The sequence below is a fragment of the Bufo bufo genome, chromosome 3 (assembly GCF_905171765.1).
Source record: "Bufo bufo chromosome 3, aBufBuf1.1, whole genome shotgun sequence".
In the NCBI taxonomy this organism is placed as follows: domain Eukaryota; kingdom Metazoa; phylum Chordata; class Amphibia; order Anura; family Bufonidae; genus Bufo; species Bufo bufo.
This window is the reverse complement of record NC_053391.1, coordinates 313,910,258-314,054,436: the sequence shown is the minus strand read 5'-3', so window position 1 is coordinate 314,054,436 and position 144,179 is coordinate 313,910,258. Positions and strand designations below refer to the sequence as shown.

At 44.7% G+C, this 144,179-nt stretch overlaps 1 protein-coding gene across 2 annotated transcripts; it reads left to right on the top strand.

Moving 5' to 3' along the window:
* Window positions 1-40,270: 40,270 nt before the first annotated feature.
* LOC120995230 (lysophospholipid acyltransferase 2-like) lies at window positions 40,271-136,445 on the top strand. 2 transcript variants are annotated; one of them, XM_040424294.1, is made up of 13 exons: window positions 40,271-40,397; window positions 68,673-68,818; window positions 84,637-84,714; window positions 87,837-87,926; window positions 88,013-88,068; window positions 90,694-90,748; window positions 101,548-101,677; window positions 104,643-104,817; window positions 121,487-121,590; window positions 122,039-122,103; window positions 127,477-127,609; window positions 132,893-133,044; window positions 134,846-136,445. In XM_040424294.1, exons 1-13 carry the CDS (start codon window positions 40,320-40,322, stop codon window positions 134,985-134,987), a joined length of 1,404 nt encoding a protein of 467 aa, XP_040280228.1. In that variant the 5' UTR covers window positions 40,271-40,319; the 3' UTR covers window positions 134,988-136,445. The 2 variants fall into 2 exon arrangements, with proteins under 2 accessions (XP_040280228.1, XP_040280229.1); XM_040424295.1 differs by lacking the exon at window positions 68,673-68,818 and having other exon boundaries at window positions 40,276-40,397.
* The last annotated feature ends 7,734 nt before the right edge of the window (window positions 136,446-144,179 follow it).

Here is a 144,179-nt window from a genome sequence, read left to right as displayed (position 1 = left end):
CGCTGGGTGACAGGCTCAACTTGCCCCTGATGTAGTATATGGCCAAAAAATAATCACACTATTGATGGTTAAATGCACTTGGGTGACAAGGTCAGCTTGCCCCTGATGTAGTATATGGCCAAAAAATAACCACACTATTGATGGTTAAATGCACTTGATGAAAGCTTGACCCTGATGTAGGATATAGCAAAAAATAACCACACTATTGATGGTTAAATGCACTTGGGTGACAAGGTCAGCTTGCCCCTGATGTAGTATATGGCCAAAAAATAACCACACTATTGATGGTTAAATGCACTTGATGAAAGCTTGACCCTGATGTAGGATATAGCAAAAAATTATTGATGGTTAAATGTACTTGGTGGCAGCTTGTGCTGGCGCACAAGCAAGCCACAAAATGGCCGCCGATCACCCCAGAAAAAAGTGACTGAAAAACGCTTTGGGCACCCTAAAAACACTGAGCAATTAAATAGCAGCAGTTCAATGATCCACAGCTGTAGATCGATCACTGAATGAAGTCTTTTGGAGGAGTTAATCACTGCCTAATCTCGCCCTAACGTCGCAGCTGCAACCTCTCCCTACACTTGTATCAGCAGAGTGACGTGCAGCGCTACGTGACCCAAGCTTATATAGAGGCTGGGTCACATGCTGCACTGGCCAATCACAGCCATGCCAATAGTAGGCAAGGCTGTGATGGCCTCTTGGGGCAAGTAGTATGATGCTTATTGATTGGCTGCTTTGCAGCTATTCAAAAAGCGCCAAGAAAGCGCCGAACACCGAACCCGAACCCGGACTTTTACGAAAATGTTCGGGTTCGGGTCCGTGTCACGGACACCCCAAAATTCGGTACGAACCCGAACTATACAGTTCGGGTTCGCTCATCCCTATTGGTAACCCTATATTTATATTATCCACTTCATATGTGTTAACCCCTTCTTCCCCGGGCCAGTTTTCGCCCTTCTGTCCAGGTCATTTTTTGCAAATGTGTCACTTTATGTGGTAATAACTTTGGAACACTTTTACTTATCCAAGCCATTCTGAGATGTTTTCTCGTGACACATTGTACTTCATGATAGTCATAAATTTGAGTCAATATATTTTACCTTTATTTATGAAAAAATCAAATTTACAAAAAAAAAGAAAAATTCGCAATTTTCAAAATTTCTATTTCTCTGCTTTTAAAACAGAAAGTGATACTTCATAGAATATTTATTACTGAACATTCCCCATATGTCTACTTTATGTTGGCATCATTTTGGAAATGTAATTTTATTTCTTTTAGGACGTTAGGAGGCTTAGAAGTTTAGAAGCAAATCTTGAAATTTTTAAGAAAATTTCCAAATCCCACTTTTTAAGGACCATTTCAGGTCTGAAGTCACTTTGTGGGGCTTCCATAGTAGAAAGCCCCAATAAATGACCCCATTGTAGAAACTACACCCCTCAAGTTACTCAAAACTGATTTTACAAACTTTGTTAACCCTTTAGGTGTTCCACAAGAATTAAAGGAAAATTTAGATGAAATTTCTAAATTTCACTTTTTTAGCAAATTTTCCATTTTAATCCATTTGTTTCTTTAACACATCAAGGGTTAACAGCCAAACAAAACTTAATATTTATTACCCTGATTCTGTGGTTTACAGAAACACCCCACATGTGGTCATAAACTGATGTAAGGGCACATGGCAGGATGCAGCAGAAAAGGAATGCCATATGGTTTTTGGAAGGCAGATTTTGCTGGACAGGTTTTTAGATGCCATGTCCCATTTGAAGCCTTCCTGATGCAACCTTACAGCAGAAATTCCCAAAAAGTGACCCAATTTTGGAAACTAGGGGATAAGGTGCCAGTTTTAGTGACACCATTTTTGGTTACATATGATTTTTTGATCATTCAAGGTGACCAAAAATTTTTTCATTTTTCCACAGTTTTTATTTATTTATTTTTACAGCGTTCACCTAAGGGCTTATAGAGCAGATCATTACGGACCTGGCATTACCTAATATGTATAGTTTTCTTATTTATTTAAGTTTTACACAATAATAGCATTTTTGAAACCCAAAAATGATGTTTTAGTGTCTCCATAGTCTGAGAGCCATAGCTTTTTTATTTTTTGACCGATTGTCTTAGGTAGATCTCATTTTTTGTGAGATGGACGGGCATGGTTTTATTGGTACTATTTTGGGGGGCATATGCCTTTTTGATCGCTTGCTGTTGCAATTTTTGTGATATAAGGTGACAAAAAATGGCTTTTTTTGGCACTGTTTTTATTTAATTTTTTTTACGGTGTTCATCTGAGGGGTTAGGTAATCTGATATTTTTATATAAAAGGTTTTTACAGACGCGACAATACCTAATATGTCTACTTTTTTATTTTTTTCACTTTAGTACAATATTAGCAGTTTTGAAGCAAAACAAATCATATTTTAGTGTCTCCATTGTCTGAGAGTCATAGTTTTCTTTATTTTTTTACTAATGGTCTCAGGTAGGGTCTCATTTTTTGCGGGATGAGGTGACGGTTTTATTGGTACCATTTTGTTTGACATACGCCTTTTTGATCGCTTGGTGTTGCACTTTTTGTGATGTAAGGTGACAAAAATAGCTTTTTTTGACAGTTTTTATTTGATTTTTTTTTTACGGTGTTCACCTGAGGGGTTAGGTCATGTGATTTTTTTATAGAGCTGGTTGTTACGGATGCGGCGATTCCTAATATATATACTTTTATTTTATTTATTTCACTTTAACACAATAATAGCATATTTGAAAGAAAATAATGATGTTTTAGTGTCTCCATGTTCTGAGGGCTATAGTTTTTTATTTTTTTTAGCTATTTTCTTATGTAGGATCTCATTTTTTGCAGGATGAGGTTACGGTTTTATTGGTACCATTTTGTTCGACATACGCCTTTTTGGACTTTTTGCGATGTAAGGTGACAGAAATGGCTTTTATTTAATTTTTTTATGGTGTATATCGGACAGGGTGGATCATGTGATATATTTATAGAGCCGCATTATGGATGCGGCGATACCTAATATGTGTGTTCTTTTTTTTACTTGAACACTTTTTTTATTACTTTTTTTTTTACACTTTATTTCTGTCTCACTGTGGGACTTCAACTTTTGGGGGTCTGATACCCTCTGCAATACATCTGTATTGTAATGCATTGCCTGTTAGTGTATGACACTGAGTCATACACTAACAGGTTGCCTAAGAGACCCAGCCTGAGGCTGGATCTCCTGGGCACCCGTTGAAGGCAGGTCCCGATGCCGTGTAAGGCATTGGGCAGCCTCTGCATGGCATCAGGCTGCCATGTCACAAATCAGGTCCCCGCCACAGCAGCACGAGGACTCGATGTGCTCCATCACCAGCCGCAAACCACTTCTATGTCGCGGTCAGCGCTGACCGCGGCATAAAAGGGGTTAATCCGCTGGCATCGCTGTAGATACAGCAGGGTCCCGGCTACCAGGGACTGCCAGACCCCTGCCGTGATCAGGCACGCACCGCTCAGGTGCCCGCCCGATCACCATGACGTACTATTATATCAAAATGCGGGAAGTCACTGACTTCCATGACTTAATAGTACGTCACATGTTGGGAAGGGGTTAATTGTGTATTCAACTTTTTTGATTGTTACATACTCTGGGAGGTTATGTCAATTCGTTTTCATGATTACTATTGACCTAATTGAGTCTCCGGTTTATATAACTACAATCTATTCCTTCCTTCAACATGTGATTTTAAATCAATTTGTACCGATAGCACCAGTGCTGGGTCACTAACAGGTAACGCTCCACCACATACTGTGTTGTCCTGTGGGTGGGGCGCACTTGCGTTCCACTATCCGAATATCCAGTACGCAGGAGACGCATATGCATAGGCGTGCGCTCCACTTGATCTATTTCCTGTTGGTGGAGCACATTTTGCGTTCCACTGACCGGACTTCCGGTACAGGAAATGCATGTGCATCTGGCGTGCGCTCCATTTACCGGAAGTCCCACATGCTTGTGAGCTTTAGGCCTCTTGCACACGAACGTGTGAGCCCTGTGGTCGTGCTGTGGCACGCAAAATGCAGGCCGCAATGCACAAACACCCTCCATGGGGCATCCGCAGCGGATCGCGGACCCATTCACTTTAATGGGTCCGCAATCCGGCCGTTCCGCAAAAAGATAGGACATGTTCTATCTTTTTGTGGAACGGAAGTACGGGACGAGACCCCATGGAAGCACTCCATAGTGCTCTCGTAGGGTTCCATTCCATGCTTCCATTCTGCATCTCCGGATTTGCCGACCCGTTGAAGTGAATGGGTCCGCATCCGTGATGCAGAATGCACACGGAATGGTGCCCGTGTATTGCGGATCCGCAAATGCGGTTCGCAATACGGCAACGGGAAGCACACGTTCGTGTGCAGGAGGCCTAATAAAGTGGAGGTGCGACCTGACTGGGGACGTGCATCCATATGGAGGTGGACCCTGATGTACTCACCATGGCAGTCTAACATCTACTTTATATGTGAGAGGTCCTTGTGACCACCATTGTTCTTTTCACGAACATAATGTATCAGGCTTAACTTATTGCGGCTTTTTGACCATACCTCCGGTTATTTGGTGGCGCATAAATATTAGCGCTTCCCTGGCCGGATGTTTGTTCTATCTGTCATGGGCCAACAAGTAAGCATGTGTATAGAGCTTATATCTTTGTGACCACTATCTGGTTGCTTTATGTATCAGCTCTAACTGCCTATGGATTAACATCTACATGATTGATTTCGCACTGGATGACTGTATGTACATACATTGACAATCTAATGCAGGGATCTCAAGTCTCCCTGAAGTTCAGGGAGTCTCCCGCTATTAGATAGCGGCTCCCTGACACCCGCATATGAGACAATATATCCGGAAAGGTTTACTGATAGCAGAGCAGAGAGATAAGAGAAGTGACAGGACAGAGAGTTTAGATTACAGGTTGAATTAACCCTTTAGGGTCAAATTGGCTTCTCAAGGAGATATATATGTTAAAGGCATCTTCTTCTGTCTCATTCAGTAGCTATATAACTATTGAGAGAGATGTATTTTTTTAAAATACATTTTACACATTTAACCCTCCATTTTAATTATATTATTTACCCCAGTGTTAAATCCCCCCCCCCCCGGATGCTTGTTTTTTTCCTACAGTGGGGTAGATAATTACACACAGGGTTCACTTGCTTCTTGTCAGCTCAGCGAATGAACCGAAGATTCGATTCATGAACCGATTCATGTGAAAGATCCGAACTTCCCATCTCTAGTTTACTCCCAGTAAACCTTTCCGCCAACCTGTAGCAGTGTCCCCTTCTCGGCGCGTGCGCACAGTGCAAGAAGAAGCCGATGCCAGCAGTCCGCAACGGCGCATCAAGCTGAGCCTGTGCGCACGCGCGGGATCTCAAAGCGGGAGGAGGGGGAGGGAGGGAGAGGCAGCGCTGGGCACGAACGGCGATGCGTGCGGCCGGGCACCATGCATCCACAGACCTCCCCTGCTTGGGCACCTTAATTCAATGATTGACAGGTTAGTAAAACCTGTTTTTCCGCAGAATAAAGCCACAAATAGCTTTTATAAGGCCACCTTAGAAATCAGAATGCTGCCCTGGACATGAGCATATGTTTAGCTCACAGGGCTTATAGGTGGTGACAGAATCCCTTTAATCATATACATAAATATGATAATTTGGGGCAGGGTAATGAGCCCAGTCCTCCACACCATAGAGCAAAGTGTGCAGATACTGCATATGTTTGGAAAATGTAATAAAAAGTTCGTGAAAGAAAAAAAAAAGAAAACCTCCCTGAAATGAGTTTTTGCAGGTTGGGATGTCTGCTAATGCATCGGATAATTACTGTATGTGCTAATAATCAGGTATATTTTTATCTTCTCTCAGTGTGGATTAATTATCAGTATGTAAGATTGATTATTGGACGGCTTCACCGGATACCACAGTAGTTTGAGGTGCAACTGCTGTGACTCACCCAGTCAGTAATAAAAAAAATCTTAGATACTGTAATAGCAGTGTTGTGAAAATTTTATTATGCGGACATTTTACTTTAGGATGTGTGTGTGTTTTTATAGATTGTCATCTGTCTCCCTGTGTCGGATTTAGTCAGAGAACACTCTAGCAGAGGGTACTTTGGCTGAATTGGGACCAGTGGTAAAACCGTCAGTATGAAAACCTTCTCATGGGCTTGGAGACGTGTTCTCAGTGTGTAGGGGGGCGTTTGCCGGTTTGTGAGCACTAAGTGCAAGCACTGGGCTTCTTCACTTCAAATGTCTATACACATTAGAGAAGTGAAGTCTGCATAACGAGAGATACATATTATACCTCTGCTGCGGCTTCGCTATCCCTTTCCGGATACATATCTGCTTTTAAGACATGCATATCTGCCTTGTCGGTATACTCGTACCGTATACTGACAATAGCCGTAGCAATGTCTCGCAGATAATCTCAAACCTATAAGAACCAGTAGAATGATCTTTATTAGATACTGATCACTTTTGAGCAGTATTGAATGAGGTCCATGCTGACAGTGATGGGGGGTGGGCGGCCACCTGACTGGTCAGACAATGGACATGACTCATCCTTCCTTATACAGGGATGGGGTGTGTGCATTGTCTGTCCAGCCACATTGATTGCCCCTCCCTGTCCTTTGATATGTCATCACTTCCTGTATGTCATCACTTCCTGTATCCTTGTCTTGGGCCAGCCCCTTTTACACCTTTTGTGAGTAAATAAAAGGTACAGGCTGGGCAGGGAGGAGGAGGAGTTGCTCAGAATTTCAATCAAGATGGTAGCACCTGGGTCTGTCTCTGACTGCGGCTGAGGGAAAAGGGATTTACCTTTTTCCTTACACAAACTTTGATACGAGCTGATTACAACTATTAATATTTCTACAACAGCAGGCACTCTCTGATTTGGAGTCACATATTGCTTATAATGATGGACACGGATAATGATGGGTTATCAATATATTAGGTGTACTATTAGAATCACATGATAAAAAGTATGCAAATTATTAGTACGCAATGTAAAGCTAATAAATGCAGTCTCAAATAGAAAAAAGTAGATAAAAGACAAAAAGAAAATATAAAAAGATAATTTGGATACACTCTATATAAACTACTATGTATGAACAGTCCCCTACTCACTGATGAAGGGACATAACGTCCCGAAACGTTTTTGAGGAAGTTTTGGGGACTTACTATCACTTCGACTTAAGTTGGAACTATTCTGAACTTTATCGAATTGAATAGCGAAAAATTATAATCGGAGCGCTACATAATCAGTGACTTGATCGCGTCACTGGCTTTGCCCTTTTCCCGGTTCAACCACAACCCGGTCACGTGTGTAGGATACTTGGTGAAGACAGCGCAAACAAATCGCACCCTCTAATCAAGGCAAAGCGCACTACCAGACTCCATGTGGGACGCCGAGGCCTAGTCCGGGTAAGGCTACAATCGATCAACAATTGAAAGAGCTGCGTAGGGGAGAACAAAAAGAGGGAAGCGATTTTAGGTGCCGAAGAAGATGCGGGACACTGCGTTAAGGCACAAGCTACTTGAAAATATACACCCTGCATGTAAGTTCCTTGACAGACTCCCTCTGACACAGTATTAATCGACAGGAGGGTCTTCTGTATTTGTATTTTTATTGAACACGATTTTAACTTTATACCAGCATCTAGTAAGACTTGTACTTGGAATTATAAATTTGGATCAGCTACAACCCGAAAATTTGCCAGCGAATATTATAACAATCGAGATTATATGACTTTCTCCAATGAAAGGACTATATGTGCAAGACTGATTTACTATTTTGTACACCTTTTTTTCTGCAGATCATTGGACACCTGGAGCTACTATCTTTTTATCTTTTTATATTTTCTTTTTATCTTTTATCTACATATTTCTATTTGAGACTGCTTATTATCCATGTTATCAATATTTATTAGCTTTACATTGTCGTACTAAGTATTTGCATACTTTTTATCCTGTGATTCTAATAGTACACCTAATATATTGATAACCCATCATTATCCGTGTCCATCATTATAAGCAATATGTGACTCCAAATCAGAGAGTGCCTGGATTAATTATCAGTTAACAATTCCTACGCTTTTTCTGGACCACTTTTTGATTAGATCCGATAAACAAGAACACACATGTACGTAAATCACAAAATATTTTATTAATTAGTCACATAAAGGACAAAAAAAGTAGACAAGTAGTAAGTATAATGAGTAACAACAGTAATGTGGCGGCACTGCGGATCAGCGCCCCACCATGGCATACACAAAGTGGATCAATCCCCTAAGCGCACGGCACCTACTAGCCTGAGTGAGCCTATTGGCTACATCAAGATAAATCATCCACAGGCCAGAGGGAGACGTGGGCATGAGTAATAATACAAGTGTTACCATGCCAGCCGCATCATAAGTGTTAATGGACGCAGTGTTTGTGGATAGCATATCCACAACAACGGACTGAGTTAAATGCCACATGCATCCAGCACATAAAGAATCGCAGCCGGCATGTAAACACATACACGCCCCTTTTTGAAGAAGCTGAGCGAAATGCGCGTCAGGGGTGCGCTCCTCAAGGTCCCAAGGTTGGTTCCTCTCTATTTTCATTTTGTATGTGGTTTACATGCCGGCTGCTATTCTTTATGTGCTGGATGCATGTGGCATTTAACTCAGTCTGTTGTTGTGGATATGCTATCCACAAACACTGCGTCCATTAACACTTATGATGCGGCTGGCATGGTAACACTTGTATTATTACTCAGGCCCACGTCTCCCTCTGGCCTGTGGATGATTTATCTTGATGTAGCCAATAGGCTCACTCAGGCTAGTAGGTGCCGTGCGCTTAGGGGATTGATCCACTTTGTGTATACCATGGTGGGGCGCTGATCCGCAGTGCCGCCATATTACTGCTGTTACTCATTATACTTACTACTTGTCTACTTTTTTTGTCCTTTATGTGACTAATTAATAAAATATTTTGTGATTTACGTACATGTGTGTTCTTGTTTATCGGATCTAATCAAAAAGTGGTCCAGAAAAAGCGTAGGAATTGTTAACTGATAATTAATCCAGGCACTATCTGATTTGGAGTCACATATTGCTTATAATGATGGACATGGATAATGATGGGTTATCAATATATTAGGTGAGGGGAGAATCTTGAGAGGGGGTTTATCCGGAAATCTATTTTCCCAGCCGGTGCCGGGTTCTTTGTGCAGAAAAAAGATGGATCCTTACGGCCCTGTATTGACTATTGAGGTCTGAATAAGGTCACAGTCAAGAATCGATGCCCTCTTCCGCTAATCTCCGAACTCTCTGACAGGATCGGAGCTAAGGTCTTCACAAAATTCGACCTGCGCGGCGCATACAACCTTATCCGCATTCGAAAGGGCGATGAGTGGAAGACTGCTTTCAACACTCGTGATGGTCACTGCAAGTATCTCGTCATGCCTTTCGGTCTGTGCAATGCTCCCGCGGTATTCCAGAAGTTGGTAAATGATATCTTCCGGGACCTGCTCTATGTCTGCGTGATAGTGTATATATAAAAACCTGTTTTATGTGCTAATAGAGCCACAGGCAGATTTAATAAGGACAGTTTCGGATTCAGGTTATTAGTACGGACCTGGGCATATGATTAGGTTATAGGCCTAAAATGTCATGACAGAATCCCTTTAAGGACCAGGCCATTTTTTTTGCAAATCTGACCAGTGTCACTTTAAGTGGTAAAAACGTTAAAGCGCTTTGACTTATCCAGGCCATTCTGAGATTGTTTTTTCGTCACATATTGTACTTCATGACACTGGTAAAATGAAGTAAAAAAAAATCATTTTTATTTATAAAAAAATACCAAATTTAGCAAAAAAATGCAAAAAATTCCAAATTTCCAAGTTTCCTTTTCTCTACTTCTATAATACATAGTAATACCTCTAAAAATAGTTATTACTTTACATTCCCCATATGTCTACTTCATGTTTGGATCATTTTAGGAATGATATTTTATATTTTGGGAATGTTACAAGGCTTAAAAGTTTAGAAGCAAATCTTGAAATTTTTCAGAAATTTTCAAAAAACCAATTTGTAGGGACCAGTTTAGTTCTGAAGTCACTTTGTGAGGCTTAGATAATAGAAACCACCCAAAAATGTACTAAACTACTGTACGGGCACACAGTAGGGCGTAGAGGGAAAGGTGCGCCATGTGGTTTTTGGAAGGCAGATTTTGCTGGACTGGTTTATTTACACCATGTCCCATTTGAAGCCCCCCTGATGCACCCCTAGAGTAGAAACTCCATAAAAGTGACCCCATCTAAGAAACTACACCCCTCAAGATATTCAAAACTGATTTTACAAACGTCGTTAACCCTTTAGGTGTTCCACAAGAGTTAATGGCAAATGAAGATAGAATTTCCGAATTTAGATTTTTGGGCAAATTTTCCAATTTAATCCATTTTTTTTCCAGTAACAAAGCAAGGGTTAGCAGCCAAAAAAAACTCAATATTTATTGCCCCGATTCAGTAGTTTGCAGAAACACCCCATATGTGGCTGTAAACTACTGTACCGGCACACAGTAGAGCGTAGAGGGAAAGGTGCGCCATGTGGTTTTTGGAAGGCATATTTTGCTGGACTGATTTATTTACACCATGTCCCATTTGAAGCCCCCCTGATGAACCCCTAGAGTAGAAACTCCATAAAAGTGACCCCATCTAAGAAACTTCCCCCCCCCTTAAGGTATTCAAAATAGATTTCACAAACTTTGTTAACCCTTTAGGTGTTGCACAAGAGTTATTGGCAAATGGGGATGAAATTTGCGAATTTAAATTTTTGGGCAAATTTTCCATTTTAATCAATTTTTTCCAGTAACAAAGCAAGGGTTAACAGCCAAACAAAATACTATATTTACTTCCCCGATTCTGTAGTTTGCAGAAACACCCCATATGTTGCCGTAAACTACTGTACGGGCACACAGTAGGGCGTAGAGGGAATGGTGCGCCGTATGGTTTTTGGAAGGCAGATTTTGCTGGGCTGGTTTATTTACACCATGTCCCATTTGAAGCCCCCCTGATTCACCCCTAGAGTAGAAACTCCATAAAAGTGACCCCATCTAAGAAACTACACCCCTCAAGGTATTCAAAACTGATTTTACAAACGTTGTTAACCCTTTATGTGTTGCACAAGAGTTATTGGCAAATGGGGTTGAAATTTGAGAATTTAAATTTTTGGGCAAATTTTCCATTTTAATCTATTTTTTCCAGTAACAAATCAAGGGCTATATCACGGTCGGCGTGACTATCACATACGTGACGCAGAGGGAGGGAACAAGGAAGGCCCTGCACAAGTGAGAGGGAAGGTGGTGACCCCTAACTCACCTAGCGGCTGGCACCTGGCTGCCCTGACGTCCCTAGACGGGTTCCTCACCCGTACGCCGATCACGTGCCTAAAGCCCTGGCTTTCCCTAAGCTGAGCCCTAGATAGTGAACAGGGCGGTGGGAACACTAGTCCGTACCACTAGCTCTAAAGGAAAACACCAAGGGAAGGACAGACAATACAAACTCAACATATAATCCCAGGTGGGCGACAACAGGAGACAACAAGAAGCCCAACAGGGATCCGGAGGGTAGCACTCTGGAACGACAACCAGGATTCACAACTCCAGTGGGTCAGTATAGATGTCCAGGCAGGAAGCTCTATAACTGGCAACTAGAGAAGTGTGAGGGGAGAATATAAGGAGGTTGGGAGTGGCAGACAAGAAACAGCTGAGGAGGAGAAGCTACGGATCCCTGATTGAGACAAAAAGGATAGCAAGGCAAACACAGAAAACAATCACTAAGAAACAACGTGATCTTTAGATATAGAGCACGCAGCCACCCGCTGCGACCTCCTGACCCCGGGTATAACGGAGTCAGACGTGGCTCTTGATACCCTCGTGACAGTACCCCCCCTTTCACGAGGGGCCTCCGGACACTCAGGACCAGGTCTCTCCGGATGAGAGGTATGGAAAGCCTGAATTAACCTGTTGGCGTTTACCTCTGACGCTGCAACCCACATTCTTTCCTCGGGACCGTAACCCCTCCAATGCACCAGATACTGAAGAGAGCGGCGGACCCGACGAGAATCAACAATTCGGGCTATTTGAAACTCCAGATTACCATCCACAATAACAGGAGGAGGTGGCAGTGGTGATGGTTCTAGAGGTGGAACATACTTCTTGAGTAACGATTTATGGAAGACGTTATGGATCTTAAAAGTCTGAGGTAGCTCCAGGCGAAAAGCCACAGGGTTAATAACGGCTACTATTTTATAAGGACCAATGAACCTAGGGCCCAGTTTCCAAGAGGGAACCTTCAACTTAATATTCCTAGTAGACAACCACACATAGTCATTCACTCCTAGGTCCGGACCTGGCGACCGTTTCTTATCGGCCATGCATTTATATTTACCACTCATCTTTTTCAAGTTAACTTGCACCTTCTGCCATACCGATGAAAGAGATGAAGAAAACCTTTCCTCTTCGGGAACCCCAGAAGACCCCCCCTCTTTGAAAGTACAAAATTGGGGATGAAAACCGTATGCACCAAGGAATGGTGACTTGCCAGTGGACTCCTGATAATGATTATTTATGGCAAACTCAGCTAACGGTAAATATGATGACCACAACTCTTGGTTTTCAGACACAAAACACCTTAAATATGTTTCTAGGTTTTGGTTGGTACGCTCAGTCTGTCCATTCGACTGAGGATGGAAAGCTGAGGAAAAGGACAAGTGTACCCCCAAACGGGAACAAAAAGCTTTCCAAAACTTAGAAATAAACTGGGTTCCCGATCCGAAACCACATCGGAAGGGACCCCGTGAAGCTTCACGATTTCACTGATAAACACCTGAGCAAGAGTTTTAGCATTAGGAAGTGCGGGTAGCGCAATAAAGTGTACCATTTTGCTAAACCTGTCTACTACTACCAAAATAACAGTTTTACCCGCAGACAACGGTAAGTCAGTGATGAAATCCATTGACAGATGTGTCCATGGCCTATTGGGGATAAAGACCCTGCTGGACGTGTATGAGAGACTTTCGCGCGTGCACAAGTAGAGCAAGTAGACACGAAATCCATTACATCCTGACGCAACCTTGGCCACCAAAAACGACGAGATAATAGCTCCAAGGTTGCTTTACTACCCGGGTGCCCAGCAAGTGCCGAATTATGATGTTCTTTTAATAATTCAAGACGCAGGTTTAACGGTACAAACAATTTCTCTGAGGGGCAAGAGGCCGGTGCGTCCCCCTGGGCCTCTAACACCTTTCCCTCTAGAACAGAGTGTACAGCAGAGACAACCACTCCTCTTTGTAAAATAGGTACCGGATCACTAACATTACCCCCTCCAGGGAAACTACGAGATAACGCGTCTGCCTTGGTATTTTTTGCCCCAGGACGATAGGTGATTACAAAGTTAAATCTGGTAAAGAAAAGCGACCACCTAGCTTGTCTAGGGGTGAGACGCTTAGCCGATTCTAGGTACAGAAGGTTTTTGTGATCCGTAATCACCGTGACGGGGTGGATTGCTCCCTCTAAGAAGTGACGCCACTCTTCAAGCGCCAGTTTAATCACCAACAGTTCCCTATTTCCAACATCATAGTTCTTCTCTGCAGAAGATAATTTTTTGGAAAAGAAAGCGCAAGGGCGCCATTTGCCAGGAGACGGACCCTGAGACAATACAGCCCCCACTCCCACCTCTGACGCATCTACCTCAAGAATAAAAGGCTGGGAGACATCAGGTTGAATTAGAACAGGTGCCGAGGTAAACCTCTCTTTTAGAGAGGAAAATGCATTTTTAGCGGCGTCAGACCATTTGGAAAAATCAGTCCCCTTCCTAGTCATGTCGGTAAGGGGTTTAACGATCACTGAATAATTTTTAATGAACTTTCTATAGAAATTTGCGAAACCCAAAAACCGTTGTAGGGCTTTAAGGTTCTCAGGAAGATCCCAATCTAAAATTGCCTGGACCTTCCCAGGATCCATACGGAAACCTGAAGCAGATAATAGATATCCCAGGAACTGTATTTCCTGAACGGCGAAGACACATTTTTCAATTTTCGCATATAATTTATTCGTCCGTAGGACCTGCAGTACTTGCCTGACATGCACCTCATGTGTTTTCAGATCAGCCGAATAAATTAAGATATTATCTAGGTATATGACTACAAACCTGCCGATGAGATGACTAAAAATATCATTAACGAAATGTTGGAAGACAGCGGGGGCATTGGTCAGACCGAAAGGCATAACTAGATTTTCATAATGCCCCTCAGGGGTGTTAAAAGCTGTCTTCCACTCATCCCCTTCCCTGAAACGAATCAGATTGTAGGCCCCCCTAAGATCAAGTTTGGAGAACCACCTAGCACCCGCAATCTGATTAAAAAGGTCAGGAATGAGAGGAAGAGGGTATGGGTCTCGGATGGTTATCTGGTTTAGCTCACGGAAATCTAGGCAAGGACGCAGGCCCCCATCTTTCTTTTTAACAAAGAAAAACCCTGCAGCCACGGGTGAAGAAGAGGGTCTGATGTGTCCCTTAGCCAGACTCTCGGAGATATAATCTTTCATGGCTTGTCTCTCGGGACCCGAAAGATTATACAACCTGGACTTGGGTAATTTTGCACCGGGAATCAGGTTAACCGGGCAATCATAAGGACAATGAGGTGGTAACTTCTGACAACCCTTTTCAGAAAAAACGTCCTCAAAGTCCGAAATAAATGTAGGTAGGGAAGCTATGGAGGCGATTAAGCAATTGTTATTTAAGCAATTCTCTCTGCAATGCTCACTCCACTCCAATATCTCCCTGGCCTGCCAATCCACCACTGGATTGTGCGCTACCAACCAGGGAAGACCCAATACCACAGGAGAGGGAAGGCCCTCCAGAACGTAACATGAAAGACACTCATTATGGTGGTCCCCTACCCGAAGGTGTAAATTATGAACAATGTGGGTGAGGTTTCTCTGAGACAGAGGAGCCGAATCTATAGCGAATACGGGAATAGGTCTCTGCAGCCTACAGAGAGACAAACCCATAGTGCGGGCAAAATGGGCATCTATCAAATTTACCCCTGCTCCACTGTCTAGAAAAAAAGAAATAGACTCCGTCTTAACACCAAAAACAATAACCGCTGGTAACACAAATTGAGATGTTCGTATGGAGGAAACGTATACCCCCCGGCTGACATCCTCCGCACAGCCTGGGGTTAGTAGTTTTCCGACGGTCTTTTGTTATTGAGAAAGGAGGGACAGACATTAATGAAATGACCCTTCCCCCCACAGAAAAAACAAGCCCCCCCCCTACGGCGAACCTCAGGAGGACGGACCTGACGAGAAGTTCCGCCTAGCTGCATAGGCTCATCTAAGTCAGTACAGACTAATTGTTGCTTGGGAGAGGTAACCAATTGCTCAGGAATTTTCGATCTCTCCCTAAGACGCCTATCTATTCTGATAGAGAGGGACATAACAGCATCAAGGGAAAGGGGGGTCTCATACAGCGCCAGTGCATCCTTAACCCTTTCAGATAACCCAGAGCAGAACTGACTCCTGAGAGCCGGGTCGTTCCACTGAGTATCCGTAGCCCACCTACGGAACTCTGAGCAATATTCCTCTGCTGACCGATCTCCCTGTAGGAGTCTCCGTAACTTCGACTCAGCCAGGGCGACTCGGTCAGGATCATCATATATGAGACCCAAAGCCCCAAAAAATCCCTCCACTGACCGGAGAGCCTGGGAACCAGGGGGTAACGAGAACGCCCAGGATTGTGGGTCCCCCTGAAGCAGGGAAATGACAATCCCTACCCGCTGTTCTTCATTACCTGAGGAGTAAGGGCGCAACTTAAAGTATAATTTGCAGGCCTCACGGAACGTCGCAAATTTGTCCCTTCCCCCAGAAAATCTGTCAGGAAGAACAACCTTGGGTTCTGTAACTACCTGGTTACCCATAGCAACCGCAGGGGGTGCGGTCTGCTGCATTTGCTGCTGTTGTTGGAGGACAGACGACTTCAATCCTGCCACATCCAAAGACAGGCCTTGAAGCTGTTTTGCCAAGGCAGCAATAGGATCCATATTGGATTCTAAGTAGAGAAAAAAAAACAAAATGTTTTTTTTTCTCAAAAAGTAAAGGCCAGTTATAATATCACGGTCGGCGTGACTATCACATACGTGACGCAGAGGGAGGGAACAAGGAAGGCCCTGCACAAGTGAGAGGGAAGGTGGTGACCCCTAACTCACCTAGCGGCTGGCACCTGGCTGCCCTGACGTCCCTAGACGGGTTCCTCACCCGTACGCCGATCACGTGCCTAAAGCCCTGGCTTTCCCTAAGCTGAGCCCTAGATAGTGAACAGGGCGGTGGGAACACTAGTCCGCACCACTAGCTCTAAAGGAAAACACCAAGGGAAGGACAGACAATACAAACTCAACATATAATCCCAGGTGGGCGACAACAGGAGACAACAAGAAGCCCAACAGGGATCCGGAGGGTAGCACTCTGGAACGACAACCAGGATTCACAACTCCAGTGGGTCAGTATAGATGTCCAGGCAGGAAGCTCTATAACTGGCAACTAGAGAAGTGTGAGGGGAGAATATAAGGAGGTTGGGAGTGGCAGACAAGAAACAGCTGAGGAGGAGAAGCTACGGATCCCTGATTGAGACAAAAAGGATAGCAAGGCAAACACAGAAAACAATCACTAAGAAACAACGTGATCTTTAGATATAGAGCGCGCAGCCACCCGCTGCGACCTCCTGACCCCGGGTATAACGGAGTCAGACGTGGCTCTTGATACCCTCGTGACAGGCTAACAGCCAAACAAAATGCTATTTTTATTGCCCCAATTCTGTAGTTTGCAGAAACACCCCATATGTGGCTGTAAACTACTGTAAGGGCACACAGTAGGGTGTAGAGGGAAAGGTGCGCCGTGCGGTTTTTGGAAGGCAGATTTTGCTGGACTGGTTTATTTACACCATGTCCCATTTGAAGCCCCCCTGATGCATCCCTAGAGTAGAAACTCCATAAAAGTGACCCCATCTAAGAAACTACACCCCTCAAGGTATTCAAAACTGATTTTACAAACTTTGTTAACCCTTTAGGTGTTGCACAAGAGTTTTTGGCAAATGGAGATAACATTTCCGAATTTAGATTTTTTGGCAAATTTTACAATTTTATCAATTTTTTCCAGTAACAAAGCAAGGGTTAACAGCCAAACAAAATGATATATTTATTGCCCTGATTCTGTAGTTTGCAGAAACACCCCATATGTGGCCGTAAACTACTGTACGGGCACACAGTAGGGCGTAGAGGGAAAGGTGCGCCATGTGGTTTTTGGAAGGCAGATTTTGCTGGACTGGTTTATTTACACCATGTCCCATTTGAAGCCCCCCTGATGCACCCCTAGAGTAGAAACTCCATAAAAGTGACCCCATCTAAGAAACTACACCCCTCAAGGTATTCAAAACTGATTTTACAAACTTTGTTAACCCTTTAGGTGTTGCACAAGAGTTATTGGCAAATGGGGATGAAATTTGAGAATTTCAATTTTTTGGCAAATTTTCCATTTTAATGAATTTTTTCCAGTAACAAAGCAAGGGTTAACAGCCAAACAAAAAGCTATATTTATTTCCCCGATTCTGTAGTTTGCAGAAACACCCCATATGTGGCCGTAAATAGAGCGTAGAGGTAAAGGTGCGCCGTATGGTTTTTGGAAGGCAGATTTTGCTGGACTGGTTCATTTACACCATGTCGCATTTGAAGCCCCACTGATGCACCCCTAGAGTAGAAACTCCATAAAATTGACCCCATTTAAGAAACTACACCCCTCAAGGTATTCAAAACTGATTTTACAAACTTTGTTAACCCTTTAGGTGTTGCACAAGAGTTAATGGCAAATGGAGATAAAATTTCCGGGCACACAGTAGGGCGTAGAGGGAAAGGTGCGCCATGTGGTTTTTGGAAGGCAGATTTTGCTGGACTGGTTTATTTACACCATGTCCCATTTGAAGCCCCCCTGATGCACCCCTAGAGTAGAAACTCCATAAAAGTGACCCCATTTTGGAAACTACGGGATAAGGTGGCAGTTTTGTTGGGACTATTTTTAGGGTACATATGATTTTTGGTTTATCTATATTACATTTTTGTGAGGCAAGGTTACCAGAAATAGAAATTCTGAAATTTCATCTCCATTTGCCAATAACTCTTGTGGAACACCTAAAGGGTTAACAAAGTTTGTAAAATCAGTTTTGAATACCTTGAGGGGTCTAGTTTCTTAGATGGGGTCGCTTTTATGAAAATTTTACTCTAGGGGTGCATCAGGGGGGCTTCAAATGGGACATGGTGCCAAAAAAAAATGCCATCAAAATCTGCCTTCCAGAAATCATACGGCATTCCTTTCCTTCTGCGCCCTGCTGTTTGGTCATACAGCAGTTTACGACCACATATGGGGTGTTTCTGTAAACTGCAGTATGAGGGTAATAAACATTACGTTTTGTTTGGCTTCTAACCCTTGCTTTGTTATTGGAAAAAAACGTATTAACACTTTAAAATTTGGGTTGGGGGGTATTTTTATAGAGCAGATTCTAATGGACGCGGCAATACCTAATATGTCTACTTTTTATTTATTTATTTATGTTTTACACTATATTATCTTATAAAGAAAAAAAACATTTAGTATCTCCATAGTCTAAGAGTCTTTTTTTTTTTTTTTTAGACGATTATCTTATGTAGGGGCTCATTTTTTGCGGGATGAGAGGACGGTTTTATTGGCACTATTTTGGGGGGTATATGACTTTTTGATCGCTTGCTATTACAAACCGGATTCCAAAAAAGTTGGGACACTAAACAAATTGTGAATAAAAACTGAATGCAATGATGTGGAGATGGCAAATGTCAATATTTTATTTGTAATAGAACGTAGATGACAGATCAAACGTTTAATCCGAGTAAATGTATCATTTTAAAGGAAAAATACGTTGATTCCAATTTTCACGGTGTCAACAAATCCCAAAAAGGTTGGGACAAGTAGCAATAAGAGGCTGGAAAAAGTAAATTTGAGCATAACGAAGAGCTGCAAGACCAATTTACACTAATTAGGTCAATTGGCAACATGATTGGGTATAAAAAGAGCTTCTCAGAGTGGCAGTGTCTCTCAGAAGCCAATATGGGTAGAGGATCACCAATTCCCACAATGTTGCGCAGAAAGATAGTGGAGCAATATCAGAAAGGTGTTACCCAGCAAAAAATTACAAAGACTTTGCATCTATCATCATCAACTGTGCATAACATCATCCGAAGATTCAGAGAATCTGGAACAATCTCTGTGTGTAAGGGTCAAGGCCGTAAAACCATACTGGATGCCCGTGATCTCCGGGCCCTTAAACGACACTGCACCACAAACAGGAATGCTACTGTAAAGGAAATCACAGAATGGGCTCAGGAATACTTCCAGAAACCATTGTCAGTGAACACAATCCACCGTGCCATCCGCCGTTGCCAGCTGAAACTCTACAGTGCAAAGAAGAAGCCATTTCTAAGCAAGATCCACAAGCTCAGGCGTTTTCACTGGGCCAGGGATCATTTAAAATGGAGTGTGGCAAAATGGAAGACTGTTCTGTGGTCAGACGAGTCACGATTCGAAGTTCTTTTTGGAAATCTGGGACGCCATGTCATCCGGACCAAAGAGGACAAGGACAACCCAAGTTGTTATCAACGCTCAGTTCAGAAGCCTGTATCTCTGATGGTATGGGGTTGCATGAGTGCGTGTGGCATGGGCAGCTTGCATGTCTGGAAAGGCACCATCAATGCAGAAAAATATATTCAGGTTCTAGAACAACATATGCTCCCATCCAGACGTCATCTCTTTCAGGGAAGACCCTGCATTTTTCAACACGATAATGCCAGACCACATTCTGCATCAATCACAACATCATGGCTGCGTAGGAGAAGGATCCGGGTACTGAAATGGCCAGTCTGCAGTCCAGATCTTTCACCTATAGAGAACATTTGGCGCATCATAAAGAGGAAGGTGCAACAAAGAAGGCCCAAGACGATTGAACAGTTAGAGGCCTGTATTAGACAAGAATGAGAGAGCATTCCTATTTCTAAACTTGAGAAACTGGTCTCCTCGGTCCCCAGACGTCTGTTGAGTGTTGTAAGAAGAAGGGGAGATGCCACACAGTGGTGAAAATGGCCTTGTCCCAACTTTTTGGGGATTTGTTGACACCATGAAATTCTGATTCAACATATTTTTCCCTTAAAATGGTACATTTTCTCAGTTTAAACTTTTGTTCCGTGATTTATGTTCTATTCTGAATAAAATATTAGAAGTTGGCACCTCCACATCATTGCATTCAGTTTTTATTCACGATTTGTATAGTGTCCCAACTTTTTTGGAATCCGGTTTGTACAATTTTTGTGATGTAAGGTGACAAAAAAATACCGTGTTCATCTGAGGGGTTGGGGGTATTTTTATAGAGCAGATTCTTACGGACGCGGCGATACCTAATAAATCTACTTTTTTAATTTATTTTAGTTTTACTAAATAATATTTTAGAATTTTTTGTTTGTTTGTTTTAGTGTCTCAAGTCTGAGAACCAGTTTTTTATCCGATTGTCAGTGGCTAAATTGGGATATAAATTTAGTACTCCATGGTAGTGTGGTACTCCCTGAAGCAACCAATAATGCAGAGGCCCGGATGATCGGAGCACGTGTCACATTGAGTAGTGGTGTCCTTCCGTATCCCCCTCCTGTGACACACTCTGCACCTTTTTTGGGTCCGTCCCTTCTTTCCAGTATGGGGGACCACACCTGGAAAGTGTTGGCCAGGGACGATCCGGGCGCCTCCAGTTCCCGAGGTACTCCGGCCTGCTCTTTCCCGGTCCGAAAAGATCAGGGCCTTGAGGACTGCCTCATAGAACTGAAGGAATGTCCCTGTGTTGCCAGCACTCCGGGACAGCACAAAAGAGTTGTACAAGGCAACCTGCACCAAGTAGACCGCAACTTTTTTGTAACATGCCCAGGTTTTGCGCATGGCGTTATATGGCTTGAGGACTTGATCAGAGAGATCAACTCCTCCCATATACCGATTGTAGTCGACGATACAATCAGGCTTGAGGACCATTGCCGCGGTACCTCGCACAGGGACAGGGGTGATGCCGTTACCATGAATTGTGGACAGTACAAGGACATCCCTCTTGTCCTTATATCTGACCAGCAACAGGTTTCCAGTGGTAAAGGCACGGGTCTCACCCCTGGGGATAGGTACCTGGAGGGGGTGGGCAGGGAGGCCGCATTGATTTTTCCGCACAGTCCCACAAGCAGACGTGGATCTGGCGGCGAGGGACTGGAACAAGGGGATACTAGTATAAAAGTTATCCACGTACAGGTGGTAACCCTTATCTAGCAGTGGGTGCATAAGGTCCCACACAAGTTTCCCGCTAACACCCAGAGTGGGGGGACATTCTGGGGGTTGAATACGGGAATCTCGCCCCTCGTACACACAAAACTTCTAAGTGTACCCTGAGGTACTCTCACAAAGTTTGTACAGCTTCACGCCATACCTCGCCCACTTTGAGGGAACATACTGGCGGAAAATGAGTCTCCCCTTGAACGCAATGAGAGACTCATCAACTGCGACCGCCCTTCCAGGTACATAGGCCTGTACAAATTTGGCCCCAAAGTGATCTATGACCGGCTTGATTTTGTACAGGCGGTCATAGGCAGGATCACCTCAGGGGGGACATGCTGCATTATCTGAATAATGCAGGCATTTCTGGATGGCCTCAAACCGGGAGCGTGTCATGGCCATACTGTAAAGTGGGGTCTGGTAGAGGACATCCCCACTCCAGTAATGCCTGACACTAGGTTTCTTGACTAGGCCCATATGCAGCACGAGGCCCCAAAATGTCCTCATCTCGGCTGCACTGACCGGCGTCCAGCCACCAGGCCTAGCCAAAAAGGAGCCCGGGTGTTGAGCTGTTAGGCGTACAGGTTCGTCTGCTCCACCATTAGATTTACCAGTTGGTCACTGAAAAAATGACTAAAAAAGTCATATTCAGTGAAGCCCACTGTGGAAATCTGGATTCCTGGTTGGCCTACAAAATCAGGAATCACGGGCTAAAATCGCTCTGGGGTATACCAGACAAGTTCAGCGGCAGGGGGCTCCGGTGGATTTAACTGGTGGGCCGGAAAACTAGTACGAGCCCCAGAGCTGCTCGTACTAGGGTGGGCCACAGGATCCCTATCATGGCGGTCACCTAGCTCCACCTGGCGGCGTCACAGCCGCCTTGGGGGCTCATCATCATCGCTAGTTGATGAGGAGGACGCGGATGACAACAGAAAGTGGGGTCATCCTCACTGGGACTCTCGGACTCGGAGGCAAGCTGGGCGTATGCCTCCTCGGCCGAGAACATCCAGCGGGCCATAGGGGAGTGTGTGTCTGCGTGTGTGCGTGTAAATCTTTATTCAGTGTGTGCGGGGGCACGGGTGTTCGCGTACTTATCCCTAAAACTAACAGATAAAAAAAGGCTAACTAAAAAAGGGGAAAAAATGTGAAATTTAAAAAAAAAAAAAAATTAAAAATCGCTGACCAACCGTCCGAAGTTGATCAGCGGTGGGGTGTGCGATGCGCTAACAGTGGGCGGACGCTAAGAGTGCTGGCCACAGTCAGCGTACGCACAAAAAATACAAACAAACTGCTTGCGCCCAAAAAAAAGTTGAAGGGGGGAAGGGGGGCAAGCTGCAGCACCCCTGGGGGGGTCTAGGGTCACACAGCTGTGCTGTGGACCCCAGACACCCGATTTAGGGTGATGCAATCACAAACTTTTAATTTTTTTACTTCCACTAACTTTCCCTTTATTATCCCTGCCTAACCCAACCTTTCCCTATGTACCTGATTAAACAGATGGGGGGTGCTGGGGCACAGATCGGGTGCTGGGCACAGATGGGGTGATGCCTGGACAGATGGGGGTGCTGGCTGAGATCCGACACATGCAGCGGCAGCGCTCCTCTCTCCTCGGCTCCCGGACAGAAAAGGAGGAGGAGAGTAGCGCTGCTAGGATTTGAACCTCCCGCCGCCCGCCCACCTACCAATCAGAGGCGATCCTGAGAGGTGATGTCACCATCACCTCTCAATATTGCAGGATGGTGTTTGGTGGTGTATTATCACACCACCGATCACCATCCTGTTCCGGGTTATCGGGTCCCCAGAGACCCGAATAACCCGGAAACGCAGAAAACCGCAGTTCTGAATTGACCTGCGGTTTGCTGCGATCACCGACATGGGGGGGTCACAGGACCCCCCGGCGCATTTAGCCAAGGTGCCTGCTCAATGATTTGAGCAGGCACCGGGTTCCGATCACCGCCCGCCTGGCGGCGGTGATCGGAACTATACATGACGTACCGGTACGTCATGTGTCCTTAAGTACCAGAACAACCTGCCGTACCGGTACGTCATGTGTCCTGAAGAGGTTGATATCCCACGTCAGAGGAACTCTTATGGAAGTTGCCGGCTGGCGGCCTCAAATCGGCTCTGCTTTGCTAGGTAGGCCCCATTTTCAAAAGTTCACTCCCGGTGATGAAAGTTACACCGGAATGTTCTTTATGTTGTCCTCTGTTGTTCTATGTGTTTTCCAGTTTTAGTTGGGTGAACACTAATAAATTTCGAGATAAAAGTGTGCTCTCACAAAGCTGCAGGAGTGTGCTTCCGCTCTTGCTGGCTGCAGCTCCGTTCTCCCCCCCCCCTCATAGTCTCACTGCTCTTGCAGTAAAGAATCCTTTTCTATGTTTGTGTACAAACCTTCTTTCCTCTATACGCAGAGGATTTCCCTTTGTCACAGTCCTGTGGATTAATAGATGATGGGAGAGATCTCTATACTGGCCCCTGATATATTTATACATAGTTATTAGATCTTTTAATTGAATAACCGTAATTTTGTAGTCCATCCATTCCAGTTATTACTTTAGTTGCCCTTCTGTGAACCTTCTCCAGCTCTGCTATGTCTGCCTTGTTCACAGGAGCCCAGAACTGTACACAGTACTCCATGTGTGGTCTGACTACTGATTTGTAAAGTGGCAGGACTATGTTCTCATCACGGGCATCTATGCCCCTTTTGGTGCACCCCATTATCTTATTGGCCTTTCCAGCAGCTGCATGACATTGGTTTCTACAGTTTAGTTTGCTGTCCACTAAAATTCCCAAATCCTTTTCCATGTCAGTGTTTCCCAGTCTTTTACCATTTAGTATGTACTGGTGACATGTATTATTCCTTCCCATGTGCATAACCTTACATTTGTCAGTGTAAAGCTCATCTGCCACTTCTTTGCCCAAGCCTCCAATCTATCCAGATCTATCTGTAGCAGTATAATTTAAACAATTTAGCGTCATCTGCATAAATTGATATTTTACTGTGCAAGACTTCTATAAGATTATTAATTAAAAAACAATTGAAGAGAATGGGGCCCAATACTGACCCCTGTGGTACCCCACTAATAACAGTGACCCAATCTGAGTATGTACCGTTAATAACCACCCTCTGTTTTCTATCACTGAGCCAGTTACTTACCCACATACAGACATTTTCTTCCAGTCCAAGCATTTTATATACTAACCTTTTATGTGACACAGTATCAAATGCTTTGGTGAAGTCAAGATATATGACATACATTGACTCACCCTGGTCCAGTTTAGAACTTACCTCCTTATAGAAACGGATTAAATTAGTTGACATGAACGTCCCCTCATGAAGCCATGCTGATATAGTGTTATACGCTTATTTTCATTGAGGTACTCCAAGATAGTATCTCTTAGAAAACCTTCAAACATTTACCCACGATAGATGTTAAACTTACCGGCCTATAGTTTCCTGGCTCTGTTTTTCACCCCTTTTTATATATTGGCAGCACATTTGCTAAGTATCAATCCTGTGGAATGTTCCTTGTCTACATAGACTCCGTAAATATTAGTGATGAGCGGCAGGGGCAATATTCGAATTTGCGATATTTCACGAATATTTGGGCGAATATTCGCCACATATTCGCGAATTCATGATCTCCATGCATTATTTCCTTGATTGCGAAAATTCGCATAAAATATGCGCATAAAAATTTGCATGAGCTGGTATTTAAAAAAAAATCTAATATTCGTAATTTCTAATATATTTTGCGATATTCTAAATATTCGCGAATTCTCGAAGTGCCGATATTCGCGATTGAAATTCGCAATTCGAATATTCGTGATCAACACTAGTAAATATCAGAAATAATGGTCTGTCTATTATATTACTTAATTCTCCTAGGATATAGGGGTATATGCCATCTGGTCCCAGCAAATTGTCTTCCTGGATCAGGCAGGCCACGTTTAATGGAGAATTTACTTTTACACTTTGCGTTGCATCTGGCAGTTTATTTTCCTCAATGAATACAGTGGAGAAAAAAATATTTAATAGCTTTGCTTTCTCCTCATCGCTCTCTGCAACTCCCCCCTCATCACTCTGTAAAGGACCGACACCTTCAGATTTATACTTTTTATCACTTATATAACTGAAAAACATTTTAGGGTTAGTTTTACTCTCTTTGGCAATTAATCCAGTTTGGCTGCTTTTATTTACCTTTTACATATTCAATTTTTTTCCTTAGTTTTTCAATGCTTCCTCGCTACTTTCCTGTTTTAGTGATTTAAAGGTTACGTACACCTTTGGGTACATAGGGGGCAATTTTTTTTATTATTATTGCTTTGTACTTATTTTGAGCAAAACATTTTTTTTTCACTTGGTCTTTATTAAAAATATGGTATCCTTTTTTTGTGTACATAGCTGAGATGCTCTAGTAGCTGCCTGTGGATTTATTGTCTTTTCCGTCATCTGGGGAGCAGACGGACTGCTTTCTCTGCTCTCTGACATTATAAACACTCATAAAAGCTCAACCCTTATCTTACTGATAAGAATGTGGCTTAAATAATTGTTTATCACTTCTTAGTAGTTTAGAGATAAGGGTAATTAGATAACTGGCAAAAAGTGAGAGTACCAGTCACACAGTTAGAAAAACTGTTAACCCTTTGTGACAGAATGGCTCAATACTTTTAACCCCTTAAGGACCCTATCATGCCCTGCTCAGGTTATGTGCGGAGGTCTGCCAGGTTAGCAGCACGTGTGTAGTTTTTTTGTTTGTTTGGGTTTGGAGTTGAGCTGTATCCGCCTTCCTTAAGGTGCATTTGTGTGAGTTTAAATTACGCCCCTTCCCAGTGTCCTGTGCAGGTTATAGCTTCTATCTTGCTATTAGGAAAGGTGGATTTGCTGTTTCTGCTCAGCTGCAAGATAAGTTGGTTTTTGTCTTCCTTTTTGTGTGTTCTGTCTAGGCTGTTAGAGAGACACCTGCCTCCTCCAGGTCCTGAGGAAGCAGGCTGCCTCTTTCCCCCTTTCCACCATCTTAGGGGCTTTAGGGAATCTACAGCCTTAGGCACGGGGGCACGTTGATTCCCACCTTTCGGGTCTGAACGTGGGCACAGAAGTCCAGGGAGAGCTGGTAGGGAATTGTCAGGAGGTGACCTTTATTCCCAGCTTCTGGCCTAGATGCTTGTTTTGTGGTTATCTGTGTGTTTTGTATCTTGTATCCTACACAGCGTGACAGACTCATGACGTACATGTACGCCATATTTGGCCGGGACTTAAAGATCAGTGACGTACATATACTGCATGGTGATCGGGCAGGTGCAGGAGCTGAGCCCGCCCGATCAGCTGCAGGGGTCCAACAGTCACTGATAGCCGGACCCCTGCTATATGCGCCGGCATCGGTGAAAACACTGATTCCGGCGCATTAACCCTTGATGTGCCACAGTCAGCGCTGACCACGGCACGCGTGATGTCTGTAGAGGGAGGGAGCTGCCATCGTGTCCCCGCGCTGCTGTGACGGAGACCAGATGGCAGGGAAGGCAGCCCGATGCCTTCCTTAGGCATCGTGGCTGCCTTCCGTGACAGCCTGTGAAATCCAGCCCCCTGGATCTCACAGGAAGCAGGCTGTAAGTGTATTACAGTGTGTAATAAACTTACAGCCAATGCATTACAATACAGAAGTTTTGTGATGCATTGTAAAGGGGATCAGACCCCCAAAAGTTGAAGTCCCAGAGTGGGACAAAAAATTAAGTTAAAAAAGAAGTTAAAAAAGGAAAGTTCTACAAAAAAAATTTAAAGTTTCAAGTTAAAAAAAGCGCCCTTTTCCCAAAATAAAGTAAAAAATAGGGAAAAAATAGGGAAAAAAAGAAAAGTAGACATATTAGGTATTGCCGCATCCGTATTGACTGGCTCTATAAAAATATCAAATTTAAAATAATTTAGGCTGTCTCACAGTATTTTTGCATACATAAAATACATTTGCGTACGCAAAAATACTGTGAGACAGCCTAAATTATTTTAAATTTGCTCTTTTATCAGTCGGTAACTGATAGGCTGGGCTCCAGTAGTTTGCTGGTAGAGCTTTTCGTAATATATATTATTAGTCTAAAAAAAAATCACATGACCTAACCCCTCAGGTGACCAGCATAAAAAAATAAAAATAAAAACTGTGCTAAAAAAAACATTTTTTTGTCACCTTACATCACTAAAAGTGCAACACCAAGCGATCAAAAAGGCGTATGCCACCCAAAATAGTACCAATCTAACCGTCACCTCATCCCACAAAAAATGAGCCACTACCTAAGACAATCACCCAAAAAATAATAAAAACTATGGCAATCAGACTATGGAGACACTAAAACATGATTTATTTTGTGTTAAATGTAAAAAAAATAAAAAAAGTAGACATATTAGGTATCGCTGCATCCATAACAACCTGCTCTATAAAAATACCACATGACCTAACCCCTCAGGTGAACACTGTAAAAAAGATAAAATAAAAACTGTGTCAAAAAAGCCATTTTTTGTCACCTTACATCACAAAAAGTGTAATAGCAAGCGATCAAAAAGTCCTATGCACCCAAAAATAGTGCCAATCAAACCATCCCGCAAAAACAATACTCTACCTAAGACAATCGCCCAAAAAATAAAAAATAAACTATGCATCTCAGACTATGGCGACACTAAAACATGATTTTGTTTTTGTTTCAAAAATATTATTGTGTAAAACTTAAATAATTTTAAAAAGTATACATATTAGGTATTGCCACGTCTGAAAGGACCTGCTATATAAAAATATCACATGACCTAACCCAGTGATAGGCAAACTGCGGCTCTCCAGCTGTTACAGAACTACAACTCCCAGCATGCAAAGACTGCCTACAGCTTTCAGACTACAGCAGGGCATGGTGGGAGTTGTAGTTTTGCAACAGCTGGAGAGCCGCAGTTTGCCTATCACTGACCTAACCCATCAGGTGAACACTGTAAAAAAAAATATAATAATAATAACTGTCAAAGAGACATTTTTTGTCACCTTACATCACAAAAAGTGTAATACGAGCGATCAAAAAGTCATACACACCCCAAAATCATACCAATCAAACCGTCATCTCATCCCGCAAAAAATTAGATTACCTAGGATAATTTCCCAAAAATTTAAAAATTATGGCTCTCAGAATATGGAGACACTAAAACATGATTTTTTTGTTTAAAAAATGCTGTTATTGTGTAAAACTTAAATCAATAAAAAAAAGTTTACATCATAAAACTTAAATCAATAAAAAAAAGTATACATCATATACATGACCTAAATCCTCATGACCTAAAATTAGCCCCTACATAAGACAATCGCCCAAAAAATAAAAATAAACTATGGCTTTCAGACACTAAAAAATAATATTTTTTTTAAAATGCTTTATTATGTAAAACTGAAATAAAACAACCAAAAAAGTAGTCATATTTGGTATTGTCGCTTCTGTAACAACCTGCTCTGTAGAAATACCACATGATCTAACCTGTCAGATGAACATTGTAAATAACAAAAAATAAAAACGGTGCCAAAACAGCTATTTTTTGTTACCTTGTCTCACAAAAAGTGTAATCTAGAGCAACCAAAAATCATATGTACCCTAAAATAGTACCAACAAAACTTTATCTCGTAGTCTCCAAAATGGGGTCATTTTTTTGGAGTTTCTACTCTAGGGGTGCATCAGGGAGTCTTCAAATGTGTGGTAGCAACTTAAAATTATCCCAGTGAAATCTGCCCTCCAAACACCATATGGCGTTCCTTTCCTTCTGCGCCCTGCCGTGTGCCCATACAGCAGTTTATAACCACATATAGGGTGTTTCTGTAAAATACAGAATCAGGGAAATAAAAATTGAGTTTTGTTTGGCTGTTAACCCTTGCTTTCTTACTGGAAAAAAATTGATTCAAATGGAAAATCTGTCAAAAAGTTAAATTCTTAAATTTCATCTACATTTTCCTTTAATTATTGTGCAACACCTAAAAGGGTTACCAAAGTTTGTATAATCAGTTTTGAATTGAGGGGTGTATTTTCCAAAATGGGGTAACTTTTTTGGAGTTTCTACTCTAGGGGTGCCTGAGGGGGTCTTCAACTGTTAGATGGCGTCTTAAAATTATCCCAGTGAAATCTGCCTTCCAAAAACAATATGGTGTTCCTTTCATTCTGTGCCCTGCCGTGTTCCCGTACAGCAGTTTACTACCACATATGGGGTGTTTCTGTAAACTACAGAATCAGGGCAATAAATATTGAGTTTTGTTAGGTTGTTAACCCTTGCTTTGTTAGGGCTTGTTCACACGACCGTTGCCCCTCCGTGCCTGTGCTGTGGACCGCAAATTGCGGTCTGCAATGCATGGGTACCGGCCGTGGGGCTGCCGCATGCGGATTGCAACCCCATTCACTTGAATGGGGCCCAGGATCCATCCGTTCCGCAAAAAGATAGAGCAAGTTCTATCTTTTTGCGGTGCGGAGGCACGGAACGGAACCCACGGAAGCACTCTGTTAGTGCTTCCGTAGGGTTCCGTTCCATTCCGTACCGCATCTCCGGATTTGCGGACCCAAAAGTGAATGGGTCCGCATCCGTTATGCGGAGTACACACGGCCGGTGCCCCGTGTAATGCGTACCCGCCATATGCAGGCCGCAATACGGCAACGGAGGGGCAACGGCCGTGTAAATGAGCCCTAACTGGAAAAAATTGATTAAAATGGAAAATCTGCCAAAAAAGTGAAATTCAGAAATTTCATCTACATTTTCCTTTACTTCTTGTGGAACACCTAAAGGGTTGAGAAAGTTTGTAAAATCAGTTTTGAATACCTTGAGGGATGTAGTTTCTAAAATGGGGCCATTTATGGGTGGTTTCTATTATATAAGTCTCACAAAGTGACTTCAGACCTGAACTGGCCCTTAAAAAGTGGGTTTTCGAAATTTTCAAAAAAATTTCAAGATTTGCTTCTAAACTTCTAAGCCTTCTAACGTCCCAAAAAAAGAAAATGTCATTTACAAAATGATGCAAACATGAAGTAGACATATGGGAAATCTAAAGTAATGACTATTTTAGGAGGTATCACTATGTGTTTTAAAAGCATAGAAATTGACATTTTGAAAATTGTCAATTTTTCCAAATTGTTTGTAAATTTGGTATTTTTTTATAAATAAAAATGAAATATTTTGACTCAAATTTACTACTATATGAAGTACAATAGGTGATGAGAAAACAATCTCAGAATGGCTTGGATAAGTAAAAGCGGTTTAAAGTTATCACCACATAAAGTGACACGTCAGATTTGCAAAAAATATGAAAAATGGCAGGGTCCTTAAGGGGTTAATAAAGGCGAATTGAAAATATGATTTTTAGCCATAAATGAATAAATTGTGATCATAAACAAAAATTGCCTCCAATGGTGTACATAGCCTTTAAATGTTTCCTTTTTGTCATGTATTGCTTCCTTTTAATATCTATTTATCCACATTGTTTTTTTCTTGTTGTTTACCCTTTATTCCCATAAGGTCAAGTCTAGAGCTTACCTCCTCATAGAAACTGATTAAATTAGTTGACAGCGCGGCCGCGCTACAAGCTCCAGCATGGACCCCACAGACTTGAAAAAGGAGTACATTGACTCCGAAACGCGTTGTCATTTACCAATAAAAGATCCTATACATATCTACTGAGGTCGTGTCTTTGCGCCAGAAGGTATCACTTTTTGTGTACTGACACAGTACACACACCCTCAAATTGTGTTTCATATCATTCCTCTGGAGAACTGGCTACTCCACCTACGAGGATTGAGAGATACCAGCTGCACTGATCCCTTGTCCTCATGAGTGTTGTGCCTGCGTATGCACAACACCAAAAGGTGAGCACAACCATTGATGTCCTACTTCTAAATATTTTGTAATAATCATACTACCCTATAAGCGCCTTCCCATCTTTTTTTGCCATATTTTCAGTCTATATCTGGGTAGTTGAAGTCCCCCATAACGACCTCATGATTTGCCACCTCATATATCTCGTGTAGTAGTAGATTTTCTGTGGACTCTGATATATTAGGTGGCCTATAACAAACCCCTATCAGTATTTTATTATTGTTTTCTAATTCCAGTTCCCCAGTTTTATTAGTCAGGCTTCTGGCATTAGTATACATACAACTGAGAGGTTTATGTATATTTTTTACCCTACACCTTTCCTTCTGAACTGTTCTAGTCTCTCCTTCCATTCCCCAGTTCCATTACGTCGCCCCAGGTCTCTATCTGCATCTTCCCCTCCTATGATGTAATTACCCTCCCCCCAAGTCCCTAGTTAAAACACTCCTCCAACTTTCTAGCCATCTTCTCCCCCAAAACAACTGCACCTTCCCCACTGAAGTGCAGCCCATCCCTACAATAGAGCCTGTAGCTGACAGAGAATCCGGGTCAGTTCTCCAGGAACCCAAATCCCTCCTTCCTACACCAGTTCTAGAGCCAATCTCCCTAATCTCCCACTGCCTTTCTGTCGTGGCTTGTGGTACAGGTAGTATTTTGGAAAATACTACCTTTGAGGCCTTTGTCCTGATCTTCTGACCTAAATCCCTAAAATAATTTTTAAGGACTCTCCATCTACCTCTAACTTTGTCACTGGTTCCAATATGGACCATGACTGATGGATCTTCGCCAGTCCTCCCAGTACTCTATCAACCCGATCCGCGATATGTCAAACTTGAGCGCCAGGAAGTCAACACATCATTCAATGATCCCAGTCTTTGTGACAGATTACCCTATCTGTACCCCTAATAATTGAGTCTCCCACTACCGGCACCTGTCTGGCCGTCCCTGCTCTCCTGGTCCCTTGCTTACTGAAGCTGACATACCCCTGACTGGCAGAAGATGTGTCTTACTACATCAGTGCCATCCCTGAACTGACACCCCCCTTATCTGACAACCTTGCAAACTTGTTGTGGTGTGTCAGATCTGGGCTAGCCTCCCTTTACCTTGTTTTCTAAGGCCTAGTTCACACGAACGTTTTTTTTGCGAGTGTACGGGCCGTTTTTTTGTGTTCCGTATACGGTCCGTATACGGAACCATTCATTTCAATGGTTCCGCAAAAAAAACAGAATGTACTCGTATGCATTCCGTTTCCGTATTTCCGTTCCGTTGAAAGATAGAACATGTCCTATTATTGCCCGCAAATCACGTTCCGTGGCTCTATTCAAGTCAATGGGTCCGCAAAAAAAACGGAACACATACGGAAATGCATCCGTATGTCTTCCGTATCCGTTCCGTTTTTTCTGAGCCATCTATTGAAAATGTTATGCCCAGCCCAATTTTTTCTATGTAATTACTGTATACTGTACATGGCATACGGAAAACGGAACAGAAAAACGGAAAGGAAACGGATACACAACGGAACTCAAAGACGGAACAACGGATCCGTGAAAAACGGACCGCAAAAAACTATGAAAGCCATACGTCCGTGTGAACTAGGCCTAACTGTTACCCAGCTAGCTACCTCACTTTCCTGATCCTCCATACTACCACCCTCCCCCACATCTACCCCATAGAGTGCCTGCTCAGTGAGCAGCAAACTCTTTTCCAAATTGCCAATGCTTCTCAGTGTCGAAAGTCGCTCGTTTAGATACAGGATGCGATTCCAAACAGGCAATGTACTCATACTTTGAACAAAGATATGCACCCTCAAACCGTATTTTTCGCTCCATAAGACACACCAGACCATAAGACGCACCTAGAATTTAGAGGCAGAAAATAAGAAAAAATATATATTTTCATCCCACCTCAGACCCCAAATCTTCATCAGACCCCACAAATCATACCCTGAATCCTCATCAGAGCTCAGATCAGACCCACAATCCTCATCAGAGCTCAGATATGACCCCCAATTTTTTTTTTTAGCCTTGCCCAGATCTGTGTCTCCACACAATCCTGTCTGTGATCTCTACAGGCAGCTCTTTCCTCCTCATTGCTTGGGTCTTTCTCAGAAATGCATTGCCAGCTGTGAGACCCTATATAGATAGGGGTCTGTGTTTCCAAAGCATGTCCAATTAACAGAATTTACCACTGGTAGACTCCAGTCAAGGTGTAGAAACATATCAAAGTTGATCAGAAGAAATGGGAGCCCCCAGAGCTAAATTTCAAGTGTCACAGTAAAAGGTCTGAATTCTTATGTCCTTACGAAATTTTAGTATTTCATTTTTAATAAATTAGCAAATATTTCTAAAATTCTGTTTTCACTTTCTCAATATGGGTTATTGAGTGCAGATTGATGGGGAATACTTGAATTTTTTTAATTTTAGCACAGGGCTGCAACATATCAAAATGTGAAAAAGGGAAAGGGTCTGAAGACTTTCTGACTACTGCATAATGTGATTATTCTATAGTTTCAGTTGTGTTTCGGATGGACACAGCAATAGCATTATGTATACTTTTTTTCCCTTTTTATTCTTTCACATATTAAAGTATTATATTGTGGGGAAAAAATTCGTATTTTTCTTTCTTTTTTTTAAGATTATTTTTTTAAGTTTCTTTATACTTTTTATTTTATTTCCATTTGGCTACATGAATTTGAGTTACATTTATTGCTTTTATAATACACTACAGTATTGCAGTGTATCACATCTGTGGGACAACACTGCGACATTTTGTCTAGATATAGCTGTGGAATCCAGGCCCAAAATCTGACATGGCCTTCACCAGGGAAGACTACACAAATCCAGTTTTATCTGGTAGCGTAGTGGAGGAGTTGCCTTCAGCTGCAATTTTTTATCAAGGTTTTCTGACACATTTCTAAATAGCATTGCAGGGTATAAAAAAATTATCAACATCAAGTTCTGTTCGTAAATCTGGTACAGACTGCAATCACCACTTCCATCATGGTCCAATAGTAACAAGGGCTCATTCCGATGAGCCCTTATTGTCCCTGTTCTGTCTGCTAAAAAAAAAGATCCTTTCATGTTAAATCAGATTTATCTTTTTTTTCCGTTTATATGGCATCAGTATGTCATGTTTTTCACATCTCAAAAAAAAAAAGTAAAGCCCAATAGACCATACATGAATGGTATCCATGTACTGTCCGTTTTTTTTTTATCACACACTCAATAAGGAACATTTACTGGAGACCACTATTTCACACTCTGGTCTTAGTAAAAGCTCACTTGCATAAGATCCAGATTAAATGGTGCAGGCCTCTTCATAAGGACTAATTCACACGAACGTAAGGTCTCTGTGCCCGTGCTGCGGGACGCATACGGCGGTTCCGCAATACATGGGTCACCAGCCGTGCACATTCTGCATCACGGATGCGGACCCATTCACTTGAATGGGTCTGCAAATCCGGAGATGCGGTGCGGAACGGAAGCATGGAACAGAACCCCACAGAAGAACTACGGAGTGCTTCTGTGGTGTTCCGTTCCATGCTTCCATTCTGCAAAAAGATAGAACTTGTTCTATCTTTTTGCGGAACGGACAGATCACGGACCCCATTCAAGTGAATGGGTTTGCAATCTGAATGCAGCTGCCCCACGATCGATTCCTGTGCATTGCGGACCGCAATTTGCTGTCCGCAGCACGGGCACTGAGCCCTTACGTTCGTGTGAATGAGCCCTAAATGTGTGCCATCTTCTGCTGTCTGTGCCCCAGAACATAAATCTAGACCTCCCAAGTGTCCCTCTTTAGGGGGACAGTCTCCCTACTTTTCACCCATGTCCCTCTTTGTTCCTTTCTTTGATCTGAGGTATAGATTTGCATTATTACATTTACAATATTCATCCATATAGAGATTGCCTGGTTCCTCTCTGTAAATTAGAGCATGTAGCTGGCCAGCCAAGGCCTCTTTCACACTTGCGTTGTTGGGATCCGGCATGCACTTCCGTTGCCGGAGGTGCCTGCCGGATCCGTAACAACGCAAGTGTACTGAAAGCATTTGAAGACGGAACCGTCTTCCAAATGCTTTCAGTGTTACTATGGCACCCAGGACGCTATTAAAGTCCTGGTTGCCATAGTAGTAGCGGGGAGCGGGGGAGCGGTATACTTACAGTCCGTGCGGCTCCCCGGGCGCTCCAGAATGACGTCAGAGCGCCCCATGCGCATGGATGACGTGATCCATGTGATCACGTGATCCATGCGCTTGGGGCGCCCTGACGTCACTCTGGAGCGCCCGGGGAGCCGCACGGACGGTAAGTATGCTGCTCCCCTGCTCCCCGCTACACTTACCATGGCTGTCAGGACTTTAGCGTCCCGGTAGCCATGGTAACTATTCAGAAAAAGCTAAACGTCGGGTCCGGCAATGCGCCGAAACGACGTTTAGCTTAAGGCCGGATCCGGATCAATGCCTTTCAATGGGCATTGATCCCGGATCCGGCCTTGCGGCAAGTCTTCAGGATTTTTGGCCGGAGCAAAAAGCGCAGCATGCTGCGGTATTTTCTCCGGCCAAAAAACGTTCCGTACCGGAACTGAAGACATCCTGATGCATCCTGAACGGATTACTCTCCATTCAGAATGCATTAGGATAATCCTGATCAGTATTCTTCCGGCATAGAGTCCCGACGACGGAACTCTATGCCGGAAGACAATAACGCAAGTGTGAAAGAGCCCTAAGAGCTGTCCTAGGTTGCTAACATAGCTTAGGGCACTTTTACACTTTATTTTCTTTTCCGTCCTAGGGGCTCAATACCGGAAAAGAACTGATCAGTTTTATCCCCATGCATTCTGAATGGAGAGCAATCCGTTCAGGATGCATCAGGGTGTCTTCAGTTCAGTCTTTTTGACTGATCAGGATGGAGATAGTACCGCAGCATGCTGCGGTTTTATCTCTGGCCAAAAAAACTGAAGACTTGCCTGAATGCCATAGGAATGTATTAGTGCTAGATCCAGCATTCAAAATACCGGAATGCCGGATCCGTCCTTCCAGTCTGCGCATGCAGGTGAAAAAATAAATGCCGGATCCGTTTTTCCAGATGACACCGGAAAGACGGATTCGGCATTTCAATACATTTTTCTGACTGATCAGGCATTTTTCAGACTGATCACGATCCTGCTTGCCGGATCACTCTGCCGCAAGTGTGAAAGAAGCGTTATATGTTTATACAGCTAGACCTGCCAATAACCTTAATACAGTTCCTATGTTTGTGTGTTAAAGACAAAAGCAGAATTATTTACGGTGACTCCATGTTTGGATGTCATGTAATAGTTACATATTGTGTTCACAGAAGCAGAAAAGATAATATGTCTTTAAGATTCATTATATAATGTAAGGTGAGGCTACTTTCACACTGGCGTTTTGGCTTTCCGTTTGTGAGATCCGTTCAGGGCTCTCACACGCGGTCCAAAACGGATCAGTTTGGCCCTAATGGATTCTGAATGGAAAAAGATCCACTTAGAATGCATCAGTTCGCCTCCAATCAGTCTCCATTCCGCTTTGGAGGCGGACACCGAAATGCTGCTTACGAAACTGAGCCAAACGGATCCGTTCTGACACACAATGTAAGTCAATTGGGACGGATCCGTTTTCTATGAGACAATCTGGCACAATAGAAAACGGATCCGTCCTCCATTGACTTTCAATGGTGTTCAAGACGGATCCGTCTTGGCTATGTTAAAGATAATACAATCCGCATTTCCGGAGTGCACCCCTGATCTTCCGGTCCGCGGCTCGGGAAAAAAATAGAACATGTCCTATTCTTGTCCGCAATTGCGGACAAGAATAGGCAGTTCTACGGGGGTGCCGGCTGGGTGTATTGCGTATCCGCAATGCACTACGGACGTCTAAATGGACCCTTAAACTGTTGTTGCTAAGCAGGAGTCTTGATCAATCCTAGCTAGCCTCACACAGCCCAGGAGTTTTGACCATTTATAGCCAGCCTCACACACAGCTTGTGTGGGAAATTCCCCTAGCAGGAGCTGCTGGAATTATTATTCACCAGAGAGAGGAGCTGAACAGACACACACTCAACTAAGAGCTGTGTTTTATAGAAGCAAGAGGCCAAAATAGGTATTTAAAACAGTTATATAATGTTCCTACTGTTAATATTGTGATTAGAACTGTATACTGAACCAGTTATATGTGTGTTTACTTACAGTTCCACCAATTGCGAATACCATACAAATGAACTACTGAGCCATACAATCCAAACAAATTGCATACAAATGCGAACTGCTCATACCAGATAATAAGCAATTGTATAGAGCAAACTGAAACCCAAGTAGAACTATTGGTTAACCTCAGATATACAGTCAGGTCCATAAATATTGGGACATCGACAGAATTCTAACATTTTTGGCTCTATACACCACCACAATGGATTTGAAATTAAACGAACAAGATGTGCTTTAACTGCAGACTGTCAGCTTTTATTTGAGGGTATTTACATCCAAATAAGGCGAACGGTGTAAGAATTACAACAGTTTGCACATGAGCCTCCCACTTGTTAAGGGACCAAAAGTAATGGGACAATTGGCTTCTCAGGTGGTCCATGGCCAGGTGTGTGTTATTCTCTCATTATCCCAATTACAATAAGCAGATAAAAGGTCCAGAGTTCATTTCAAGTGTGCTATTTGCATTTGGAATCTGTTGCTGTCAACTCTCAAGATGAGATCCAAAGAGCTGTCACTATCAGTGAAGCAAGCCATCATTAGGCTGAAAAAGCAGAACAAACCCATCAGAGAGATAGCAAAAACATTAGGCGTGGCCAAAACAATTGTTTGGAACATTCTTAAAAAGAAGGAGCGCATCGGTGAGCTCAGCAACACCAAAAGACCCGGAAGACCACGGAAAACAACTGTGGTGGATGACCGAAGAATTCTTACCCTGGTGAAGAAAACACCCTTCACAACAGTTGGCCAGATCAAGAACACTCTCCAGGAGGTAGGTGTATGTGTGTCAAAGTCAACAATCAAGAGAAGACTTCACCAGAGTGAATACAGAGGGTTCACCACAAGATGTAAACCATTGGTGAGCCTCAAAAACAGGAAGGTCAGATTAGAGTTTGCCAAACGACATCTAAAAAATCCTTCACAGTTCTGGAACAACATCCTATGGACAGATGAGACCAAGATCAACTTGTACCAGAGTGATGGGAAGAGAAGAGTATGGAGAAGGAAAGGAACTGCTCATGATCCTAAGCATACCACCTCATCAGTGAAGCATGGTGGTGGTAGTGTCATGGCGTGGGCATGTATGGCTGCCAATGGAACTGGTTCTCTTGTATTTATTGATGATGTGACTGCTGACAAAAGCAGCAGGATGAATTCTGTGTGAAAAGTGTTTCGGACAATATTATCAGCTCATATTCAGCCAAATGCTTCAGAACTCATTGGACGGTGCTTCACAGTGCAGATGGACAATGACCCAAAGCATACTGCAAAAGCAACCAAAGAGTTTTTTTAAGGGAAAGAAGTGGAATGTTATGCAATGGCCAAGTCAATCACCTGACCTGAATCCAATTGAGCATGCATTTCACTTGCTGAAGACAAAACTGAAGGGAAAATGCCCCAAAAACAAGCAGGAACAGTTGCAGTAGAGGCCTGGCAGAGCATCACCAGGGATGAAACCCAGCGTCTGGTGATGTCTATGCGTTCCAGACTTCAGGCCGTAATTGACTGCAAAGGATTTACAGCCAAGTATTAAAAAGTGAAAGTCTGATTTATGATTATTATTCTATCCCATTACTTTTGGTCCCTTAACAAGTGGGAGGCACATATGCAAACTGTTGTAATTCCTACACCGTTCACCTGATTTGGATGTAAATACCCTCAAATTAAAGCTGACAGTCTGCAGTTAAAGCACATCTTGTTCGTTTCATTTCAAATCCATTGTGGTGGTGTATGGAGCCAAAAATGTTAGAATTGTGTCGATGTCCCAATATTTATAGACCTGACTGTACCTCTCAGAGAGATCATAAAGTGCTTAAATAACTTAAAGTGAGAGTACAGATCCTGAAGAGAGAAATATATCAGACATTTTATGTTGAATGACAAGATTGAACAGTTGAACCACCATCTTATGCATACCGCCATTTTGTGATATCTTTTCAACACGTGTTATGTACATGGACTATCTGCTGCGGAGGCGGTAGTGTTATATATGAAGAAAAGTTGAAGTTGATAAAGAAGTTATTTGAAGCATTTGGTGTGCTCTTTAAACCTACTGTTTCCATAGAACGGCGCTAGAGGAATTACAGAGTAACAGACAGTCTGGTTAGACTAAAAGAGATATCAAAATTCTTCTAATGCCACAGCACAAAAGGCACTTCATAGTGCTGCGCCTGCCACAGAGCATGCCCTATATATTTATTCATTATTTGATACAATTTGGATGTTTTCGCGCTATTGTGTAGAAGAAAACTACTGACGTGTCTAGATACGCTGGAAAAATGGATCTTTTACACAATGAACCATAAGTGTCCTTCTTTCACTGTCCAGAAAGTTGGGAGGTATGATAAATCCAGGAGCTGAGGTACATTTCTGTCTGCCATGGAGCTCCTGCCCCCTCCAGCTCTCATTCTGGAAAAGTGTGAAGGGGGTCAGAAATAGCTGGAAAAAAATGTCACATTTTGACACAAAACAGCAGTGGTGACAAAATGTGCCACTTTTCTGCTCCAAAAAACTGGCGTAGAAAGTTAGTGCATGAGCCCAATTGACTTGAGTGGGTTTGTGAGACTAGGACCAAAATACTGCGATTTTGTCTCCTGAGGGTCTCCATAACCCCCGATTATCAGGTCTGAATTCTTCAGGCACCCTCCCTCCATTCACAGCGCAAGGTGCAGCCCTGGCGGCTTTTCGGGAGTGGTGTGTGGGCGGGTGTCCTAGTAGGTAAAGTGTCAGTGAAGAACGGGTGTGGAGCAGCACATCACTCAGGAAGAGGCTGCGAGCGGAGAGAACATGAAGGAAGCAGGGGAGTCCGGAGGGTCGCCCTTACATGCGGTGCGGCAAACGCTCAGGGGCCTCCCCACAGAACAGGTGTGTACGTGTGTCTGTGTGCGGGTGGCACTGTCACGGTCGCCTGGACCTGGTAACCCTTGCATTGCCTGGACGCAGTTCTGCTCCTCCTGTGTGGGGGGCGTTCAATGCATCTATAAAGCGATCTGTAACCGGTTAGACTGGGAATTATCAGCGGCTTTCTTCTCTCTGGCTGTGACTACTGAATGAATGAGCCGCCGCATAGTGATTGCTAGCTGCGTATGCTGTGCCCGAGTTCTCGAAGTATGATGGGAGTGAGAGGCCGCGGGGTAATAAACAAGCCTGTGTGCACGACTCTTATCATTGTACAGTCAGCGTAAACGTTAGAGGAGCACAGGGAGGTGCCGGGTGTAGGACGGGAAATGTCCGCGGTGCCGGCCGGTGACGTCACCGAGCGGGACTGCTGGCCCCTTGTACCTCAGCATCAGCCCCGGCTGTGGCCGCACTTAGTGCTAGCATTAGGGACTGCTGGCCTCTTGTACCTCAGCATCTGCCCTGGCCGTGGCCGCACTTAGTGCTAGCATTAGGGACTGCTGGCCCCTTGTACCTCAGCATCAGCCCCGGCCGTGGCCGCACTTAGTGCTAGCATTAGGGACTGCTGGCCCCTTGTACCTCAGCATCAGCCCCGGCTGTGGCCGCACTTAGTGCTAGCATTAGGGACTGCTGGCCCCTTGTACCTCAGCATCAGCCCTGGCCGTACTTAGTGCTAGCATTAGGGACTGCTGGCCTCTTGTACCTCAGCATCTGCCCTGGCCGTGGCCGCACTTAGTGCTAGTATTAGGGACTGCTGGCCCCTTGTACCTCAGCATCAGCTCTGGCCGCACTTAGTGCTAGCATTAGGGACTGCTGGCCTCTTGTACCTCAGCATCTGCCCTGGCCGTGGCCGCACTTAGTGCTAGTATTAGGGACTGCTGGCCCCTTGTACCTCAGCATCAGCCCTGGCCGCACTTAGTGCTAGCATTAGGGACTGCTGGCCCCTTGTACCTCAGCATCAGCCCTGGCCGTGGCCGCACTTAGTGCTAGTATTAGGGACTGCTGGCCTCTTGTACCTCAGCATCAGCCCTGGCCGCACTTAGTGCTAGTATTAGGGACTGCTGGCCCCTTGTACCTCAGCATCAGCCCTGGCCGCACTTAGTGCTAGCATTAGGGACTGCTGGCCCCTTGTACCTCAGCATCAGCCCTGGCCGCACTTAGTGCTAGCATTAGGGACTGCTGGCCCCTTGTACCTCAGCATCAGCCCTGGCCGTGGCCGCACTTAGTGCTAGTATTAGGGACTGCTGGCCCCTTGTACCTCAGCATCAGCCCTGGCCGTGGCTGCACTCAGTGCTAGCATTAGGGACTGCTGGCCCCTTGTACCTCAGCATCAGCCCTGGCCGTGGCTGCACTTAGTGCTAGCATTAGGGACTGCTGGCCCCTTGTACCTCAGCATCAGCCCTGGCCGTGGCCGCACTTAGTGCTAGTATTAGGGACTGCTGGCCCCTTGTACCTCAGCATCAGCCCTGGCCGTGGCCGCACTTAGTGCTAGCATTAGGGACTGCTGGCCCCTTGTACCTCAGCATCAGCCCTGGCTGTGGCTGCACTCAGTGCTAGCATTAGGGACTGCTGGCCCCTTGTACCTCAGCATCAGCCCTGGCCGTGGCCGCACTTAGTGCTAGTATTAGGGACTGCTGGCCTCTTGTACCTCAGCATCAGCCCTGGCCGCACTTAGTGCTAGTATTAGGGACTGCTGGCCCCTTGTACCTCAGCATCAGCCCTGGCCGCACTTAGTGCTAGCATTAGGGACTGCTGGCCCCTTGTACCTCAGCATCAGCCCTGGCCGCACTTAGTGCTAGCATTAGGGACTGCTGGCCCCTTGTACCTCAGCATCAGCCCTGGCCGTGGCCGCACTTAGTGCTAGCATTAGGGACTGCTGGCCCCTTGTACCTCAGCATCAGCCCTGGCCGTGGGCGCACTTAGTGCTAGCATTAGGGACTGCTGGCCCCTTGTACCTCAGCATCAGCCCTGGCCGTGGCCGCACTTAGTGCTAGTATTAGGGACTGCTGGCCCCTTGTACCTCAGCATCAGCCCTGGCCGCACTTAGTGCTAGCATTAGGGACTGCTGGCCCCTTGTACCTCAGCATCAGCCCTGGCCGCACTTAGTGCTAGCATTAGGGACTGCTGGCCCCTTGTACCTCAGCATCAGCCCTGGCCGTGGCCGCACTTAGTGCTAGCATTAGGGACTGCTGGCCCCTTGTACCTCAGCATCAGCCCTGGCCGTGGGCGCACTTAGTGCTAGCATTAGGGACTGCTGGCCCCTTGTACCTCAGCATCAGCCCTGGCCGTGGCCGCACTTAGTGCTAGTATTAGGGACTGCTGGCCCCTTGTACCTCAGCATCAGCCCTGGCCGTGGCAGCACTTAGTGCTAGCATTAGGGACTAATACAAAGTTTCTCCTCCACAGAGAAGTGGCATCTGACATAACCCAGTACCGCGGTATTCCCCATAGGCGAGCCATGGTCATCAGTGACAGGACAGAAACCCAGCAGCTCTGGTATTCCTCAGTTTGGAATGTACTATTGTCTGAGGGCCCTTTCACGCTGGAAGATGTTCTGCTGGTGACAATGGTGACAAGCAGGGAGGGACTATACATGTGTGGCAAGTCTACAGTGTAAGGCTCCATTCACACGTCCGTGGTGTGTTGCGGACCCGCAAATTTCGGGTCCTCAACACACCAGCCCGGCACCCCCATAGAAATGCCTATTCTTGTCCGCAAGCTGCGGACAAGAATAGGACATGCTCTATCTTTTTGCGGAGCTGCGGTCCCAAAGATCGGGGCCGTGCACCGCAAATGCGGATTATCCATTCCGTCCCCATAGAGAATGAATGTGTCTGCACCCGTTCCGCAAAATTGCGGAACGGATGCGGACCCATTTTGCGGACGTGTGAATGGAGCCTTAGGGCTCACGCACACGACCATTGGCTATTTTGCGGTCCGCCATCTGCCTCTATAGATCTGCACTTGTCACCAGTTTCTAATGCTGTTGCTTCTCGATATGTGCCCCCAGTTCCGAGAAATAAGTGTTTTTATGTTATGTAAATAAGGCCTCTTGGTGCAACAAGGGCGTTGTCGTTGCACCAGAGGCTCCACTCAGTTTTCTCTGCCAGCCACGGCCCTGAAGTTTTGCGGCAGCGCATTTGGTCTCTTTTTAAGCTCTTAGGCAGGGTTGCCAACTGTCAAGAAATTTACAGGCAGTCTAAAAAAAACTATTTTCCCGTGTCCGCAAAAAAGAATTCTCATCATTTTCCAGCTCACAGTAAATGAGGGTAATGAGTTCCTATCAGTATGGACAAGATATTTCTGGGAACGTTCTGTCAAAGAAAGATGTTTCGTCCACGCATGGTCTTACTTTGAACAAAACATCTGTTGTCCGACTATCAGATGAAAATTGGAAACACGGCCTACTTGTTTTCAGATGATGATCAGTCATCGGTCGGCTAAATCCATTATTTGTTGTTTAATTTAACCCGAAGAACGATGGTTCTGGTTGAAATCGTCTCCGCTTTAGACCAGTGTGTATGAGGACCTGCAGTTGCCGTACGTTAGACCATTATTTTCCATCAGAAAGCTGGTAATAAGTGCAGTCTGTGCCTAATGATGGGCTGAAAGGAAGGCTGCTGTGAATATCAATTCATTGTCACCTGCCTACTTTATTGTGGGGTTGATCCGCCTGTAAAGGAAGCAATTACAAACCTGTTATTGTGCTATCTGCGTTAGTGTAGGTTCACCTGAGATGACACAAGGTACAGTATGACAGCGATCACTCTCAGTGCTGTCATTTCATCAGAGACGGTCATAAAGCTATAGGAACATCCAAGCAGAATAGCTTCCATGTGGCGAGCCTCTTTCCATCCCATCAGATGATATTTTAGAATTTTTTTTCGTTACTGTCCAGACCTTGGAGAGCCTCATTCATCTCCATTGTTTGCACCACTAGTCGCTGTGAAGCTGGTCACTCCTGGATACATTGTTTATTGATATCTCCAGGTTGGTCACACCTAATTCATGTGACTTTATGTCATTCACAACACATATAGGATAGTCATCAGGAGTGTAACAAAAACTAAGCACATATCAAAAATCTCCCTTAAAGGCGTTGTCCAGGTTCAATTATTTTTTTTGCAAAACTGTTTACTCACTATTAATAGCTGTTTCAAGGTCCCCCCAGATGTTTTTATGTATTTTTTTACATCAGCAGTGCTCCGACAGTCCCCCACTGATTGTTGACATCTATGTTTATGTGTGCAGTAACTTCCTGCCGCACTGCCTTCGGGGTCCCAGTGCAGAGCAGCATCGTGTGGTTTCTGGTGTCTGTCTGCTCCTCTGTGCATCCGCCCCCCCTGATTCATATGCCGCCTCCTGCCGCACATATTCCTCCCTCTTAGTTAGGCCCCTAAACTCTGCCTCCTTAACTGATAATAAAGCGCCCTTCCCGGTGACGTCACTGGACCAGAGGGGCGTGGCTTAGCGCAGTTTGTTGCCGCCTAGCTACTGCCCATCCATGCGCTGTGAATAACTAGTTTGGCTGACGGTGACGTCACCGGGCTCCTTGCGAAGCAAGTGAGAAAAAACTGAATGTGGTACCCAGACCCAAATCCGGACTTCTTCACTGAAGTTCGGGCTTGGGATCGGTGTTCTGTAGATTTGAATATTTTCTCTTATAACATGGTTATAAGGGAAAATAATAGCATTCTTAATACAGAATGCTAAGTAAATTAGGGATGGAGGGGTTAAAAAAAATAATTAAACTCACCTCATCCACTTGTTCGTGCAGCCCGGCTTGGCTTCTTTCTTCTTCTTTGAGGACCTGGGAAGAAAAGGACCTTTGGTGACGTCACTGCGCTCATCACATGGTCAATCACCATGAGGTGAGTTAAATTATTATTTGTTTTCTTTTTTAACCCCTTCATCCCTAATTTACTTAGCATTCTGTATTAAGAATGCTATTATTTTCCCTTATAACCATGTTATAAGAGAAAATAAGAAAGATCGGGTCCCCATCCCGATCTTCTCCTAGCAACCATGCATGAAAATCGCACCGCATCCGCACTTGCTTGCGGATGTTTGTGATTTTCACGCAGCCCCAATCACTTCTTTGGGGCCTGCATTGCTTGAAAAACACACAATACACTGCGTGCAGAATTATTAGGCAAATGAGTATTTTGACCACATCATCCTCTTTATGCATATTGTCTTACTCCAAGCTGTATAGGCTCGAAAGCCTACTACCAATTAAGCATATTAGGTGATGTGCATCTCTGTAATGAGAAGGGGTGTGGTCTAATGACATCAACACCCTATATTAGGTGTGCATAATTATTAGGCAACTTCCTTTCCTTTGGCAAAATGGGTCAAAAGAAGGACTTGACAGGCTCAGAAAAGTCAAAAATAGTGAGATATCTTGCAGAGGGATGCAGCACTCTTAAAATTGCAAAGCTTCTGAAGCGTGATCATCGAACAATCAAGCGTTTCATTCAAAATAGTCAACAGGGTCGCAAGAAGCGTGTGGAAAAACCAAGGCGCAAAATAACTGCCCATGAACTGAGAAAAGTCAAGCGTGCAGCTGCCAAGATGCCACTTGCCACCAGTTTGGCCATATTTCAGAGCTGCAACATCACTGGAGTGCCCAAAAGCACAAGGTGTGCAATACTCAGAGACATGGCCAAGGTAAGAAAGGCTGAAAGACGACCACCACTGAACAAGACACACAAGCTGAAACGTCAAGACTGGGCCAAGAAATATCTCAAGACTGATTTTTCTAAGGTTTTATGGACTGATGAAATGAGAGTGAGTCTTGATGGGCCAGATGGATGGGCCCGTGGCTGGATTGGTAAAGGGCAGAGAGCTCCAGTCCAACTCAGACGCCAGCAAGGTGGAGGTGGAGTACTGGTTTGGGCTGGTATCATCAAAGATGAGCTTGTGGGGCCTTTTCGGGTTGAGGATGGAGTCAAGCTTAACTCCCAGTCCTACTGCCAGTTTCTGGAAGACACCTTCTTCAAGCAGTGGTACAGGAAGAAGTCTGCATCCTTAAAGAAAAACATGATTTTCATGCAGGACAATGCTCCATCACACGCGTCCAAGTACTCCACAGCGTGGCTGGCAAGAAAGGGTATAAAACAAGAAAATCTAATGACATGGCCTCCTTGTTCACCTGATCTGAACCCCATTGAGAACCTGTGGTCCATCATCAAACAGTACACCTCTCTGAACAGTGTCTGGGAGGCTGTGGTTGCTGCTGCACGCAATGTTGATGGTGAACAGATCAAAACACTGACAGAATCCATGGATGGCAGGCTTTTGAGTGTCCTTGCAAAGAAAGGTGGCTATATTGGTCACTGATTTGTTTTTGTTTTGTTTTTGAATGTCAGAAATGTATATTTGTGAATGTTGAGATGTTATATTGGTTTCACTGGTAAAAATAAATAATTGAAATGGGTATATATTTGTTTTTTGTTAAGTTGCCTAATAATTATGCACAGTAATAGTCACCTGCACACACAGATATCCCCCTAAAATAGCTAAAACTAAAAACAAACTAAAAACTACTTCCAAAAATATTCAGCTTTGATATTAATGAGTTTTTTGGGTTCATTGAGAACAGGGTTGTTGTTCAATAATAAAATTAATCCTCAAAAATACAACTTGCCTAATAATTCTGCACTCCCTGTATAGAGCAAGCTGTGATTTTCACGCAACGCACAAGTGATGCGTGAAAATCACTGCTTATGTGCACAGCCCCATTGGAGTGAATGGGTCCGGATTCAGTGCGGGTGCAATGCGTTCACCTCACGCATTGCACCCGCACGGAAAACTCGCTCGTGTGAAAGGGGCCTTACAATCCCTGTCCTTACCCTAAGGAAGCTGAATGTTATTTCCCCCCCAAAAAAAAAAAGATCAACCAGTTGTAGATAGATTCTCTTATACTCAGGGCAGTCCCAAGGGAAACATACAGAAGATATAGTCCCGTTCCAATGGGTCTCAAGGGACACACAAGAGTGAAAAAAATCCCCAACACTGCGTTTCCCTAGTATTCTCACTGGTTCTTCAGGGGGTAAAGATAGTATATGGGAGTCAGTCTAATGAGGATCCAATGATTCAATTCCTTGGCATAATAACTCCTCCAGACGCTATCCTCTCATGATATCCTGTATCAACAAACCGTGAGTAAAGAAGGACATCTTATGTCCCACCTCTTGGTACATTTGCTTATAATCTAGACCAGGCATGCTCAACCTACGGCCGTCCAGCTGTTGCAAAACTACAACTCCCAGCATGCCCAAACAGCCTAGAGCTATCAGCCTACAGCAGGGCATTGTGGGAGTTGTAGTTTTACAACAGCTGGAGGGCCGCAGGTTGAGCATGCCTGATCTAGACCCTACATTTGATTCACTTGCCCATAACCCAGACCCTGTACAGATGGTGTATTATATGACTGCTTAACACTTAAAATAACACTTCCTTGAGGGGTTTTTATATTTAATGTATATTTAATAAAAGATATATTTTAACCCCTTAGTGACCACACATACTTGGATTGAAAAGCACTCGACAGTGGATTTTTGATATAGTTGGGGTTACTGCATTAGGTCGTATACATTTGGAGATTTCCCGGCATGGCTGACAATTGTGTACTGCAGGCATGGAAATTCTCCAGCAGTGGCGTACTGCCAATATTATAGGCAGACCCCGCTGTTGCTATGGGGCCCGCGGCACAGGGGGGCCCTGAGCCCATGGAAGGCCCCACCCCCTACGTCTACTCTGCACAGACAGTTTTTTTAGTTAATGTGGGCCAGCATTGAGGTGGCCCGTAGCCCGCCCACTTATGTTCACCCTCAGGCCCCCGCGAATGCTCCCTGTCTGACCTGAGACGGGCTGCGGGCTCTCTCCCAGCCAGCCTGTGTGACCGTCTGCTGCATTTCATCAGGATGCGCAGGATGAACAGCCCTTCAACCACTCTGGCTCGCCGTGCTCCGGCTTTCAGGGCATTTTGGAAGTTGTAGTTCCACCCTCAGACCACGTCTTCTAATAATCTCCCAACTGGTAACACCCAGCTGGACCTTGATTTCAACCTGCTAGCAATGCATTCATAACTTCTAGAAGAAATAATAAAGGAACGGCACAACATAGTCTTAAGAATAGGTGCCCCAGGATTGTTATTAAAGGGGTTCTGCACTTTGTTTAAACTGATCTATCCTCTAGATAGATCATCAGCATCTGATCGGCGGGGGTCCGACACCCGGGACCCCCGCCGATCAGCTGTTTGAGAAGGCAGTGGCGCTCTAGCACCGCCGCGGCCTTCTCACTGTTTACCGCTGGCCGAGTGACGTCACGACTTGTATCAACTGGCCTGGGCAGGGCTAAGCTCCATTCAAGGGAACGGAGCTTAGCCGCGCCCAGGCCAGTTGATACAAGTTGTGACGTCACTGGGCCTGCGGTAAACAGTGAGAAGGCCGCAGCGCTCCTGGAGCACTACTGCCTGTCGGACCCCCGACGATCAGATGCTGATGATCTATCATAAATGGTGGATATAAGTAGTTACTAAAACAGTCATGTCAGGAGAGCTTACAGGCCTTCTTTAAATGGTATTCCCGTGTCAGACATTGGTGGCATATCCCAGTGATATACCAATGTCAGCTAGGAGTAGGTTCCAGAGATGAGAACAACACCTATCTCCAGAATAGACCCCCAAAGTGAAGGAGAGTGCAGACACAGCCACCCTCCATTCACCGTTATGGGAGTTCAGAAAATAGTCGATCGCTCATTCTGCATTTTCCAGCAGTCTCATAGTGGTGAATGCAGAGGTGGCCTTACATGCACTGTGCACTCTTCATTCACTGCTATGGGACTTCCGAAAATAGCCAGTTGCGCCCATGGCGATGCATAGGACTCCCAAAGAACCTGTATATGTGCAGTGTGCCCTACTTCACCGCGTTCAGGAGAGCCGGTATGGTGACACGTCTCTACGGTTCCATATTATGTGTTCCACTGTCCAGTGCCTCAGTAGAGCACCAAATTGTCATGTACACGCAATGACCCAGATTTACTAATGTGTCTGCACCAAAAATCTGCCTAAAAGTTGCGCAATTTGGGGCATCACACTACCGTTCCTCAGGGCATCTGGGACAGTACCCTCGGTACTGGAACAGGGCGCCATTGAAGAGTTAATTGGCTTTTTTTTAATTTATGCTAATCACTTTCAGGGCCCTAATTAAAATTACTTTGGGGAACAACTCCTCTAAACACAATGAATAAAAGATATTTGACTGAGGTCTAGAAGAAGTGCACATTTCCTCACACAGTAACCTGCAAAAATAGGGGAATACTGTACACTAGGCTTCGAGAGGTGGCCTCCACTAGAAATGTATACACAGGCCAGATGCGGACCAGATGTTTCGGATAGGAGAAACTGAATAGTAGGAATATTTTCTGTATCTATTTTTACAGGTTTCTACCAGTTTGGAGAAATGTTGATTCTTTTAACTTAGTGTTGTATAATATATTTCATGGTCTGGAGCTTATCACACACAAAGATGGAAAATTGCTGGCTTATCGGGAAACACAGTATCACTAAATTGTAATGCAAAGGTCATTCACTACGAGGAAAGTAGAATTTAACCTGGGGCTCAGAAATGCATCATAGGCGGTTAGTGAAAGTGTGCACTAAACTAATCACTAAACTGATATGGTCTACATAGACCATATCACACTACACAAATATATAGTACTGCTATAATACACACATACAGATATAATACATACATGTACACATTGCACAAACATATATACACAATACACGCATATATGTAAATACACATTAAACACATATATATATATATATATATATACACACACATGCTTACACATCATACACATATATGCACTTTACATAAATACATACACGTTACACACACATGTTACATAGATGACTTAAGCCTCATGCACACGACCGTTGTTTTACTCCGTGTCCGTTGTTCCGTTTTTCGTGATTTTCTGCGGACCCATTGACTTTCAATGGGTCCATTGAAAACTCGGCTAATGCACCGTTTGTCATCCGCGTCCGTTCAATGGGACCGTGAAAAAATGCGGAGGCACACAAGATTGTCATCCGCGCGTCCGCGTCCGTTTTTTTCTCATCATTTGCATGGCAAACTTGACTTAGACTTTTTTTTACTTTCCTTCATGTCTCGTGATCCTCCAAAAATAAAGGAAGGCACACAGAAACAAAAACGGAAACGGATCACGGAACAACGGAACCCTATTTTGCAGAACGGAACACAACAACGGTCGTGTGCATGAGGCCTTACACTCATGTTATCCACATGTATACTTGCCTGTCCTGTGGGATCACTGTCAACTCTCAGCAGAGGAACCATAGTGAGCAAACTGCATTGCTTCTGCACCCTCATGTCCATTCCAACAAAGCTGCCACCAGGATCTGTTACCACAGCAGGTAAGCTCCAGCCCATGATTGCTCTGGAGCAGTAGCGGATCCAGAGCCTGGTCTCGGGAGGGGCACTTCCAGATTATTTTCTGTCCGCCGCCACAAAATAATGGTGCTTATAGAACAGACTAGGGGTGGGCGATATGGCCTAAAATCTATATTGCGATATAATTTTAAGCATGTGCGATATGCAATATATATTGCGATATATTGTTTTCTATATTGGGGGGGGTTATTATTTAATAACTATTAGCCTCCTTAAGGGCTAGAACCCTTGTCATATTCACCCTAATAGAGCTCTATTAGGGTGAATAGGACTTTACACTCTCCCTGCTGCCCTGTGCTTTGTGCACACAACAGCAGGGAGCTGACCATGGCAGCCAGCCTCTCATGTGCCCCCCCCAGCCTCTGATCTGCCCCCCCCCAGCCTCTGATCTGCCCCCCCAGCCTCTGATCTGCCCCCCCAGCCTCTGGGGCAGTGGGCAGGTCCGATCGGAGTCCCAGCAGTGTAATGCTGGGGCTCCGATCGGTTACCATGGCAGCCAGGACGCTACTGAAGTCCTGGCTGCGATTGTATGTTAGTGAGCAGCATTATACTCACGTGCGCCGTGGCCGCCGGTCGCTCCTTCTTCTCATAGGTCTGTGCGGCACATTGCTAATTCTATAAGCATTAGCAATGAGCCGCACAGACAGAAGAAGGAGCGCCCGGCGGCCACTGCGCACGTGAGTAATGCTGCTCACTAACATACCATCGCAGCCAGGACTTCAGTAGCGTGACTCCTGGCTGCCATGGTAACCGATCGGAGCCCCAGCATTACACTGCTGGGACTCCGATCGGAACTGCCCACTGCCACCAATGATGGGGGGGAGGAGGGGGACCCTGTGGGATATGGCCGGCACATTCATTGGTGGCGCAGTGGCCACAGTCCCTCCCCTCCTCCTCCTACTCTGTCCTCATTGGTGTTCAGCGGCAGCCGTGCACAGTGGTGAGGGAGGAACTCCCTCCTTCTCCAGTCTCCACTGTGTCGGCCGGCTCAGGAGAAAATAGTTCGCGCAGAGAGCGCGATCATATCGCGGACCGGAGATATGGCGAAAATCCATATCGTGGCCCAAATTTATATCGCATATCGACTATACCGCCCACCCCTAGAACAGACTACACAGTGTAGAGATATACTGTATATTGTGTGGCACAGTGTATGCTATATGTGTATAACAAACATATTTCACATGAAAACTTACAATTACTTGGCTTGGCCCTTGGGGATCTCGGACGCCACTTCAACACTTTGGCTGTATAAAATACCCCTCTCCCCCCTTCCCTATAGTATCCGCCATATGTCCCAGTATAAAATGCTACTGTACAGAGCCCCCCATATAAAATACCACTTCTTTGTGGCCTCAGTAGATGCCCATATAGTGCCCACCAATAATTTGCCAGTAATAAGTGCCCCCAATAATGTGCCAGTAATAAGTGCCCCCAATAATGTGCCAGTAATAAGTGCCCCCAATAATGTGCCAGTAATAAGTGCCCCCAATCATGTGCCAGTAATAAGTGCCCCCAATCATGTGCCAGTAATAAGTGCCCCCATCATGTCCAAGTAATAAGTGCCCCCAATCATGTCCAAGTAATAAGTGCCCCCAATCATGTGCCAGTAAAATGTGCCCCCCCCCCAAAATGTGCCAGTAACAAGAGCCCCCCAATGTGCCAGTAACAAGAGCCCCCCAATGTGCCAGTAACAAGAGCCCACCCCAATGTGCCAGTAACAAGAGCCCCCCTAATGTGCCAGTAACAGCCCCACCAATGTGCCAGTAGCAAGAGCCCCACCAATGTGCCAGTAGCAAGAGCCCCCCTAATGTGCCAGTAACAAAAGCCCCCCAATGTGCCAGTAACAAGAGCCCCCCCCAATGTGCCAGTAACAAGAGCCCCCCCCAATGTGCCAGTAACAAGAGCCCCCCCCAATGTGCCAGTAACAAGAGCCCCCCCCCAATGTGCCAGTAACAAGAGCCCCCCCCCCCCAATGTGCCAGTAAAACTATTGTACATCTAAAAAAAAAACACTTATACTTACCTCCATGTCAGCGATGCGATGCAGGCCTCTTCCGGCCTGTGTCCGCGCTGTACGGCTCAGGCGGCGTGATGATGTCATTGCGCCGCCTGCGCCGGCCTCTGATAGGCTGCTGGCCTAGTGCCGCCTGCGCCGGCCTCTGATAGGCTGCTGGCCTAGTGCCTGCAGCCTATCAGTGGAAGGGGAAGGGACATGCCTCTCCCTCCCCTGGCCCCATAGCACAGGCATCTGTATCGCTGTCCTGAGGACTGCGATACAGATGACTGGAGATGAGCGCTTCCACAATGGAAGCAGCTTGGGAGGGGGGGGGGGGGAGCTTGGGAGGGGGGGGGGGGATTTCCCCGTTGCCCCCTTGATCCGCCAGTGCTGTGGAGTAGGGCTGCAGCTATTGATTATTTTAGTAATCAAGTATTCTACCGATTAATCCAACAATTAATCGAGTACTCTTTTAATAACTAATTAAAAGAACATTTTCTATTACTTAACAGCCCCATTGCCATCAGTCTCCCCCCCCCCCCCGTGCTACCAGCTCCCCCCAGTGCCATCAGCTCCCCCCAGAGCCATCAGCTCCCCCCAGTGCCATCAGCTCCCCCCAGTGCCATCAGCTCCCCCAGTGCCATAAGCCCCCCCCCCCACAGTGCCATTAGTTTCCCCTCCAATGCCACCAGCTCCCCCCAGTTCCACTAGCTCCCCCAGTGCCATTAGTTCCACCTCAAATGCCACCAGCTCCCCAGTGCCACCAGGTCCCCCCATGCCATCAGTTGCTCCCCCCATGCCATCAGTTGCTCCCCCCATGCCATCAGCTCCCCCCAGTGCCATCAGCTTCCTCCCCCAGTGCCATCAGCTCACCCCCAGTGCCATTAGCTCACCCCCAGTGCCATTAGCTCACCCCCAGTGCCATTAGCTCTGTTTTTTATTTTTCATATTTTATATCTTATATGAATTATGTACTATTATATACTCAGCCTATAAATAAATTGTTTCTCAGAGTGATTCTATAAGTGGAGTGCCGACCTCTTCCATTTTATCTTCAATTTTATGTAGTAACAGGGTGAGTCACTGAGATCAGTGCACCCTTTCCATACAGTGTACAGGTGAGCCACCCTACTTTTTCACAAAGTATTATTTAACCTCTGGGACCTCCACTGATTCTAAGGGTATGACCACACGGTCAAGTTTCAGAATCCAAAATCAGGGGAGAATCATAAAAGGAGAGAAAGTATAAAGGCCAGAAACGCCTTCTTGTCTTTTTTTAATTTACTTTTGGTTTTGGCTTCAAAAACTGCACCCAGAAACCTGACCATGTGGCCGTACCCTTAGAATCACAGGGCCACATCGCTAGATAGAGCACAAGCAGCCATTCAGATTTTCTCCTAGAAGAGCACCATACCCATCTGTGTGCTGTAGAGTAACTGAAACACGGCCTCATTAGGACAGGGCACCTGGTAAGGGGCTAGGTTGTGTCAGAGGGGGTCTTTTTTTGTTAAAATATTAACCCCCGTGCAAGAACCAGCCAAATTAAATGTTTGAGTTTCTGTTCTTTCCCCCCTGCTTTTCAAGAGTCATGACTTTGTTATGTTTCTGTTCATAAGGGGGATTGCTTTTGCAGGACAAACTGTGTTTTTTAATGGCACTGTTTAATTTGCCATATCATTTTTGCATTGCCATATTCTTTCTGATGGCAACAACTTTTTTATATTCTCAGCTACAAAGCTGTGTATGTTTGATTTTTGTGGTTTTAGTACCATTTTAATGTACATACGACTTTTTGATCACTTTTGATTAAATTTTAGGGGGTGAAGTAATAAATAAAAAGGCAGATTGGTCACTTTTCTTCCTTTATGCCTGAGAAATATTTATATTTTTAATAGAACATTTTCGGCAATATCAATTATGTTTATTTTTAATTTTGTATTCTTATTTGTAAAGTTCAGAAAAGTGTGATTTTTTTTTTTTTTTTTTTTCCTTTTAGTATATTTTTAAAACAACTTGTCCCTTAGGGGACTTTTATGTGCAGTACTCCGATTATTTATTCTATAAACTGCAATACTATGCAGGCAGCTTTCGACTATTTTTGTAATCGAGTATTCTATTGATTAATCCAACGATTAATCGAGTACTCTAATTACAAAAAATAATTAAAAGAATGTTTTTCTTTATAAAACTCATCAGCCCCCTGCCATCAGCTGACCCCCCAGTGCCATCAGCTGACCCCCCAGTGCCATCAGCTGACCACCCAATGCCATCAGCTGCCCTCCCATTCCCATCAGCTGCCCTCCCAGTGCCATCAGCTTGCCACCAGCTGCCCCCCAGTTCCACCAGCTGCCCCTCCTAGCCATATCCCTAGCGCCAGTGAAATAAAATACTTACCTCTCCTGTAGGGGCGCGGGTCCACAGCTCGTCCATCTTCTTCTCCGCACGCTGCACTGTCGTCTTGACGTCACAAAGCATCAGGTCATAGTGCACCCTTACGTGCACTATGTCCTGACCATGTGTCAGAAGGACAGTGCAGCGCGGTGCGGGCTGGCGGGTGACCATGGAGCAGTGAGTAATAGCAAGCGCTTCACTCACGCTCCGTGGTCACATGACACAAACGAATACTCGATGCAAAAAATTTGCATTGAGGATTTTTTTGTGTCAAATTATTCGATTCAATCGAGTAATTGTTTCAGCCTTAGGGCTCATGCACACGAACGTATTTTCTTTCTGTGTCTGTTCCGGATTTTTTTTGCCTGAAGTTACTAGGTGTGCATTCCGTTTCCGTATCTCTGTATTTCTGTTCCGCAAAAAAATAGAACATGTCCTATTATTGTCCGCATTACGGACAAGCATAGTACAGTTCTATGAAGGGCCAGCTGTTCCGTTCCGCAAAATACGAAATGCACACGGATGTAATCCGTGTTATTTGCGGATCCGTTTTTTGCGGACTGCAAAATACATACGGTAGTGTGCATGAGCCCTTATATACAGGCAATTTGCTATAGCTGGCCTAGGAGCCTTCACAAGGCCCTAGGCTGCTATAGCAACTGATTGGAACTCTGCAGTTTCGCCATGGGGGTTTGATGTGAGGACCACCCAGATGCCACAGCCGCTATCGACCGCTACATCTGAGTGGTTAAACTGGTAAACTGTTCTGAGGTAGCTCCAGCACTGGATGTAGGTGCTGAGACTACACAGCTATGTCCACAGTGTGGTGGAACAAGCAGGTTACTGCAGCACTGCTTTCATTCACTTTAATGGTAGCAGCACTGCAGCAGCCAGCTCTGTCCACTGCACCATAAAAAAGCTAAATTAGCAGGTTAAAGGGGTTGGCCAGTTTCTGGCTACTTTTGACCAATATGTATATGATGACTAAGGGTCCATTCAGACGTCCATAGAACGGGTCAGGATCCGTTCCGCAATTATGCATAACGGGTGCGGACCCATTCATTTTCAATGGGGCCGGAAAGGATGCGGATGCTGTTCGCATCCGCATTTCCGATCCGCGGCCCCGAACTTCCAGTCTGCGGGTCCAGAAAAAAATAGAGCATGTTCTATTCTTGTCTGCAGTTGCGGACAAGAATAGGAATCCTCTATTAAGTGCCGGCGATGTGCGGCGTCAGTGTTTTGCGGTGCGCAATATGAGGACCGCAAAACACTACGAACGTCTGAATGGACCATTAATGACACTTATTAGTATAGCCTTTGTTGATTTTCTGTGCCGCTTGCTTTATTTTATAACTTTTGTCCCCTTGTTGGGCAAATCTTCTGTGCTGTCCACATTGGAGACCTGTCCATAAGTTGGCCGATGATGGAGGGTCATGTAGTCAGGCAAAAATAACTCCAGACACATCACCCAGCTTTCTCCACTCAAACACACCACATCCGCCATCTGCCCTTGCAATGTTGTGAATTTAATGTAGGTGCAGTGTATTTGAATAGAAGAGACTGAGTGATTTGTCTGGTCACATAAGCCACCATCAGCAGCCATTTTATGGACAGAACACTGTGTGGACAGCACAAATGACTTGGCCAACAATAGAGAATATGTTATGAAATATAGAAAATGGTGCAGAATATCAACAAAGACCATATTACTAAGTGCTATATAATTATGTTGCATACACATTGATCAAAGATAGCCGGAAAGTGGTCAACCCCTTTAAGGGCCTAGGACGAGAATGCCATTACTTTGCTCCTCAGGACGAGCATTCTCGTCCTGCGGTCCATTCCCTGCCCCACATGCGGTACAGCAGTCAGCGGCAGGGGAGCCGGACTCTTGCTGCATCCACCAGTATCGGTGACACCCATGTTGGTGGATTAACCCCTCATATGCCGAGGTCAGCGCTGGTTGCGGAATATGGGAGGTTTGCGCTCCCTCTCCTGATCCATCAGGTCCCCTCACTGCTGTGACAGGGACCCGATAGTTGCCATGGCAGCCCAAAGCCTTTCAAAGGCCTTGGGGCCCAGCAGCTACAGAGGCCTATGAGGCCCAGCCCACATGGGTCTCATAGGCAAACTATCAGTGTATTATACTGTGTAATACGCTGATAGTCAATGCAGTACAATACAGATGTATTGCACTGCATTGAAACAGGTATCAGACCCTGAAATTTGAAGTCCACTATGTCCCATAGTGGGACAAAAATAAAAAAGCGAAATAAAAGTGTTTTTAATAGTAAAAAAAAAAAAGTATCAAGTAAAAAAAAAAAATGCTCCTTTGCTATAAAAAAAGACATATAAAATTGTAAAAAAAATAGAAGAAAAAAAAACAGACAATTTAGGTATCGCGACGTCCATAACAACCTGCTCTATAAAAAAACACAGGATCCACCCGTCAGGTGAACACCGTAAAAAAGAAAATAAAAACAGGTCCTTAAGGTGAAAAATGGCAAGGTCCTTAAGAGGTTAATACAAATCAGAAATACAGACCTATGAAAGAGCCCAAACAGGGTTAACAAGTATCCATTTATATTCCAGCAAAGCTATCCAGCAGAGAACAGCCTGATGGTGTTCTCCGAATCTGGGATAGGCAGATAGTGCGGCGTGTCCACTGGACCCAATTGGCCATAATGGGATCCTGCCACTCCCCAGCATAAATTCTGGAGTCGAATGAAAACAAAAAATCGCTGCATGAAACGCTTTTTTGTTTGGTCGAATCCCAATATAGTCAATGGCGTCCGGTGGGCATGTGGAACTATCATTCTGTACTGGATCCGGAGAGCACTATCACACCGTAAGGGCTCGTTCACATGAACGTTTTTTGTGTTCCGTATACGGGCCGTTTTTTTTGTGTTCCGTATACGGTCCGTATACGGAACCATTCATTTCAATGGTTCCGCAAAAATAAACGGAATGTACTCCGTGTGCATTCCGTTTCCGTATTCCCGTTTTTCTATTCCGTTGAACGATAGAACATGTCCTATTATTGCCCGCAAATCACGTTCCATGGCTCCATTCAAGTAAATGGGTCCGAAAAAAAATGGAACACATACGGAATGTACTCCGTATGTCTTCCGTATCCGTTCCGTTTTTGCGGAACCATCTATTGAAAATGTTATGCCCAGCTCAATTTTTTCTATGTAATTATTGTATACTGTATATGGCATACGGAAAAACGTAACAGAACCGGAAACACTACTGAAAAAAAAAATGGAAAAACTGATCCGGGAAAAATGGCCCTCAAGACACTGAAAAAGACATATGGTCGTGTGAACGAGCCCTAAGGCCTCTTGCATCCGACCGTATTTTAATTTGGTTTCCGTTCTGTATACGGAACCATTCAATTCATTGGGTCCGCAAAAAAAACTGAAGGTATTCCGTGTGCATTCCGTTTCCGTATGTCCATATTTCCGTTCCGCAAAAAAATAGAACATGTCCTATTATTGTCCGCATCATGGACAAGGATAGGACTGTTCTTTTAGGGGCCAGCTGTTATGTTCTGCAAAATACGGAATGCACACGGATGGGGAATCTTAGACTGGTGTAAAAAGTCAGTCTTAGTAAATGACCCCCAGTGAGTTTGCTAAATCCACAGCATGTCAATTTATACTACAGATTTTTACAGATTCTACTCTGTGCAATTAAGTGTCTAAGGTCTCTTTCACACGGGCGAGTTTTCCGCACGGGTGCAATGCGTGATGTGAACGCATTGCACCCGCACTGAATCCTGACCCATTCATTTCTATGTGGCTGTGCACACGAGCGGTGATTTTCACGCATCACTTGTGCGTTGTGTGAAAATCGCAGCATGCTCTATATTGTGCGTTTTCCATGCAACCCAGGCCCCATTGAAGTGAATGGGGCTGCGTGAAAATCGCAAGCAAGTGCGGATGCAGTGCGATTTTCACGCACGGTTGCTAGGAGACGATTGGGATGGAGACCCGATCATTATTATTTTCCCTTATAACATGGTTATAAGGGAAAATAATAGCATTTTGAATACAGAATGCATAGTACAATAGCGCTGGAGGGGTTAAAAAAATAATAATAATTTAACTCATCCACTTGCTCGCGCAGCCCAGCTTCTCTTCTGTCTTCTTCTTAGCTGTGTGCAGCAACAGGACCTGTAGCGACGTCACTCCAGTCATCACATGATCCATCACCATGGTAAAAGATCATGTGACGGACCATGTGATGACCGGAGTGACGTCATCACAGGTCCTTTTCCTGCACACAGCAAAGAAGACAGAAGAGAAGCCGGGCTGCACGATCAAGTGGATTAAGGTGAGTTAGGCTACTTTCACACTTGCGTTCGGGGCTCCGCTTGTGAGCTCCGTTTGAAGGCTCTCACAAGCGGCCCCGAACGAATCCGTCCAGCCCTAATGTATTCTGAGTGGATGCGGATCCGCTCAGAATGCATCAGTTTGGCACCGTTTGTCCTCCGCTCCGCTCAGCAGGCGGACCCCTGAACGCAGCTTGCAGCGTTCGGGTGTCCGCCTGGCCGTGCGGAGGCAAACGGATCCGTCCAGACTTACAATGTAAGTCAATGGGGACGGATCCGTTTGAATTTGACACAATATGGCTCAATTTTCAAACGGATCCGTCCCCCATTGACTTTCAATGTAAAGTCAAAACGGATCCGTTTGCATTATCATGAACAAAAAAAATAAAAAAAATGTATTTTTATTTTTTTTGTTCATGGTAATGCAAACGGATCCGTTCTGAACGGATCTAAGCGTTTGCATTATAGGTGCGGATCCGTCTGTGCAGATACCAGACGGATCCGCACCTAACGCAGGTGTGAAAGTAGCCTAAAATTATATATATATTTTTTTTTAACCCCTCCAGTGCTATTGTACTATGCATTCTGTATTCAGAATGCTGTTATTTTCCCTTATAACCATGTTATAAGGGAAAATAATACAATCTACAGAACACAGAGCCCAAGCCCGAACTTCTGTAAAGAAGTTCAGGTTTGGGTACCAAACATGCAGATTTTTATCACGCGCGTGCAAAACGCATTACAATGTTTTGCACTCGCGCGGAAAAATTGCACGTGTTCCTGCAACGCACCCGCACCTTTTCCCGCAACGCCCATGTGAAACCAGCCTTAGTGTGAAGTTAGCCTAAAATGGTATCACACTTTTTTCACTTTTGTGACTTTTTTTTATTAACATAACTTTCTTTTTCGTCCAGCTTGGGCACTCTTATTTAACTGTATAATATTGTAATATCTGTACATTATTGCGGATATAACGTTTTATTGTGAATAGAACACAGCAATTAAGATTTAATGGCTTCAATGCAACAAAGGGGCCTGTATTGTTGGTCATTTTAAGCAATACAGCCTGATAAGGGCTATGCTGGATTGTATTCTCTGTATTCAAGTTTATTATTTCAAGATGTTGGATTCCAGCGTCAGCCTCTTAAAATAATGAAATACATATGCTGTGTACAGTGATATCATTTGCTACATAACACATGGGTTTTAAAGAAGAATCATATTTAGGGGACACTTACATCAGAGGTATTTTTTAACGCAATATTCATAGAAACGCCTTTTAAAAAAAAATTGGGGCCACATTTATTTTTCGTTTCAGCAGTACTATGCGATTGGTAATTAAATAAAACTCATTATTCATCTGTAGCAACACAAATTATAACACCTCCTGTATAGACAGGTAATTAATTGTCAATTCACTGCTGCTTTGAGGGAAAGATTTTAGGGCACATTTATTAAGGCCTCATGCACACGACCGTTGTGTGTTTTGCGGTCCGCAAATTGCAGATCCACAAAACACGGATGGCGTCCGCGTGCGTTCCGCAATTTGCGGAACGGAATGGACAGCCATTGAATTAACTGCCTATTCTGGTCTGAAAAACGGACAAGAATAGGACAGGTTATATTTTTTTAGCGGATCATGTAACGGAGCAACGGATGCGGACAGCACATGGAGTGCTGTCCGCATCTTTTGCGGCCCTATTTAAGTGAATGGGTCCGCACCCGAGCCTCAAAAACTGTGGCTCGGGTGCGGACTAAAACAACGGTCATGTGCATGAGGCCTTAGACCAGCGTTTTAGACGCCAGTCTTGATAAGGCCCAGCACTGGCAATGAATCCGTCTCAGTTGGCGCAAGCTTCTGCATAACTTTTGCTCATCCACCGCCGCTTCTAAATGTAGGACAGTTTCCTTGCTGTCTTACATTTAGACCATTTTCTATGCCTAAACCAGGTGTAGAAAGTGGCAAATAAAACGGGCCTTCTGGCCCGTCCCCTTCCCTGCCCAAGCCATGCCTACTTTTTTAGAACTGGCGTGAGCGAGGAAAAGTCACAGATGCAAAGGACCTTTGCGCCACAATCTGTGCCAGAAATAAGCCTAATATAGACATATTTTTGTTTAATAAATGACCCCTTTATCTGCAAGGTAATGCTCATTATAAGGCCTCATGCACACGACCGTTGTGTGTTTTGCGGTCCGTAAACCGCAGATCTGCAAAACACGGATAGCGTCCGTGTGCGTTCCGCAATTTTGCGGAACGGCACAGACAGCCTTTAATATAACTGCCTATTCTTGTCTGCAAAGCGCAGACAAGAATAGGACATGTTATATTTTTTTGGCGGACCACGGAACGGAGCAACAGATGCGGACAGCACACGGAGTGCTGTCCCCATCTTTTGCGGCCCCATTGAAGTGAATGGGTCCGCATCCAAGCCGCCAAAACTGCGGTTCGGATGCGGACCAACACAACGGCCGTGTGCATGAAACCTTATAGTAGGTTTAGAATTTGGATAATAGTGTGACAGCTGTATTGTTCTTTTGATAGGAGTAGATAAAGACATTGCATTGATTAGTGTAATGTGTGATGTTCTAATTGAATTACTACAGGAGATTTCTCTGGTTGCTGTGACGGCCTGACTGAGGAAGTTACAGGGGTTATCCAGTCCTATAAAATGTCCCCCCATATGCCGGGCCCCCCACACTGAATATACCTACCTGGGTCCCCGCTCCCTGCGCTGCTCCTGGTCCCCGCACCGCCGCTGCTGCTTCTTCCCGTGCATGGATGAAAACATCTGGTGGGGGGCAGCCAATGGCAGGCAGGGACAGGGATCAGCCTCCCTAGCATCACCTGCTACCTGCCGACCAGGAGCGGCGCAGGGAGCGGAGACCCAGGTAAGTAGATTCAGTGTGGGGGGCCCGGCATATAGGGGGGCTTTTTATAGGATTGGAGGGGTTTTCCGCTGTTTTCTTACTGATGATCTATCCTTTGGATAGGTCATCAGCATCTCATCTGCTAGTTGAGAAGGCAGCAGCACTCGCAGCTGCGCTGAAGTCTTCTCACTGCTTCCCGCAGGCCATTATGTCATGAGGCCTGGGCGCAGCTCTGCCCCATTCACCGGGGACCCCTGCCAATCTGATGCTCAGGGGAGGGCTGGCAGCCTTAGTCCTGGGGGGCAAATCCAGTCAAGTGGCCCATTTTTAGCCCCGCCCATTATTAAAAGCCCCTCCTACATTTAATAGGCCACTCCCAACACACACTGTACAGCTGACATTCTATAGTTGAGGCCTGTCTACACATCATACGAAGAGGGGAGGACCTGTCCTGGCTGCACTGCCTGCTTATACAACAAGCTACAGCCAGGAAGCTCCTCCGCTCTCCTCCCTCCCCAGATCCTGCTTAAGGCTTGTGGTTCCCCCCCACCATCTGCCACCCGCCCGTGGCCTGCTGCCCCCTTTCGTCATCCTCACCCAGCTCTGAATCCTCCTTCTGCAAATGGCAGGGGGAGGAGCCGGAGCATCTCCTCCCCTACATAGCACCACATACCTCTTACATCCAGTGATGTCACCTTTGTTGTAGACGTTCTTTTTCCTCATCTTCTCCATTCAGACCAGACCGCCATGATGATTTTTCAGCCATCTCCCGTCTCTGCAGAGATTGAGAAACAGACATTAGTTTCCTGCCACCCCCAATACTATACTGCAGAAACAGTACCCCTGGGAATACTACTACCACACAGATAGTGCCCCCTTAAACAATTATTGGCACACAGTGCTCTAAAAAATAACTGCGCCCAGACACTAATAGTATAAAGATAATGTCCCCCAAAAATAATTGTGCTAAGCTGATACTGTGCTAGGGTGCCCCCAAAGTAACAGTGCCCCCCAAAATCCCACCAATAGAAATAATTATCTGCCAGAGCACACTTAGTAGTAATAATGCCCCAATAGTGCCCTAGTAATCATGTTCCTCATAGCCCCCCAGTAGTAGTAAAGCTCACCATAATACCCCCTAGTAGTACTAATTTTCCCTATAATGTGACAGTACATGAAATACCCCCGCTTAGTGCCCGCAGTTGAGCTAATGTCCCCATAATGTATGCCAGTATAAAATACCCCTATATAGTGCCCCAGTAAATGCACTCATACTGCTCCTCTCCCCCTTCCCCATAGTGTCCCCCATAATATGCCAGTAAAAAAATGCCCCTTAGTACCCCCAGCAGATGCCCCTATAGTGCTCCTCTCCCCCACAATGTGCCAGTAAAAAAATTTCCCTTCTTAGTGCCACCATATGCCCCAATAGTGCTCCACTCCCCCATAGTGCCCCCAAATAATGCCCCATAGTGCCGCTCTCCCCTATAGTGCCTGCCATAATGTGCCAGTAAAAAATGCCCCCTTAGTGCTACCAAATGCCATAGTGCCCCCCATAATGTTCCAATACAAAAGGCCCCTTTAGAGCCCCCACTTCCCCATAGTGCCCCCAAATAATGCCCCTATAGTAACCCCAGATGCCCCATAGTGCTGCTCTCCCCTATAGTGCCCCCCAGAATGTGCCAATAATTAAAAAAAAGCCCCTTTAGAGCCCCCAGATACCCCCATAGTGCTCCTGTCCCCCATGGTGCCCCCCCATAATGTGCCAGCAAGAAATGCCCCCATAGTGCCAGCTCCCCCTCCATAGTACAAGCCCCCCATAGTGCCAGGCCCCCCATAGTGGCAGCCCCCCCATAGTGCCAGCCCCCTTATAGTGCCAGCTCCTACCCCATAGTGCCACCCCCCCCCCCCCATAGTGCCAGCCCCCTTATAGTGCCAGCCCCTTTATAGTGTCAGCCCCCCCATAGTGCCACTTCACCCATAGTGCCAGCCCCCTTATAGTGCCAGCTCCCCCATAGTGCCAGCCCCCCCCGTAGTGCCAGCCCCCCCATAGTGCCATCTCCTACCCCATAGTGCCAGCCCCCCCCATAGTGCCAGCCCCCTTATAGTGCCAGCCCCTTTATAGTGTCAGCCCCCCCCCCATAGTGCCAGCCCCCTTATAGTGCCAGCCCCTTTATAGTGTCAGCCCCTTTATAGTGTCAGCCCCCCCCATAGTGCCACTTCACCCATAGTGCCAGCCCCCTTATAGTGCCAGCTCCCCCATAGTGCCAGCCCCCCCCGTGGTGCCAGCCCCCCCCATAGTGCCAGCTCCCCTATAGTGCAAGCCCCCCCATAGTGCCAGCTCCTACCCCATAGTGCCAGCCCCCCCCCATAGTGCCAGCCCCCTTATAGTGCCAGTCCCCCATAGTGTCAGCCCCCCCCATAGTTCCAGCCCCCCATAGTTCCAGCCCCCCATAGTGCCAGCCGCCCCATAGTGCCAGCTGCCCCATAGTGCCAGCCCTATAGTGCCCCCCCCCCATAGTGCTAGCTCCCCCAAAGTGCCAGATTCCCCACCTTAGTGCCAAATCCCCCCATAGTGCCAAATCCCCCCCATAGTGCCAGATCCCCCCCCCCATAGTGCCAGCCCCCCTATAGTGCCAGCCCCCCCATAGTGCCAGCTCCTCCCCCATAGTGCCAGCCCCCTTATAGTGACAGCCCCCCATAGTGTCAGCCCCCCATAGTGTCAGCCCCCCCTATAGTACCAGCCCCCCCATAGTGCCAGCCCCCCCATAGTGCCAGCTCCCCCATAGTTCCAGCCCCCCCTATAGTGCCAGCTCCCCCTATAGTGCCCCCCCATAGTGCTAGCTCCCCCAAAGTGCCAGATCCCCCCCCCATAGTGCCAGATCCCCCCATAGTGCCAGCCCCCCTTATAGTGCCAGATCCCCCCCAATAGTGCCAGCCCCCTGCAAAGAAGAAAAAAAAAACAACACTAATACTTACCTCCATCAGCAGCGATGCAGCCTCTTCTGGCCTGTGTCCCTGCTGTGTGCTGGCTCAGGCGTCGCAATGATAATGACGTCATTGCTCTGCCTGAGCCGGCCTCTGATAGGCTGCAGGCATTAGTGCCTGCGGCCTATCAGAAGAACAGGGGAGGGACACGCCTCTCCCTCCCCTGCCCCACAGCACACAGCACGGCCGCAATGACATCCAGGGCCGCGCCGCCTGTGGTGATGATCGGCGGTGCGGCCCTGAAGAATAAAAAAAAAAAAAAAAAAATAATTTTTTTTTTTTTAAGACGGTCGGCCCAGTGGCCGTTTATTTCGGGCGGCCTGGGGGGCAATTGCCTCCCTGCCCCCCGGCCCAGCCCGCCCCTGCTGATGCTGATGACTTAACCAGAGGATTAGATCATCAGTAAGAAAAAGACGGAGAACCCCTTTAAGCAAGACTGTCAGAAGTGCTAAAAGTCTAAACAAAGAGGAAGTTAAAGAGCCAGGACAGGAAGCAGAAGAGATGGCCTATATTATGGAAACAGCAGGGTGGACTGAGATACCTCCACAGTAGTGAATGTTAGCTATGGGAAGAGAGTAGCTCACAATGCTATTGGATGTGGTTGTCACCTGCAGTATACAGGGCTGTCCCTTCTTAGAAAATTACAGGCACAGAAACTAAGTCTAACAAAAATGTGGTGGTGTTCTTCAGTACTATTGGGAAAATGCATTTTGAATCCAACCTGCAGAAAAAAACATGGTTTTCACAGTACCTACCCCTCCGTCATGTGCCAATTCGTCACTGGTCCTCTCGATCTAAAGTGATTTTTTTAACCTATCCAAATTATCACAAATAAAGCATCTGTGCCCCCAGATACCTTTTTAAGCTATGATATAACTCATTGATATATGTCATTGTAGGCCAGACTGGTGCGCTTCATTTATGAACTGGCTTAGTTGCCCATAGCAACCGGTCAGATTCCACCTTTCATTTTCCAAAGGAGCTGTCAAAAATGAAAGGTGGAACCTGATTGGTTTCTATGGGCAACTAGTTCTACTTTACACCGGTTTGATAAATGTCCCCCTTTGTTTGTAATGTATGGGCTGCGCTTAAGCAAAATTCATATCGGCCGAAGTCTTGCAAGACTTAAGTGAGTTAATTTGGTATTGCTATCTGCATATTTAAAAACGTTTTTAATTAGTAATCTGAAGTCGGGTTTCGTACCAAGGTACCAGCCAGTAACAAACACGACTTTGGATTCCTATTTTAAAATGTTTTTAAAGACAGATAGGAATACCGAATTAATTCACCGAAGTCTCACCAGACTGCGGCCAATTAGAATTTTGCCTTCGCTCAGTCCATTCATTTTAATGCTGTACGGAGACAGCATTAAAATCAAAGTTTTTCTGAATGAATCGGCTTTGGATCTATGAGCCTAGACTACTTGTCAGTGGAGGGGGATCAACGACCCTAGTAACTATAGAAATCTAGTAACTATAGCCTGTAACATTATTACACTCTTTTAGCGCGTTCGCCCTCACCACCTCCTGTGGCAGTTTATGGGCGATGTAAATGAAGCATTACATTATGAAGGAGATTATCGTTTTAATAGCCGACAGTTGGTTTTCTGTCAAAGGCTCTAGTTTAAAAAAAATGTGGTGCGGGTTACAGAGAGATTCCCCATACAGGTGCTATATGCAAACATCATTGGTCACCGGCTACGCACTTTTGTGTCTGCGCAGTCTCTGAATCAAAAGACAATTATAACTTTAAGAGGTTCTCCCATCCGAATCAATTGGCATATCACTAAGATATGTCCCCGTTGTCTGATAGGTGCGGGTCCACCGAGAACAGAGCCCTGAAAGTGGTGGAGGGCACACTGCGCATGCACAACCGCCCTCCAGGTGAGGTTACAGGTCTTCTTTGAAAGCTGTGTACACCTTTTATGTTCCATGCAGAACTATGTGTCTCCATGACAACAGATTGGAAAAAACTATGTAGTCTGATCCTGCAGTCATACTTCCCCTACAGTTTAATGTACATCTGCTAGATTCCTGGAGAAACAATTAAATTGTATGTTCAATTTTATCCCTCACCATGAGGACAATGTTGGTGGTGCCCCCTCCCCTACAATGTTAAATCGCCATGTCATTCCACCAGATGTGTAAGACCAGCTTTAGGGCTCATGTACACGAATGTGTGCCGCCCGTGCCGTGCATTGGAGACCGCAATATGTGTGGCCAGTGCTGACAGATGTAGACCCATTCAACTTAAATGGGTCTGCGATCCATCTGCACCGCAAAAAAAAAATAGAGCATGTTTGTAGGCCGCAATACGGGCACGGCTGGCACACGTTCATGTGCATGAGCCCTTAGACTGAAACATTTCCTTTGTGAAAATGTTGTTCTTGGTTCAACAAGTAAAAATGGGAGAACAATAAAAATATTGTCACCGTGTTGACAGGTATACTATTGGCAGTATATTTGAAGTGGCTCAGGGTCCCTTTACACTGGCCGATGATCTGGCAGATTATGGGGAATGAAGCAGACGTTCCCAATGATTCCCTGCTCGTCAGTGGAGATGAGGGCTGTATTTACATGCAACAATCACCTCCACTGTATGGGGATAAGAGATTGATCCAGGGATCACTTGTCCCCATAGAGAATCATTGTTCCTAGGCAGAAGATCACTGTTTAGACAGAACGATCTGCTGCGCAGGAACAACGATTTTTGGTGTCGGCAGAACGACAGGATCACCTGATGAATGGACGTTTCCTCATTCATTGGGTGATTGCTGGCACCTTTTGCACAGACCGATTAATCTACCTGATCATCTGTATGTGCAATAGGATCACTACTAGTGTTGAGCGAACTTCTGTTTTAAGTTCGGCGTCTAAAGTTCGGCTTCCGGTTAGCGGAGGATCCCGATATGGATTCCGAATTCCGTTGTGGTCCGTGGTAGCGGAATCAATAATTGGCCATTATTGATTCCGCTACCACGGACCACAACGGAATTCGGAATCCATATCGGGATCCTCCGCTACCCAGAAGCCGAACTTTAGACGCCGAACTTAAAACAGAAGTTCGCTCATCTCTAATCACTACCTCTGTTGGCTAATAGCATTTCTTACAAATCAAGTCATATTTTAGCTATGTGCATGCAGTTACAATGTTTTTTCGTTTTTTCTATTTTAGCGCCTTTTCCTCACTGGACAGCTCTCTGCACTCATTTTGGCTTTCTTGTTCCGATACTGTCTGCCTCCTTCTCATTGTGGACCAAAAGTCAGACATGGCATTGCCACCTTGCTCGGAATTGGGCTGTCAACCTACTGCTTCGGATGGTGAGATATGAGTATTGCGCTCCTTCCTATAAAGCTACAATGAAAATTAAAATCCATTGCTCTGTAGCAGTTATACTTTATGCTAACCTCTAATAAGAAATCGTCTTGTGGTATCATTATAATATCTATGTGAAAGCTAACATACCCATGAATGTAAGAACCGACAGCACACGGACTAACTCATTACAGTCAATGGTGAAATTCACATGTGAGACCATTGGCCTGCACAGAGAAAGGTGCAGCATGCACCATGCAGGTTCATATAAGACTCGCCCATTTAAGTGAGTGGGTGCGTGATAAAAACATACAGTATACGGACAACATCTGTATGCAGTTTGTGTTTGCCAGCTTAATGTCGCTGATATGAAAGGAGCCTAAGGCCCCTTTCACACGGCCGAGTATTCTGCGCGGGTGCAATGCGTGAGGTGAACAAGTGCGGATGCGGTGCGATTTTCACGCATGGTTGCTAGGAGATGATAGGGATGAAAGCAACCCCGGACCCCATTAAAGTGTATTTTCTGTATTATTTTCCCTTATAACATGGTTATAAGGGAAAATAATAGCATTCTTAATACAGAATGCTTAGTAAACTGTAGATTGAAGTGTTATAAAATAAAAAAAAATTAACTCACCTCATCCAATTGATCGCACAGCCGGCATCGTCTTCTTGCTTCTTCTTTCCGGACCTGCAAAAGGACCTTTGGTGACGTAATCGCGCTCACCACGTGGCGAGCGCGGTGACGTCAGCGCAGGTCCTGCTGAATGAAGATAGAAATCTTCTATCTTTATTCAGCAGGACCTTTGGTGATGTCACCTGATTACGTCACCAAAGGTCGTTTTGCAGGTCCGGAAAAAAGAAGAAAGAAGACATGCCGGCTGCGTGATCAAGTGGATGAGGTGAGTTAAATATTATTTTTTAAACCCACAAGGCACATTTTACTAAGCATTCTGTATTAAGAATGCTATTATTTTCCCTTATAACCATGTTATAAGGGAAAATATAAAAATCGACAGAATAGCAACCCAAACCCGAACTTCAGTGAAGAAGTTCAGGTTCGGGTCTGGGTACCACAGCCAGTTTTTTATCACGCGCGTGCAAAAAGCATTGCACCCCGTGAGAAAAACAAAATCGGAACGCAATGGCAGTCAAAATTGACTTCAATTGCGTACCTACTCGCACTTTTTCCCGCGACGCACCCGCATCCTATCCGGCCCTCACACGCAACGGATAAAGTTTCTGGTTTTACCTCTATGGTTTGGATCTTTATTTTCGACACAGTTTGTCACAATTATCCTGTGCATCAGGTTCATTGACTGCTTCCAGTATGGCTGATATGTTGTGAACTGATGGTTTCTCTATCAGACCGGGTGATTTTCCGTTTTTTTTTTTTTACTCCAAGCCCTCACAAAGCCATAATATTTTTCGTTTTTTATTCACATAGCCTTATGAGAGCTTGTTTTTTGAAGGACAAGATGTACTTTCTAATTGCACCATTTATGGTTCCATATAATGTGGTGGGAAACGGGGGAAAAATTCCAATGGTTGTGGAATTATATAGAAATAACACCATTCCGCCAGAGTTTTATTGAGGTTATTTTGCACCGTTTCTTATGCGGTAAAACTGACCTGTTACTTTTATTCTCTGGATAAATACAATTACAATGATACCACATACAGTATGTATAGTTTTTCTTGTGTTTCAACCCCTTACGGACACATGATGTACCGTTACGGCATGTTTCCCGAGTCCTTAAGGACACATGACGTACCGGTACGTCATGTGTTGTTCCGATCACCGGCGGGCGGTGATCGGAACAAGATGCCTGTTCAAATCATTGAGTAGGCACCTCGGCTAAATGCGCGGGGGGGTCCCGTGACCCCCCCGTGTCGGCGATCGCCGCAAACCGCAGGTCAATTCAGACCTGTGGTTTGCGGCTTTTTATGGTGCGGGCGGCGGCGGCAGCAGTGCTATCGGGTCCCCATTGGGCTGTGGGGGGGACCCGATGGCATGGAAGGCAGCGCGATGCCTTCCTGAGGCATCTGCGCTGCCTTCCAGTGAAGAGCCTGTGAGATCCAGCCCCCTGGATCTCACAGGCCCCGGAAGCTGTATGAGTAATACACACAGTATTACTCATACAGCCAATACATTCCAATACAGAAGTATTGGAATGCATTGTAAAGGAATATACCCCCAAAAGTTCAAGTCCCAAAGTGGGACAAAATATAAAGTGAAAAAAAACTTTATTTTTTAAAGTTTTTCCCCCAAAAAATGTAAAGTTTCAAGTAAAAATAAACAAAAACGTCATTTTCCCCAAATAAAGTTTAAAAAAATTGGGTAAAAAATAGGGGGGGAAAGAAAGTATACATATTAGGTATCACCGCGTCCGTATCGACCGGCTCTATAAACATATCACATGACCTAACCCCTCAGATGAACACCATAAAAAATAAAAACTGTGCTAAATAAACCATTTTTTTGTCACCTTACATCACAAAAAGTACAACAGCAAGCGATCAAAAAGGCGTTTGCCCACCAAAATAGTACCAATCTAACCGTCACCTCATCCCGCAAAAAATGAGCCCCTACCTGAGACAATCGCCCAAAAAATAAAAAAACTATGGCTCAGAATATGGAGACACTTAAACATCATTTTTTTTGTTTGAAAAAAGCTGTTATTGTGTAAAACTTACATAATTAAAAAAAAGTATACATATTTGGTATCGCCGCGTTCGTATCGACTGGCTCTAAAAAAATATCACATGACCTAACCTCTCAGATGAACACCGTAAAAAATAAAAAAATAAAAACTGTGCTAAATAAACCATTTTTTGTCACCTTACATCACAAAAAGTGTAATAGCAAGCGATCAAAAAGTCATATGCACCCCAAAATAGTGCCAATCAAACATTCATCTAATCCCGCAAAAAATGACACCCTACCTAAGATAATCGCCCAAAAACTGAAAAAACTATGGCTGTCAGAATATGGAGACACTAAAACATGATTTTTTTTTTCCCAAAAATTATATTATTGTGTAAAACTTACATAAATAAAAAAAAAGTATACATATTAGGTATCGCCGCGTCCGTATCTACCGGCTCTATAAAAATATCACATGACCTAACCCCTCAGATGAACACCGTAAAAATTTTTAAATAAAAACTGTGCTAAATAAACAATTTTTTGTCGACTTACATCACAAAAAGTGTAATAGCAAGCGATTAAAAAGTCACACGCACCCCAAAATAGTGCCAATAAAACCGTCATCTCATCCCGCAAAAATCATACCCTACCCAAGGTAATCGCCCAAAAACTGAAAAAATTATGGCTCTCCGACTATGGAAACACTAAAACATGATTTTTCAATCATTTTCAAAACTTACATAAATAAAAAAAAAAAATACATATTAGGTATCGCCGCATCCGTGACAACCTGGTCTATAAAAATATCACATGAACTAACCTGTCAGATGAATGTTGTAAATAACAAAAAATAAAAACGGTGCCAAAACAGCTATTTCTTGTTATCTTGCCTGACAAAAAGTGTAATATAGAGCAACCAAAAATCATATGTACCCTAAACTAGTACCAACAATACTGCCACCCTATCCCGTAGTTTCTAAAATGGGGCCACTTTTTGGGAGTTTCTACTCTACGGGTGCATCAGGGGGGCTTCAAATGGGACATGGTGTCAAAAAAACCAGTCCAGCAAAATCTGCCTTCCAAAAACCGTATGGCATTCCTTTCCTTCTGCGCCCTGCCGTGTGCCCGTACAGCTGTTTACGACCACATATAGGGTGTTTCTGTAAACTACAGAATCAGGGCCATAAATATTGAGTTTTGTTTGGCTGTTAACCCTTGCTTTGTTACTGGGAAAAATGGATTAAAATGGAAAATTTGCCAAAAAATTGAAATTCTGAAATTTCATCTCCATTTGCCAATAACTCTTGTGGAACACCTAAAGGGTTAACGACGTTTGTAAAATCTGTTTTGAATACCTTGAGGGGTGTAGTTTCTTAGATGGGGTCACTTTTATGGAGTTTCTACTCTAGGGGTGCATCAGGGGGGCTTCAAATGGGACATGGTTTCAAAAAAAACAGTCCAGCAAAACCTGCCTTCCAAAAACCGTATGGCATTCCTTTCCTTCTGCGCCCTGCCGTGTGCCCGTACAGCGGTTTACGACCACATATGGGGTAAACTACAGAATCAGGGCCATGAATATTGAGTTTGGTTTGGCTGTTAACCCTTGCTTTGTAACCGTAAAAAAATTATTAAAATGGAAAATCTGCCAAAAAAGTGAAATTTTGAAATTGTATCTCTATTTTCCATTAATTCTTGTGGAACACGTAAAGGGTTAACAAAGTTTGTAAAATCAGTTTTGAATACCTTGAGGGGTGTAGTTTATAGAATGGGGTCATTTTTGGGTGGTTTCTATTATGTAAGCCTCGCAAAGTGACTTCAGACCTGAACTGGTCCCTAAAAATTGGGTTTTTGAAAATTTCTGTAAAATTTCAAGATTTGCTTCTAAACTTCTAAGCCTTGTAACATACCCAAAAAATAAAATATCATTCCCAAAATGATCCAAACATGAAGTAGACATATGGGGAATGTAAAGTAATAACTATTTTTGGATGTATTACTATGTATTATAGAAGTAGAGATATTAAAACTTAGAAATTTGCAATTTTTTTTACTAATTTTTGGTAAATTTGGTATTGTTTTATAAATAAAAATGATTTTTTTTTTACTTCATTTTACCAGTGTCATGAAGTACAATATGTGACGAAAAAACAATCTCAGAATGGCCTGGATAAGTCAAAGCATTCTAAAGTTATCAGCACTTAAAGTGACACTGGTCAGATTTGCAAAAAATGGCCTGGTCCTTAAGGTGAAATAGGGCTGAGTCCTTAAGGGGTTAATACTGAAAAAAAAATCTTAACTTTGGGAAAAAAAGTTTTTCTTTGCATTGTCATATTCTGATCACCATAACATTTTACTTTTATGTGTACAGAGCTGTGTTAGTTGAAACCTACCTGGTTGAATACGGTGGGATCCTACCCCTGTGGTGACTGCACCTTCTGTGGAAAAATGATACCAAAAAAAGAATTCATCAACCCGGTTGACAATAAAAAATATCAAATTAAAGAATACATTAACTGTAAATCTACGGGTGTAGTGTACGCCATACAATGTGGGTGCCCCAAAATCTATATAGGTAAGACCATACAGGAATTGAGGAGACGCATCTCGAAACATCTTAGTACAATAAACACGGCCGGTGACACACCCCTCTCAAGACATGTACAAACCCATCATAATGGGAATACCCAGACTTTAAAAATATGGGGTATTCAGAAAGTAAAGCTAGGCCCCAGAATGGGGAATCTTGATAAAAGGTTACAACAGGAGGAGACTCGCTGGATATATCGTCTAGGCAGTCTAGCCCCCCATGGTCTAAATGAGGGATTTACATATGCCTCGTTCCTCTGAAAAGAGATTTAGGAACTCCAAAATAAAAATTACTAACCAGATTAGATATACTATCTATGAACCAAGACATAAGTAAGAGTAAGGGGGCAGAGTGGTCCTTACAAAATGTGTCATATACTCAAAAATTTATAAAAAAATAAAATAAAAAAATAAAAATGTTCTGAAATTAATTTGGGATATACAGATAACAATACAAATATGAGAATATAAAGAAAATTAAAATTACATGTATACTTACCAGTCTACCAGCAGTCCTAGTAGTGAGATGAGACCAAGCGACCTGAAAGAAAAGAAACAGAGAACATAAGTATACTGATCCTTGAATAAGAAAATAGTTAGGCTACCAGCGTAAAAGTATGATAGATACCTTGATTGCGGAAGACAATATAATAAATAGGTTATATAAAACTATTATAATATACGCAATTGTAAAGGTAACCATCGGCCCTGTATCCTCCTTTTTTTGAGTAGCTATAGGTTAACTCATTATGTGGCAGTTCTACATACAGGGACAGCCTGCATAGGGACTCGGTGACCTAAGGGAGGTCAAGGTCCCCTTATATGCACATTAGGCTAATATAGTAAAATATTGTGAATTAAAACATAAGCAAGTAGATATGTGAAATTAGGGAAGAGCATATGACAAAAGGCTATGGACCCCATGAAAATGCTAAAGCTAAAGAAAACATCTTACAGACACCAGCATCCAGAGAAATGCAGAGTTGATACAGGATTAAGCCGAATATATCTATTCAAAGTTCATATGCTCGCATGCAAACATTGGTGATGGGAAGATTGAACTACTGTATCACCTCACGCATGCGCAGCTCATGCAAGGTCTCCCCACTTACCAAAGTTCCCAGGCATGCGTAGTGGAAGTATACACCCTACTACGATATGCCTCTATAATACAAGTGCGCAAGCGCGAATAACGGGGAGAGAGCTAACTGCAATCACTACACGCACGCGCAGTAATCAGGATGCCCGCTGTGAAGACAAAGTACCCTGACATGCGCACTACCATCTGTTCATCAGGTACGCAGTAAAGTGAGAACGCAAGCGCACTCACAGAGACGGCACCTATTGGACAATAGGAATTGTGGGAGGCAACATAATAGCCGAAGGTCCTAAGAAGCTAACTTGGATTGGCTAAAATGATACAGGTAGCAACAAAAGAGATACATATTAGTCAGGAGCATTTTGACATCGAAAGGGAGGTTATAAAGACCGGACCCCGCCCCCTTCACAGTTACTGCCCAAACCCCTGAAGACGCCAGATCCCTGGCGAAACATGTCGGGTGGCAGATTGTGAACTTAGTGTTTTAACCAGCTAGCGGTTTGCTCAGTGATGGCCCAGCAATGTATATTAGCAAATTGACTAGCTAGGACCTGCAAACACTGATTCCAAGATAGGAGACTGCAAAGTTACGGCAGACACTGCGCAGCACAGTGCTTAGCCGTGTGGAAATAGAGGAGTCTATTAAGCAACCTCTATTGCTGAGCAGATATCCAGGCAGCCACATTGCTCTAACTGGCCATTTAAAGGGACAATGCAAACGCAGCTGAAAATTTTAAACTTTAAGTGTGTTATAGGTAGGAATAATTTTAGGGATTCAAAATAAATGTTATATATTAAATATAAAATTCTAGCACGTGTTAATCTAGAGACAACTAATGGTCTTATATGACCAATTGTAAATAAATAATTGATTGTGTCTCAACACGTGTGTAGGGGTCAGTTTGTAAAGAGAGTCAGAGCTGTGTTAGGACTCATTTTTTGCGGGGCAATCTGTACTTTTCATTGATACCATTCCGGGTTGTGTATGACTATTTGATCACTTTTTATTCATTTTTTTGTGGGAGGTGAAGCGACCAAAAAACGGCAAATCGGACATTTAGATTTTTTTTTCTGTTTTGCCATTTGCCGTATGGAATAAATATTAGCAAGCATTTTCACACTTGGTGATGCTCGTGATATATTTATGAAAATTATTTATGTATATTTATTTTAATTTTGGGGGAAGAGGAGTGATTATAATTTTTAATTTTTGTAAATATTTTTTAATACATGTTTTTTACACTTTTCATAATTCTCCTAGGGAACTATAACAAGCAATCATGATATAGCTTTTTCTCATAGACTCCAATACATTAGCATTGTACCACTTCTAAGTACAGAGGCTGCTGCACACTACATCTGGTTCCCCGGTCCTTGCTGGATGAAGCCTGCACACGGCCGGGAGTGTGCGCTCCTCGTCTTTAAGCTCTCAGATGCTGTGGTCACATTTGACCACGGCATCTGAGAGGTTGAATGTATGCGATCGACGTAATTGTCGATGGACCAAATTAATCCCAGCTGCCTGCTGTTTGAAACAGCAGGCACCCGGTGGCTATGGTGCCCGCTCACAAGTTTTTTTAAAATACCCGAACGCTGAAGTAAATCTACTTGTAGTGGTCGGGAAGGGGTTAAACTCCATCACCACATACATAGCTTCTTAATCACATATACCACTAGAGACTGGGAGATAAAAGTATTCTTGTTTAAAAAGACTTTATGTAGCATATGTTTCACTTCATATAATGCTTCTGCAAAACCTATTAAAATCCCAGCAATCCAACTGTGAAACGAAAGCATTTTGCAGCTAAACCCAGAATTTAATAGCTTAGGTTTTCCAATTTACATCAACACTCTTTACAATAATCACTTATGAGGGAAGCTGTTGTTTTGTAATGTCTTTCTTTTACCTTTATTGCTACTATGTTCTATTCTAGGCTGTGGTCACATGACCATGTCCATGCAGCTGTTTCCTATTTCCTATGATGTTATGTTCAGGGGCGTGTCAAAGCAGTAACAGGAGCAATGATAGGGGAGTGTTTATATAACTTGCTGGTGGGAGGAGCTATAAACTAGCTGGGTGTTAGGGGGTGTGATAGGGGTGTCTATGTAAATCGCTGGTGGGAGGAGCTATAAACTAGCTGGGTGTTAGGGGGTGTGATAGGGGAGTGTCTATGTAACTAGCTGGGTGGGAGGAGCTATAAACTAGCTGGGTGTTAGGGGCAGTGATAGGGAAGTGTCTATGTAACTAGCTGGTGGGAGGAGCTATAAACTAGCTGGGAGTTAGGGGGTGTGATAGGGGTGTCTATGTAAATCGCTGGTGGGAGGAGCTATAAAGTAGATGGGTGTTAGGGGAAGTGATAGGGAAGTGTCTATGTAACTAGCTGGGTGGGAGGAGCTATAAACTAGCTGGGTGTTAGGGGCAGTGATAGGGGAGTGTCTATGTAACTAGATGGTGAGAGGAGCTATAAACTAGCTGGGTGATAGGGGTGTGTCTATATAACTAGCTAGTGGGAGGAGCTATAAACTAGCTGGGTGTTAGGGTGTGTGATAGGGGTGTCTATGTAAATCGCTGGTGGGAGGAGCTATAAACTAGCTGGGTGTTAGGGGCAGTGATAGGGGAGTGTCTATGTAACTAGATGGTGAGAGGAGCTATAAACTAGCTGGGTGTTAGGGGCAGTGATAGGGGTGTGTCTATGTAACTAGATGGTGGGAGGAGCTATAAACTAGCTGGGTGTTAGGGGCAGTGATAGGGAAGTGTCTATGTAACTAGCTGGGTGGGAGGAGCTATAAACTAGCTGGGTGTTAGGGGCAGTGATAGGGGAGTGTCTATGTAACTAGCTGGTGAGAGGAGCTATAAACTAGCTGGGTGTTAGGGGCAGTGATAGGGGTGTGTCTATGTAAATAGCTGGTGGAAGGAGCTATAAACTAGCTGGGTGATAGGGGTGTGTCTATGTAACTAGCTAGTAGGAGGAGCTATAAACTAGCTAGGGGTTGTAAGTGGCAGTAATAGGGGAGTGTCTATGTAACTAGCTGGTGAGAGGAGCTATAAACTAGCTGGGTGTTAGGGGCAGTGATAGGGGTGTGTCTATGTAAATAGCTGGTGGGAGGAGCTATAAACTAGCTGGGGGTTGTAAGTGGCAGTAATAGGGGAGTGTCTATGTAACTAGCTGGTGAGAGGAGCTATAAACTAGCTGGGTATTAGGGGCAGTGATAGGGGTGTGTCTATGTAAATAGCTAGTGGGAGGAGCTATAAACTAGCTAGGGGTTGTAAGTGGCAGTAATAGGGGAGTGTCTATGTAATTAGCTGGTGAGAGGAGCTATAAACTAGCTGGGTGTTAGGGGCAGTGATAGGGGTGTGTCTATGTAAATAGCTAGTGGGAGGAGCTATAAACTAGCTGGGTGATAGGGGTGTGTCTATATAACTAGCTAGTGGGAGGAGCTATAAACTAGCTAGGTGTTAGGGGCAGTGATAGGGGAGTGTCTATGTAAATAGCTGGTGGGAGGAGCTATAAACTAGCTGGGTGTTAGGGGCAGTGATAGGGGTGTGTCTATGTGAATAGCTGGTGGGAGGAGCTATAAACTAGCTGGATGATAGGGGTGTGTCTATGTAACTAGCTAGTAGGAGGAGCTATAAACTAGCTAGGGGTTGTAAGTGGCAGTAATAGGGGAGTGTCTATGTAACTAGCTGGTGAGAGGAGCTATAAACTAGCTGGGTATTAGGGGCAGTGATAGGGGTGTGTCTATGTAAATAGCTGGTGGGAGGAGCTATAAACTAGCTGGGGGTTGTAAGTGGCAGTAATAGGGGAGTGTCTATGTAACTAGCTGGTGAGAGGAGCTATAAACTAGCTGGGTATTAGGGGCAGTGATAGGGGTGTGTCTATGTAAATAGCTAGTGGGAGGAGCTATAAACTAGCTGGGGGTTGTAAGTGGCAGTAATAGGGGAGTGTCTATGTAACTAGCTGGTGAGAGGAGCTATAAACTAGCTGGGTATTAGGGGCAGTGATAGGGGTGTGTCTATGTAAATAGCTGCGTGTTAGACACTCCCCTATCACTGCCCCTATGTAACTAGTTGGGTGGGAGTAGCTATAAACTAGCTGGATGTTAGGGGCAGTGATAGGGGTGTGTCTATGTAGCTGGTGGGAGGAGTTATAAACTAGCTGGGTGTTAGGGGAAGTGATAAGGGAGTGTTTTTGTAACTAGCTGGTGAGAGGAGCTATAAATTAACTTGTTGTTAGGGGAAGTGATAAGGGAGTGTCTATGTAACTAGATAGGTGGGAGGAGCTATAAATTAGCTGGTTGTGTCTATGTAACTAGCTGGGTGGGAGGAGCTATAAACTAGCTGGGGGTTGTAAGGGGCAGTGATAGGGAAGTGTCCATGTAACTAGATGGGTGGGAGGAGCTATAAACTAGCTTGTTAGGGGAAGTGATAAGGGAGTGTCTATATAATTAGCTGGTGGGAGGAGCTATAAACTAGCTGGGTATTAGGGGCAGTGATAGGGGTGTGTCTATGTAAATAGCTGCGTGTTAGACACTCCCCTATCACTGCCCCTATGTAACTAGTTGGGTGGGAGGAGCTATAAACTAGCTGGATGTTAGGGGCAGTGATAGGGGTGTGTCTATGTAGCTGGTGGGAGGAGTTATAAACTAGCTGGGTGTTAGGGGAAGTGATAAGGGAGTGTTTTTGTAACTAGCTGGTGAGAGGAGCTATAAATTAACTTGTTGTTAGGGGAAGTGATAAGGGAGTGTCTATGTAACTAGATAGGTGGGAGGAGCTATAAATTAGCTGGTTGTGTCTATGTAACTAGCTGGGTGGGAGGAGCTATAAACTAGCTGGGGGTTGTAAGGGGCAGTGATAGGGAAGTGTCCATGTAACTAGATGGGTGGGAGGAGCTATAAACTAGCTTGTTAGGGGAAGTGATAAGGGAGTGTCTATATAATTAGCTGGTGGGAGGAGCTATAAACTAGCTGGGTGTTAGGGGCAGTGATAGAGGAGTGTCTATATAACTAGATGGGTGGGAGGGGCTATAAACTAGCTTGTTGTTAGGGGAAGTGATAAGGGAGTGTCTATGTAACTAGATAGATGGGAGGAGCTATAAACTAGCTTGTTGTTAGGGGCAGTGATAGGGGAGTGTCTATATAACTAGCTGTGTGGGAGGAGCTATAAACTAGCTGGGGGTTAAGGGCAGTGATAGGGTAGTGTCCATGCAACTAGCTGTGTGGAAGGAGCTATAAACTAGCTGGGTGTTAGGGGGAGTGATAGGGGAGTGTCTATGTAACTAGCTGGGTGGGAGGAGCTATAAACTAGCTGGGTGTTAGGGGCAGTGATAGGGGAGTGTCCATGTAACTAGCTGGGTGGGAGGAGCTATAAACTAGCTGGGTGTTAGGGGCAGTGATAGGCGAGTGTCCATGTAACTAGCTGGGTGGGAGGAGCTATAAACTAGCTGGGTGTTAGGGGTAGTGATAGGCGAGTGTCCATGTAACTAGATAGGTGGGAGGAGCTATAAACTAGCTGGATGTTAGGGGTGTGTCTAGGTAACTGGGTGGGAGGAGCTATAAACTAGTTGGGTGATAGGGGTGTGTCTGTAACTAGCTGGGTGGGAGGAGCTATAAACTAGCTGGGTGTTAGGGGCAGTGATAGGGGAGTGTCTATGTAACTAGATGGTGGGAGGAGCTATAAACTAGCTGGGTGTTAGGGGCAGTGATAGGGAAGTGTCTATGTAACTAGCTGGTGGGAGGAGCTATAAACTAGCTGGGAGTTAGGGGGTGTGATAGGGGTGTCTATGTAAATCGCTGGTGGGAGGAGCTATAAAGTAGATGGGTGTTAGGGGAAGTGATAGGGAAGTGTCTATGTAACTAGCTGGGTGGGAGGAGCTATAAACTAGCTGGGTGTTAGGGGCAGTGATAGGGGAGTGTCTATGTAACTAGATGGTGAGAGGAGCTATAAACTAGCTGGGTGATAGGGGTGTGTCTATATAACTAGCTAGTGGGAGGAGCTATAAACTAGCTGGGTGTTAGGGTTTGTGATAGGGGTGTCTATGTAAATCGCTGGTGGGAGGAGCTATAAACTAGCTGGGTGTTAGGGGCAGTGATAGGGGAGTGTCTATGTAACTAGATGGTGGGAGGAGCTATAAACTAGCTGGGTGTTAGGGGCAGTGATAGGGAAGTGTCTATGTAACTAGCTGGGTGGGAGGAGCTATAAACTAGCTGGGTGTTAGGGGCAGTGATAGGGGAGTGTCTATGTAACTAGATGGTGGGAGGAGCTATAAACTAGCTGGGAGTTAGGGGGTGTGATAGGGGTGTCTATGTAAATCGCTGGTGGGAGGAGCTATAAAGTAGATGGGTGTTAGGGGAAGTGATAGGTAAGTGTCTATGTAACTAGCTGGGTGGGAGGAGCCATAAACTAGCTGGGTGTTAGGGGCAGTGATAGGGGAGTGTCTATGTAACTAGATGGTGAGAGGAGCTATAAACTAGCTGGGTGATAGGGGTGTGTCTATATAACTAGCTAGTGGGAGGAGCTATAAACTAGCTAGGTGTTAGGGGCAGTGATAGGGGAGTGTCTATGTAAATAGCTGGTGGGAGGAGCTATAAACTAGCTGGGTGTTAGGGGCAGTGATAGGGGTGTGTCTATGTGAATAGCTGGTGGGAGGAGCTATAAACTAGCTGGATGATAGGGGTGTGTCTATGTAACTAGCTAGTAGGAGGAGCTATAAACTAGCTAGGGGTTGTAAGTGGCAGTAATAGGGGAGTGTCTATGTAACTAGCTGGTGAGAGGAGCTATAAACTAGCTGGGTGTTAGGGGCAGTGATAGGGGTGTGTCTATGTAAATAGCTGGTGGGAGGAGCTATAAACTAGCTGGGGGTTGTAAGTGGCAGTAATAGGGGAGTGTCTATGTAACTAGCTGGTGAGAGGAGCTATAAACTAGCTGGGTATTAGGGGCAGTGATAGGGGTGTGTCTATGTAAATAGCTAGTGGGAGGAGCTATAAACTAGCTAGGGGTTGTAAGTGGCAGTAATAGGGGAGTGTCTATGTAATTAGCTGGTGAGAGGAGCTATAAACTAGCTGGGTGTTAGGGGCAGTGATAGGGGTGTGTCTATGTAAATAGCTAGTGGGAGGAGCTATAAACTAGCTGGGGGTTGTAAGTGGCAGTAATAGGGGAGTGTCTATGTAACTAGCTGGTGAGAGGAGCTATAAACTAGCTGGGTATTAGGGGCAGTGATAGGGGTGTGTCTATGTAAATAGCTGCGTGTTAGACACTCCCCTATCACTGCCCCTATGTAACTAGTTGGGTGGGAGTAGCTATAAACTAGCTGGATGTTAGGGGCAGTGATAGGGGTGTGTCTATGTAGCTGGTGGGAGGAGTTATAAACTAGCTGGGTGTTAGGGGAAGTGATAAGGGAGTGTTTTTGTAACTAGCTGGTGAGAGGAGCTATAAATTAACTTGTTAGGGGAAGTGATAAGGGAGTGTCTATGTAACTAGATAGGTGGGAGGAGCTATAAATTAGCTGGTTGTATCTATGTAACTAGCTGGGTGGGAGGAGCTATAAACTAGCTGGGGGTTGTAAGGGGCAGTGATAGGGAAGTGTCCATGTAACTAGATGGGTGGGAAGAGCTATAAACTAGCTTGTTAGGGGAAGTGATAAGGGAGTGTCTATATAATTAGCTGGTGGGAGGAGCTATAAACTAGCTGGGTGTTAGGGGCAGTGATAGGGGAGTGTCTATATAACTAGATGGATGGGAGGAGCTATAAACTAGCTTGTTGTTAGGGGAAGTGATAAGGGAGTGTCTATGTAACTAGATAGATGGGAGGAGCTATAAACTAGCTTGTTGTTAGGGGCAGTGATAGGGGAGTGTCTATATAACTAGCTGTGTGGGAGGAGCTATAAACTAGCTGGGGGTTAAGGGCAGTGATAGGGTAGTGTCCATGCAACTAGCTGGGTGGGAGGAGCTATAAACTAGCTGGGTGTTAGGGGCAGTGATAGGCGAGTGTCCATGTAACTAGCTGGGTGGGAGGAGCTATAAACTAGCTGGGTGTTAGGGGCAGTGATAGGCGAGTGTCCATGTAACTAGCTGGGTGGGAGGAGCTATAAACTAGCTGGGTGTTAGGGGTAGTGATAGGCGAGTGTCCATGTAACTAGATAGGTGGGAGGAGCTATAAACTAGCTGGGTGTTAGGGGTAGTGATAGGCGAGTGTCTATATAACTAGCTGGTGGGAGGAGCTATAAACTAGCTGGGTGTTAGGGGTAGTGATAGGCGAGTGTCCATGTAACTAGATAGGTGGGAGGAGCTATAAACTAGCTGGGTGTTAGGGGTAGTGATAGGCGAGTGTCTATATAACTAGCTGGTGGGAGGAGCTATAAATTAGCTGGGTGTTAAGGGCAGTGATAGGGGAGTGTCTATGTAACTAGATGCTGGAGCTGTGGCAGAGAAAGGAGTAGTCTTCATGGGTTTGGTTGGATACAGCAACAGGAAGTGCTACATACAGGATAGAAACAAACCAGAGTGATTTGTTTTCATGGGTTTATATTGAAAAAAAAAGCATGGCAAAATGTACATGAGATAACAAAATGACATAGCTACTAGAGAGGGGTTGTTGATCCAGGGAGTTATTCTGATTGCCTGATTGGAGTCGGGAAGGAATTTTTTATTCCCCTAAAGTGAGGAAAATTGGCTTCTACCTCACAGGGTTTTTTTTTGCCTTCCTCTGGATCAACTTGCAGGATAACAGGCCGAACTGGATGGACAAATGTCTTTTTTCGGCCTTATGTACTATGTTACTATGTTACTATGTTACATGAGCATATCTGTTAAAAACCTGGGATTAAAGCAGTTTTTACCTTTTGCAAACACACCTTTATGACTAACAAGATGGCAGTTTCTTTATGTTCCGGATCCTAGCTTCCTCAAAGGGGTTGTTTCATGACAGACAATGGGGGCATATCGCTAGGATATACCCCTATTGTCTTATAGGTGCGGGTCCCACCGATGGGACTCGTACCTATATTGAGAACGGAGCCCCGAAAGTGAAGGAGGGCGCACCGGGCGAGCTGTGGCTGGCAAACATAGCCAAGCACTGGCTCAGCTATTTCCGTTGAGCCCATAGAAGTGAATGGGAGCGGTGGCCGGTCAAGCTGCCATTCACTTCTATGGGGAGCCGGCTTGGTGGTGGCCAGACCGGAGTCCTCCAGCCACCACCTTGCGGAGCTCCTTTCTCGATATAGGTGCAGGTCCCAGCGGTGGGACCTGCACCTATAAGACAATGGGGGCATATCCTAGCAATATGCCCCCATTGTATATGATGGGACAACCCCTTTAAGGAATATGATTGCATTTCATAGATTATAGAAGAATATAATGACAGGGCTAACGCTATAGCATTTTACTGTTCATAAACATAATTAAATTATCTTGCCAACTTGTCTAATATTCTACTAAACTTATCACACCCTCAAGCAAGTTGTAAACCTGTTTTTCATATTTTTACTCTGCAGGCTCACGCTATTTCTTGTTGGAGAGGTCGTCATGTGCTATCTCATGCTTCTTGTGATTGACCCTAGAAAAATTCAAATGTAAGTATTAAGACAGCTCACACCGAGGAGTTGGCAGATATTTACCATCCTAAACATCAATGAAAATTCTCTAGATTTCAGCTGTGCTCCACATTTAGTGTCTTAGACATGAATACATTTTTGATCAAAATTGCATGTGCCCATCTACCAGCAACACGGTGGTCTTTTTGGATGTGCACAGAGCTTCATATCTTCATGTACAGTGAGGTTAAATGCACGCAATCAGGATTGCGTGTGGATTTTACGCATGGATTTGCGTGTGGAAAATCCGCACCGTAGGTCATATACATTGCATTCTATGAACATTTGACATTTTTATATACACGGAGCATATTTTTTCCGTATCGATTTTGCGCTGCGGTGGGGATTTTAAAATCCACAGCATGTCAATTTATTTTATTTTTCCTGACCAGTTTTTCTCCATTCAGTTTAATGGGGAGAGGAAAATCCACATCAAATCCGCATGCAAATCCACATGTAAATTCGCACCAATTGATTCGGATTGTCCACACGGATTTCTCTGCGAACACCTGCGGATTCCAGTACGGATTCTCCGCACATAAATCCTGAATGTGTGCATTTACCCCAAAGACCCCTGGTCTGAATGAGACTGCTGCATTTACATGAAGCGATCCCTCCACTGTATGGGGAGCAGGGCCGTCTTTAATATTGATTGGACCCCGGGCAAGAATTTACTTTGGCCCCCTGGATCCCGCCTTCCCACACCCTAGCATGCAATCACGCCCTCCACCACAACACACACACACACAAAAAAAAAAATCCACACACCTCGTAGAGTAGTAACTTTTAATAATGATGAGTGGCCACTAGAGGTGTTCCTTGGCGGTAATGTAAATACTGCCTTTTTTTCTAAAAAAGGCAGTGTTTACATAAAAAAAGCAGAAACATGCTATAGACACCAGAACTACTACGTTTAGCTATTGTGGTTCTGGTGACTATAGTGTCCCTTAATATAGAGAAAAAAATAAAGAATCAGTACAAAAGTGTCAAATAAAATGGCTGCATCATTATTCTAAAAATTAAAAAAGCACAACTTCTGACACAAATATATAGTATTTTGCAGATTACTTTTTTTTTTTTTTTTTTACAATGTGCAGATAGCACTGTACTACTAACCCCTCCATCCACCCCTACATACAGGGTAATACAGCGCCACATACCTCTTAAATCCAGTGACGTCTCTTTGATGTAGATGTTCTCTTTCCTCATCTTCTCCTTTCAGACCTTAATACCAGAACCAGTAGTTTTACTACTTTTCCATCATCCCCCCATCTTCTGGACAAATCATCCTACCACCCACAATACTGTGCCGCTGTGCTCCCCAATACTATACCGCAGAAACAGATAAACCCCCTGATAATAGTAGTACCATGCAGATAGTGCCCTTCAATTATTCAATTATTGGCACACAGTGCCCTAAAATAACTGCGCCTAGAAAATAGTGCCCCTGACACTAATAGTGTAAACATAACGTCCCCTAAAAATAATTGTGGTAAGCTGATACTGTGCCAAGGTGCCCCCACAGTAATAGTGCTCTCAAAAGTCCCATCAATAGGAATAATTCTCTGCTAGAGCACACATGGTAGTAATAGTGCTCCTACAGTGTCCCCACTGTGCCCCAGAAGTAATAATGCTCCCATAGTGCCCATACTAGTAATCATGTTCCCCATAGACCCCCAGTAGTAATAAAGCCCATCATAATGCCCCCCAGTAGTAATAATTCACCTTATAATGTGCCAGTGCAAAAAATACCCCCTTTTAACCACTACAGGACTGCCGTACGCAGGATTGCGTCTTTGCGGCGGCCCTGTTATTCCGAGTGAACACGCCGGCGCGCGCGTTCACAGGAACTGCAGGTAATCGAGTGGATCTGCAGCCTGCCAGCGGCGATCATTCGCTGGCAGGCTGTAGATCCGATTTTTTTAACCCCTTAAAGGTATATTAGACGCTGTTTTGATAACAGCATCTAATATACCTGCTACCTGGTCCTCTGGTGGTCCCTTTTGCTTGGATCGACCACCAGAGGACACAGGCAGCTCTGTAAAGTAGCACCAAACACCACTACACTACACCCCCCATCACTTATTAACCCCTTATCACCCCATATAGACTCCCTGATCACCCCCCTGTCATTGATCACCCCCCTGTAAGGCTCCATTCAGACGTCCGTATGTGTTTTTTTGCGGATCCGCGGATCCACAAAACACATACGGACGTCTGAATGGAGCCTGACAGGGGGGTGATCAATGACAGGGGGGTGATCACCCCATATTAGACTCCCTGATCACCCCCCTGTCATTGATCACCCCCCTGTAAGGCTCCATTCAGACGTCCTTATGTGTTTTGCGGACAAAAAATAAAAACTTCCATAAACTCACTATGCCCATCACGAAATACCTTGGGGTGTCTTCCTTCCAAAATGGGGTTACTTGTGGGGTAGTTATACTGCCCTGGCATTTTAGGGGCCCTAATGCGTGAGAAGTAGTTTGAAATCAAAATGTGTAAAAAATGTCCTGTGAAATCCTAAAGGTGCTCTTTGGAATGTGGGCCCCTTTGCCCACCTAGGCTGCAAAAAAGTGTCACACATGTGGTATTGCCGTACTCAGGAGAAGTTGGGCAATGTGTTTTGGGGTGTCTTTTTACATATACCCATGCTGGGTGAGAGAAATATCTCTCTAAAAGACAACTTTTCCCATTTTTTTTTATACAAAGTTGTCATTTGACAGAGATATTTATCTCACCCAGCATGGGCATGTGTAAAAAGACACCCCAAAACACATTGCCCAAATTCTCCTGAGTATGGCGATACCACATGTGTGACACTTTTTTGCAGCCTAGGTGGGCAAAGAGGCCCACATTCCAAAGAGCACCTTTAGGATTTCACAGAGCATTTTTTACACATTTTGATTTCAAACTACTTCTCACGCATTAGGGCCCCTAAAATGCCAGGGCAGTATAACTACCCCACAATTGATTGTACTTGATTCCGAAGAACAATAGGCAGTTGTATTGTGACTTGATAATATATGGGTATTACAGGGCTGTGACCGGTATATAAATGGGAAGTTCTTTAACAATGTTCCTTTTTCTTCTATCTCCAGATACACATTGCTGATAACCATGGTTTATCTCACCTTCTTTCATGTTCGAAGATATGCAAACCCTTTAGTAGATGAGCTGGATTTTACAGTGTAAGCCTTGATTGGTATTTTTATTTGACAAGTTCCACCAACATTTCATATTTGTGAGGAGGCGTAGTTATATTTCTCTCTTTCAGGGCTTTAATGACACTTACCCAAAAACTGAGTCGTTTTGCATTTGAATATCATGATGGTGAGTGAATACAATGATGTTATTGCTGTTTATGAAAAATTTTCTATGTAAGTTGTAGTCCACTGAAGCAGTACTGTATTTAGGAACTGTGTGCAAAACTGCATAAGGGTGCGTGTACACGAGATGGTCAAAGCCATATCAAAATTCCACCGCAGAACTGCACACAGTTTTATCATGAATTAACGATGCGATTTTTGGCCACACTGCTTGTACAAGTGAAGCACATTGAAATCTTGAGTTCTGCACACCTACTGCTGTCCTGGCGCTGTGGGCCTCCCATTCCTCTTCTCTTTCTGGAGGGCGCATTTGCCAGGGTAGCTCTATCCTTCCACGCATTCTGTGGCCCGCTGGCTGCTTCAGCCCCTCTGTCTGTCCGTAGTGCGCACGCACTCCCTCCAGCTCGTAAAAGGCCAGCATGCAACCCAGTCTTCACCAGCCAGTGGCTGGCAACCATAGGATTCTTAAGGCACCTTCCCCTTATGGAAGGTGCCTCAACAATAGGTTCCTACTCCGCTAGAATGCTGGTAAGGTGTGATGTATTTTATTTGTATCCCTGTGTACCGACTTCTGCCCATTTCCTGCATATTGACCTGACCTGTGTCTGTTCGCTGTATTGACCATCCGCTGCCTGTTCTGACCTCGGACTGTATACTGGATTTCACGTACTATGCCTGCCCTGTACTTGGCCTGCTCCTGACTTCAGTTTGGCCTGACCCCTTGGTGCCCTGCATCAGTGTCTTGTCCTCCTCCGGCCAGCTTTCAGCTTGACAGAGACTACTCCAGGAGGTAGCGTCCTGGTGGCTCCCCTGCTCTGAAGATCCCTGTACAGGGGTTAAAGGATTTAAACCAGGGGTATGCTAGGATAAAGCCCTCACAAGCAGCCTCTAGTCAAATATGTTCAATTGACTCAGTGGTTCCACACCCACTGTGTAAGGCCTCATGCGGACCCATTCACTTCAATGGGGCCGCAAAAGATGTGCTGTCTGCATCCGTTGTACCGTTCTGTGGCCCTGCAAAAAAAATATAGCATGTCCTATTCTTGTCCGTTTTGCTGACAAGAATAGGCATTTCTACAATGGTCCGCCCGTTCTGTTCCGCAAATTGCGGCTTCCGTTTTTTTTGTGGATCCGCGGTTTGCGGACCGCAAAAAACAGCACTGTCGTGTGCATGAGGCCTAACAATGAGCTTTACCTGTGCAAGCTGAGTAGGTGAAAACGGCATGACAAAACCATACCATCTTTCTGTACAACTGCATGTGGTTTTGACCTTGCGGTCAAAAACGCCCCTCTGAAAATACACCCTTAAATAGTGGTAGCCAATTCAATTGCAGCACAGCCATCTTAATAACCAGTAGCTGTGTGCCAACCTTAAGTTATATGTTCCCATGGACACCAGGCAAATAGTTATGAAGCTGTGAAGGAAGTTTTAATGGAAGATGGTGGGGCAGCAGGATCAACACCACCAACTGGCACCATAGAAGAGGTCTGTGGCAGACAATATAGGGAACATCTGTAGTAAACACTAAAGTGCTTGATCTGTGGCAGACCGTATGAGTAGAATCTATGGCTGACATAAATCTGTGGCTAGAATAGAGTTATCTGTGGCTGGCACCATAGGAAGCATCGGAGATTGGCACTGTAAAGGACATCTGGAGCGGAAACTATAGGGAAAACCTTTGGAGGGTATTCTGGGGGCATCTCGTGCTGGCTCACTGGAGACCACCACATTGACTTACTCATAGGAACTTTGAGGTCAATAAAAAGGCAGAGTGAAAACATATTATGGCTTTTATTTTTCATCAAACTAGTTTTGCCTTGTATTTGCTGGTATGTTTTACCGCATCTATTTTATCAAATGCTGGAGGTCATGCAAAGTGCAGGAGCAATTCTGCTAGTAAGAGACTATTAACATATTGCACATTCCTATGGGTATGTTCACACTGTGGATTTTTCCACTGTAAGCCATGGCAGAAATCTAAGACTGACTCAGGTTTATGCAGCAGTTCTGCATTTTACATTCGACAGATCTGCCTGCAGCTTTAGCCCCATTCAGTGAAGCCAATCCATGTGCGGACATCCATACATGGGTTCCATGCAGATTCGTTGTGTGAACGAGCCTTAATATATGAGCCTGTGTACCTCCAGGAGCTAAATAGGATAAGAATAGTTATATTTATGGTTATATGATATAGATAAATCCAAGGGATATAAAGAGACCCCGACAGGATATACCAGGGATAGAGATCATGCTTCACACATATGCTGTGTCCCCCAATAACCACAGATAGGGATATGTGGGACACTCCACCACGACCACAGCAGGCAGTAGGACCAGATTGACTATATTACCTATTGCATATTTGGTGGGTGTCACCGTGTACACCTTTCTTGCTACACATTGTAGTATTTTATTGCAGTCATATATCCCTCTCATCTACCTGTGGGTGATTCATATTTTGGAGGATAACTTTTGTACTGTTTGGATTCCATGGGTTTAACTTTTTTGTCCATTAAAAGATACATTTTATGCATATTCATCAGAGGAGTTATCAATAAGGATAATGACCTTACTATCCCAATAATGTCCAGAACTGTAAGATTAACTATTTCTTATAACATTTTGTAGGTACTGTGCGCAGGGATCAATCTCTGACTCCCACACAGAAACACCTAGCTATCAGGTAAGTGTATAAACATGCCACCTCTTTGGCCTCTTGCACACGACCGTATGGCTTTTTCAGTTTTTTGCGGTCCGCAAAAAATGGATCCGGAAAAAATACGGATGACGTCCGTGTGCATTCCGTTTTTTGCGGAACAGAACAGCTGTCCCCTGATAGAACAGTACTATCCTTATCCGTTATGCAGAAAATAATAGGACATGTTCTATCTTTGAACGGAAATATGGAAACGGAAGGCATACGGAGTACCTTCCGGTTTTTTTGCGGATCCATTGAAATGAATGGTTCCGTATACGGACCCTAGACGGAACGCAAAAAAACGGAACGAAAACGGAAAAAAAAACTTTTGTGTGCATTAGGCCTTACTCTGCTGATTGTATCATGAATAAGGCCTCATGCACACGACCGTATTTTGTTTCCGTGTTCGCTCCGTTTTTTTTGCGGATAGGATGCGGACCCATTCATTTCAATGGGTCCGCAAAAAACGCAGACAGCACACCGTGTGCTGTCCGCATCAGTATGTCTGTTTCGTTGCTCCGCAAAAAAAATAGTGCTTGTCCTATTTTTTTCTAGTTTGCGGACAAGGATAGGCATTATTACAATGGATCCGCCAAAAAAACGGATCCGCAAAAAAAACGGATGCCATACAGAACGTCATCCGTTTTTTTTCCAGATCCGCAATTTGCGGACCGCAAAACACATACGGTCGTGTGCATGTAGCCTAAGGTTGTAATAAGGCTGAAGATTGAAATAATGCCAATGAACACTGGCCGATAGGTTAACTGAACCCATGGATACATTTCATATATACACTGGAGCCTTTCCTGACGTATGTGTTCAACGCAGGCCCCAGATGCAGTGTACACAGAGCCTTACCTTAGTAATTTCATAACTCATCTTTCTACACTTTACAGTTTCAAAGCAATACTGAAAAGGGAATATGTAGAAATGCTAATATAAAAGGATAGGTGTGATATTTGTTGGGGTGAGAAATGGTGTGTATACCCTACAATGCTTTCCTATGTTCCTCTTAATCTGCAGATCCAGCCCAATCCTTTAACCAGCCTGTGTACACTTACTGCCAAGCTGCCCAACTAGTCTTTCAGAGTTGTGGATAGAAGGAAGAACAGGGCAGAGAGGGAGGGACTGACATCTTGCTGTGGCTGCAGCAAGCACACAATAGCTCGTTTCTTCACATCCCCTCTGCAGCTTTATAAACTTGCGTGATTTGAATGTATGTAACAGATAAACAGTATACTACAAATAGTGAAGGGAGACATGGACCAAATCAATTACTGTGGTTCTTTCCAGAGCATGAATTGACTGTTCCTCAGTTACCTTGCCGTTTGCGTTGACATTTTAGCTTTAAATCTAAGGTATGCAAAGTTGGAAACTTCTGTTCAGTCTTTTAAAGCCATGTTTTAGTTCAAGTGGAAAGCAAAAGAGAAATTCACATAAAAAAGGCTTCCTTTTAGGGATGAGCGAATCTACTGTAAAAAAAAACATTTCTTGAATTCGGGTTCGGTTCCAAGTGGTACCTAGTATTGAAACAAAGTTTTATGCGAATCGACTTCGGATGTTTCATCCGAAGTCGATTCACTCGTCCCTACTTCCTTTCACAGGCCAATGCAGACCCACTGGTTTACTTTAGAGATAAAGCTGTAAGCTGCACCAGGCTGAAAACATTTGAAAGTTTATCTACTGAAATCCATTTTTAGCCATATCTGATTTTACTGCTGTTAAACTATTCCCATAAAACTTATGCAGCTTAAATCTTGAAGAGCACCTGTTGGCAGGATCAACCCTATTAAACCAGTCATATTGCATGGTAGAGTTGACCCCACTGATTTAAATAAAAATCGGTGGTGACATTACCGACAAAGACTTTTATTCTTTCTGCAAATGAGGACTTTAGTACACTGAGGGCGCATGGCAAGTACTGGAATCTCTGGTGCACTGAGGGGATAGGCCCGCCACTTAAGCCCTTTTTTACATAAAGCATAAAAGTCTATTTTCTCAGTGCCCCAACTGATTTTTTAAAAGGTATAATTTTAATCAGCAGGATCAGCCATGCCAGTTTTGCTGGTTTAATAGGGTTGATCCTGTTGACAAGTACTCTTTAACCCCTTCCCTGCCGTACATTTATGGCAGATGTTGGGTATTTAAAGATGGCACCCACTCAGGAGCTGAGTGGGCGCCACCATAGCTGCTGGGTTTCTGCTGTTTCAATTTGTGGCTTGAGGCATCTGAACAGCTCTCCTGCGCTGCGATTGAGGGAACCATTTTGTTGCAGTCACAGCCTCAGGCCCTCTGAAGGATCAGAGGCCTGCCGTAGTGTAGTGAAGTTGCTATCATAGGAACATAGCGAATCTCCCATGGACTGCAATAGTAATTCATTGCAGTCCATGGGAGAAGAGATCAAATGCTTGCATGTTCAAGTCCCCTAGGTAGACTTAAAAATAGTTTTAAAAAAGTTTTTTTTAAAAAGATTTAAAAAATATAAAAAAGTATAAAAATTCTAATCACCTCCTTCCCCATATTAAAAAGAAAAATAATAATAAATAGAGATGAGCGAATTTCTCAAAAATTCGATTCAGCCGGTTCGCCGAATTTTCAGAAAAAATTTGTATCGATATGAATTTATTTGTGGCGAATCGTGCTAAAAAACTGCTATTTCCTGGCTGCAGAGAGCCTTTATAGTGGTGTAGAACACTGTGCCTTGCAGTAACACATATAGGGAGTCTGTTATGGTAGTGAAATAATACTGTTAGTCAGTATGACATGTAGATGACAGGCGTCACTGTTAGAATCACTGCACACTTCACTTATTTGGGCAGTTACGGGGCCAAAACTGACCAAATAACTCAAGTGTGAACAGGTCAATGTTAGTGAAAGGGATAAAAAACTGTGCAGAGGCCCAAGATCCTACTATAGCATTAAAGAGCGCACTCTTTTTACACCAATTCACAGATTCCACATAGATTTCTACAGAACCTGTTCTATTAAACGCTTATATAAGTAGAGCCCCCCCCCGACAGAGTGGAGTGGGTGTCAGCAGTAAGATTGTGTTGACATCACTGATTATTTTGCCCTTCCTCTTATCCATGAGAACAATAACACCCAAAAAACGGATCCTGTCTGTGGAGCATCCACCTGCACTCGGTCAGCATTTGGTCAGTAATCCATCAGTATTGCTAAAGCCACAAAAACAGGAGTGGATCTAAAACAGAGATGACACATAAATGAAATATTTGCATGTCTTCTGTGTTTTGTACCCACTCCTACTTTTGGCTACCAAAACTAATGCAAAATAGGGACCATGTCATGCAGGCCTTGCAGCTGTTACATAGACAGGATCTGTTGTGCGTCTAATTTTTCCTTCCTTCTGACAGATCAGAAGAAGGGTCAAATAAATGATGATGTCAGCCAGACCGAAAGGCAAAATAGTGGCCCAGTCATGAAGTGGGGAGAGTGGGAACAGCATGAGAAGTCCACAGAGTGGCCCAATGACAGAGTCTGGAGGTGGCAGCAGCATCAGGAGAAGGCCACTGAGTGGCACAATGACAGAGTGTGGAGGTGACCGCAGCATCAGGAGGAGGCCACAGGGTTGCACAATAAAAGTGTGGAGGTGGCAGCAGCAGCATCAGGAGGCCACAGAGTGGCACAATGACAGTGTGGGTGTGGCAGCAGCAGCATCAGGAGGCCACAGAGTGGCACAATGACAGTGTGGAGGTGGCAGCATCAGGAGGAGGCCACCGGGTGTCACAATGACAATGTGGAGGTGGCAGCAGCATCAGGAGGCCACAGAGTGGCACAATGACACAGTGGAGGTGACAGCAGCAGCATCAGGAGACCTGAGTGGTGAGGTGGCAACAGCATCAGGAGACCACAGAGTGACCCGTTGACAGAATGGGGAGGTGGGTCGCAATACCAGTACCAGCTGAAGATGGTGAGTGAAAGAAGGAGCACTTGGCATCAGGCAGGTGGCAGCATCAGAATAGTAGCTGAGACAGGTAGCCAGAAGAAACCGGTCTCTTTTGTGTTGGTGTGGCACCATGGATAATCTAGTCTGATGCATCAGGCATTGGTGGGTGGAAATCCTGGCTGATCCACGCCTGATTCATCTTGACAAACGTCAGTCTCTCCACATTTTGGTTGGACAGGCGAGTTCGTCTTGGGGTAACTATGGCCCCTGCTGCACTAAACACCCGCTCTGATGCCACACTACTGGCTGGGCAGGACAGCTTTTCCAGGGCCACAGTTGCGACCACAAATCCAGCTTGGCTGCCTAGTAGTCCAGAGTATCTTCAATGTGGGGTGGCAGGGTGCTGTCCAAGTATGCCACCACCTGCTGGTTCAGGTCCTGCTCCAAGTCTAGCTGCTGCTGCTGCTTGTGAGTAGTTTCTTCACTAGGCGGGTGAAGAAAGTGCTCATCAGCGACTCTAGACTCAAGTTGCTGCTGATGGAGCTGGAACTGCTTCTACCCACCCCCCACCCTGCCACAGCAGAGGATGTCTCTATAGTAGTTCAGTTTGTCCTCCCTCTCAGCAGGTGTAAAAAAGGCCCCCATTTTGGACTGGTAGCGAGGGTCTAACAAGGTGGAGAGCCAGAAGTCATCCCTCTGCCGAATTATGACAATTTGGCTGTTACTACGCAAGCAAGTGAGCATGCATTGGGCCGTTTGTGCAAGTGACTCGGTGGGACTCCCTGCCTCCATCTCCACTGCATACTGCCACGGTGTGTCTGGGTCCTCTGCCTCGTCTTCCTCATCGCCCTGTAGCTCCTCTGGCTGCTCCTGCTCCTCTTCTCCTGTCACCTGTGTATAAAAACCACCCATTTAACTACACATTGCTTGTGCTCCAATGTCCTCCTCCTCCAGTTCAGCCCCCACAGGGCTCATGTGGCCATGAGATCTAGGCGCCATGTCTCCAGTCCCCTGACCAGCCAGAATTACCAGCATCTGTTCCAGGACATGAAGCAGTGGAATGACGTTATTCATCTCGTAGTCCTGGCATCTGACAAATAATGTGGCCTCCTCAAACAGCAGGTGTCACGCATGAGCTGCCACTGGCTGACATCGAAGTTACATAGGGGACTACTCCTGTCCGTTTAGATCATCAAAAAATCGTTTATGGCCTTTCTCTGTTTGTACAGTCGGTCCAACATATGGAGGGTGGAATTCCAACTGGTGGAAACGTCGCATATTAGCCTATGTTGGGGGATGCCGTATTGCCGCTGCAGCTCAAGGAGGTTGTGCTTTGCAGTGTACGAGTGGCTGAAGTGCATGCAAAGTTTCATGACCATTTTTAGGATGTCTTGCAGATGGGTGGAAGACTTCAGGAACCGCTTGACAACCAGATTGAACATGTGTGCCATGCAGGGCACATGGCTCAACCCTCCTTGATGCAGCGCTGACACCATGTTCTTCCCGTTGTCTGTCACCATGGTTCTGATTTTGAGTTGTCGCATAGAAAACCAGAATTCGATTTCTTGATGAAGGACACGGAGCAGTTCCTCCCCTGTGTCACCCAGGCGAACGAGGTGCAGAACAGCATGACACCAGCATGCCCTGCACATGTGGTATGCTGGAGGGGCACTGTGAATTGTCCCTGCAGTGGAGGCTGAGGACATGGTGGAGGATGAGGAGGCAGAGGCGGACATTGTCGCAGGACCAACGACGTGAGAACATGGAGGCAGAAGCGGCGTCACCTGGCTAAGTTGCTGGTGTGGCTGTGCAGGAACCACATTCACCCAGTGACCGTAGTTACAGCTCCACACATCAGCGCTGCCGTTCACTTTGGGAGACACTGACAGGCTCAAGGACTGGCCCACCTTCTCTTCTACATATGTGTGCATGGCTGGTACTGCCTTTTTGTCAAAGAAATGACGGCTTGGAACTCTCCACCTCGGCTCGGCACAAGCCATCAGTTCTCTGAAAGGTGCAGAGTCCACCACTTGGAAAGGGAGGGACTGCAGCACCAGCAACTTGGCCAGGAGCACATTCAGCTTCTGTGCCGTTGGATGAGTGCACGCATACTGTTGTCTCTTGGCAATCGCTTCGGTGATCGATTGCTGACGGAATGACTGAGGAGGAGTAGGAGGAGGAGCAGAAGCATCAGGACCAGCAGATGATGGGAAGGACAGACAGCTCTCTTCGGCTGAGGTGGTGGAGCCTTGACTGCCTTAAATCAGGTGCGTGCCACTGGGTGATGCAGCGGTTGCTGCGGCAGGCTGGACCACCACATTGGAGCCACGGTTCTCCCAGGCCACTTTATGGTGACGCTGCATATGTTGACGCAGGGCCGTGGTACCAACATTGGCACCCTGGCCACGCTTCACCTTCTGCCCACAGATTCTACAAATGGCCATGTTCACCTCATTCGGCGGCTTAACAAAAAAGTGCCACACCGTGAGTAGGTAATTTTACCCCCAACACTCCGCACTGACTGACTGCTACCGCTGCTGCTTCCGTGAACCCCTGCACCACTACTTTCCGGGCAGGTAGCCTCCTGCGAAGCGGGTGGTCTACTCCAGGCATGTTTGGCTACCGACCTCCCACTGCTGCCACTCTGCTGACTCCCGGCCACGCTAGCGACTTGCTGGCCTATAGAGCTGCGGACATGCATGGCTAGATCGCCGCTAGCATGTCCGCAATATACCTGTTCAATAGCGCTGTGTGCTTTTATTGTGTTTAAAAAATTATTTTATAGATATATAAATGAGCCTGGTAAGGAGCCCAAGGGGCTGTACTAACCTTCTTGGAGCTTAGCCACGCCCCCCTGTGAAGGAGCCCAGCACCGCCTACATCCTCTGAATCTCCTCCTTGCTCACAAAGTTAGATCGCCATAATCTCGCGATGCACGAGCTCGCACGTGCGCAGTTCCTTCCCTGAGGCTGATGCCAGCACAGGGAAGGAACACTATGCCGGCACTGTGCATGCGCGAGCTCGCTCATCGCGAGATTACGGCGATCTAACTGTGAGCAAGGAGGATATTCAAAGGATGCAGGCGGTGCTGGGCTACTTCACAGGGGGCGTGGCTGGGCTCCAAGAAGGTTAGTACAGCCCCTTGGGCTCATTTACATATCTTAAAAAATAATTTTTTAAACACAATAAAAGCACACCACGCTATGGGACAGGTACCGTATATTGCGGACATGCTAGCGGCGATCTAGCCATGCATGTCCGCAGCTCTATAGGCTAAAACGAGGTGACACAATCCCTTTAAAGTATTTTCTACCACTGTCTAGCGCCTGCTGACGTCTCTCCCCGCACTAAGTACACTGGAAAATGGCTGAATCCAAGATGTCTGAGGCTATTTATAGGGCTGTGACATCACAGGGCTGGCTGCTGATTGGCTGCATGCATGGCATTGTGGGTGATCCCTCGTTCCCAGAGTTCCTTGCTCCATGTCCTAACACGTGCAGCATCCATTTTAGAAAAAAATGTGATTCGTTACCACAAAACGTGAGGAAATTTAGATTTGGTGAAAATCGAATTTCTGTTAAAATTCGGATCGAATTCCACTTCATCAACTTCAATTCGCTCATCTAATCTAATCTATCTAGTAATAAACATAAAAAAAAAATATCATAGGTATCATGCATCCAAAAATGCCTGAACGATTAAAATATAAACATATTTAGGTCTTACGCACATGACCGTGGTTTGGGTCCACATCCGAGCAACATTTTTTGCAGGTCGGTTGTGGACCGATTCACTTCAAATGTACTGTCTGCATCTGCACATCCATTCTGCGGCCCCGCAAAAAATAAATAAAAAATATAGAACATGTCCTATTCTTGTTCATATCATGGACAAGGATAGGACTGCTCTATTGAGGGCTGGATGATCAGTTCGGAATGTACATGGCAGGTATTCATGTCTTGCTGATCCGCAATTTGTGGATCTCAAAACGGACACAGTCATGTGCATGAGGCCCTGTACAGTGAACATCGTAATGAAAATAAAATCTAAATTTTTTTCAGCACTTCACCTTCCCAAAAATTTAATAAGTGATCACAAAACTACACCCACACTGAAATGGTATCAATAAGGCCTCCTGCACATGAATGTGTGCTGCCCGTTGCCGTATTGCGGACTGCATTTGTGGATCCGCGAATACACGGGCGCCGTTCCGTGGGCATTCCAAATCACGGATGCGGACCCATTCACTTCAGTGGGTCTGCAAATCCAGAGATGTGGAATGGTGCGGAACGGAAGCACGGAACGGAACCCTACGGAAGCACTACGGAGTGCTTCCGTGGGGTTTTGTCCCGTACTTTCGTTCCGCAAAAAGTTATAACATGTCCTATCTTAAAGTGAATGGGTCCGCGATCCGCTGCGGCTGCCCCACGGTTGGTGTTCCTGCATTGCGGCCCGCAATGGGGATAAGCGAACTTGTGTTCCACGTTCGGCATACAAGGTTCGGGTTATCTAAGAATTACATTATGGATTCCGCTACCACCATACACCATCAGTTAAATTCGCAATTTTCAAAATTTCAATTTCCCTGCTTTTAAAACAGAAATTGATACCTCATAAAATATTTATTACTTAACATTCCCCATATGTCTACTTTATGTTGGCAGCATTTTGTAAATGTGATTTTAATTTTTTTAGGACGTTAGAAGGCTTAGTGTTTTAGAAGTCATTTTTCCAATTTAGAACAAAATTTTTAAAACCCACTTTTTAAGGACCAGTTCTAAAGTCATTTTGTAGGGCTTATATAGTAGAAACCACCCATAAGTTACCCCATTTTAGAAACTACACTGCTCAAGTTATTCAAAAATGATTTTACAAACTTTAACCCTTTAGGTGTTCCACAAGATTTAAAGGAAAATTAAGATCAAATTTCTAACTTTCACTTTTTTGGCAGATTTTCCATTTTAATAAATTTTTTCCTGTAACACATCAAAGGTTAACGGCCAAACAAAACTCAATATCTATTACCCTGATTCTGCAGTTTACAGAAGCCCCCCATATGTGGTCGTAAACTGCTGTAAGGCTGCACGGCAGGGCGCAGAAGAAAAGGAGCGCCGTATGGTTTTTGGAAGGCAGAATTTGCTGGACTGGTTTTTAGTTACCATGTGCCATTTGAAGCACCCCTGATGCACCCCTACAGTAGAAACTCCCAAAAAGTGACTCCATTTTGGAAACTACGGGATAAGCTGACAGTTTTAATGGTATTATTTTGGGATACATATGATTTTTGATCTCTCTATATTAAGTTTTTTTGTGAGGCAAGGTAACCAAAAATGGGTGTTCTGCCACAGTTTTCATTTTTCATTTCTTACATTGTTCAGCTGACAGGGTAGATCATGTGCTATTTTTATAGAGCAGGTTGCTACGGATGCGATGATATCAAATATGTCTACTTTCTTTGTTTCAGTTTTACATAATGAAGCATTTTTTAAAACAAATTATATTTTTGTGTCTCCATATTCTGCATGCCATATTTTTTTATTTTTCTGCCGATCATCTTGTGCAGGAAGAGTTGACATTTTTATTGGTACCATTTTTGGGTACATATGATTTTTTGATCATTCATTATTACACTTTATGGGGCAAGGTGACCAAAAAATGTGTTGTTTTGGCACAGTTTGTATTTATTTATTTTTATAGCATTCACCTGTGGGGGTAGGTCATAGGTCCGCCTAGCAGTGAGCCGTGACGTCACCGGCACGAATGGGTGGGCTTTAGCGCTGCCACAGCCTAGGGCAGCGCTAAAGCCAACCCGTTAGTGCCGGTGATGTCACTAGGAACACTGCTAGGCAGAAGCCTCCGTTTAGCAGTGTAAAAATCTAAAAAAAACGGCCCTTGCCTGCGCGATACAGTGCAGAGCAATGGAAAGAATGAAAAGCTCCACTCAGAGGGGCTGCCTGGGTGAAGAAGGGAATATGTCCAGCTCTGAACCTGGACAACCCCTTTAAATTGTTATTAGACTTTGTATGAAACATGTCGGCTTGTTTCCAAAAACAGCACCACTGTAGTCTATGTGCTATGTCTGGTATTGCAGCTTTGTCCCATTCAAGGGTTGTGTTTATCATTTCAGAAGATCTGACAATTTATGTCCAGCACTAGGCCGATCGAACATGATCCTCTATACTGTAAATTTGTCTTCAGTTTTCGAGACAAGGGAGATAGGAAACACTCCTTCGGTAAATGTTAGTGAGTACTCCCCTCTTCCTTGTCCTGAGATAGTCTTTGTTTGATCACAAATGACTCACAGGAGAGCAGTTCTTCCAGACGCGATGTGAAAAGGCCCTTAGAATCTAGCTTTCCATTCATTTAAAGGGGTTTTCTGGGAGTACAATAATGAGGTATCATTATATATCAGTGGGGGGAGGTCCGACTCTTGGCATTCCCACCTATCATCTGTTCGAAGTGACTGTGGTGAATCGGTAACATTGCCTATGTGAAGCAAATTGAATGGGCCTGAGGTGCAATATCAAGCATAACCGCTCCCCAGCCTTTTTAAACTGCTGATTGTTGCCCGGAGTCAGACCCCCACTTATCAGATATTGATGATCTATCCTGAAGAAAAGTCATCATTATTATACTCCTGGAAAACACATTTAAGAATATGTTAACCTAGATTTCTCATTTACGTTCCCAGCATAGTGCATATGCACGTCATATCCACTTCTAGTTGAAATAGCGCAAAGATTCAACACCACGCGTGTTCTTTTTTTATTTTGGAAGCGGGGTCACACTTTTTTATTTTGGAAGCGGGGTCTACTGATGCATTTAGAAGTTTATCCTTTATTAAACTTTTATTGATATATATGTTCTTTCTGTTTAGGTCTCCCCCTGGAATACTCCCATATCTAAGTTACACAGTGGGATTTCTAGGACTTCTTGCTGGTCCTTTATGTTCTTTTAATGATTACCAGATATTTATATACGGAGAAGAGAAGAAAAGAAACCCAAACGTGAGTAATGCCATGTAGTGACAAGGCAACTTTTATTGCAGGAGTTCAGCTGTGGCTCCGTTCCCTTATAAGTAGTAATTTTTTCATGTTGTGGACATTTTAAATTGCATCTTATAAATTTACTAAATGAGGTCATGCAATAGTTTTTAACTGTAAGTAAGAGTTATTGCACATGTAAAATGTTTTCTTGTTAGATAGGACATTGATAATGTGTAAATATAATGATGTAATTGTGCGATTATCTTGTGGTCCTGTGATTACAGCAGCATCTGCACTAGGTTCCACAAGCAGTATGAGAGTGTTCAAAAGATTAACATTAAAATAGGAGGGGAATGGCAAGTGTTATGTAGACTAGAGGGCTTGCAGAGAGCAGCTCTTGGGTTATTTGCAAAATGGCAAAAAATATGTCCACAAAGTGGCTGAGCTTTGAAGGAAAGGGCTATACAATGGTGCTGTAAATAAGGATCTAAGAGCGACAACATTTTAGATTTTTCACTGGAGGATATTTTCTGCTTGTGCTTTAGAATGTGAAGAGTTTTGTGCAAAAGACAGCTTTTGTGTATGCAGAACCGTGGAAAGGTGATACTTTTAGAGCTCATGTACATTGCGAAATTATGCCCTTGTTCTGTACAGAGCCCTAATTCTGCTTCCATAGAAGTGCATGAAGCCTCTGCTGTATCTCTTATACATCCAATTTCAAACCCAAGGAATCAGACATAGCATGTTTATATAATGCAAACAGGTATCCAGCAGAGCTTCTATGGCAGCACACAGAAGTTGTTCAGTGCCATACAGGCTCTGTGCACAGGGCTGAGCATGTGCAAGTGCAGTACCCCAGACCAGGGGTATCTGCAATTGCCTCCTGCCAGGAAGGGGAGTTCCAGTAAGACAGCGAGGAGGAAGAAAGCTAATGCCTAAGCTCCTTCTAATGGGAACCTCAACTAGTGCTCCTGTGAGATTCTTACTCCTGGAAGACCATCAGCATCAAGAACTAAAGAGCTTCAGTGTGCTTAGTCAGCAGAGTGATCAGCAAAACCACAGCTTTACAGACCTTGCTGCAGGTGAGGGACTACGGCTCAGACGCCCCTCACCCAGACTACTTCTAGGCTAGTCTAACTTCAGGCCCATATAACACCGTGGACACCTTTATCCATAAGTGCCACTGAACTGCACATTGTATCTACTGCTGCTGGATGTACCACAAGATATGTGTTATTGCACTAAGTAAGGAGAGATTGTTCTATTATTACTTCTAGCCTGATTCTTCAAACCACCTTTCCACTGCACTGATTCCCAAGGAGCAACGGCCTGAGGGAGTACACCGTGACACGTGTCACCATGGCCTTATGTAGTGTGGATAACATTTGTGGAGACTATGTGCAATAAAATGCATTCTATGTCTCAGCTTTAAATATATGATAATGTAGCATGTTGTAGCCATATATTTTATAGTCATCTTACAAAAAAAAAATATATCTATAATACTGCTGCTCGGTTCTGGCTGCAACAATTATTCACATAAATCACAGTGGCAGTCCTCACAAATATGCTCCCTATGGATGGACACTCATACGAGGGCCCGCCCTGTTGCTGGAGCTTCTACCTGATTGTAGTTGTGGTGCCTTTGGTGTTATGAGTTTGGTATGGGTGCAAGACAGGAGATGTAGATGCTGGGGCCGATGAATCGTGCTGGAGTTAGTAAGGCTGTGTTCACACCTCCGTTATTTGATCAGTTATTTCCATCAGTTATTGTGAGACAAAACGAGTAGTAAAGCCTACACGGACATAAGGTATAAGGGAAAGATCTACTCCTGTTCTGTGCTTTTGACCTGCACCTGGTTTTGTCTTACAATTGCCTCATTCACATGTAAGTGTTCGATCAGTGATTTCCATCAGTGATTGTAAACCAAAACCGGGTGCGGCTCTAAACACAGAACAGGTGCAGATCTTTCCCTTATAGCTTATGTCTGTGGAGGCTCCAATCCTGGTTTTGGCTCAAAATCACTGATGAAAATCACTGACCGAACATTGGCTGTGTAAATGAGGCTAATAAATGATGGAAATAACTGACCAAATAGCTGAAGTGTGAACTTGGCCTAACCAGGCCAGTTGTAGAAAGTAGACAAGTCTCTCTTTATTAAAGTGCATAATGGGAGTTGTACTACATCCAAATCATAGTTTCAAAACATAGTTCCTAACAATTCACAATTAAAATCTTACCCGAATTAAAATCTTACCCGATAACAGTGTGTAGATATGAGCATTGAGGAGGTTTGTGTAGTACTTCTCCTCTCTATCTTTCCAAAGTCTCTGTTTGCAGAATCTATGGCTGCCAATAAGGTTCTTAAAAAACTTGTCTGTATTTTCCTACTGAGGGGTACATGATTAAGATACAGCTGGCCAGGACTATGTAAAAATGTGAAAAGATGTATTAGCAATCAGCCTTTCACTGCAGTAAAGTCTGTATGAGCCTTAAACAGCAAATATCTTACTGACTGACCTTAGTGCTAGGCCTTGCAGATTCTGAACCTTCTAGTGCTTTCTTTTTTTCTCTTGAGTACTGTAAAGTAGAGATGGATTTCTTAGAGATAGTGATTCTCTGGGACTCAGGCCTAGTCTGAGGAGTGAGCACATGTAACTCTCACTAAACTATTGGTGGACCTAAGTCCATCTCCTAGCCACCTACAAGGGCAAAATAGGATTTTATTTTGTTATGTGTTGACTTTTTAAATTACTACCCTTTACTTTAGTTGTAGTCATATCCGGATAGTTTTTGACATGATATGTGTTTAAAGGAGTTGGCCACTATGTAATATTAGCTGCATGTATGTGCTGATCCCAACACATGCGCAGCTATAAATATATATTGGCCAACCCCTTTAATTAAACAGGCAAAACATTAAATGTTTTAAACATTTGAAAGCTCCTATGAATAAAGCAGAATCTTTATTTTTTTTTATCTTAGGTGGCAGTATTCAAGAAGTTGTGGCTTTGCTGTTTCCTATTAGCTGCTCATGTTACGCTGTCGGACCAATTCTCTATATCAAGTGACCCAAATAACTCTGTTCCCAATATTTTTCTGGAACTCTACTTGACTGCAGCTTGCAGAAGACCAAAGTATTATTTTGCCTGGACCCTTGGTGAGTCTATGAGCTTTTTCACGTTTGCTGTGACTTAAAGAGCACCTGTCAGCATACTCAACCCTGTTAAACCATACATACTGCCTAGGAGGGTTGATCCTGCTGATTAAAATGATACCTGTCTCACTCGGTGCATTTAAAACCTTAGTTGCATGAGGAGTAAAAGTCTATTTTCTCAGGCATACCAATTTTCTTAGGCTGCGTTCACACGGGCGAGATTTCCGCGCGGGTGCAATGCGGTAGGTGAACGCATTGCACCCGCACTGAATCTGGACCCATTCATTTCAATGGGGCTGTTCAGATGAGCGATGATTTTCACGCATCACTTATGCGTTGCGTGAAAATCGCAGCATGCTCTATATTCTGCGTTTTTCACGCAACGCAGGCCCCATAGAAGTGAATGGGGTTGCGTGAAAATCGCATGCATCCGCAAGCAAGTGCGGATGCGGTGCGATTTTCACGCACGGTTGCTAGGTGACTGTCTATACACTGTATTATTTTCCCTTATAACATGGTTATAAGGGAAAATAATAGCATTCTGAATACAGAATGCTTAGTAGGTGATCAATTGAGGGTTAAAAAATAAAAAAAATTAACTCACCTTGTCCTCTTGTTCGCGTAGTTCTCCCGGTCTTTAGTTCTTTAAAAAGATGAACTATGGGCTAAAGGACCTTTGGTGACGTCAGATCACATGCTCCAATCACAGGGTCCATCACCGCGGTGATGGACCCTGTGATTGGAGCATGTGATCTGACGTCACCAAAGGTCCTTTAGCCCATAGTTCATCTTTTGAGAAGTAAAGAAGAGACCGGGACTTACGCGAACAAACGGAGAAGGTGAGTTAATTTTTTTTATTTTTTTTAACCCTCAACTGATCACTTACTATGCATTCTGTTTTCAGAATGCTATTATTTTCCCTTATAACCATGTTATAAGGGAAAATAATAACATCTACACAACACCGAACCCAAACCTGAACTTCTGTGAAGAAGTTCGGGTCTGGGTACCACAGTCGGTTTTTTATCACGCGCGTGCAAAACACATTGCACACGCACGATAAAAACTGAACATCGGAACGCAATCGCAGTCAAAACTGACTGCAATTGCATTCCTACTCGCGCGGGTTTGCCGCAACACACCGGGACGCATCCGGAACTAATCCGGACACGCTCGTGTGAACCCAGCCTAAATCAGCATTTAATCCCATTAAAACAGGGTGATCCTGCTGGCAGTGCTCTTTAAGTTTCAGTATACTTAGAGATGAGCGAATTTCAGGTTATGAAATTTGTTCACGCTTCGTTTACTGGTAAAAGGTGAATTGCGTTATGGATTCCGTTACCACGGACCATAACGAAATTCTATGACGGAATGAATAACAAAATGCCTTTAGAGGCATTCTGGTATTCATTCCATCATAATAGAAGTCTATGGGCTGCATAATGGATCCGTCCTGTTTCCATTATGCAGGAGAGGACTCCCTTGCATAACGGAAATGGGACGGATCTGTTTTGCAGCCCATAGACTTCTATTATGACGGAATGAATAACGGAATGGCTCTAAAGGCATTTTGTTATGCATTCCGTCATAGAACTGCGTTATGGTCCGTGGTAACGGAATCCATAAAGCAATTCACCTTTTACCAGTAAACAAAGCGTGAACAAATGTCAAAATATGAAAGTCGCTCATCTCTAGTTATACTATTCAACTATTCCTTACAATTGTATGCATTAGGCCAGTTTCACACAGCTGTTATACAGCTAAATTTTAGTGTCTGTATTACGGTCACAGCATCTGGACCACTGAGGTTCTACTGAATAAAACATAGATCAGCACAGAACCTTATGATACTAGATTGTAAATACTGCCTTATGTAGATTATCAGAGGTCACAATAACACCTCTACAAGCACCATACATGCCCGTACAGGCAATTTTACCATCTAAATCTCTAAATTTTGTTGTGTATATTAGTACATATGAGACTTTCCCTAGTGTTAATAAGTGCACTGTGCTGCCCGTCTCCCTCCTCCGATGGTCATTAGTTGTCCATACACCGGACTGCACACAGGCGCTGTCTCACTGAGTAAAGGATGTCTTTCTGCGTCAGCCAATGAGCAGCGGCCTATCCATGCCGCCAAACAATAGTAATCTGCTTCTAGTATCATCGCCACCTGACTAATAGGGGGACACAAAGTATAGAGAATTGTCACTGTAACTGTAAGGGTGTAATCAAGATTTACATGCAGAACCCAACCGGTTCCGAGGTGGCCCCTATCACCTCTACTGCCGTGGGAGTAGCTCCGACAATGTGTTTGCCCACAGGAGCAATGTTGAACCAGCTAGTGCTGTTTGACAGCCAAAATATGCTGTTAGAAGACTGGGCCGCACATCTTAAAAGCACCCTCAGGTTGTACAAATTGTCTCCGGATCTACAATCAGATGTGGCGCTGAACGCCCTTGAAGGGGATTCTAGAGGCACTGTCATGCTGCTTCCAGAAGAGGAAAGGAAGACACTGGATGCTATATTCTCGATATTTAAGTCTATTTACAGAGAAACGTCCGGTACTGGCACCCTTAGGTCCCGCTTCTTCACTCGCTTCCAGTGTGAAGATGAGACGATTCCCCAGTTTGGACCTATATACAGAAGAGAGACCAGTGGTGCTAACGTGCTTGGAAATGGAGATCAAATCCTCTGGGATCAGTTCGTTCTTAGATTGTGCAGTCCTCCTCTTCGCCAGGCTCTCAGGGAGCGTATCCTGGTGGATGCTACGTTGCAGTTTCAGAAGAACAAGCTGAGGCTGTGGACCGAGACAAAGAAGAAGCGTATGGAGCTTACACTGTGAGGATGCAGGCTGTAGGAAGTCAAAGTACTCCCTCTGATGGGGGGATCTGCGAGAGACAGTGAAGAGGCACTTAGTGCATCCCTGGGAGAAATTCAGAGACAGTTGGCACAGTTACGGGCCCCATCAAGGGCCCCAGTTCAGCCTGATTACTGGCAAAGGAGTGCAACCCCCATGGGTCCCCTTCTATATCGATCAACTCAAGGGGCTGGAGTGAGAGATTCTACCATGCACTGGGCTGGCCTGGCACCATCCACAGAGGCACAGTTGTGTGGTCCTCCAAGGGACCGGAAAATGAGGGGGCCGCAGTGTTGGATTTGCAGAGAAAGAGGACATATCTCCCGTCAATGCCTGGTGACCGAAAGCCCTTACCTAAATGTGCAGATGGAAGAGCAGGTGGTGGGATGTTTTATAGACACAGGATCAGAAGTAACCACGATGACAGTGGAGTTCTTTGAAAAACACTTCGGCCACCTGATGAGGCCTGACAAGGGCACTGTGATCAAGCTGATGGCTTTAAATCAGACAGCTATACCCGTGTTCGGAGTGGCATGGATGAAGATGAAGCTATGTGGACAAGATGTCGGCAAGAAGGGGGTGGTGCTTGTAGAGAAACCGGCTCGGTGTGGAGCTCCCGTTTTATTGGGGATGAACGTCCTGCGGGAACTGGACCTGCTCATGTTTACAAAAGAGGGCCCGAGCTATTGGAAGAAAACTACTTCCCACAAGCCTACCCAGAGGCCATTTCAGAGGCTGATCTGGACGTGTGGTATCTGCAAAAGCACCCCTGAAGATAAGCCAGTGGGATCAGTGTATGCCCCATATGGAGGAGCCTGTACCGTACCTCCGCAGCAGGAGAAATTGATACGGATGTCTGTCGGAAACCAGCGGAAACTGAATGAGATAGGGGTGCTGATGGAACCTCTAGGCATGTCGGAAGCCGGACGAAGCCCAGTGGTCGCCAGGACCATTGTGACAGTAATTTGTGTTAGTCCGGTGTGTCAACATACACGACCATGAATTTACCTTCCATGCTGGTGAAAAAGTGGCTGAGTTATATGTGCTGCAAGGAGAACCACTCGCAAGTAGCCAATTCGCCCTATGGGCTGTTGAAAATGACACCTGGACCTTGGCAGTGGACCAGAACTCGGTGGAGGAACCCACTCCGGACTGGAATGGTCAGCGGATCTTGGAGCAAATGGAGATTGATGTGAACCAATTCACCGCTGAACAAATGGAGAAGATTGGAGCAGCACTATGGAATTTCAATCTACCTTTTCCCAGTGTGAAGAGGACTTCGGGTGCACAACAGCTATGGAACATGAAAAACTGGGGACACTCCCCCAATTCGAGAAAGATACTGGCAGATCCCGCCTACTCTCTACCAAGAAGTGAAAACGATGCTGTCACAGATGTTATACAGTGGAGTGGTAAAAGAGAGCCAAAGCCCGTGGGCCGCCCCAGTGGTCTTGGTGCGGAAGAAGGATGGGTCCTTGCGATTCTGTGTGGATTATCAGAAGTGAGGCAGTGAGTAAGTGGCCGCAACCTAAGATGCTTCGAGAAGTGAAAGCATAACTAGGATTGGCTGGGTATTATGGAAGATTTATAAAAGTCTTTGCAAAGATTGCCGGACCACTACACGAAGGGACCGCCCAGGGAACGAAGACACGAACCACATCATGGGGACTGCCTCAGCAGCAAGCGTTTGACCAGTTGAAGAAAGCACTGATTAGTGCCCCCATCCTGGCCTATGCTCAGTATGACAAACCATTCACACTCTACACAGATGGAAGTCTGCATTGATTGGGAGCAGTACTAGCCCAGGAACAAGACGGGCAGGAACAAGTCATTGCGTATGCTAGTCGATCCCTACGGGACTCTGAGCGCAATCTGGAAAATTATACCTTCTTCAAACTTGAGTTGTTGGCGTTGGTCTGGGCAATGACTGAAAAGTTTTCAGGGTATCTCACAGGAGCACAGGTCCTAGTAAGGACAGACAATAACCCATTGGCTCACCTGCAGAATACGAAGCTGGGCGCCTTGGAAAAGAGATGGATGGCAAGGCTGGTGAAGTTTGTTTATACCATCAAACACCGTTCCAGTAAGGACAACGCAAATGCGGATGCACTGTCCAGAGTCATCTGGGAAGTCCTAGCAGGTGAGGTGGACGAAGAGGATAAAGGCACTGAGATACCCGATCTTGGCAGAGTGCCTCAGCAGTCACCCGTGGCCAGTTCAAGTGGGGTTGCCACCGTTAACACGGTGTTGCTGGGGAAGACTGAAGAAGAATGGGCTCAAGTGCAAGATGATGATCCTGACTTGAAGAAGATCAAACATTGGGTGAAGACTGGCCTATGGCCCAAGATAGAAGAGAGAAGTCGCTGCTGCAGTGGAATCATGCACCGGAGGTTGTTTCTACCTACTGATCTTGAAGAAAGGTGGCAAATAGTGATACCCAGTAGCCTGGCCCGTACAGTGGCCCTCGAGGGACATGAAAAGGGTGCCCACCTCGGAGTGGAGAAAAAATACAAGTGGATACAGAGATTCATATATTGTCCGCAGTGGGAGCAGATTGTCCGTGAAGTTTGCCAGAAGTATCGATCATGTGAGATGACAAAGCCTCCTGAACATAGAGCTCTAATTCAAGTGATTAAAACATCTGCGCCACTGGAGATCCTAATGATCGATTACATTTTGATCGGCCAGTCGGTGAGTGGCCACCAATATTGTCTTGTGATGACTGATCACTTTACAAAGTTGCCCCTTTACAGTCAGTTGCCCGTGCAGTGTGCCAACACTTCATCCAGGTGTACGGATGCCCAAAGCGGATTCATTCCGATCAAGGAGCTTGCTTCTAAGGGAAGTTAATGGGAGAGCTGTGTCGGTTGTATGGGAATGAGAAGTCGAGGACAACGCCGTACCACCCACAGGGCAATGGGGCCCGTAAAAGATTAAACAGGACGCTTCTACAGATGCTCCATACTCTGGAGAAAGAACGCAAGTTGCGCTGGCCCGAATACTTGCCTGGGCGTATAATAATTATGTTCATAACACCACTGGCTATACTCCACACATGCTGCTGTTCGGTCGCCCAGGACAAGAAGTAGCCAAAATGAACCTTGGATCTCTTTCAGAAGAGTTCCCTAGGGCAGCTGAGGAGCACCAAGACAAACTGAGGACTGTTCATCGGTTGGTCAATGAGAAGTTGCAATAACAAACCCCTAGGGATCATCAACCGGTGCAGACTACACCCTTGTCACCGGGTGACAGTATTGGTTCGGGCTAAACGACGTACAGATAAATTAGATGACCGCTGGGAACCGAATCCATATATTGTGAAACGTCAAGTGTTTCCGGAAGGCCCAGTCTACGATGTCCAAAGGGAAGACTCGGATGGCCCGACTCGAAGATTACACAGTAACATGCTCAGACCTTGTCTCTCAGAGAGTCGCCCCACGACAGATAATTCTGCAGATGTTTAGAAGAGACAATCAAAGCCTGTGAATCCAAGGGACGTAGAATGGTGGCTGATCCCTACGCTGCCTGTACAGGCTGTGAGTCGTCCGCACCCAATTGTGCAGTACCAGACACTGTTCATGAAAATGCGCTACCACCCCGGGAGGGGTCGGGTCATGTTACTATACCAACTACAGAGAACTCAGTCCTTCGCAGGTCGGAGCGCTCCACGGAAGGTATTCCCCCTCCACGCTATGCAGCAGATTAATTTATTTGGTAGGGCTGTCGGGACGCCAATATTTTAGTGGGTTGGTATGTAGGGGTGTAAGCAAGATTTACCAATGTTATTTAATGTAGAGTGTAAATTACCTGCTGTAATTCGTTTGGTCAGTAGATGACAGCAAAGGACTAATTTGCATTGAAGTTTACTATAGAGAAAATTCTTACAGTATATACATTTACCTTGCAAAGTCAAAATACCGATAATTTAGGGGCAGGCTAAGACTCTCAGAAGGGTTATGGTGAACTGTAATTGAAGTTTTGAGACTGCACTTGGCAAATCACTTGCTGCATCACACTCTCCCAGGAAAGGAAAGAGTTCCGGTGCAGAGCAGGAAGGGGAGGGAGTCTCTGCCTGTGTAATGCTGAGGATGTCAGGAAGGACTTGCTGTGGAGCTTGGGAGAGGAACTTCGGCTTACAGTGGGTTCTTACTACAGCCCAGAGGGAAGATTCACCGTGACGAATCCGGGAAGCACATAGCTGTACGGTCCAGTTCTGGAGTGGACAAGGGGATCAAGGAAAAGTACCAAGAACTTACCAAACTACCCAAAGAACTGTAAATGTGGCTCTGCAGTGTCACACCTCGTTGTACTGCACCAGTGATACTTTGGGGACATATAAGAAAGCGGCAAGATACAGACTTCACTTTGTTGGATTACAAATAGTATTGCGCAATACTTAAGGGTGCACCCCAAAGACAAAGCTCGCTCAGGGACATTCAGGCGCAGCCAGGCTGCTTTATGGACTGTGGGGGAATATTTCACAATAGCTAGTTTAGCGTTAGGCAGTATTACTGTTTAATTTACGCTCTGTTGTTATCCTGTTCATATATGCCTACTACTACTACTGTTCAGTAAACTTTACTGCTGGGTAAGAACCGTTGTCTGTGTGGCATCGTGTACCCTCTGTACCTGTGGACCTAGCCCTCTGTCTTTTTTCATAACCTCTCGTTAACCTTACGTCATCTGTGGAGCATGCTGGGTGTTGTGGGTCCACAGGGTGGATTTCCACAGTCTGCGTCCCTTCGGTAGGCGGTACTAGTTTATGGTGGTGTAATAAGCTAATATATACATATACACTCTACATACAATACTACTGTTATATACATACGGTAGACAGTGCTGCATGCTTGTCAGACTTTATTGTACCAGCCATAGTGCCCCTAAATAGCGATAGTTACATTACCCCCATAACATTGGCAGCCATAGTGCCCCCATAAGAGTCCTGGCCACAGTCCCCCAAAAAGAGCAACAGCTTAGCTATAGTGCCCCAAAATAGTAAAAGTCATGGTGCCCCCCTAACAGCTAAAATGCCAAGAAAATAGCAACAGTTCACAATGTCCTAGTAATAGTGTCAGCCTTTATACCAACCAAATAGTGACAGCCACAGTGCCCTCTTAATGTGCCTAGAACACTGTTTACTATGATGATGGAGAGGCCATTGGTGATTCAGTAATGAATGGCAGAAACAACTGGAGTTCTGCCCTGCAGCTCGTACAGTAGCAAGGGAGATGCATGTGCAGTGGTGCTGCAATATTTACCAATGCCATTGTAGTGGCAGCTTGGTAGATTCTCCCTACTCCACAGAACTAAGGCCGTGAACAAGGTCTAACATTAGACCGAAACGTTGGCCAGTGGCTATTACTTTTGGATGGATATACAAAAGAAAAATATATATACAAAAGATATGAAATAAAATAAGCAACTAAAAATATTTACAGAGTGCCGTGGTCTTTTGATAATAATTCTTGTAAGAGGTGGGCACCAGTGAATGTTGAGCAGGGTTTATATGACCCTGGCTTGCACTGAATAGGGTTAATAAGTCCCTAGGTGGAGTCTGGGGTTAATACACAGCACGCGGTTATAGCCAAGTAGCTTTATAAACCCTAGCCAGTGCCACCCAGAGGTTTTATAAACCCTAGCTAATGCCCATACAGGGGCTTTCTTAACCCTAGCTAGTGCCACCCAGGGTCTTTATAAACCCTAGCCAGTGCTACCCAGGGTCTTTATTAACCCCAGCCAGTGCCATCCAGAGGCTTTTCCCTATCCAGTGCCACCCAGGTGGCTTTATTAACCCTAGCTAATGCCATCCAGGGGCTTTATTAACCTTAGCTAGTGTCACCCAGGGGCTTTATTAACTATAGCTAGTGCCACCCAGGGGCTTTAGCCAGTGCCACCCAGGGGCTTTATCAACCCTAGCCAGTGCCACCCAGGGGCTTTATTAACCCTAGCTAGTGCCACCCAGGGGCTTTATTAACCCTAGCTAGTGCCACCCAGGGGCTTTATTAACCCTAGCTAGTGCCACCCAGGGGCTTTATTAACCCTAGCTAGTGCCACCCAGGGGCTTTATCAACCCTAGCCAGTGCCACCCAGGGGCTTTATTAACCCTAGCTAGTGCCACCCAGGGGCATTATTAACTCTAGCTTGTGCCACCCAGACACTTTATTAAACCTTGCCAGTGCCATCCATGGTCGTTATTAACCCTAGCCAGTGCCACCCATGGACTTTATTAGCTTTTGAATGAACCCCTGTTTGTTACAGAAGATGTCAGGTGTCTTCACACATCTCGACTACTCAGAAGGTGCAATGAGGCAGTTTTTATTGTAACTGCCATGAAAATGCATCAATAAAAAAATGCACAATTTTGAAATATTGCCGTAGTCACAGACTCGCAGTTACATACTTGTTGCAGTCACAGTAATAACAGAGATTTGACCACACTGTCTGAACATACCCTAACAGGTGGATAGTAGTGTTGATCGAGCACCAAAGTGCTCGGGTGCTCTGGTGCTCGAGTAGAACACTTTGGGATGCTTGGGTGCTCTACAGAGCACCAGAGCACAATGGAAGTCAATAGGAGAACCAGAGCATTACACCAGGCATCCCCTGCTCTGAAGAGGGGAGGGTGTCTGGTTCACAGTAAAAGGTCAGAAATTTATGGAAACACCACTAAAATGGTTCAGAAACAGCATGGGGAGGATGTCTGGATGCATCTAGGACTCCCAGGTCGCTGCTGGGAATGATGTTGTCCGAGTAGTACTCCATTTTTACAGACTGACAATAATATGCACAAAACCGAAGATAAAATCGATTTTAGAGGAAAAATTGTTAGGAAACATTCTTTCCTGTATATTTACTTGTATATAAAGTGCAAGTGCTGCCAAAAATTACAAGAAAGAGGCACTCCGATTCAACCTATATATCACACACATAAAGGAGGGCCTCATTCACATTGTGGTACAATTGTTCAGATAGTGGGACTCCTACACTCATAAAGACTATGCACTAAGTGAAAGGGCTGCCAAAAATTACCGAAACTCCAATACACCCTTTATTACACATAAAAAAGAGCATCATAAACACCCTTGAAAAATTATGATTGATGGCCTGCTGGTGATCCTCAAAAACATTAGGAGCAAGGGCCTGCTGGTGACCCTTTAAAACATTAGGGGCGAGGGCCTGCTGCTGATCTGACCATCTAAAACATTCGGGGTGAGGGTCTGCTGCTGAGCTGACCCTCTAAAACATTAGGAGCGAGGGCAGCCTAATAAGCAGGTTGATATGATGGAGGAGGACGAGAAAAGGAAGATTAAACCATATACCCTTTTTTGTCGTGGAAGGGGTGCATGGGAATACAGTGTATTCAATACACCATAAAAGCCACATTTAAAGTGCCTTTATGTTCAGCCGCTTTCTTCTGGTGGAGTAGAGAAGTCAGGGGCAATCCAGGCCTTGTTCATTTTGATAAGAGTCAACCTGTCAGCATTTTCAGTTCACAGGCGGATGCGCTTATCAGTTATTATGCCCCCAGCCGCACTAAATACCTGCTCTGACAAAACGCTGGCCAGCACCTCCAAGGCTGCCAGTTCGTGCCACGTGTCCAGCTTGGACACCCAATCGTTGTAAGGCACAGAGGGATGACAGAGGACGCTGACACGGTCTTCTACGTACTCCTTCACCATCTTCCAAAACTTTTCCCTCCTTGTGACACTAGGCCACGCATCAGAGTGAGGGTTCTGGCGGGTATCATGAAACTGTCCCAGGCCTTGGAGAGTGTTGCCCTGCCTCTGTTGGAACTGCTGTGTGTTCCTCTCCCCTCCCCTCCTCGGTTGCCCAAGGAACTACGTACTCTGCCGCCAGCATTGTCAGATGGAAATTTTTGGAGCAATTTTTCCACAAGGACCTTCTGGCATTGCACCATTTTGCTAGTCCTCTCCACCACAGAAATGAGAGATAAGTTCTCTTTGTAGCGGGGGTCAAGAAGGGTGAACAACCAGTAATATGTGTTGGCCAAAATGCGTATAACGCGCAGATCATGGGAAAGGCAGCATAACATAAAGTCAGCCATGTGTGCCAGAGTCCCAACAGACAAGACTTCGCTGTCTTCATCATCAGGAGGATGACTCTCAATCTCCTCTTCCCCTTTAGCCCATCCACGCTGAACAGATGGAATAAACCTGCTATGGTTACTACCCTCTAGTGGAGGCAACCGTCTCCTGCTCCTCCTCATCATCATCATCATCCAATTCGCGCTGAGAAGACGAACTGAGGGTTGTCTGGCTATCACCCTGTGTACCGTCTTCCCCCATTTCCACCTCTTCCAGATGCAAAGCGTCCGCCTTCATTGTGAGCAGCGAGCTTTTCAGTAGACACAGAAGTGGGATGGTTACGCTGATAATAGCGGCATTGCCGCTCACCATCTGTGTTGATTCCTCAAAGTTGCGTAAAACCTCACAGAGGTCAGACATCCATCCCCACTCGTCGCTTGTGAAGAACGGAAGCTGATTGGAAAGGCGACGACCATGTTGCAGCTGGTATTCCACTACTGCCCTCTGCTGCTCACAAAGCCTGGCCAACATGTGGAACGTGGAGTCCTAGCGCATGCTAACGTCGGTGAGCTGGCAATTGAAAGCGCTGCTGCAGCGTTGCCAGACCGGCGGCAGCTGTAGATGACTTTCGGAAATGGGCACACACGCGGCGCACCTTCACCAGTAGCTCGGGCAAATTGGGGTAGGTTTTGAGAAACCACTGAACCACTAAGTTGAACACGTGGGCTAGGCATGGTATGTGTGTGAGCTTGCTGAGCTCCAAAGCCCCCACAAAGTTACCGCCATTATCAGACACAACCATGCCTGGTTGTAGGTTGAGTGGTGAGAGCCACAGCTCACTCTGGTCCTTTATACCGTGCCACAGCTCTGCGACGGTGTGCTGTTTGTCACCTAAGCAAATTAGTTTCAGCACGGCCTGTTGCCGCTTCCCCACTGCAGTGCTACACTGCTTCCAGCTACTGACTGATGGCTGACTGGTGCTGCAAGATGAGAATTCAGAGGTGGAAGTGGAGGAGGAGAAGGCGGGGTTGCAGCCACTAATGTATGTGGTGGTGGAAATCCTGATGGAAGTAGAGCCCGCAACCCTTGTCGTCGGTAGCACCTGTGCCATCCCAGGGTACTAGTCGCTCCCATCCTCCACAACGTTCACCCAGTGTGCCGTCAGGGAAATGTAGCGTCCCTGGCCAAAAGCACTTGTCCATGTGTCAATTGTTAAGTGGACCTTCCCACTAACTGCGTTGGTCAGGGCACGGGTGATGTTACGGGACACATGCTGGTGTAAGGCGGGGACGGCACATCGGCAAAAATAGTGGCGGCTGGGGAGTAACGAAGGACGGCCGCCGCCATCAGGCTGCGGAAAGCCTCAGTGTCCTCAAGCCTAAATGGCAACATTTTCAGGGACAGCAATTTGGAAAGGTGCGCATTTAGTGCTATGGCCTGTGGGTCGGGTGGCTGGGTATTTGCGCTTTAGTTCAAAGGCCTAGGGTATGGACATCTGTACGCTGCGCTGAGACACAGAAGTGGATGTGCTAGCTGATGGTGCTTGCGAAGGTCCAGGTGCAGGGCGGGAGGCATCCGGGCCTGCGTCTTGGACAGGGGATTGGCCAGCACGTAACACAGGGGAAGAGGAGGCAGTTGTGTGACCCGCAGACACTGAGTGTGGACACAAACGTTCAGCCCACCTATTAGGTTTCTTTGATGCCATGTAGCGGATCATGCTGGTGGTGGTGAGGTTGCTAGTGTTACGCCCCTGCTCATTTTGGTACGGCACAAGTTGCAAATGACAATTCTTTTATCATCCGCACTTTCCTCAAAAAAGCGCCGGACTGCGGAACACCTACCCCTTGACAAGGATGATTGCCGCAAGGGGGTGTTTCGGAGAACAGTTGCGGGCCTGTTTGGTGTGGCCCGCCTTCTCCCTTTTGCCACATCACTGCCTCTTCCAGCCTGTTGCGGTGCTGCGGATCCCTCCCCCTGTGTACTGCTGTCCACACTCGGTTTGCCACCTTCCCAGGTTGGGTCAGTGATTTCATCGTCCGCCACCTCCTCTTCCACTTTCTCACTCTGGTAATCCTCCTGACTTGTTGACCTAACAAGAACCTCACTTATTGACAACTGTGTCTCATCCTCATCATCAACCTCTTGCCGTTGACTTATTAGGAACTGTGTCACATCATCATCCACCTCATGAAACACGAATTGCCATTTCCCACTGTCATCTTCTTCTGACTGTGGATGCTCAAGAGTTTGAGAATCAGTGCACAAGATCTCCTCATGTCCCTCTTCAAGCGGGCTTGGCGAGAGGCCCAAATCAAGGAATGGCGATGAAAAGAGCTCCTCGGATGATCGGAGTGTGGGATCACTTGTTTGCCAAGACTCTCCATGGTGGGAGGAAGGAGGATCAGGGTGAGGATTCTGTTGACCAGACTCTTGGCTACCGACTGGAAGCATTATCTGCTGCAATCCAACCGACCACCTGGTCGCACTGGTGTGACTTCTAGAGTGGTGTCCTGCACCTCCCTGCAAACTGAGACATGAAGCTAGGTATCGTGGATGAGTGTGTTTCTTGTGCTCTGGCAGCAGGCACAGTTTCAATGCGCCCAGGGCCACGGCCTCTGCGTGCACCATCAGCAGCACGGCCACTTCCCGTCCCTTACTGCTCTTCTTCAGCATATTAAATGGTATATATGCTTGCAAGTATGTCACACGTACAGTAGCGCAGGTTTTGTAAGTGTATGCGCAAATAAATTAAATTGAATGTCACAGATATTTAGGATGCGAAAACGTTATACAGGAGATGTAGAGCAGGTAATGTCGCTGTCACCAGCGGCGAAATAATGACACTGAATGTCACAGATATTTAGGATGCGTAAATGTTATACAGGAGATATAGCACAGGTAATGTCGCTGTCACCAGCGGCTAAGAAAAAAATACACTGAATGTCAGATATTTAGGATGCGCAAACGTTATATAGGAGATGTAGCACAGGTAATGTCGCTGTCACCAGGAGGAATATTTTTACTCTTCCAAAAAATTTAGTGCGACCTCTGTAAATGATGCACTTAAAAGTGAATCCTTAAAATAAAAATCTATTTCATGATGCTACACTACTAGGACCATCTAGTACAATGCCATTGCTTTTTCCAGCATGTGAAAATCAGCAGGAAGGATACTAAAGCTTTTTACCATAAGTGATCTAATTAGCTCTTGGTTCAACTACATCTGCCAGGACTGGCTGGCATTTTAGTCTCCAAATTTTTCCTAGCTATTCAAACAAAGTAAGTTCCCCTTCACACTACTTTCATGGGGTACATCAGAAGAGTACAAAAAGCCTGTCCGGACATATCTTGTGAAGTACCTATGGACTTCTATGGGCCAAATGTTATTTCATATGAAAGAGCGTAAAAGCTAAAGTCCAGAAATAAATTGCAGTTGCAGACTGAGCTAAAATTCAGACACATCCTGCATAAAAAAGTATACGTGTCTGTTAGAAGGGTGGTCTAACCTAAGCACATTGATTAAGACTGGCATTTTAGATGCTGATCTTAATAAGCCCCTGCACTTGCAGTGGATCGCACCGGCCTTTACATAACTTCGGCGTATCCACCGCTGATTCTAAATGTAAGACAGTCTTCTTTCTTACATTTTCTGCGCCTAAACCTGCCGGCCCATCCCCTTCCTCGCCAACACCAAGTCCCCTTTTTTAGACCTGGCATGAGTGGGGAAGAAGTCGCAGATTCTGCCGAACATGAAATGCACCAGTATCTGCGCCAGCTAAAGGACACAAAAGTGTTTGCAAATGACCCCATAGTATTTATCATGTAGACAGGGGTATTACAAGACACTTACTAATGTATTGTGATTGTCCATATTGCCTCCTTTGATGGCTTGATTCATTTTTCCATCACACTATACACTGCTCGTATCCAGGGTTTGTAGCGGCCACTGCAGCGCAGATACGAGGTGACCAGGATGGAAGCTACTGCACACGCTTGCCTTTGTGCGCCCCTCAGTCCCAGCCACCAGAAAGGCCAGAACTTTTTTCTATATTGTGCAAGCACGACCACCTCTGCTGGATTGTAGGGTGGTCAAAAACCCTGGAAATAAGCAATGTATAATGTGATGGAAAAGTGAATCCAGCCAGCAAAGGAGACAATATGGACAATCAATAATACATTAGTAAGTGCCTTGTATTGAATTTCTCTACATGATAAATGCCATTTGCTGAAGTGAGTCAACCCCTTTAATAGTCTTCGTGAAGGATGCTACTGTTACTACAGCAGTTTTTTTCCAGCCTATAGGTTAAACAGAGCTGAATAACACAGTGTTAAAAGTCCCTAAGCTTCTGGAGTTTGTTTTTTTACTGTAAAGGTCAATGACAATATATAAATCTGTATCACCCTACATATACCGTTTTCACATACAGTAGAGCGTATGTTTTTTCCAAAAAAAAAACAAAAAAAAAATGTACACCTCCGATCTATGTCTCAAACATGAATTAAATGGAGAGTAGGATTGTGTGACAGACGGAAAATGAAAAATTCCATCCTCCAGTCTCTACGCAACTGGAGTGGTCATAAATGTGCTGCGTGTGGATTAATACTGATAACCTCTCCTATGGATAGGTCATCAATATCTCTTCACTGGAGGTCTGACTCCCAACACCCCACTGATCAGCTGTTTAAAGAGGCCACAGCCCCTGGTCCTAGTTTACCAAGCACACTGAGGATAGGCCATCAGTATCAAAATCCCAGACAACCCCTTTAACATCCTCAGGCAGATGTTTCTTTTCCATTCGATGAAGTGGCTTGTTCTAAAAATAGTGATTAGCATTCATACTATGTCAAGACATTAATAGTCAACTATTAGCAGAGCTTTAGTAGTTGGAATGGGGCAATTATTTGTCACTATATGCCACATGCATAAGGAGACAGTAGGACATATTTCTACATGGCTTTTTTGTGATTATTTATGTGATTAAATGAGAACAGTGATATTTTATTACATTGGAGTACAGCTATTGATGTATTAACAAAATTGTTCTCCTTCATCCTACAGTTAAAATCCAGCAAATTTGTGTTGAATTTGTAAGTTTGACACTCACTTAGGCCTGATGGTCACAACCATATTGTGACCCAGTGTTGGAGAGAGCCATAAAGCACCAACCACAGAGGTCAATGAGATCTTACTGAACCAATGTTAGATTCTATACAGATTTGTGATGTGCTCCATCACTAGAGGAGAACCACCCGCACATGGAGTAGTGTGGAGCCACAGGTGACTCTTGGTGCTGCTGGTCAGTCTGCTGTACACAGCCCATGGACCCTTACCTGTATTCTGAGCATAGATTCCTGTGCAGTGGCATTGACAGTGCGTCATTACCATGAGATGTCACAGCTTTCAAACCGTGTCCTACACTTGCTCACACAATCATGGCTCTTTCTAAATCGGCTATTTTTTCTAGATTTTCAGCATGGAAGAATAATGAATTACTGCTTGGCCACTTCCCAGTAATTATACCGCATTTGCATACACGTCATATTCAGTAATTGCCTTCTTTAGATCAGTTTTTATATTGCTGACTTGAACTATAAAGATCTCTGATCTGGAAGAGCTATTAAATCGGAGCTTTTGTCTAAAATGAAATATAAGCCACTTACGGTAGATCCACCAGTTTCATTGTAATTAAGTAAATGACTCTACTGATAGAGATGAACAGCATAGTCAGGCACAATGCACATAAAATGTCTGTGTTTCATTGCTCAGCGGATGCCATAAATAATGCTGCCGGCTTTGGCTATAATGGAATCTCGGAGGATGGGGAGGAGAGGTGGGACCGACTATCCAACCTGAATATATTAAGGATTGAGGTAAGCGCCCCGGGGGTCTTGATACAAGGAAAGAACAATATATAGAATATAGGAAAATGTACCTACAATAACAGAAATCCAAATAACTGTATGGACAGTGATTGCCTCACTGAATGCATTGCTAGGCCTAATATGAGTGAATACAGCTTATACAGATCTCGTAGAAGAAATAGACATGATATTTAGCTTTTTTGTTCTCTGGAAAGATCTGCAAATGGTGCATCATTGATTCTGAACTTGCATAACTAGTATACTGTATACAAGATGTATATTGATGATATATAATATGGATACTAGATGCATACATTTACAGTTTCCTGCTTGTGCTGTGTTATTTCCTATTAGCCGCTCTGAGTCTACATTTCCTGTATTGCCCTGAATCATTGCATAGCATTATGCATCATTTCCTTTTGCTTTTGTTCTTCTTTCAACATTGTATTTCTTTTAGACAGCTACCAGCTTCAAAATGTTTATTGACAACTGGAATATACAGACAGCAGTGTGGTTGAAAGAGTTAAGTATGAATTAAGACCAAGACTCAGTATATTCTGTTCTAGGATTACTACAAAAGATCCATTGAATCTGTCTTTATTAAAGTCATAAGACCAGGGTGTAACTTATGATTCCAGATTTTCTTGAGGACCTGGGTGCATGATTGAGTGTTTTTCATTTGCTTTTTCCACTGCCGAATTTGCATTTAATATGATTTTTATTAATAACAACTAATAAGCAACAGTGAAGTATTACGAGGCCTTCCCATAAATCCACTTGGCACATCTCCATTTTTGGCCGGTGTAACCACCTCTGTGTATGAACATGTGTAACCACCAACCTGTTCATACACAGGGCATTGATTTCATGATAAGAAGATTAGGTGTAATAAAGAGGGAAATAGTAGGCGTGGTATATGCAGCAGCATCTGCCCTCGTATTTGTGGTCAGCTGTACCTCAATATAGAGGTTTGTTTAGCCTCTTTATGTCACGGCTGTATGTGAGCAACAAGAGTAACACAGTAAAAAGAGCTACTGACCGGACCCAAACTAGGGAGGATAAAGGGTGACCCCTGTCAGACCCGCAAAGCTCTCCCTATGCTGCTAAAGCACATGCCCGGATCCAAATGGCGGAACGAGGCATGCCCACGTACCTAAGACTGATGACCACTGTAACCCCTATAATAGTGGAAGGGGCACGGCCACCGGTGCCCTGCTCAGTATATGGAGGGAACCGTGGCCACCTCAGATCCAGTCAGAAAATAACCAGGTACACAACAATGACTGCACACTTAGCTGAAGGTGCTGCAGCCGCAGAAAAGACGGATCCAAGGACAGCTGGCAATATCCGGAGTGCTTGCTGCAGCAGAACACAGGTACAGTGAACTGATAGCTACAAGTGAATATACTCAAGCAAGAGCTACAACTGAAATGAGAAATATAATCCACGCCCTACAATAGGAGGAGGAGTGATTTAAAGACAGGGAAATCAACTGCAGGAGGAACAGCTGGGAGGAAGGAAACAGAGAGTAAAGACTTCATCACAGGGGCGGAGAAACAGAGCAGTGAGAACTCCTCCTTACTCTAGTAGTGACATCATCACAGGGGTGGAGAAACAGAGCTGTGAGAACGTCTCAAAGCTCTGGTAGTGACACTTTATATGGGGACATATGGCGAGATGTATTCTAATGTATGCAAATTTGAAGGCACCCATACACATTCAATAGCCATCATCTGAAAGCTCCTCCCAACTACCCCATACACATACTCAGATGAGTTTGATATATTTTCAACATGGAGAGAGGAAAAAGCTTCTGCCAGACACCTTTGGCGGCAGCTTATCTCCCAGGAGAACAAAACCCAGGAGAACAAAAGGACTGGGTGTGGAAATTCATCCTTCTCTCCCTCAACATCATTTGTCAGGGGAGAGTCAGGAGCTCTCCATACACATTATATTGTGAGCTGTTCTAGGCGGGTTTGACTAACAGTAGTCTAATGTGTATGGGGGCCTTTAAATAGATGTGCAATAAATTAAAATGGTGAAAAATTGTAAAAAAGCAGCTCTCATCTGCCATGCAGAGCACAGACAACAGCCTATGGTCTTAGCTGTTCCAACGTTAATCCAAAAAACTTTAGGAATCCAGCTCAAAGCAAAAACAGGGGAATCTTTATTTCAGCGGTTTAAAACTTCCAATACAGGGTATAATGTTACGCGTTTCAGACCTCTTTTAATTCGAGTCCTTCATCATGAATAAATTTAAATGCACCAAATGTATTAAGAGGTGCACATCTCTTAAAGGGGTTGTCCGAGTTATATTTATTGATGACCTATCTTCAGGATAGGTCATCAATATCAGATCGGCGGGGGTCCGACACCTGGCACCCCCACCGATCAGCTGTTTGAAGAGGAGGCGCCTGCCATGCCAGCGCTGCCTCCTCTTAACTGTTTACCTTCTTGCCGTGGGCACATGGCAGGACTCGGAAAGAGCGCCATATGGCTTTTGCAGCGCAGATTTTGATGGATTGGTTTATGGGCGCCATTGGTTTTTATTTTTTGAGTGATTGTCTCATGTGGGAGGTCATTGTTTGCAGGATGAGGTGACCTTTTTATTGGTACCATTTTAGGGTACATAAGACTTTTTGATCGCTTGGTATTACACTTTTTATAAGGCAAGGTGAAAAAAAAGGCTGCTTTGGCGTAGTGTTTAATTTTTTTTTTTTTACAATATTCCCTTGAGGGGACATATAATGTGATATTTTTATAAAGCAGGTTTTTACGGACACGGCAATACCCAATAATATGTCTATTATTTTTATTTTTGTTAAGTTTTACACAGTAAATGCATTTTTGAACAGAATGAAATCTTGTTTTTGTTTTGCCATTTTCTGAGAGCCATATTTTTATTTTTTGGACGATTATGGTAGGGTCTCATTTTTTGCAGGGTGAGATGACTGATTGGTACCATTTTGGGCTAAATACGCCTTTTTGATCGCTTGGTATTACACTTTTTGTGAGGGAAGATGACCAAAAAATGTTTTGGCACAGTTTCTTTCGTTTTTTCTGCATTCACTTGACAGGGTGATATTTTTATAGAACCAGTCGATGCATACGCGGCAATACCTAATATGTATACTTTTCTTTTTTTTCCTATTTTTTCCTATTTTTTAAATTACTTAATTATGGGAAAAGAATGCTTTTTTTTACTTGAAACTTTTTTATTTATTTTTTATTATGCAAAACTTTATTAAAAAAAAAATTTTTTCAACAACTTTTGGGGGTCTGATCCCCTGTACAATGCATTACAATACAATACAGTACAATGCATTAGCTGTAAGTTTATTACACACTGTAATACAGTTACAGCCTTTCTGCCTGTGAGATCCAGGGAGCTGGATCTCACAGGCTTACATGGAAGGCAGCCCTGATGCCTGTGGAAGGCATCGGGCTGCCTTCCCTGCCATCGGGTCCCCATCACAACAGCGTGGGGACCCGATGGGAAAGGGGAGGGAGCTCCCTCCCTTCACACACCCTGCACATGCCACGGTCAGGTTAATGAGATTTACCAATGCCTGCGCATACAGCAGGGGTCCGGCTAACGGGAACAGACGTCCCCTGCAGCTGATCAGGCAGGCTAGTACTACGGCGCTGGTCGGGAAGTCACTTTCCGCAGCGCCGTACTATTACAGCTCTGGTCGGGAAGGGGTTAAAGTCAGATTTTACAAGTGTGCATTGCTGTAATTTGCAGCAAATATATCAAAAGTTGCGCATTGATAAATTCGGTGCATCTTTAAACAGAACATACTGGGGGACATTTATCAATAATGGCGTAATGTGCGCTAAAAAAATACTAACATTACAAATCAAAAGTGATGATTTGTTTCTCCTCATTTATAAAAAGCGCACTTTTAAAATGTGACTTTTTAAAATATAAACCTGATTATTCGCCTATGTCTCTCGATTTGTGATATTTTAATAGCAATATCACCATTTCAGCCAACCGCTGCCAGATCACACTTAAAAAGGACCTTTCACTACAATAAAAAAAATGTAAACTAAGTATACAGACATGGAGAGCGGCGCCCAGGGATCTCCCTGCACTTACTGTTATCCCTGGGCGCCGCTCCGTTCTCCCGGTATAGCCTCCGGTATCTTCATATGTTCAGCTCAACTGGGTGGAGCCTGCCGGCGTCTCCTTCTCCCAGGCTGTAGCGCTGGCCTATCGCAGTGCTCAGCTCATAGCCTGAGAGGAAAAAAAAGCCTCTCAGGCTATGAGCTGGGCGCTGTGATTGGCCAGCGCTACAGCCTGGGAGAAGGAGACCCCGGCAGGTTCCCCTAGGTGGAGCCTAACTATGAAGATACCGGAGGCTATACCGGGCGAACGGAGCGGCGCCCATGTATAACAGTAAGTGCAGGGAGATCCCTGGGCGCCGCTCTCCATGTCTGTATACTTAGTTTACATTTTTTATTGTAGTGAAAGGTCCTCTTTAAGACTTTTGAAGCATATTTGCGACATTTCCTGTGGTAAATTGCAACTTTTGTCTCAGACTGGATGTTTTCTTCTGTTGAATGTCAATTTACGGACAAAACCCTGTTGTTTAGCTAATTTATATTAGATTAAAATAAATCTGTCCTGTTTTAATACTTACCTATCACTTGTTCTTTTCATCAATGCAACAAAAAGTCGCTTATTTTGCCATAAATGCAACTTTTTGCCAAAATAGCACCACATAAGCTGGCATAATTGTCCGCAACAATTTATGCAATTTCTGTCGATAAGTTGATGATAAATGAGGTGTAATATGCGCTAATTTGATAGGCCCGCCTACTTTGACATGTATAACTTGATTTCTGGCATGATGTCTTCATGGTGAAGATTCTGGAGAAAACAGTTGATTTATTTGGCACAAATTAAAACGCCATTCTTTTTGGCACATTTTACGCCATAATTCTGGTGCAATATGCTTTGTAAATGTTCCCTTTTGTCTACAGATGTTGCTCTCGTTTTTTTTTACGCCAAAAATTGTGCCTTTTTTCAACTTTTTTCAAAAATCACAGTTGATAAATCTGGTGTACACCTAATTAACATCACAGACCACGCCCACTTTTCTACCCAATTACCAGAAGTAGCGTAAAATCACTGTTAGGCCCCCTGCACACAGTTTTTTCCCCCCGTTTACTTGCCGTTTTTTGCGTTCCGTATACGGTCCGTATACGGAACCATTCATTTCAATGGTTCGGCCAAAAAAACGGAAAGTACTCCGTATGCATTCCGTTTCTGTATTTCCGTTTTTCCGTTCCGTTTAAAGATAGAACATGTCCTATTATTGCCTGCAAATCACGTTCCGTGGCTCCATTCAAGTCAATGGGTCCGCAAAAAAGCGGAAAACATACGGAAATGCATCCGTATGTCTTCCGTTTCCGTTCCATTTTTTGCGGAACCATCTATTGAAAATGTTATGCACAGCCCAATTTTATCTATGTAATTACTGTATACTGTATATGCCATACGGAAAAACGGAACGGAAACACAACAGAAACAAAAAACGGAACAACGGATCTGTGAAAAACGGACTGCAAAACACTGAAAAAGCCATACGGTCGTGTGCAGGAGGCCTAAGTCTTAAATTTTTGCACATAAAAAGTGTGGGCCAGAATTTGTGACCTTTTCCTGCAGAATTGTAACCCAAATGGAATAATAAATTCCCTGCATAGTGTTCTGGCACATATGATAGAAATGAGTTGAAAACGTTTTTTGACATTTCATGGCAGATTCATGCATATGTACAGAGCTCAAAAGGTTAAGAATGCTTCAAAATAAATAATGCTCTAAAAAATTTATAATAATTAATTATAAGCAGCAACATACTAATTATATTCCTTTTACTTTTTATGCAGGGTTTGTTATGACAGAAGTCCATTTAATCCTCTGCTTTCCACATTCCTGTTGTCGGCTGCTTGGCATGGTGTACATGCAGGATATTACTTTACCTTTCTGACTGCTGCGCCAATTACACTTGCTGCCCGCAGGGTGAGTTTGACACAGCAATAATACAATATGACACATATTTCTTTTTGTTACTTGCTCTGTTCCATGTATAAAAATGTGTACAAAAATGTGTAAAATGTTTATTGTAAAAAGTATTCCCACCTTTATACCACATACTGTATATCCTACTTTCATCGCACCTTCCACAGGACTGCAGTCATGAGTACTTCAGGGTTAATCAAGATTTTTGAGGAAGGAAGAATGCTTTCTTGGCTGTGTAGGAGTATGACCTCATACCGCCACATTTACATGATTTCTTGCAGACTTTTAGCATAAAGTCTGTCCCAAAGAAAGAGAACTGCAAATTGAAATGCCAATAAACATGAGAGCATGCTGCAGAAATTTTACTGCAGCGTTTCCAATCTATTCCCAGGGGAGGGAGGAGGTGGCGTGGAAACATGTCCTAAAATGTAACATAGTAACATAGTTTATAAGGCTGAAAAAAGACATCTGTCCATCCAGTTCGGCCTGTTATTCTGATCCAGAGGAAAGCAAAAGGAAAAAAAAAAATGTCGAAGCCAATTTTTCTCGTTGTAGGGGAAAAAATTCCTTCCCAACTCAAATCAGACAATCAGAATAACTCCCTGGATCAACGACCCCTCTCTAGTAGCTATAGCCTGTAATATTATTACACTCCAGAAATACATCCAGGCCCCTCTTGAACTCCTTTAGTGTACTCACCATCACCACCTCCTCAGGCTACTTTCACACTAGCCTTAGGATTGTCTGGCAGGCTGTCCCGGCAGGGGAACAGCCTGCCGGATCCGTACTAACTCTTGCACAAGTGTGCTGCCGGAAGTCTGTAATGGGGGACGGTCAGGAGATGCGGCCGCAGCAGGGCAAACATGCTGAGAAGCGGCCGGATGAATACTGCAGCACTGGTTTCTACAGCTTAAGGTCTCATGCATATGACCGTTGTGTGCATCCGTGGCCGTTGTGCCGTTTTCCGTTTTTTTTCACGGACCTATTGACTTTCAATGGGTCAGTGGAAAAATCGGAAAATGCACCGTTTTGCAGCCGCATCCGCGTTTCCTGTCCTATTTTTTTTACGGACAACGGTTCACGGACCCATTCAAGTCTACGGGTCCGTCAAAAAACACGGATGCACACAAGATTGGCATCCGCGTCCGTGGTCCGTGGCCGTAGGCTACTTTCACATAGACTGATCCGCAGATCCGTCTGCATAAAAGCTTTTTCAGAGCTGAGTTTTCACTTCGTGAAAACTCAGATCCGACAGTATATTCTAACACAGAGGCGTTCCCATAGTGATGGGGACGCTTCTAGTTAGAATATACTTTGAACTGTGTACATGACTGCCCCCTGCTGCCTGGCAGCACCCGATCTCTTACAGGGGGCTGTGATCCACACAATTGTTAATTTTGCGTATCATAGCCCCCTGTAAGAGATCATGTGCTGCCAGGCAGGAGGTGCACCCCCCCTCCCTCCCCAGTTTTAAATTCATTGGTGGCCAGTGGGCCCCCCCTCCCTTCCCTGTAGTTAACACATTGGTGGCCAGTGCGGCCGGCCCCCCCTCCCTCCCCTGTAGTTAATACATTGGTGCCCAGTGCGGCCGCCCCCCCCTCCCTCCCCTGTAGTTAACACATTGGTGGCCAGTGCGGCCGGCCCCCCCTCCCTCCCCTGTAGTACTGTAGATTCATTGGTGGCCAGTGGCTCCCTCCCCCTCCTAATTAAAATCTCCCCCCCTATCATTGGTGGCAGCGGAGAGTTCCGATCGGAGTCCCAGTTTAATCGCTGGGGCTCCGATCGGTAACCAAGGCAACCAGGACGCTACTGCAGTCCTGGTTGCCATGGTTACTTAGCAATTTTTATAAGCATTATACTTATCTGCGAGCTGCGATGTCTGTGACCGGCCGGGCGCTCCTCCTACTGGTAAGTGACAGGTCTGTGCTATAAGCAATGCGCCGCACAGACCTTTCACTTACCAGTAGGAGGAGCGCCCGGCCGGTCACAGACATCGTAGCTCGCAGGTAAGTATAATGCTTCTAAAAATTGCTAAGTAACCATGGTAACCAGGACTGCAGTAGCGTCCTGGTTGCCATGGTTACCGATCGGAGCCCCAGCGATTAAACTGGGACTCCTATCGGTACTCTCAGCTGCCACCAATGATAGGGGGGGAGATTTTAATTAGGAGGGGGGGCCCACTGGTCACCAATGAATCTACAGTACTACAGGGGAGGGAGGGGAGGCCGGCCGCACTGGCCACCAATGTGTTAACTACAGGGGAGGGAGGGGGGCCGCACTGGCCACCAATGTGTTAAATACAAGGGAGTGAGGGGGGGCCGCACTGGCCACCAATGAGTTAAATACAGGGGGGGAGGGGTGGTCTGCCCCCTGCTGCCTGGCAGCACCTGCCAGGCAGAAGAGGGCAGTCATGTACACAGTTCTTACACGTACACAATTACCATGGGAACGCCTCTGTGTTAGAATTTACTGTCGGATCTGAGTTTCACGATCTAACTCAAATCCGATGGTATATTCTAACATAGAGGCGTTCCCATGGTGATGGGGATGCTTCAAGTTAAAATATACCATTGGATTGGAGAAAACTCTGATCCGATGGTATAAAAGGGACTCCTGACTTTACATTGAAAGTCAATGGGGGACGGATCCATTTGCAATTGCACCATATTGTGTCAACGTCAAACGGATCCGTCCCCATTGACTTGCATTGTAATTCAGGACGGATCCATTTGGCTCCGCACGGCCAGGCGGACACCAAAACGACTTTTTTTTCATGTCCGTGGATCCTCCAAAAATCAAGGAAAACCCACGGACGAAAAAACGGTCACGGATCACGGACCTACGGACCCCGTTTTTTGCGGACCTTAAAAAAAAAACGGTCGTGTGCATGAGGCCTAAGCCTCATGCAGACGTCGTGGAACACGGACCGTGTGATACCGGCCTGGATTTCTTCTGAGCGCAGGAGCGCACGGCGTCATTGGTTGCTATGACGCCGTGCGCTTCCTGCTGCCGCCGCAGTACAGTAATACACTGGTATAGATCATACCAGTGCATTACTGTACTGCGGCGGCAGCAGGAAGCGCACGGCGTCATAGCAACCAATGACGCCGTGAGCTCCTGCACTCAGAAGAAATCCAGGCCGGTATCACACGGTCCGTGTTCCACGGACCTGTGCATGAGGCTTTAGTTTGCTGTTCACTAAAATTCCTAAGTCTTTTTCCATGTCAGTGTTAGGGTCCTTGCACACGACCTTATGCCCTCCGAGACATACTGTCCGTGAGTGGGCAATATGTCCCGGAGCAGCATTGATCATGCGCACAGGAGCGCACAGCATCATAGATTACAATGATGCTGTGCACATCGGGCCGCCCGTAGGACAATGGTCCTGCACTCATAAGATGATATGAGTGCGGGATAATAGTCCCGCGGGCGGCCCGACGTGCACAGCATCATTGTAATCTATGATGCTGTGCGCTCCTGTGCGCATGATCAATGCCGCTCCGGGACATATTGCCCACTCACGGACCGTATGTCTCAGAGGGCATACAGTCGTATGCAAGGGCCCTTACCTAGTGTTTTACTATTTAGTATGTACTGGTGTCTGGTATTTTTCCTTCCCATGTGCCTAACCTTAAAGGGGTTGTCTCATTTCATAAGGGGTTGTCTCATTTCAGTAAGTGGCGTTTATAATTTAGAGAAAGTTGATACAAGGCACTTACTAATGTATTGTTATTATCCATATTACTTTAGTAATCCATCAGTGGTGGCCGTTGCACAATATAGGAAAAAGCACTAGCCTATGTGCGCTCCCATGGTCCCGGCCACCAGAGAGGCTGATGCTTTTTCCTATATTGTGCAAGCATGACCACCACTAATAGATTGCAGGGTGGTCTGTAACCATGGAAAACGAGCAGTATATAATGTGATGGAAAATGAATCCAGCCAGCAAAAGAAGCAATATGGATAATACCAATTGTGGGATTTAGCTCTGATAGAGGAAGGATTGGCCTGCGTGCTTGTCAGCACTGAAGTTCACCACAGCAAGCTACTTACAAGCACCAGCATATCAGTTCCAGATATAATCTGGCTCTCAGGCCCAGACTCACTGCCTGGGTTCTCTTTATGCAACTGTTGCAGGTGCAGCTGATCAGGCAGCAGGCTAGATCTGTACCAGAAGTGGACTGTGGATTGGGGAACCCGCCCAACTCTTCCCCAATCCAAAACTCCAGGCCCTATACCGGATTTTTTACAAAGCCACCTCAGGAAAGCTTGGGCTTTCCACTGCATACTGGGCACTCCCTGGAGCTTAAGCTGCATGTGACAGGATTCTGGGGGAAAAGTACCTGCCATCAGTCACTCTTCCTGTCACTGTCTCACACAATACATTAGAAAGTGCCTTGTATTAACTTTTTCTACATGATAAATGCCACTTACTGAAGTGAGACAACCCCTTTAAGGGTCCATTCACACGTCCGCAATTTCGTTCCGCATTTTGCGGAACGGAATTGCGGACCCATTCATTTCTATGGGACCTGGAATTGCGGATCCGCACTTCCGGGTCCGCATTTCCGTTCCCGAAAAATATAGAACATGTCCTATTCTTGTCCGCATTTGCGGACAAGAATAGGCATTTTCTATTAAGTGCTGGCGATGTGCGGACCGCAAAATGCGGAATGCACATCGCCGATGTCCGTTTTTTGCGGATCCACACACACGGACGTGTGAATGCAGCCTTAGCCTCATTCACACGTCAGCGTTTTGAAAAGTGATTTCCATTAGTGATTGTGAGCCAAAACCAGGATTGGAGCCTCCACAGACATGAGGTATAAGGGAAAGATCTGCACCTGTTCTGTGTTTAGAGCCGCACCTGGTTTGGGCTCACAATCACTGATGGAAATCACTGACCGAACACTGACTCTGTGAACGAGGCATTACATTTATCAGTGTTAAACCTCATCTGCCTCTTCTCTACCCAAGCCTCTACGTTACAACCACACGGTCAGGTTTCCTGATGCAGTTGTGAAAGCTAAAATCAGGAGTGAATCACAAAAGGAGAGAAAGTATAAAGGACATATACAACTTCTCTTTTTTAAATTCATTCCTGGTTTTGGCTTTCGAAATTGCATGCAGAAACCTGACCGGGTGGCCATACCCCTAATCTGTCCAGATCCATCTGTAGCAATATACTGTCCTCTTTTGTGTTAATTACTTTGAAAGGAAAATGAAATGTACTCTTGCTACAAAAAGGAAGTGACTTGAATGCTTTTTTTTCTTTTTCTTTAGGTCAGGCAAACCATCCGTCCTTGGTTCCAACATACCTCATGGCGAAGACTGATTTATAGTTTGATTACCTGGGTATGCACACAAATAGCTATGTGCTACACTGTCGCACCCTTCATATTGTTAGGACTTGGACCATCTCTACAATTATACAGGTAAAAAAAGAGTTGTTGGGTTAACTGTACTCATCTTTTGTTTCAGCGGTAGTTGGAGAAGAAGGCTTCCCTTTTTCCTAATAATTTCGGGAGGGGATTTCTGATTGTATGAACTTCCTCTTAACCCCTTTGCGCATTTTCACTTACATGTACGTGGGGTAACACGTGCATGTACATAATGTGATTGGGCGGGTGCAGGAGCTGCACCCGCCGATCAGCAGCACGGGCCCCTGCTGTATCACCCGGCATCTCTAAAAACGCTGATGCTGGCGGACTAACCCTTCACATGCTGCAGTCAGCGCTGACCACGGCACGTGCAAGGTTTACAGAGAGATGGGGCTCCCTCTGACTCCAACGACCCCCCCACCCACGCTGCGGTGACAGGGGGCCGACGGTTGCTATGGCAGCCCTGATTCCTTACACAGGCATTGGAGCCTGCAAGCTACAGAGGCCTAGTAGATCCAGCCCCCACGCTGGGTCTCCTAGGCAGCTGTCAGTGTACTACACTGATAGTTCAATGCAGTACAATACAGCATGTATTTTACTGCATTGAAACAGGGATCAAACCCTAAAAAGTTGATCTCCCACAGTAAAAATGAAAAAATTATAAAAATAATAATAATAAAAAAAATTTAGTTTCAAGTGAAAAAAAACAAAACACCCTTTCACTTCATAAAATCATGTACAATAAAAAACATATTAGGTATCGCGCCTCCGTAACGACCAGCTCTATAAAAATGTTACATGATCTACCCCTTCAGGTGAACGCCGTTAAAAAAATAAATAAATAAAAACTCTGCCAAAATAGCAATTTTCTGTCACCTTGCCTCACGAAAAGCGCAAAAGTCGCATGCTATGCACCCCAAAATGGTACCAATGAAACAAACACCACATCCCATAAAAAACGAGCCCTAACATAAGACAGTCGCCCCCTATGTAAAATCATTAAAGGAGTTATCCAATTTCAAGAACCCCCCCCTACACACACACACACACACGTGCCGGGACCCTCACTGGTAATATACTTACCCCGCTCTTGGCGCCGCTCCTGGTCCCCGCACTGCCACTGCTGCTTCTCCCTGCACACAGATGAAAACATCCAGTGTCGGGGGGAGAAGCCAATGGCAGGCAGGGACGGGGGCGAGCCTCCCTAGCATCGCGGGTGACGCTAGGGAGGGAGAAGCGGTAGTGCAGTGACCAGGAACAGCGAAAGTATATTACCGGTGAGGGGCCCGGCACATGTAGGAGGGTTTTCTTGAAATTGGATAATCCCTTTAACAGTCCCCTTTCTCCCCCATCTATAATACGTCTTATATAATACTGGATAATATGGTAGTGGAGTCTCATGTAACTGCAACTTACATTAGCCGACTGTTCAGGCAACTACTGGGAACAGACTGTCAATTCCTGATAATTGCTTGATCATGAGCTAAGGTGATAGCTGAATTTTCATTCAGCAGTCACTTCCATTGTATGGGGACAAGTGATCGCTGACCCATGTAAAGGGGCCATTAGGCAATAAACTAGAATGCATAGCCATTGGATTTCATTTACTGAACAGTGCAGGCAGATGAGCCATCAGAGCTCTGAACCGAGAGAAAGGAGGTACAACTCTTATGTTTTGCTGCTGGCAGTGCCTTGAAGGCAATTAAAGGTAGAGGCAATGGATATTGCCTCTTTTAACTTAATTTAACATTTTAGCTGCCATGTTTCCCCTGTGTGAATTTTGACGAAAATCCTACCTTACAATATGTAAACTCAATGTTTTGCTGATGTGTATTTATCCTCTTTTCCTCTGCAGGTCCCTGGGTTTTTGCTTACACATTCTCCCTCTATTGCTTCTTTTCATTGTCCCTAAGAGAAAACGGCCTGAGACCAAAGGAGGTAGTTCTCAAGAACCATCCTGTGACCGTAACTACAACCATCTTAAGAAGGAAATGTAAAGAGGATATCCATTTGTTAACAGAGGCAGAAACGTCCTATAATATAAACTTTGTCTCGTAAATGTACATGTCAGCAGCTGCCTTGAAAGAAGTGCCTTTGACTGCATCCAACTAACTATACCAGAAGCCTTCAAATTTACGTATCACAATGACTACTAAATGTTTCATTTAGATTACACAGTAGTTAGCTTCCTCCATATCATTCCAGCCATTGTCTGGCATGTATTTCTAGTCATACTCAGGAACAGAAAAAAACTTGGACGAAGTGCCCATCAGTAAAGAAGTGTAGTTTATCATGAAACTTGTATTCTTACGTATACACAGTGGCAGCACTTTAAAATGAGGTTATGTTATATGTAACCCCCTGTGAACTACATCTACTTTTTGTAACCATTTCCAGTTTTCCTAATACTGTGCCCACAGACTTAGTTGGGGTCATGCCTGCCGCCTGTTTCTTACAGAGGCATATACAGAGTTTTCTTTTAAAGTCAAATACCGTACAACCTCCATATGCCACTGTAGAGCTCTGTGCACACAGTTCTGTCATGTTCATGAAGCAAAAGGCAGTTACTATCTAAGAGCAAAAAGCAATGAATTTTTTGAAAATGAGCTTTTTTGCAATGACCTTTTTCCCTATAGCCAGTTGAGTACATTTTAGATCTAACCAATTTAAGATCTATCTGCTAGTCTTGATATATTGTGGCCACAACATGGTTATTGAATGATGGCCATATTGTGCCTCTTTGACAGCGGTGAGTTCACTTTTACTTTTTACAAATAGTTTTTCATGGTAAGGAGAATTAAGTGATGTATGGATCTACAATACAGCACCTTTTTAAGTCTATGACCACACAGATGTTCTTCTTACTCCCAGATTCATGCAGAATGCATGAGAAGAAAAAATGCCCCATTGCATATTATTACCAAGGTATTTTCTCCTAAAAGCCTTGTCTATGGCAGAACATGGATTGCCTCCGTCTCAATGCACCTTCCATGCACACAGTTTGGGGCCTTAAAATTAAAAAATATATATAATCCAATTCAAGTTTTCCTTTAAAATTCCATACAAATTTTCAGGACTGGTGTTGTTGCTTCCAGTTTAAACCATTTGCAGACTATGTCCACTTGGTTGTTCGAATTTTTTTCACTGTTGCCAACTAGTGAACATCACGAAAAAGGTCTGACATTATAAGAATACAAGGACCTTTTGTAAGAGGTGGCTCATACAAAAAAGAAATATTTTTTTACTGATAACTTTTACTACTACATTTTATTTTATTAGCATTGCGTTACTACATTTTATAAATTTTTATATTTGTAACATACTGTAAATTTGACTGCAATTTTCTCACTACAGCTATTTATAATCTAATAATTGTATTTTACAAAATTCCTTGCTTGCACCACAGTATTTGCAGTTCCTTTGACTCTGCATAGCTAGTGAATGTTTACATTAAATTTGTATTTTATTTAAGTGTTGTCCATATGTTATTTCTTGGGATTTGACTAAGCACAGAGCAACATAGAGCTAAAATGCATCATTAATCAAAAGTCTAGTGAGGCCGGACTGGAGGCGTAGCCTTGGGGGGAGACCTTGGGGCAATGAACCCACATAGTACAGTGACAGCCTGCTACCTACCTTCTCGTCCATGGAGATGGATGCAGTCTTGCAGCAATTGAGGGCAGCAGCTGAGTCCCGGGGTCCAGAGTGGCTTCGGGGACGAGTTCAGGGTTTGCTGGGGGCTGCTGAGGTGGATGCTCCACTGCAGCACGGGGCGCGACGGCCGTGGAGGTCCCAGCCTCTGGCAAGATTAAGCCCAGAGATAACCCCCAGGGTCCGGCGCCGGGTTAGGAGCCCCTCCGGGGACTCTCTGCGCCGGGAGGCTTGGAGACCGCATGGGCGTGGGAGGAATCCTGTAGTGCGGCGGGACCCAGGAAGGGGGCGGGTGTCCTCTTCCTGCTCCAGAGCATTCGGCAGGGAGTCAGGTCAAGGAACCGCAGGCTGCTCTCCTGTGGAGAGGAACCTATATATAGCCCAAAAAGAGTTCAGGGCCCACCCCTGATTATAGCATGAAAACCGACCAGAAGGAGTGGGTCAATAGAGTACAAAAAATACTTGTGGTACCAAAGTATTCCAAAAGTAACACAATTTTATTAGAAAATCACACAAGACATGATTGACACAAATCACAAAAAGACATTTAATACAGGTCACAGTACATGAACATATTAAAAACCAAGAGGACCGATGGTGGACTGCTGGTATATATTAATAAAGTGCACGTGCAAAAATCTTTTTGATTGGTCATCAGTACAAGGTGTGTTACACCTCACCACTATGGCTACAGATTACATGATCCAACTCATATGCATGTATTATATAACAGATACCAAAAATGTGGAGGTGATAATACACACCACAATGGCTGACTAAAGCTAATGGTGAATAAAATAATGATAGGCACATAGGAAATACTGACCAAACAGCTGAGTATACCACACAGGAACACCACGGTCCACTCCCCAACGCACGTTTCGCGTTTAGCTTTTTCAAGGGGTACTGGCTAGTGTGATGAGGGAGGTCCCTTAAGTAGGTTGAGCGGCCACATCATATTTGCTGATAGGCTGATGTTAATCAGATTGCTGGTATCATTGGCTGTCCCGTCATCCATCTATTCTAACTCACCTGAATAGTATAACACGGTGAGTGCTCTTTACATGGCGCCCGACACGCCGCGCCGGAAGCCGCGCCCAGCCGGTCCAGACGAGGAGAGTCATGCAATTACTGCAGACCGTCGGGCGCACCGCAGCCACCATATTAGGTGAGGGCATCTGGATCGGCCACTATTACAGGTGCATACCATAAGTTTGTGCTGTCAATAATCAAACTTAGTATAATCAAAACTTGAGTTGACATTCTATATAGATGTATAATGGCACCATTAGTCATGTTCCAAAAGACTTTGAGATATATGAATACAGCACCCATCACGCTAAATAGAACACATAGGCAGTTGTCATGAGGAGAGAAAAGTCAGGTTAAACAGATTCCTAGTCCCATCTAGGGTGCAAGGTATATTTTGAATGTTTTTTAAAGGGAAATACCAATATACTACATGAGTGCACGGCGCTATCATGCTATATACACTGCGTGCAGAATTATTAGGCAAATGAGTATTTTGACCACATCATCCTCTTTATGCATGTTGTCTTACTCCAAGCTGTATAGGCTCGAAAGCCTACTACCAATTAAGCATATTAGGTGATGTGCATCTCTGTAATGAGAAGGGGTGTGGTCTAATGACATCAACACCCTATATTAGGTGTGCATAATTATTAGGCAACTTCCTTTCCTTTGGCAAAATGGGTCAAAAGAAGGACTTGACAGGCTCAGAAAAGTCAAAAATAGTGAGATATCTTGCAGAGGAATGCAGCATTCTTAAAATTGCAAAGCTTCTGAAGCGTGATCATCGAACAATCAAGCGTTTCATTCAAAATAGTCAACAGGGTCGCAAGAAGAGTGTGGAAAAACCAAGGCGCAAAATAACTGCCCATGAACTGAGAAAAGTCAAGCGTGCAGCTGCCAAGATGCCACTTGCCACCAGTTTGGCCATATTTCAGAGCTGCAACATCACTGGAGTGCCCAAAAGCACAAGGAGTGCAATACTCAGAGACATGGCCAAGGTAAGAAAGGCTGAAAGACGACCACCACTGAACAAGACACACAAGCTGAAACGTCAAGACTGGGCCAAGAAATATCTCAAGACTGATTTTTCTAAGGTTTTATGGACTGATGAAATGAGAGTGAGTCTTGATGGGCCAGATGGATGGGCCCGTGGCTGGATTGGTAAAGGGCAGAGAGCTCCAGTCCGACTCAGACGCCAGCAAGGTGGAGGTGGAGTACTGGTTTGGGCTGGTATCATCAAAGATGAGCTTGTGGGGCCTTTTCGAGTTGAGGATGGAGTCAAGCTCAACTCCCAGTCCTACTGCCAGTTTCTGGAAGACACCTTCTTCAAGCAGTGGTACAGGAAGAAGTCTGCATCCTTCAAGAAAAACATGATTTTCATGCAGGACAATGCTCCATCACATGCGTCCAAGTACTCCACAGCGTGGCTGGCAAGAAAGGGTATAAAAGAAGAAAATCTAATGACATGGCCTCCTTGTTCACCTGATCTGAACCCCATTGAGAACCTGTGGTCCATCATCAAATGTGAGATTTACAAGGAGGGAAAACAGTACACCTCTCTGAACAGTGTCTGGGAGGCTGTGGTTGCTGCTGCACGCAATGTTGATGGTGAACAGATCAAAACACTGACAGAATCCATGGATGGCAGGCTTTTGAGTGTCCTTGCAAAGAAAGGTGGCTATATTGGTCACTGATTTGTTCTTGTTTTGTTTTTGAATGTCAGAAATGTATATTTGTGAATGTTGAGATGTTATATTGGTTTCACTGGTAAAAATAAATAATTGAAATGGGTATATATTTGTTTTTTGTTAAGTTGCCTAATAATTATGCACAGTAATAGTCACCTGCACACACAGATATCCCCCTAAAATAGCTAAAACTAAAAACAAACTAAAAACTACTTCCAAAAATATTCAGCTTTGATATTAATGAGTTTTTTGGGTTCATTGAGAACATGGTTGTTGTTCAATAATAAAATTAATCCTCAAAAATACAACTTGCCTAATAATTCTGCACTCCCTGTACACACCATGTAGTATGCTGGAATGAAATAATTTATCCCCAGAGAAAGGGGGCAAAGATAATTTTAGAAAAAGGAAAGGTAGTTTTTTATCGCATGCGCAAGGAAAAAATATTTTTTATTAGTGTTAATATACTTGTGAATAAAACAATCATATATTACCTGTGAAAAAAAATATATATATATCTATTAGCCAGTGACATCACATACCATATAAATATCATATTCGCGAGTGAAAAGGTATAACCCATGTAAGTAACACATTAAACCAATAAAAAAATGTTATTAAAAAATAATAAAATAATATTCTTTTCATCCATATGTCCCACATATAATTGTGTACACAAGGAGGAGAAAATATAGTAAAGTGCAAATAGATGAAGAAGAATTTTTTACCTAAGGTCCACAAATCACCATCCAAGCCTCCGGGCAGACCAATAGTTTCGGGCTGTGGGGGTTTATGTGAACCTATTTGTCGCTTCCTGGACTTTTACCTCAAGCCATGTGTTGAATGTCTGCCGTCATATGTGCGTGACTCCACTGATGTACTAAAGCGCCTGGAAAGTGTTCACATGGAGCGTGACATGTACCTTATAACTTGTGACGTGGAGTCACTTTACACCTGTATTCGACATGAGCTGGGACTAAAAGCCTCTGCTTTCTTCCTGCAGACGAGGAATTTGTCACCTGATCTAGTGGAGTTTTTATTGACCCATAATCATTTCTTATTTAAGGATCGGTATTACCTACAATTGCGAGGAGTGGCGATGGGGGCGACATGTGCGCCCTCATACACTAATTTATTTCTTGGCTTGTGGGAACGTGAACATGTACAGCAGGCAATGGATGAAGCAGATGGGCAGGTTATATCCTGGATGCGTTTTATAGACGACATTTTGTTTATTTGGCAGGGGTCTAGGACAGCACTGGATTCATTCTTAATACAGCTCAATATGAATGATTGGAACATCAGGCTGACACAGACCATATCTCAACTCATCAAATGACGTTTCTGGATATTAACATCAAGACATCTGCAGATGGTACCTTGTCAACCGGAGTTCACCGTAAGGACACTGCTCTTAATGCTCTTCTACATGCCTCCTCGTTTCATCCTCAACACCAAAAACGATCCATACCAATTGGACAGTTCCTGAGAGCAAAAGATTATTTACAACAACAGAGCATTTTGAAGATGAGTCAATGTTGCTTCGGCAACGCTTCAGGCAAAGAGGTTACCACCCTGTGGTTATTGAACGGGGCTATCAGCGGGCCCTAAATACATCTCGACAGGCCCTCCTAACAACTAAACATAAGAAAGCGTCAGATGTCACATCTGATAGGGCACGACCAGTCTGCATGATTACGGACTATAACACACAATGGAATAATATCAGGAAAACCTTTGTGAGGTTTTGGCCGATCCTGCAGGCTGATCATGTTCTTGACTCAGTGCTCACCTCGACTCTCACATTGGTGTCTCGACGCAGTAAAAATCTTAATGATATTTTGGTATCTTGTCATGTTCCACCAAAATCCCAGGATTTTTTGTCCCAGACCAGGGGACCTAGATGGGGGTCGATATCTTGTGGGCACTGCAGCATTTGTAAGGCTATGGTCAAGACTGACTCTTTTTATGACTCATCTGGTAAAAATATGTATAATATCGTGCATTTCATTAATTGCAGCACCACGGGTGTTATATACTATGCGACATGCCCATGTGGATTGATCTACATTGGCATGACAACACGTGAATTACGTATACGTATTCAGGAACATCAAAGCGATATACGCACGGCATCCAAAGTTGGTGATGATGACAGAGACAGGATAGTGAAGCTCAAACCTGTTGCGCGACACTTCCGGTTGAAGCATAACAATCGATGGCAGGACCTGAAGGTCCGTGGCATCGATAGAGTGAATTTGGGCTCTCAGGGTGGTGACCTTTTTAGGCGTTTAGAACAGGTTGAGAGTAAGTGGATAATCAAACTTCAGACTCAGGTACCATATGGGCTCAATGATAAGGTACCCTTCGCATTGTTTCTGTGAGCAGCTCCTCCTTGAATCTCCTTGCTGTGTCCAGGTCCTTTTATGTTTTATGTGAATATGATGGTAGTGTGAGGTGGAATCTCTAGTGGGTTGCGGATTATGTGAATGGCCAACTAATCTGGAAGTGTGTGTGTAGCATCCAGGTTAGGTACATATGATGTGCTTTTGTAGGAGAATACAGAGGTATGCAGGGGTAACATGGGTTTTACAAGCAGGGCATGGGGAGATGTGTCGGCTAGTGTCTATAAGTCATTGGGGGTTATCATGATAATATGCGTATATATCTAAAGGTGGGCAATTATGAAGGGTAGGAATTATTGGTATTGTAGTTCACTGATTTACGTTACACTTTCCATAGTGTTGCATAAAAAATTCTTCTTCATCTATTTGCACTTTATCTATATTTTCTCCTCCTTGTGTACACAATTATATGTGGGACATATGGATGAAAAGAATATTATTTTATTATCTTTTAATAACACTTTTTTATTGGTTTAATGTGTTACATGGGTTATACCTTTTCACTCGCGAATATGATATTTATATGATATGTGATGTCACTGGCTAATAGATATATATATATATTTTTTCACAGGTAATATATGATTGTTAGTATATTAACACTTATAAAAAATATTTTTTCCTTGCGCATGCGATAAAAAACTACCTTTCCTTTTTCTAAAATTATCTTTGCCCCCTTTCTCTGGGGATAAATTATTTCATTCCAGCATACTACATGGTGTGTATATAGCATGATAGCGCCGTGCACTCATGTAGTATATTGGTATTTCCCTTTAAAGGGCTTCTGTCATCCCACTAAAGTCATATTTTTTTTTTTGGGCTAGTTAAATTACTTATCCTGCAATATATGAAAATATAATGGTGTTACTTACTTTGATTCAGCAGTTTCTTCTAAAAACGAACTTTTATAATATGTAAATTAGGTCTCTACCAGCAAGTAGGGCGGCTACTTGCTGGTAGCAGCTGCAGAAAACCGCCCCCTCGTCGCGTTGATTGACAGGGCCAGCCGGGATCTCCTCCTCCGGCCGGCCCTGTCGGCATTTTAAAAATCGCGCGCCTGTGTTCATTCTGCGCAGGCGCTCTGAGATGAGGAGGCTCGCCTCCTCAGAACTCCCTCAGTGCGCCTGCGCCGATGACGTCTTCTATTTCGGTGATGTGGGCTAGTTAAATTACTTATCCTGCAATATATGAAAATATAATGGTGTTACTTACTTTGATTCAGCAGTTTCTTCTAAAAACGAACTTTTATAATATGTAAATTAGGTCTCTACCAGCAAGTAGGGCGGCTACTTGCTGGTAGCAGCTGCAGAAAACCGCCCCCTCGTCGCGTTGATTGACAGGGCCAGCCGGGATCTCCTGTCGGCATTTTAAAAATCGCGCGCCTGTGTTCATTCTGCGCAGGCGCTCTGAGATGAGGAGGCTCGCCTCCTCAGAACTCCCTCAGTGCGCCTGCGCCGATGACATCACCGAAATAGAAGACGTCATCGGCGCAGGCGCACTGAGGGAGTTCTGAGGAGGCGAGCCTCCTCATCTCAGAGCGCCTGCGCAGAATGAACACAGGCGCGCGATTTTTAAAATGCCGACAGGGCCGGCCGGAGGAGGAGATCCCGGCTGGCCCTGTCAATCAACGCGACGAGGGGGCGGTTTTCTGCAGCTGCTACCAGCAAGTAGCCGCCCTACTTGCTGGTAGAGACCTAATTTACATATTATAAAAGTTCGTTTTTAGAAGAAACTGCTGAATCAAAGTAAGTAACACCATTATATTTTCATATATCGCAGGATAAGTAATTTAACTAGCCCAAAAAAAATATATGACTTTAGTGGGGTGACAGAAGCCCTTTAAAAAACATTCAAAATATACCTTGCACCCTAGATGGGACTAGGAATCTGTTTAACCTGACTTTTCTCTCCTCATGACAACTGCTTATGTGTTCTATTTAGCTTGATGGGTGCTGTATTCATATATCTCAAAGTCTTTTGGAACATGTCTAATGGTGCCATTATACATCTATATGGAATGTCAACTCAAGTTTTGATTATACTAAGTTTGATTATTGACAGCACAAACTTATGGTATGCACCTGTAATAGTGGCCAATCCAGATGCCCTCACCTAATATGGTGGCTGTGGTGCGCCCGATGGTCTGCGCATACGCCGGGCGGGGGCGCCGCCCGCCGCTCCTGGATGGCGATCGTCGCGCAGTAATTGCGTGACTCTCCTCGTCCGGACCGGCTGGTCGTGGCTTCCGGCGCGGCGTTCATGGCGGAGTGTCGGGCGCCATGTAAAGAGCACTCACCGTGTTATACTATTCAGGTGAGTTAGAATAGATGGATGATGGGCCAGTCAATGATACCAGCAATCTGATTAACATCAGCAAATATGACGTGGCCGCTCAACCTACTTAAGGGACCTC

Bases quoted from the DNA above. Each gene is read 5' to 3' on its own strand.
- LOC120995230 (XM_040424294.1), top strand. From the start codon at position 40,320: ATGAAGGAAGCAGGGGAGTCCGGAGGGTCGCCCTTACATGCGGTGCGG. The intron at 104,818-121,486 runs GTGAGTCTATGA...TTCATTGCTCAG, and splicing joins TTATTTTGCCTGGACCCTTG to CGGATGCCATAAATAATGCT. The intron at 127,610-132,892 runs GTGAGTTTGACA...CTTTTTCTTTAG, and splicing joins TTACACTTGCTGCCCGCAGG to GTCAGGCAAACCATCCGTCC.